Source organism: Equus asinus, chromosome 7, assembly GCF_041296235.1.
Source record: "Equus asinus isolate D_3611 breed Donkey chromosome 7, EquAss-T2T_v2, whole genome shotgun sequence".
Lineage (NCBI taxonomy): Eukaryota > Metazoa > Chordata > Mammalia > Perissodactyla > Equidae > Equus > Equus asinus.
In genome coordinates, this window is record NC_091796.1 from 55,045,057 (window position 1) to 55,166,952 (window position 121,896).

The 121,896-nt window shown below is 36.5% G+C and overlaps 1 protein-coding gene across 18 annotated transcripts; it reads left to right on the plus strand.

Annotated features, from left to right (window-relative positions):
• Window positions 1–17,805: 17,805 nt before the first annotated feature.
• Window positions 17,806–121,558, plus strand: RBBP8 (RB binding protein 8, endonuclease). Of its 18 annotated transcripts, none has more exons than XM_014837284.3 (19): window positions 17,806–18,041; window positions 37,503–37,709; window positions 52,701–52,743; window positions 59,420–59,515; window positions 71,978–72,090; window positions 80,236–80,302; window positions 87,056–87,231; window positions 89,711–89,815; window positions 91,917–92,014; window positions 92,764–92,876; window positions 93,956–94,853; window positions 94,936–95,062; window positions 97,176–97,264; window positions 98,437–98,554; window positions 108,229–108,372; window positions 112,501–112,570; window positions 116,097–116,193; window positions 119,468–119,609; window positions 121,155–121,558. In XM_014837284.3, exons 2-19 carry the CDS (start codon window positions 37,601–37,603, stop codon window positions 121,250–121,252), a joined length of 2,703 nt encoding a protein of 900 aa, XP_014692770.2. In that variant the 5' UTR covers window positions 17,806–18,041; window positions 37,503–37,600; the 3' UTR covers window positions 121,253–121,558. The 18 variants fall into 18 exon arrangements, with proteins under 18 accessions (XP_014692770.2, XP_070369498.1, XP_014692774.2 ...); XM_070513397.1 differs by having other exon boundaries at window positions 89,711–89,797; XM_014837288.3 differs by lacking the exon at window positions 17,806–18,041 and adding an exon at window positions 34,661–35,004.
• The last annotated feature ends 338 nt before the right edge of the window (window positions 121,559–121,896 follow it).

Consider the following 121,896-nt stretch of genomic DNA (forward strand, 5'->3'; position numbering starts at 1 on the left):
CTCTGAGAATAAAGTTCTTAAAATCCAAAGTTAAGAATAAACTTTAGGTATTTTAAAAAATAATAATAATGTAGTGCTTAATGGAAATAAGAACCAACTGTCAAGTACCAAGTTCCTTCCCAATATAAAGATACATTTACAGTAATACTTTTTGAGTTTCATACTCTGTTGATCTATGAATTCCTGCAAGACAAGGACCACACCTCATGCATCTTTATTTCCCCAGGCCTAGCACTGAAAATAATTAGTATTGTTTTTAACTATTGCTACTACTTTTTAAACATTTGCTATGTGCCAGGCTATTGCTAAGCACATTGTAAATATTATCCCATTTAATCTTTGTAATAATTTTATTATTCCCCTTTATGGATGAAGAAGCTAAGCTCAGAAGCCCAGTAAGTTACCCAAGAACTTACAACTAGTACAAGGTTGAACTGGTATTTGAACCTAGGTGTATCTCCTTTTGAAACCCAGACTCCTAACAACTATACTGTAATGCCAAAGAGGAAAGAAAGCGAGGGGTAGGAAGAGGGAAGCTTGCCACTGCCTTCCAGGCCAGAAATAAAGGCATGTTGCTACTTATAAAATGTGACCTAAAGCCATGTTTCTGCTAATTACAACTTCTTTGGCATTAAAGACACTGATCATGACACTCTCAGACATAGGAAATCTCTTTCTAATGTGTCACAGGAAAAAATAAGTTATAGTGACACGGGTATAAAGAGAAAGAAAGAAATAGGCAATATGAACTTTTGTAAAGGTAGCTGAGGTTGCTTTTCCTTGGTGAGTCTAGTTATTATTGCTGGCATGTAAAACAAAGCTATTTGCAAACTCATATCTCTTAATTTGGCACAAGGTAGCAATTTAAAGGAAAAACTACGGGTGGAAAAGAAAATCACTGCTTACAGCAGCACTCAGAAACAAAGAGTGATGCAATTTTCATTGCATGTCTCCTCAAGTTGGAGAGTTCATTAGCACCTATACAGTACTTAGGTAATTTCAGACAAAGTAAGTTGCAATATTTAACCATAAGTTCATTTTACTTTGTAGTCCTATGACTTCATATTAGAAGTTTAAGTACACCAATTACTTCAACATTAAATATAGATACAAAATACTTAAGTTCTTTCTTTAAGTCTTGATCAATCATAAGATTTTCTACGTAATAAATTTCTCAAGAGTCTATTCTGCTATTGAAGTTAGTTTTAGCCATAAAATTGGAAAATATACCATATTGCTCTTTTCTATTCAATTCTAAATAAATTTTAATTTACACTGGTTTTTTTAGAGGTAGGTAATGCTTAAGGTGATGGACCAGCTCCTAACTGTTCTCACTTCACTGGCAACTGTCTCTGGTCAACAGGGATGGCCTCATCAGCCTGATATGTACCACATAACCTGACTCTCGCCAAAGCTGAGCGAGCAGGGGTAGATACATAATCTGACCTCTGTCATCTGGTTTTTCCCTCCTGGGGATTTGGAATTGGAACCCAGTTCTAATCAGCTAAATCTGCTTGCTTACGCTGAGTTGCTGCAGGGAGGATTTTCTTCTGTCTCATAAACACTAAGAAGCAAAAGTAATAAAGGTAAAAATTATATTATCTTAGTGACAAATACCAGTGCCAAGGGTTGAATTATGTCCCACCCCCCCAAATTAATTTGTTGAAATCCTAACTCCTAGTATCCCAGAATGTAAATGTATTTCAAGATATGGTCTTTAAAGAAGTACCTAAATTAAAATGAAGTCATTAGGGTGGTCCCTAACCAATATGACTGGTGTCCTTACAAGACCAGGAAATTTGGATACAGATACATACAGAGGAAAGACACAGGGAGAAGACACCCATCTGTAAGCCAAGGAGAGAGGCCTGGAACAGATTCTTCCCTCCTGGCTATCAGAAGAAACCAACCCTACTAATGCCTTGATTTCAGACTTCTGGCCTGCAGACTGTGAGAAGATAAATTTCTGTTTTTTAAGCCACCTAGTCTGTGGTACTTTGTTAAGGCAGCCCTAGCAAACTAACACAACCACAAAGGGGTGTGTCTTTCTTTGAGTTGCTTAGGTTAGAATATAAAGCCCTAAGGGCATAAGTGTCAGAAGTGACAGAAGCAAAGGAGATGGTAAAACTACTCTGCAAAACACCAGAAAAATTTGTTCCTCTCCTGAGGAGAGAAGAAGAAAGAATTCAGCAGGAAATTTTGAAGTGGAAGGGCTTGTGTGGGTAAAGAACCAAAGGAAATTTCTCAGGAGTGGCTGAAGGTGTCCCCAGTGATCACTGCTGGTTAGATGGCTGTGATATAAATTCCAAACCTTCAACAAAGTCTACTATCCATGGAAACAGAGCCCCAGAGCCAGAGGTGAGCAGGAGAACATTAGCCTTGCATTCCCCTTGCCCCTTATCTCACTGACCTTCACTCAGAAATCTGGAGAAATCTCACAGGAGCCTTCAGAGTCCCAACGGGTGTGGAACATAGTTCATGCTGACATTATCTAAATCTAAAGTCCTGGGATATTTTAGCTGACATTTGGATCTTCAAAGAAAGAAAATAGATGCAAAAATGAAAGACCATGTGCCCCAAAGAGAGAAAGAATGAGAATAATGGGTCTTCTTTTTTCTGGTTCTACTTCCTCATTTGGCCAGACTGACTCCCTGCTTTTGAAATACCTACATCCCTATATTCCTCTTAGGTTACTTTTACAGCCTCAAAATAAATCTCTGCCTTTGTTGCCTTAAAGTAGCTCAAGTTAGTTTCATTTGTGACCAAAAGAATTTTAGCTAAGATTTGTATGATATACATACAAAGGAGCATGAAAAATAAGCAGCAAAACTATGTAGGTAATTATGGGAAGTTTTAATCACATCTGCTGCCAGTCCAGGGAGGACATTAGATGCTACAACAATACAGGGAGTAACGGTGCTGTCTTATTTTGCCAAACTAGTGTCCTACAGAATACTTCACATAGTATTAGGTAGGAGGTTAAGAAGTATGCTCGTATGCTATCAAAAAAAGAATGCTATATTTGAGAAATGCTAACATGGAACAAATGGCTTCTGAGCAGCAGGGGAGAGTTTTTTTTAGAAGGGGTCAAATATAAAACCCCTCCTTCCCACTGAGTGGCAGAAAATAGAAGGCGTGTTATTGAAAGGAACTTTAGAAGAGTTATCTCCTTAACAATAACAGATAAAAATAAAAGTAGCTAAAAATTAGAAATAATATCAATTTGAGGATCAAAATCTAGTTCATCTCTAAGGTAGTACAATGTAATGATTACACACAAGTTCTAGAGCTAGGCTGCCAACATCTCTGTAACTATTTCCTCAGCTCTAAATAATACCTACCTTATAATGTTTTGTGAGTTAAATGAGTTACTACATAAAAAGCGCTTAGAAGTGGCAAGCACCCTAAAATATTGGTTGTTACTATGATGAAGCTATAGTCCCAACACAATATTGAAGGAGAACAAAGCTGGGGGACTGATCCTACCTGACTTTAAGACTTATTATAAAGCTGCAGTAATCAGGACAGCGTGGTATCGGCCAAAGAATAAACAAATAGATTAATAGAACAGAATAGACCCCAGAAATAGACCCACATAAATACAGTCAAATGATCTTTGACAAAGGAGCAAAGGCAATATAGTGGAGCAAAGACAGTCTCTTCAACAAATAGTGCTGGAACAACTCGGTGTGCAAAAACATGAACCTAGACACAGACCTTACAGCCTTCACAGAAATTAACTCAAAATGGTAGCAGACCTAAATGTAAAATGCAAAACTACAAAACCCCTAGAAGCTAACATAGGAACACCTAGATGACCTTGGATATCAGTGACTCTTTTTTCAGCTATGTCAAGGCATAACTGGCAGATAAAATTGCAATATATTTAAAGCGTACAATGTGATGACTTGCTATATATACAGTGAAAGGATTCCCACTATCAAGTTAATTAACTCATCTATCACCTCATATATTTACCTATTGGAGGAGGTGGTGAGAACACTTAAATTCTACTTTCTTAGCAAATTTCAATTATACAATACGGTATTATCAACTATAGTCACTATGTTACACCTTATACTCTCAGATTTTATTCATCTTATAACTGAAAGTTTGTACCCTTTTATCAGCCTCTCCTATTTCCCCAATCTTCCAGTCCCTGGCGACTAACATTCTACTCTCTCTGTGTGTTCGACATTTTTTTAAGAGTCCACATATAAGTGATACTATGCAGTATTTGTCTTTGTCTGGCTTATTTCCCTTAACATACTGCCCTCCAGGTTTACCCATGTTGTCACAAATGGCAGAATTTCCTTCTTTCTCATGGCTGAATAATATTCCATTATATGTATATATACATATATATATTTCAGTATATTTATAATATATATAATATTCCATATACACAAACACATATATGTACATACCTACATATATACATACAATGGAATATATATACACATACACATTTTCTTTATCCATTCATCCACTGATGGACACTTAGGTTGTTGCCATGTCTTGGCTATTGTGAACATGCTGCATTGAACATGGGAGTACAGATATCTCTTTGAGATATGATTTCCTTTCTTTTGGATGTATACTCAGAAGTGGGATTGCTGGATCATATAGCAGTTCTAATTCTAGGTTTTTTGTTTTTGTTTTTTGGGTTTTTTTAAGATTTTATTTTTCCTTTTTCTCCAGAAGCCCCCAAGTACATAGTCGTGTATTTTTCAGTTGTGAGTCCTTCCAGTTGTGGCATGTGGGATGCCGCCTCAGCATGGCCTGACCAGCGGTGCCATGTCCACGCCCAGGACTCGAACCAGCGAAACCCTGGGCCGCCACAGCGGAGAACGCGAACTTAACTACTCGGCCACGGGGCCGGCCCCTAATTCTAAGTTTTGAGGAACCTCCATGCTGTTTTCTATTGCAGCTGAAGCAGTTTATATTTCCACCAACAGTGTAAAAGGGTTTTCTTTTCTTCACATCCTCACCAGCTTTTGTTATCTCTTGTCTTTTTGATACTAGCCAGCCAACAGTTGTGAGATAATATCTCATTGTGCTTTTGATTTTCATTTCCCTGATGATTAGCGATGTTGAGCACCTTTTCATGTACCTGTTGGCCATTTGTATGTCTTTGGGAAAATGTCTATTCATGTCCTTTGCCCATTTTTTATTTGGGTTGTTTTTTTTCTATGAGTTGTATAATTTCCTTGTATATTTTGAATATTAATCACTCAACACATATGTGGTTTGCAAATATTTTCTCCCATTCTGTAGATTTCCTTTTCATTTTGTTGATGGTTTCCTTTGCTGTGCAGAAGCTTTTTAGTTTGGTGTAGTCCCACTTGTTTATTTTTACTTTTGTTGCCTTTGCTTTTGACGACAAATCCAAAAAACCATTGCCAAGACCAATGTTGGAGCTTGCCCCTTGTGTTTTCTTCTAGTTTTACAGTTTCAGACTTTACATTTAAGTCCTTCATACATTTCAAGTTGATTTTTGTATATGGTGTAGAATAGTGGGCCAGTTTCATTTTTTTGCATGTGGCTGTCCAGTTTTCTCGACTCCCCTTTCCCCATTGTGTATTCTTGCTTCTTGTCAAAAATTAATTGACCATATATGCGTAGGTTTATTTCTGGGCTCCCTATTCTGTTCCTTTGATCCATGTGCCTGTTTTTATGCCAATACCGTACTGTTTTGATTACTATCTCTTTGTAATATAGTTTCAAATCGGGAAGCATGATCCTTCTAATTTTGTTCTTCTTTCTCAAGATTGCTTTGGCTGCCTGGGGTAATTTGTGCTTCCATAAAAATTTTAGGATTCTTTGTTCTACTTTGTGAAAAAGGCCATTGGAATTTTGATAGGGATTGCATCGAATCTGTAGATTGCTTTGAGTGGTATGAACATTTTAACAATATTAATTCTTCCAATCCATGAACGCAGGATATCTTTCCACTTATTTGTGCCTTCTTCAATTTCTTTCATCAATGTTTTACAGTTTTCAGTGTACAGATGTTTAACCTCTTTGGGTGAATTTATTCCTGAATATTTTATCCTTTTTGATGAAATTGTAAATGGAATTGTTTTCTTAATTTTTCTTTCTGTTAGTTTGTTGTTAGTGTATAGAAGTGCAAATTATTTTTGTATATTGATTTTGTATCCTGAAACTTCACTGAATTCATTTATTAGTTCTAACAGTTTTTTGGTGGAGTCTTTAGGATTTTCTATATATAAGATCATGTCATCTGCAAACATATAATTTTACTTCTTCCTTTCTGATTTTGATAACTTTTTTTTCTTTTCTTGCCTAATTTCTCTGGCTAGGACTTCCAGGAATATGTTGAATTAAAGTGGCAAGAGCGGGCATCCTTGTCTTGTTCCTGATCTTAGAGGACATTCTTCTAGCTTTTCATAATTGAGTATGATATCAGCTGTGGGCTTGTCATATACGGCCTTTATATTGTATTGAGGTAAGCTCCTTGTATACCCAATTCAATGAGTGATTTTATCATGAAAGCATGTTGAATTTTGTCAGATATTTTTTCTGCATCTATTGAGATAATCATATGAGTTCTATCCTTCATTTGTTACTGTGGTGTATCACATTTATTGATTTACCTATGTTGAACCATCCTTGCATCCCAGGAATAAATCCCATATGACCATGGTATATGATTCTTTTAATGTACTGTTACATTTGGTTTGTTAATATTTTGTTGAAGATTTTTGAATCTATGTTCATCAGGGGTATTGGCCTGTAATTTGCTTTTCCATAGTGTCTTTTCTGGCATTGGTATCAGGCCATAATGCTGACCTCATAAAATGAATTTGGAAGTATCTCTCCTCTTCAATTTCTAGTAGAGTTGGAGAAGGATTGGCATTAATTCTTTTTTAATGTAGAATTCACCAGTGAAGCCGTCTGGTCCTGGGTTTTTCTTTTTTTTTTTAAGGTTGGCACCTGATTTAACATCTGTTGCCAATCATCTTTTTTTTCCTTCTTCTCCCCAAAGTGCTCCAGTACATAGTTGTATATTTTAGTTGTAAGTGCCTCTGGTTGTGCTCTGTGGGACACTGCTTAAGCATGGCATGATGAGCTGTGCCATGTCCGCACCCAGGATCCAAACCAGAGAAACCTTTGGCCACCAAACCAGAGCACGTGAACTTAACCACTCGGCCATGGGGCTGGCCCTCCTGGGCTTTTCTTTGTTGGCAGGTTTTTCATTACTGATTCAATTTCCTTACTAATAATTGATTTGTCCAGATTTTCTATTTCTTCATGATTCAGTATCAATTGGTTCTATGTTTCCAGGAATTTATCCATTTCTTCTAGGTTATCTGCTTTGTTGGTATATAAGTGTTCATAGTAGTTTCTTAAGACCTTTAGTATTTCTGTGTTATCAGTTTTAATGTCTCATCTTTCATTTCTGATTGTATTTATTTGAGTCTTCTCTCTTTTTTTCTTAATCTAGCTAAAGGTTTATCAATTTTTTTAATCTTTTCAGAAAACCAGCTCTTAGTTTCATTGATCTTTTCTTCTGTCTTTTTAGTTTCTATTTCATTTATTTCTGATCCAATCCTTGTTATTTTGGACCTAGTTTGTTCTTTTTCTAGCTCCTTGAGATATAAAGTTAGGTTGTTTATTTGAGATCTTTGTTTTTCTTAGTGTAGGCATTTACCATTATAGACTTCCCCCCTAGAACTCCTTTTGCTGCATCCCATAAGTTTTGGTATGCTATGTTTCCATTTTCATTTGTTTCATTTCATTCATTTTTTTATTTCCTTTTAGATTTCTTCTTTGAACAAGTGATTGGTTGTTCAAGAGTGTTATTAAATTCTCACACATTTGTGAATTTTCTAATTTTCCTCCTGTTATTGATATATAGTTTCAAAACACTGTGGTCAGAAAAGATACTTGGTATGATTTCAATCTTCTTACATTTGCTAAGGTTTGTTTTGTAACCTACATATGATCTATCCTGGAGAATGTTCCATGTGCACTTGAGAAGAATGTGTATTCTGCTTCTGGATGGAATGTCTGTGTATGTCTGTTAGATCTTTCTGGTCTAATGTGGATGGGAATGTTCTATATACGTCTGTTAGGTCCATCTGGTCAAATGTGTAGTTTAAGTCCAATATTTCCTTACTGATTTTCTGTGCAGATGATCTATCCATTGTTGAAAGTGGGGTATTGAGGTCCACTAATATATTTTATTTCATCAGTGAGGAACATTACTGGGAGTGGGATTCAGGTTTAAGTAAAGTAAACCATAAAATGTCAGACTGAAAAGAACTTTGGAGAGTATCTAGCCCATAGCCCTTATTTTACAGATAGGGAATTTGATGCTTAGAGAAAAGAATAAATTTGCTCAGGTCACGAAGTCAAATAGAGTTTGGTTCAATTCATGCAACATACATTCATTGAATGCTGACTCTATGCCAGGTAGACCCTGTGCTAGGTGCTGGAGGTACAGTAGAGAACAAGCAGATGAGGCCCTCACCTCATTGAGGTTGTTGTTTACTTGAGATGATATAATTGACAAGATATAACATTTTATTAGTTTCAAGTGTATAACATAATGATTCAATATAAGTATATATTACAAAATGCTCATCACAATAAGTCTAGTTAACATCCTTTACCACAAATACTTACAAATTTTTTTGTGATGAGAACTTTTAAGATCTACTCTCTTAGCAACGTTCAAATATACAGTACAGTATATGGCTTTTTAATTTGATATAGTCCCATTTGTTTATTTTTGCTTTTGTTGCCTTTGCTTTTGATGTCAAATCCAAAAACTCATCACCAAGACTGATGACAAGCTATTTACTGCCTATGATTTCTTCAAGGAGTTTCATGGTTCCAGGTCTTACATTTAAATCTTTGATCATCTTGAATTGATTTTTGTAAGCAGTCTAAGACAGTGGTCCAGTTTCATTCATTTGCATGTGGCTGTCCAGTTTTCCCAATATCATTTACTGAAGAGACTGTCCTTTCCTCATTGTATATTCCTGGCTCCTTTGCTGTAAGTTAACTGACCATTTATACATGAAGTCCCCTATTATTATAGTATTGCTTTCTATTTCTCCCTTCAGATCTGTTCATATTTGCTTTATGTATTTAGGTGCTCCAATGTTGGGTGCATAAATATTTACAGTTGTTATATCCTCTTGATGAATTGACCCCTTTATCATTACATAGTGAAATTCTTTGTCTCTTTTTTTAACTTTGAACTTTTCTTTTTATTGAGTTGATAATAGTTTACATCATTGTGAAATTTCAATTGTACATTAGTTCTTATCTGTCACCACAGAAGTTCTCCCTTTCACCCACTGTGCCCACCTCCTACTCCCTTTCCTCTAGTAACCACTGAACTATTTTCTTTGTCAGTATGTTTATTTATATTCCACATATGAGTAAAATCATATGGTGTTTGTCTTTTTCTGTCTGGCTTATTTTGCTTAGCATAATTCCTTCCAGGTCCATCCATGTTGTTTCAAATGGAATGATTTTGTCTTTTTTTATGGCTGAGTAGTATTCCATTGTATATATATACATCTTCTTTATCCAATTGTTGGTCAATGGGCACTTGGATTTTGAGGAATCTCCGTACTGTTTTCCGTAGTGGCTGCACCAGTTTGCATTCCCACCAGCAGTGTAAGAGGGTTTCCTTTTCTCCACACCCTCTCCAACATTTGTCTTTGTGATTATAGCCATTTTAACAGGTGTAAGGTGATATCTTAGGAGGTTTTGATTTGCATTTCCCTGGTGCTTAGTGATGTTGAACTCTTTTCATTTGTTTATTGGCCATCTGTATATCTTCTTTGGAAAAATATCTCTTCATATCCTCTCTCCATTTTTTGATCAGGATTTTTGTTTTTTTGTTGTTCAGTTGTGTGAGTTCCTTATATATTATGGAGATTAAGCCCTTGTCGGATATATGATTTGCAAATATTTTCTCCTAGTTGGTGGGTTGTCTTTTTGTTTTGATCCTAATTTCATTTGTCTTGCAGAAGCTCTTTAGTCTGATGAACTCCCACTTGTTTATTTTTTCTTTTGTTTCCGTTGTCTGAGAAGACATGGTATTCGAAAAGATCCTTTTAAGTTTGAGGTCAAAGAGAATACTACCTATATTATCTTCCAGGAGTTTTATGGTTTCAGGACTTATCTTCAAGTCTTTGATTCATTTTTAGTTTATTTTTGTGTACGGCATGAGATAATGTTCTACTTTCATTCTTTTGCATGTGGCTGTCCAGTTTTCCCAACACCATTTATTGAAGAGACTGTCTTTTCTTCATTGTACATTCTTGGCACCTTTGTCAAAGATTAGCTGTCCATAGATGTGTGCTTTTATTTCTGGGCTTTCAGTTCTGTTCCATTGATCTGTGTGTCTGTTTCTGTACCAGTACCATGCTGTTTTGATTAATTTACCTTTGTAGTACATTTTGAAGTCAGGGATTGTGATACCTCTAGCTTTGTTCATTTTTCTCAGTATTGCTTTAGCAATTCTTTGGGTCTTTGGTTGCCCATATTAATTTTACGATTCTTTGTTGTATTTCCTTGAAGAATGTCATTGGGATTCTGATTGGGATTGCATTGCATCTGTAGATTGCTCTGGGTAGACATTTCAACTATGTTTATTCTTCCAATCCATGTGCATGGAATCTCTTTCCATCTCTTTATGTCATCACCTATTTCTTTCAATAATGTCTTATAGTTTTCATTGTATAAGTGTTTCACCACCATGGTTAAATTTACTCATAGATACTTTATTCTTTTTGTTGCAATTGTAAATGGAATTGTATTCTTTTTTTTTTTTTTTTTGAGGAAGATTAGCCCTGAGCTAAGTGCTGTCAATCCTCCTCTTTTTGCTGAGGAAGACCGGCCCTGAGCTAACATCCATGCCCATCTTCCTCTACTTTATATGTGGGACGCCTACCACAGCCTGGCTTGCCAAGCGGTGCCATGTCCACAACCAGGATCTGAACTGGAGAATCCCGGGCCACTGAAGCAGAACATGTGCACTTAACCGCTGCGCCACCGGGACGGCCCCAACATTTTGGTTTTGATGTCACAGTTTACATCATTTTACCTTGTGTATCCATTAACAAATTATTATAGTTACAGTTATCCTTAATACTTTTGTCTTTTAACCTTCTTATTAAATTTATAAGTGATTTACCCGTCACTATTACATTAGAGTATTCTGAATTTAACTACATATTCACCTCACAAATTTTAATATGTTGTGTTTTCATTATCATTTATCTCAAAATAGTTCCTAATTTCCCTTTATTTCATCATTGATCCATGAGTTATTTAGGAGTGTGCTATTTAGTTTACAAATATTTGGGATTTTCCACACATCATTCTTTTATTAACTTCTAATTTAATTCTATTGTGGTCAGAAAACATACTTTGTATGACTTGAATCTGTTTAAATTTGAGACTTGTTTTAGGATCCAGAATATGATCTAACGTGGTAAATGCTCCACATACACTTGAAGAGAAGGTGCATTCAGTTTTTTTTCAGGCTGAGTGATCTCCAAATGTCAATTACATCAAGTAGGTTGATAGTGTTGTCTTCTACACTCTTAGTGATTTCCTGCTTACTTATTCTACCAATTATTGAGGAAAGGTTATTGAAATCTCCAGATTCAATTGTTAAATATAACTATAGATTTGTTCTGTTCCCTTTTCAGTTCTATCAGCTTTTGCTTCACGTATTTTTTATTTGTATGTTTAGATGCATAAATGTGTAGAATTACTAGGTTTCCTTGTTGAATTAAACTCTTTATCATTTTGAAATGACCTTTTTTATCTTTAGTAATATTCTCTGATCTTGACCTACTTTGTGTAATATTAATATAGCCACTCCAGATGTCTTTTGATTAGTGTTAGCATGGTATAGCTTTTTCCATCCTTTTACTTTTAACTTATCTGGGTCTTTATATCTAAAGTGTGTTCACTGGGGGCAGCATATCATTGAGTTTTGCATTTTTACCCAATCTGACAATCTCTGTGAGACTATTCAACTCTACCTGTCTTGTCCCTCTTTTCACCATGGCCTGGAAACTCTCTCCATGCAGTAGGCTGGAGTGACTATAGGGGTCACCTTGTTTATTTACTCTCTCTTAGAGATAACTGTACTTTGTTGACTGATGTACAATGTCTTAAAAAAATTGTTTTACACATTTTGCCCTTGTTATTGTTTTTTCACGTGGCAGGGTAAATCTGATTCCTGTAACTCCATCTTGGCTAGAAGTAGATGGTTACAGCTTCACTCTTAATGTTATAGCACCTGCAACCTTCTTCAAAGGAATGCTCTTCAGTTACTAGAGCCACTTCTCATGGAGAGCTGAAGATGTCTGAAGTTTACAAATCCTTGGAGTAGCCAGTAGCCAGCCACTGGTTCAGGAGTATGAAAGTCTAATTCCTTTGCCTCCAGGTGGGATAAACTCTTTCTTTGTAATTTATGCTCTGGAGCTCCCCTGGACCAGGCTGATGTTGAAATCATACCCTTGCTTTTCTTACTCTCCTTTCTGATCCTGCTTCCCTGCCTCCCTTACTGGTTTCATAGTGGAGCACATTTCTAATAAATCACTTGCACCTGAATCCACATCTCAATGTCAGCTTTTAGAGAACACAACCTAAAATCAGCTCACATTTTAAAACTGCTCTTCTGTAAAATGTCTCCTTGATTGGTTTATTTTGCTTTTCTCCCACATTTTTTTTTAATTGTTCACATGCTCAAAGGAACTTTAGAATAAAAGTGTTGAGCTGAATAGATATTTAGAATATATCCAACCAAACTCCCTCATTTAATAAATGAAGCAACTGAGGCTCAGGATGTTAAATAAATAAATAACCCATGTTTACATACCCTATGAGTAACAGAGGTAAGCTCAAATTCAGGTTTCCTGATTTGGGCTTATTCAGGTAAAACATGCTCTTAATTTCATAGTGATCAGGTTTTACTAGCTATTAGAAAGTATGTTGCAAACCCTTACTTATGAATATTGGCAGATATAAATGTTTGTGCAAACTTTTTCTTCAGGTGCAAGTTTGTACTTGTACCAGTTTGATTGCCTTCCTCATTTTATGATTTTGAACATTAATCCTTGTTGAAGGGTGAAGTGAACACCTGCATTTAAAAAAATCTTTTAAAATTAAATCTAATATCAAAACCCAATCATATTCACATCTTCTCCTTCTCTTCTCTTCTCTATCTCTCTTTCCTTCCCTCAGTCATAGGCAACGTGAATTTGAAGCAAAAATCAGAGAGTCTTCAATGACTTACTGGTATATGGTCACCCTAAATTGTGCTGTGATCTTGAGACCGGTGGCCATGTTGAACTTTAAGCAAAAAGAAGTGGGATTCTGAATTACATGTTTTCATCTTTCTTAATTTACTCTTATTTTGTAGCACATACTTCAGTAGTTTCTTAATTTTATTTTCTGTGGAACTTTATCTTCCAATTCCTGTTGACTTTATTTCTGATACCATGTTTTTACTTTCTTTTTCTTTTTTTTTTAAAGATTTTATTTTTTTCCTTTTTCTCCCCAAAGCCCCCCGCTACATAGTTGTATATTCTTCGTTGTGGGTCCTTCTAGTTGTGGCATGTGGGATGCTGCCTCAGCGTGGTTTGGTGAGCAGTGCCATGTCCGCACCCAGGATTCGAACCAATGAAACACTGGGCCACCTGCAGCAGAGCGCGCGAACTTAACCACTCGGCCACGGGGCCAGCCCTTCTAATATCTTTTTCATTCTCCAAAAGTTCCATTTTTAGATAGCCTTCTGTTCTTGTTTTATGCAATTAGTATCTTTTCTTATTTCTTTGAAGATATTAATATAATGGGGTTTTTAAAATTATTATTCTGCTCCCTATATTGACTATTTTCTGTAAGTTCTTTTTATCTTTTGGTTTCTTTTTTGTCTCTTTCATGTTAGATCTCTCTATACCTTAGAATAAGACATAAAAATGCTGATATGCAACTCTGCCTTCCTAGGAGGAATTTGTTTATTTATATTAGGATGATGTTGACTGGTATGCTTAACATTAGAGTAGGGTTTCCCATCTTTGGCACTATTGACGTTTAAGATAGGATAATTATTTTGGGGGGCAGGGAGGGGAGTAGGATATGCTGTCCTGTGCATTGTAGAATGGTCAGTAGCATCCCTGGCCCCTAGCTACTAGAGGTCAGTAGCACACCCTTCCCCTACCTCTCTCAGTTGTTTACAATCGAAAATTTCTCCAGACATTGTCAAATGGTCCCTAGGGCCAAAATCATCCCTGTTACTAACCACTGCACTAGGATAATGAGAGTTTTGAGAGTTTCTTGCAGAGAAACTCTCCAGTTTCCTGCTTTCTGAGTGAAGAGTATGAACCTGGTTACCAGCATTCAGAAGCCAAGCAGAGGAATGGACCTGGGCATCTCTCCATTCAATATAGAGATTTTATCTTAACCTCTGTGGAATAATGGTCTCTCAAAGATGTCCACATCCTAATCCCAGAAATCTTCGAATACGTTATGTTACATGGCAGAGGAGAATTAAGGTGGCAGAGGGGAATAAAGGTTGCAGCTGGAATTAAGGTTGATAATCGGCTGACTTTAAATGGGGAGATTATCCTGGATTGTACAGTTGGATTTAAATATGGAGGAGGAAGGCAGCAGACTCAGTGTCAAAATGATGCAACATGAGAAAGACTTAACTGGCCATTACTGGCTTTGAAGATGGAAAGGGGCCATGAGCCAAGAAATGCAGGCAGCCTCTAGAAGCCGGAAAAGACAAGAAAACAGATTCTCGTCTAGAACCTCCAGAAGGAGTTCAACCCTGCTGAGACCCTGACTTTAACCCAGTGAGGCCCATTTTGGACTACTGATCTCCAGAACTGTAAGATAATAAATTTGTGTCCTTTTAAACCACTAAGTTTGTGGTAATTTGTTACAGCAGCCATAGGAAACTAATATAATCTCATTGCTTTCAGTGTGGAACTTGACCGTTCACCCTCAGTCCTGCCTGGTATTCTCAAGTCCAGAACATCCTGGGACAATCTCTCCCAGCACGAATCAACAAGTCCTGCCTACTGTCTGCCAACATTGCAGAAGGGGCCGTCTCCAGGCCTCCGGGTTGGGGAATGGATCTAGGGAGCAAACTGCTTTTTAAGCAGATTTTCAACCAATCCTCCCATTTCAAGACTCCCTCCCAACTCCTCAAGTCTATATAGAGGCACCTTGTGCCTTCAATTCCTGAAGTTTTATAGGATTCGGCAGCAGAGATAGACTTGCTTTGATTATTGCAAGTACATTTCCTCTTTCCATGCTCTGCTAAATCAGACACCTCTCATCCTCGTTCCTTCTTCCAAAATTTACAGACATCTCTTGTCTGCTTCCTCTCATTCTTTTTGAGCCTTAAGATTTCATGCTGTTTTGGTTCTTTATTGTCATTTTAGTGGGACTTTAAGAAATAATGGAAATAAATACTCATGTTCAACTACCATGTTTAAATGTTTTATTTTTTAGCTGACATTTTATTGGGCCCTTATTGTGTACTAGATTTTTGGATAAAGCCTCACAGGAATTATATTATTTGAATCTAACACTGACTCTAAGGGGTAGGAACTATTACTTTCATCCACATTTTATAAATAAAACAAATGCTTGACTCAGGTGACAAAGCTAATATGGAACAGAAATGGGAAGGAACCCAAGTCTTTCTGACTCCCAAGACTGGTTTCCTAAACAGTTATGCAATTTTGTTAATTTTCACAAGTTTCACTCTAGAGCAGGGGTCAGCAAACTATGGCCCACTGGTTGAATCCAGCCTGTCACCTGTTTTATAAGATTTTATTGGAACATAGCCACACCCATTTATTGACTATTGTTTATATCTGCTTTTGTGCTACACGTTAGAGTTGAATAGTTGAAACAGAGACAATCTGGCCCATAGACCCTAAAATATTTACTCTCTGAACTTTTGTGGAAAAATTTGTTGACCTCTGCTCTAGGAAACAGCCTTATTACTAAGATTTGATGTTAGAGTACCCTCGGTACTTAAAACTTTCATTACTGTATCAAATCAAAGGCATTCTTTGTATTGTTCCCTCAACCTTTTGTTATCCTGCAGATAGTAATCTTTGGTCATGGCTGAAAAAGAAAAGTCACTAAACTAATCTCCTTTGTGAAGTCTTTCCCACACTCAGTCATATTTGCTCCTTTTTCTGTGCTCTTACCTAAATTATTATAATTACAGTATTTAATGCAGTTTGATTCACATAATAGTTATTAGTTGTGATTTTTGTGATTTCACTAGGATCTAGCAAGTGCTGGAGCTGAGTAGATATTTACTTAATAAGCATTGATTAAATACTTTCTAAGTGTCAGTGTCCTATACATTGGAGATACAAAAGTGAATATGGCAACTTTGGATTAATATGTATTCTATTTAATTACTTACAAAAATAGAAAAGTAGCTGAGCATGGAGGCTGGGCCTAGGCTCCCTGCAACAATTGTAGCAGAATCACCAGAAGCACTTGAGTAACATCCCAGACCTACTGAATCAGAATCTCTGGAGGGGAGGACCAGCAATCTGTGGGGTTTTTTGGTTTTTATGAGGAAGATTGGCCCTGAGCTAACATCTGTGCCCATCTTCCTCTATTTTGTATGTGGAATGCCACCACAGCACGGCTTGATGAGTAGTGCATAAGTCTGTACCTGGAATCTGGGCCTGCAAACCCCAGGGAGTGCGCGAACTTAACCACTATGCCAGCAGGCCAGCCCCCAGTAATCTGTGTTCTTAATCAGCACTTCAGACGATACTTCAGCAGGAAAGTTTGAGAATCACTGCATTAGGAGATAGGAAAGACTGTTTCTAAATGTGCAAGTATTATGAGAGACTAAGAACAAATCTCACATGGTCTCCCTTAATACAAACCAATTTCTGTCAAAATGCGATCTTGTGTCGCTCACTTCTTCCTTCCAAAAGATGACTAGATATGCGTAACTGGGAACTTGGACATGGCTCCCATCTCTTACTAAACTTGTCTTTTTCACCGTTGTAACCCTGTGCTTGGCATAGTTGCTGGCACACAGTAGATATCAATAATTTGTGTTCAACAGTTGAATATCCAAAGCAAAACCTCTCCTAGCTGTCCTAGTATATAGAAATAGGAGTTTTTCCAATTTTTGGCTGGAATGGTACGAGGATCATTTGAGTACAAGGAAGGTAACACACACAGGCAAATGTCTGATCAACTTATACCTTGTTTTCCTCCCTCTAGAAATGCTTCCTTCTAGCTCTCAGGGCCACTACCCTTGTGGGGAATATCAAGCTCCTCCGCAAGGCTAAGCTAGGCCAAGCAGAGACAAGTGGACTAGGGGAAAAGGGCAGGCATATGGATTCTTCTTTATTGTAGATACTCTCTTTCTAGAGGCTTTAGTCTGCAGAGAGCCTTGGAGTACCTTTTAAAAAGGATTACCTACCTCTGAGGATGATAGATCCTCAAATATATACAATGAGAGGTTTATAACAATGGACTCTTGCTATACCTGACACAGCTCTACCCCTCCCACTAGAACTCTGAATTATTTTGCTGGAGGCTACAACATTCTGAGCAGTTTGTTGGGAGTTGACAGAGGTGGGGATAACTCACCCGGTACAAGCTTAGCAGAGCTGAGCCGCTGCAGCTTGTTGGGCTAGCCTTTGATGCAGACTGGTTGGACGGGTTCTGGATCCACAGAAGAACCGGTTTGACTGGCCTGTTATGCCAACATATTCTGGTTTGATTCCATGTTCCACAGACGGTAGAAACCTGCCCAGCCAGTTAAATGAAAGGCATATTAGGTTATCCATTGCACACTGTATATAGCTCAGATGCCACAGAACTCTTCCAAACAGCAGTAGCGTCTAGCAAACTAGCATGGTCCAGAGTGGTGGCTTCCTCTGATTTACCGTTTAAGTGTATAGCTTCAGGGAGTGTCAGCAGTGAAACACTTCTGCTTTCGACCAAGAGCAGAGGTTTTCTAAATAAATTGAAGGGTAAGTTAATACATTTTTTTGTATTTCGCAATTTTTTATGCACTTTTGGAAGGTTCAATTAAGAAATGATGTTTAAGAAGTTATCTATTTTTAACATGACATATATTTACATTATGCCTTTTATGTAAAGCTGGTTAGATATTGTTTTATAATACTTGCATATATGTTCATTGATTTGTTTCGATAAAGGTTATTTGGAATATAGTACACTTTTGCTATATTTTATTGTAAGGTGGGCCTGGTTATAGTCATTAAGAAGCTGGGTTGAATAGTTTTGCTAAATATATTTCACCTATTAATGATTCATCTTAAACCATCTACTTTGATAATATACTATCATGTTTTACAGGATGTTGTTATATAGCAAAAATTTTATATGGTAAATCTAATTGTGGATAAAATAATAATGGCCTTTTTAAGGCATAAAGAAAAGTAGTCTTGGCCTGCTTGGTGATCCTAAGTACATTAGGGGAACAATTCACAGCAAGAATTGAGGAGTGGGAAAAACAAAGATTGTGGAATCTGGTAACTGATTAACTATTGGAGCTCAAAAGTACTTGCTGAGCTGAATAGAAAGGAATGAAGACAGGTTTTGTCATGCCTATTAGGTCTGAAAAACTTTTTAGGTTAAAGAATATTTGGATTTTCTTTTCATTTATATTATATTTTAAAATAATTCTTTTTCTTCTCTCTTTCTTTGATCTAATTAATTTATTTTAGTAGCTTGTGTCATTTAAAATGAAAGTTACCAATCCCTGTAGATTTATTTTGGCATACCAAACTACCCCCTTAGTTATTAACATTAGACTGAAGTAAATGCACACATCTTCTGGGCATTCAGTTTAGCATAACAGCTGATATATGAATTTCCCTAGGAATTAAAATACCTTTTTAAATAAATTTATACTGAATGTTTTCCTGCCCAGAACTACCTGTAGGCCATCTTACTATGACTGCTTTGAACAGCAAGATTGATGCATCCTTTTCCTTGTCCCTAGAGTCCGTGCTCAGACCCAAAGTCTATAAGTCTCTTTAGGATGTTGATGAAAAAAAAAATGTTCAGACGAGATTTCATTTTTTGCAGGGAAACCCTTTGGATACCTTTTAGTTCCACTCCAAGGCAATTCTGCATAAAACTTCTGATAATTTAGCTAAATTTCTAAAAAGCTGTGTAATGTTGAATCTGCAAAAGAAATGTGCTGATTCAGCAAATCAAAATTAATTTTATTCAGCATAAACTGTATTCTGACAATTTTGGGGGAATATGGATTGAAATTTTTGGTTGGTTGAATTTTTCTCTTTTCAATTAGTTTTCAGGCAAGATATAGACGTCAATAGCATATACTTTAGTGTTTCTGATAAATATACTATATACAGTAATCTAGAAAATTTAAACCATACTGTTTAAAATACAGGGCTTACTGTTTAAAGATAAACTTAATTTGGGATTCTAATTTATTTATTGAGCATTTTTTATGTTTATGGTTTTGAGGAAAGCTGTTTAGGAACTAGATACATATTTCATATAAAATCTATGGGTAAAATTTCAAGCCTAACTACATTTTGGAGAGAGATTCTAGAGTTTTCATTTACTAGGATTTTCAGTTTCAAATATATAGAAGTCTTATTAAATATGACCTTTATGCATTTTCCATAAATTGATTCCTTTATAATATTGATACCTTGTGATGTTTAGATTAAAATTAAGGATATATGAATTTCAATCAAATTAGGAGTCAAGTGTGTTTGTACATGTGAATCTGTGTGTGTGCATATACAGCCCTATATTATCTCAGAGGCCAGGTAAAAAGGTGTTTTCTCATTTAATAATCTTTTTATTCTTTAAGTTTAGTGGGGGATGCATTCCTCTGTCTTTATTCCTAGCCACAGTTTCACACAATGACTCTTTTTGTCAACAATGCTAGCTTTCTTAACAACTGTAACCTCTTTCCTTCCTGAATATCTTCATGTATTTCCTACCAAAAGCACTTAGAATCGTGATATTTAACTAGACTGATTCTTGAATAAAAACTTATGAATCCAACTCCTCATGTTTGAGTTGAATGAAAAGCCCAAAAATGTAGTTATATCACTACTTTACAATCCAATGGTAGAGCTGGGACCAGAACATCCCAGTTGCCTGAATACAAACTCAGGTTAATATTTTTTCAGTACCCTACATCAACTCTCCTGAATACTACATGAAATCTATGTTTTCTAAAGGATTTGCAAAAAGATAAAATTGTGTCGTATAGTTATGTTAAGTTTTTACTGAACTAAGAAATTATTTGCTTTTATATTTTATTCTATACCATTATTGCCCCCAAACTTTTTTGGCAGAGTGGCTGAATTTATGGGTTGCCATTGGTAATGAAGCTGACTACCCCCTCAAACTCTAATCTCGTAATGCCATCATGAAATTTTGTATCAAACTGATAAGAGTACTTTGCATTCCTTCATATTTTCCCAGATTTTCTGTGGACTCTGCTGTCATTTTCTGATGTAATATTGCTTTAAACTCTCAACTGTTCATTTTCTTAGTATGTATGTATATATGTATTTTTGTATTGTTTTAGTCACTCATATGGATATAGTTTAAGATTTGCCAGAGAAGTTAGTACTTCTAAAATTTGGTTAGAACTGACAGGAAAATTTCAATAAGATTATGGAGAACAGAATTTCAGGATTTAAAACCCATCTTAAAGGTGACAGAACCTGTTATTTAAGTGGTGAGCTCTTAATACAATGCTTTGCACACAAGTGTTCAAAAAATGCTTTAAATGTTTTTACCTTCAGGAATTCCAAGGAAGTGGCACTACAGAAAGCTTCAGAACAAAAAGCTTGACTATTTAAATTCAGATTCCTGGAACTAAATGTTAATTCTCCTAATCCCCTTATCTTTTCACAGGTAAAAGCCTACCTGAGGGATGCTTCTAAATTTGGTAAATTTAGTTAAGTCCATGTGGACTCTGGAAAATAATTACTTCCATTTGTTTCTTATCTTTACAATCAAGAGAAAAGGTAGTATATTGAAAAACATATGGGCTTTTGAGCCAAATTGAGATGGGTTTGAATACTGACTCTGCTACAAACTAGTTTACTTTGGGAATTACTTAATTCTCTGAGTTCTCTTTTCTCCATCTGTAAGTTAAGGAAACTAATATCATTCTCCAAGAGCTGTTGGAAGGATTAAATGACATATTGTGTGTAAAACACCTAGCACAGTTCCTAGAACACAGTAGGTGCAGCAAATGTCAATATACTTCCCACTCCTTTAGAATGTGTAATAAATTTCAACAAATAGCTTGAGTAAGAGAAGTCAAAGCTTAACTTAGAATATACATTTTATTTTTGTCAGAGAGATAAAAATTAAATCAGTAACTTGGAAAGCATTAAGATTTAATATTGGATAATATTTTAACCTTATTAAATTAAAAAGATTAGAAACCCATATAATCAAGTTCAATTAAAGAATCACTTCAAAGGAGGCTTTGTTAAATGTATTTTGAGAGCAATATACCAAGGTGATTAAAATGTTTAAACAGTTTAAAAAAATTCAAATTTCAATCATCTATACCAAAGGAAGGAACTGTGACATAGATAAGCCAAGTTATACCTTACTGTGCCTGATATCTGAGTTTTCAAAGGCATTTTATATCTATTATTTCATATGACATCAGATTAGTTGGCCAATGCTCTAAGGATTGTGCTCTTTCTACTACCAATTGAATTACTTCTTCAGGGCTCTAGAATGTGTTTTTTCCTACAAAATATTCTCTTCCAAATTAAATTTATTGTAGGTCAATATTAAATTATATTGCACTCTCTTGATAGTAAATAATGACAAGGAGAGTAAGTCCAAAATGTGTTGAATGTAAGAAGTAAGATTGAATAGGATTTAACATTTTCTAAAAATAATATTGAATTAGCTCAGACTGATAAATTGATTAGGAGACAGAGGCAATGAGCAAAGTTCACAAGTGAGATATTTATGAAATGTATGCCATTGGTCAGGAGGTAGTTCAGAATAATGTGACAAAACATTCTAAGAGCTTGCCTAACTAAACTTGGGTCAGTTGACACATCTTCCAATGTGTGAATTAAGAACAGGAAATAGTTTATAACCTGATATTAGAACCAAAAAATAGATCCACTTATAACACAAACTGATCTTACTGAGCTCTTGCAATCAACTTTAACTTCCTAAAAGATGTTTAACTGCTATCTATACAAATAAGCTTTATGCTGATACTGTGATTTGAAATGTATATTCACAGTAAACGAATTTTGTTTTTCTCAAAGTGAAAAGCTTGTATGTAAATGGCATACCTAAAGACAAAATACCACTTCACCAATTTAGCCTATTAATTATTCTTATTAAAACTATTTTATTAGATACTTAAGCAATTTAGCTTTATGTGACTAGTCATTAAATTAGTATTTAATTTGCATTTATTTTCATACATTTAGAGTAGATATTACAATAAACAACTGAAAAGAAGGCAGGGAGTAACATAAATTTAAAATATATTTTTAAAACATTTCTATATAAATAGATAATTTGGATAATTCAGGACCAACAACCAAACTTGCTATGCTTCAAAAACTAACCAGGAAATAGAAAATGTTATAGCTCATTGTGTTAAAGACATATAACCTTGAAAGTAATCAGAACACTATTATCTTAGAAGTTACATATTACCGACAAAGTGAAAATGTAACTTGCGTAACAAATTTTTAGTTTCAAAGTTCTATTTTAAGTTTATTCCCTTAAAGGTTCTTTTTTTTTTTTGAGGAAGATTAGCCCTGAGCTAACTACTGCCAATCCTCCTCTTTTTGCTGAGGAAGACTTGCCCTGAGCTAACATCCATGCTCATATTCCTCTACTTTATATGTGGGATGCCTACCGCAGCATGGCTTTTGCCAAGCGGTGCCATGTCTGCACTTGAGGTCTGAACCAGCGAACCCGGGGCTGCCAAGAAGCGGAACGTGGGCACTTAACTGCTGCGCCACCGGGCCAGCCCCTCCCTTAAAGGTTCTTTGCCTATCATTTTTGCAATGATTTGGATTAGGAAAGAGAAACACTTCCTTCCAAGAGGGAAACGTTTTATTTATTTATTTTTATTTTGGTGAGGAAGATTGGCCCTGAGCTAACATCTGTTGCCAATCTTCTTCTTTGTGCTTGAGGAAGACTTGCTGAGCTAACATCTGTGCCTTTCTCTATTTTATGTGGATGCTGCCACAGCATGGCTTGACAAGCAGTGCTAGGTCTGCGCCCGGGATGTGAACCTGTGAACCCCAGGGCATGCGCAAACTTAACCACTATGCCACTTGGGCTGGCCCCTAAAACATTTTAAATCTAATGAATTTCTGAATTTATCTTGAAACATTAAGAAATACAGATTGATAACTTTACATAGCTTGCAGTACAATATTTACGGACGTGGAGAAATACTATAGAATTCTGTGTTGAGGTCTTCTATAAAAAAAATTACACTTAACGTATACAGGTCTAAATTTGGAGGGCAAGGGTCTACTAACTGAAAGTAGATGAAATACAGTCTGAGATGGAAGGATCATTCACATTTCTGAAAATATTAATATTGTAATCAATATTCAATAATATAATAAGAACTGAATGGTAAATACCATCTACATAGCATTTTAGTGAGCTGTTAAATGCCACTCTAGTCACTTTCCAAGCTATTGTACAACAAAATTTAAAACAAATACATGTTGCTCAGGAACAAGCATACTGTTTTTTAACTATAATATAGAACTAACCACTGGAACGTGGCTACAGGCCACTGGAACTGGGTTACACTGAAGCCTGGCTATAGGCCATTCAGCAAGAAAAGTTGTTCAGTCCATTCCAGCATGACAATACCAGTCTTTTTTTCCCACAGTTTTACTTGTTAAGATGTGTTTACTTCTTTGAGATGAATGACATGTTGTTCTAGTTCTACCAGTAAGTATAAATTAAACATGTCTAGCATAAATTAAATTCTTAGCAGTTCCTTGTTACCATTAACAAACCACATGTTAATACTAATGTTAAAGCCAAGTAAGCACTATCAAATCAAATTTCTAGAAAAGAAGAGCACGGTGATGCTGAAATTAAAATTGGGATATCTTTTTAATCTGAATTCCCTGGCTGTGGTTTGTTCACTTAGTTTATTAGAACATGTGATTAATGGTGCCATGATACTAATTCAGTTCCTGTGGAGTCAGTTAGCTTTAATTTATTTTGTAGTCACGGGTTATACCCAGCAGTATTACCACTGTAATAAAGCAGCAATGTTTCTCGAAGTGTGGTCTGTGGACCATCTCATTCACCTGGGGTATGCCTATCAAAAAGGCATATTGCTGGGGCTGGCCCCGTGGCCGAGTGGTTAAGTTCGCGCGCTCTGCTGCAGGCGGCCCAGTGCTTCGTTGGTTCGAATCCTGGGCGCGGACATGGCACTGCTCATCAGACCACGCTGAGGCAGCGTCCCATATGCCACAACTAGAAGAACCCACAACGAAGAATACACAACTATGTACCGGGGGGGCTTTGGGGAGAAAAAGGAAAAAATAAAATCTTTAAAAAAAATAAAAAAAAAATGCATATTGCTGACCTCCATTCTAGACATACCACGTTAGAATCTCTAGTGGGTAGATACTATGAATCTACATATTTATATATTTTCTAGATTATTCTAATGTCTAATAAAGTTTGAGAAGCAGAAGAAAAGATTCTCTTGCTTATAAGAGAACCATTATCACTATCAAAAAATAGCTTCAAATGCACATGGTTCAACCAATCTTGGGTCAGCATTAACATCCTTACAAATTACTGCATACAATTAATTTGACTGTCCCATCCATGAATGCCAACCTTCAAAAGTTAAATTTTCCATTAATAACTTTAAAATAGTGAAATGAAAATCTTACGTTTAACCTTTATCTCTTAAGTTGGGTTCTCTGTGGAAAGTAGAGCCTGTGTCCTCCAGATTATGCGTAAGTTCTTTATTTGGGAATTCATCCTAGGAACAGGAGTGGGGAATTAGGAGAAGAAAATGGAAAGGGAGGGAAAGCCAATACAAGAGTGCATCCTGGAGCTCATCCCCCACTATGGGCAAAGTCAGCTCAATCCCAGTATCTTCTTAGGAGTCAGCAAGCTCCTTCAGAATTGCCTGCGAGATGTGAGAGGAGCACTCATTCACCAGTTCTGCCTTTCGTCATTTACGGGTTGCCACATAGGTTGTGAATTTCCTCACACTTTCAGGTTGTGCTCCTGTTTCCAAAGGTTGTAGAGAAGCTCCCAGGTCAGAAAGTCAAGTGAGGGGCTGTCAGGTTTCACCGGCATGAATCTGGCTGTCACTACAAAGGCTGGAGCAAGCGGGGCCCAAGAGGTATCCAGTAGATCACTATTAGAAGACAAACATGGTGAAACTGCTTTTTCCTTAGTTTACCAACATAATTTTAAGTAATACATTATACAACTAAAATGGATTTTCTGAGAAATGAGTACAGCAATTTCAAACAGAAAGTGAGGAACTTTAGCTTATTTTTGTCTGATGTATTTGATCCATTCCCACAAAACCTGAGAGGCACTGACACTTGATCTTCTGTGAGAAAGGTATTTTCTAATAAACTACATTTCATTTCCTGAATTTGGTTGCCAATTTTTAAAGGGCCAAACAGCAGCAAAATGAACAGTTAGTGTGTATTCTGTAAATACTTTTATTTACAGCACTGATCCAAAGACTTTATTGTTCAAGTTTACATTGGTAAAATTATAGTAAAAAGAGACTGAATACTTTGAACCCTCAAGTAACACTTCTCACTATAGTGAAACACAGAATTTTGAATAGTACAAGTTTGTCTTGGACTGTGTCCAAGGGGGTCTAGTTACAAGAACTAATTCATTATAACGTATAATGTGATCCTGGAGCAGCTCTGAAGAATATGCTAGATGGAGGCTCTAGTCAAGTAGATTAAAAATAGAATAGCCACTTCTGTGCTTTAATTAAGTAAATATCATATTTGTTTGCATAATGATAGAAACTTAGTTTAGAGAAAACAAGGAAAAAATAGGTACAAATTAAAAAATCTGATTAAAAATATATCATCTTTTCATTTAACTTGAATTATATTAGAATAATTATCTGAGTTTAAAAAGCAACTCTTAGAAGGAGGTTAAATAAGCTAATGAATTGATAAGGATGAAATAGGGAAATTGGATTAAAGAGGGCTTAAAAATAAAAAAAAGTGGGGACACACACTGCTGAACAAAGCCCAATAATAATAGATCCTATTTTCAAAAGGAGTTATCAAATATACTCAGATCTTCACTAAACTAGTGCAGATCACAATCAACTTGATACCAACACTCCCTTTCTTGGACTTGAAGCTGAGTAGATCATAAATCTCTGTTAAATAAATTTCTTACAACCACCAATTTCTAAAATAAATGAAAAAATAAGTTTGTTCTTTCTATACAATTCTGTAGTTGGGCTAGAGGATTTGTAAAGCCCCTTGGAATGTTACAGAAATAACAACAATATAATGCTATTACCTGACATTTTAAATTTATGTCAATCAAATAAGATACGTAAAAGAACTTAACAAATTGTAATTTAATCCCTTCTATAATTATAAATCTCAACAATTAGCAATTCAACAATTTCATTATAATTATTAACTTTAGCAATTGAAGAGATCTCTCTGATTAGCTGTAGCTCTTAAATCTATTTACTATTAACAAGTTTCTTATACTATTTGAATATATATCTAATCATTCAGTCCTATCAACAATCGTGTGAAATACCCAAGGTATATATTATTATCTTCATATCACTGATAAACAACTGAGGCACAAAGAAGTTGAATTACTTACTCAACAGGATTATAATTAAAAATTAGAATTCATTTAACAAATTAGGTAGAGCTGCTACTGATTTCCCACTATCAACCTATACAGATACATTACTATATACCTACAGTGTCCAGAATTCACAGTGATTCCCCCCAGCAGAACCTTTGCACATGCCTGGAAAGGCTTCTACTTTTTTGCTCCCAATAGGCAAGCTGCTTCAAACTTCTATGAAGTCTTCTTCAAAAAATTTCACATATATTATTTCATTCTGACAGCAACCCTGGGCACAGTAAGTATGAGTATTCTCATTTTTCAGTTGGGAAAATAAGACTTGTCTAGGAATCATGCAGATAATCAGAGACAGGGCCAGAGCTTAAACCCTGGCCCTGGCTCCCAGTTTAAGACCTGCGTAGTACCACAGGCTGGGAATATGGCTATATGCCATCAATGATTATATAAGATGGCCACAATCTTTTGGAGCACTACCTTCTCTGGTCCTTTCTGAGATTACAATATAATGCAAGGCCCTTCAATATATTTAGTTTTAAACTTACATTAAGAATCCACCATTCTGAGAAAACAAGTATAACACTTTTGCTAGCTCCATTAGAAGTTAATTTATATTCATCTCTCAAATGTCTACACCTATTGTAAGGCAAGTAAAAGAGCATATGTGCCATAATAACTAAGAAATACAATTATTAATGCAAAAAGGTTGAAAAAATGAACTGAGATTGGTCCATATAATAGGCACTTCACTCCAATGCTGACAGAGGGAGCCCAGTTTATTTTCCTCTTCTCAATTGTGAGACTTAAATCGCTGTCAAATTTAAAAGTCCTTTTAGTAACCTCATATAACGTAAAGCTTTCTGAAGTAAATAGGAAAATGTACTGGGACTACAAATTAGCCTTTAGGTAATAACTTTTTATCAAAATTCAGAAACTTTGGTTATTTTATCAAAAACATTTTTTAAATTAAAAAATAAAGCATAGAATAAGTTTTATATAGTCTATTATTCAAAAATAGCATGGTGTACTGAAAAGAGCATAGATATAGGATTTATAACCAGGAGACCGAGTTTGGAGTCTTCGGTCAACTTACCTACTAGTTTGTACATATAATGCGAGTCACACCACCTAATTTCTTACCCTCTGTGAAAAGATGAAAAGTGTACCTGTTCTACCTTTATGACAGTTACTTCTACGTTGAAATAGAGAATACTTACATCCAAAGAAGGAAAAGTACTTTGTATCTTACCATTGCTAATTGTTCTTGAATCCATTTTCTATTAATATTAAATCAGTTCTCGACTCATAGGAATTTTAGAGAACAATTTACCAAAAAATGCAGTTCTTTTATGACTTATCTATACCACAATATTCTTTAAAAATAGTTTAGATAGGGCTGTACATGGCTGAGGAGGAAATATTCCTGAGTACAAAAGGTCATTTAAATCTTCCCTTTTTGGAGCTGGCCCTGTGGCCTAGTGGTTAAGTTTGGCATTCAGCATGTTCCACTTTGGTGGCCCAGGTTTGGTTCCAGGGTGCGGACCTACACCACATCCTTTCTTATTAGTTTACATTTCAAATTCCTTAAAGCCTCTGACCATATGATTTTATCATCCAAATCAGGACATTTTTGAGAGGAAATAGGAGCACTATTAATAATTAAGCCAGAATAATAGATGTTAACCAGACCTGTTGCTGGTAGGCCAGGGCATACGGTCACTTTATACAAGAAGTGTACTAGATTTGAGAAGAGGAAGTCTATCTGTGTCAGTTTTAGTATCCTAAATAGTTCACAAAAACAAATTGTCACCAATGCTTCAGTTAATAGAATCCAAGCGTCAGTGACTTGTTCCTACAATTAACCCTTCATAATATTTTCCATTTACATTACTGTAAATAAATATTGTTCCCACAGCTTCCATCATGGTGGCACTATACATATGTACATAGGACAATGAAGTATATACTATATTTACTGGATAAAAAGGTAAAGATTAGTTTTTCAAGACTCCCAAAACAAAATCCACTTTTCTACTCTACAGTCTTAGTGATCACTCTTAAATTCTTTTATCATCTCTACAGCAGTTAAGCTCAGAGTTTCTTATAAACGCCAGTAAAAGACAAGGCATAAGGCCCTAACTATCTAGCAAAATTCCGTCATAAACCTATGTGCATAGGTAAGAAATACTGCCTAAGCAGCCAATGTACTATAAATGATTGACCTGGAAGAAAAAGATGCCCCTTTTCATCAATAATAAATCATTTTGCAATAACAGATTATTAACATTCTTGATCAGCCCACCATCATTTAAACCTAGTCAACTAGGCAAGTATATGGTAACTAGATAGGAATCTTTATCAAGCATAAACAGAGAGTTCCTAAATTGGGCAAATTATATATCTAATAAAACTTTGCCCATTACTGATGTGAAATGAAGTAGCTAAGTGAATGATATTTAAACACACAAACAAAAAACTACTTTAATAGTTTATAAAGGGAAATGAAGAAGGTATATGTAGCCATAGTAAAAATTAAAATAAAGCTTCTTTATCTAAATTGGAAGTTGGCCAGACTATACGAGGCTAATTTTTCTAATTGAAAAACAATGAATAATCTTTAATGTCTGTTATAAGCACTTTAATGACCACCTAAGACTGTCAAAATAAAAACTGATATGACACCCTCCATGAATATTAAATATATCTTTTAAAGCAATTATAAAACTGCTCAACATAACTGGAATCTTGGCATCATCAACTCATACCATAAACAAAACATTTTGGCACTTGGGGCAAGATCACTAATTGATGTATATTCCTGCCCCCAAACAACACTTACTAATTACTGTAAACAACTTAAAAAATTAAATCAAGTGTTCAAGTTGACATAAATGTTGACAGTTGACACAATTTTCTTTTGTGTTAAAGTTTCTCCTCCCTCTTATCTCTCAAACAGCCTTTTGTCTTATTCTTAAAATAGTTCTGACTGTAAGTATACAGCTCATGCCAGTTTACTAGTATTGTGTGTTAATATTAGAGGTGCCGGATAATACTGTGTAAATAATCATAATGAGCCTAATCATTTACTTTTAAATTTTTGCCTGGGGATAGAGGCCCTCAGTCTGGTGGGGAGGGCAATGGGTTGATGTGGGGAGTGGGAGAGAGGTGGGAAATGCACAGCACAAAGCAGAAATAGCCTTAGATGAGGAATCAGATTTCGGTGTCCTAGTCCCAGCTCCATCCTGGTTCTTCAGGTAAATCATGTAACCTCATTTGTTCATTCAACACTCATTGTTCATCATACATGCTAGGCCTGTGCTGTCCAATACAGTAGCCACTAGCCACATGTAGCTTTGAGCACCTAAAATGGAGTTAATCCAAATTTTGAGATATGCTGTAAAGGTAAAATACACATCAGATTTTGAAGACTCAGTATGAAGAAAAAGAACAATAAGAAGTCTCATTAGTAAATTTTTATATTGATTACATGTTGAAATGATAATATTTTATATAAATTGGGTTAAATAAAATGTATTAAATTTATTTCACCTGTTTCTTTTTACTTTTTTAATGTGGCTACTAGAAAATTTTAAATTATATATGTGGCTTTATCGGATACTGCTGTGCTAAGACTCTGTAGTAAGAACTTGAAATACTGGGAAGAATAAAGACAGCACAATCTCTGCTTTCAAGGAAGCCCCCACAGCCTAGTTCAGGAAGATAAAAGATATAAAAATAATTACAATATAATGGTGTTAAATGCAGTGATAAAGATACATATAAACGGGTATGGGAGAATGGGGAGTGCTATTTGCGGAAGAGGGTAGGAAGGAGGGGTGAAGAGAGACTGTTAGGTCAGTCTCCTGGAAGCAGCACTACCTCAGCTGAGTCTTAAAGGATAAGCAAAAAGGTGAAATATAAAGGATCTGGGTGGAGGTAATTCCAAGAGAAGAGAACTGAATGAGCCAATACAAAGAAATAGCAAAGGGGAGGAGGGAGGAACAAAATCCTGTTTTAGAGGGAAAGGGTGAGGTGGAGGGTTGAGAGTGTGCAAGGCTAAGAAGGGCTTCAGTGACACTCTAAAGGGACTGAATTTTAACCTTCAGGCAATGGAGAGCCACAGAAGAGTTTTAAGCAAGGGAGTGTCAGGATCAGAAGTAATGGTTTAGAACTCTGGCAGCTGTGCGGCAACTGTATTACAGTGAGCAAGACAGGAAGCAAGGAGGCTGGAGTCTAGGTAAGAAATATCAGGGCTTAAACTAGGGCAGTAAGAGGGAGGATGGAAAGAAAAGCACTGATTCAAAACCTAGCTTAGGAAGTAACATCAGTAGAATACAGTGGCTGACTTGTCCTGACTCCAAGGAAAGGAGTTTGATTTTATTCTATTAGGTGATGGGAAGACCCTGGAACGTTTTGAGCAGGGGAACATCATGTTCTGATTTAGGTTTTAAAGGATCACTTTGGCTGCTTTTGGAGAATACACTGTAAGGGGAAAAGAGCAGAAGTAGAAAGATTATTATTATTATTATTTTTTTAAAGATTTTATTTTTTTTCCTTTTTCTCCCCAAAGCCCCCCAGTACGTAGTTGTATATTCTTCGTTGTGGGTCCTTCTAGTTGTGGCATGTGGGACGCTGCCTCAGCGTGGTTTGATGAGCAGTGCCATGTCCGCGCCCAGGATTCGAACCAACGAAACACTGGGCCGCCTGCAGCGGAGCGCGCGAACTTAACCACTCGGCCACGGGGCCAGCCCCAGAAAGATTATTTTTTTAAAAAAACAAAAACGGAGGCTATTGCTGCAGAAGAGATTTGAGATGATGATGGCTTAGCCCAGTATGGATGCACAAGAGGTGGTAAGAAGCAACTGGAGTCGGGTTGCCTTTTTACCTGCAAAATGGTATTGCCTCATTCACAGGGTTGAGAAAGGAAAAGGGAAGTTCAGGAAGATCACACCTGTTGAGCCCAATTGTCTTGTTTAACCAGGAGGCTGGGGTGTCTGCTGAGAGTAAGAATACTATCTGGAAGCTTGAGGAAAACAGTGAAGGTTTAGAAGACAGCAAAGGAAACAGAAGGAGCTGAGCAAAGGCTATTTTAAGGATTAATCAATGCCCTACATGAGGTGTGAACTCAAGTAATTTTAGTAGTATCAGTCTAACCTGTTATGTGATTATTCTCTTCACAACCCTCAGCTATCTGGCTGTAGAAGTTAAGCAGACTGCAGAATCAACAAAGAGTTTCAGTTGCAAAATGACTTGAGTTAGATGATTTTAAAATCTACATAGTTCCAAAATTCTACAGTTCTAAGAATCATAGAGTTTTTACGGCTACCTCACAATTTTCTTATTGTGGTTAGAAGTCCATAATGTAAAATTTACCACTTTAACCATTTCACCACACAATTTTTAAATTGAGCATCCTAACCAGGGGCCTCCAGCGGGTTATAGGTATGCTGCAACATCCAAATTCCAGCCCTCAAGGTGGCAGCACTGGGCATGGGGTGGTTGGAGTCAACTTCTGTTGCCTCTGGATGGAAGCAGCCTCATCTTTTTATCATAATACGTAATATGAGTATTCATTTTCTAAGTATTGAACTTTGGGAAGCATTGTTCTAAGCCATAAAATAGGAGAAACCGAGTATTATGAAGAGTTCAAAATAGCTGCTTCTCTTTTCTCACCAATCTTTGGGACACCATAATTCATTCTACCACAAGGGGTTTAAAGCTCCTTAATGTGGGCAAATATCTATGAGTATGCCCACTATTAACACTGTGAAAGTGACCATGATAAAATCTCATAAATAGAATCTAAGAATTTGGAATGGATTCAAAGATTTTCTCCACTTACATAAAAAATAGGAATTCCTCAAGGGATGCCCAATTTATTCATTTATCCACAGAGTACTGACTATGGCAGGCACTGGGTTAATTTCTGGAGATAAAAAGTTAAACAAAACATGATTTTGACCTCAAGAAACACAGTCTACTGGGAAGACCAAATTAATTAAATAAATAATCAAAACTGTAATAGTGTAAGACGGGAAGGCACACAGTGCTATAAGAGGATCTGATAGAAGAGTATTAAAACAAGATAAAAAGATCAGTAAACAGCTAGGCAAATAGTGGGGCGTAAGTTTGGTTGAGAGCGCCAGAGGCAACAGCATCTAAAGGCCAAGGAGACACTGATATGCCAGTGAGGCCAGAGGGCAGAAGACCTTTGGAAATGAACCTGGAAAGGTAGCAGAGGTCGTTCAAAGGGGCTTTCTTCAAACAGTCGGTAAGCCGCTGAAGGGGTTTAAGCAGCATAGCTGTGGGTTGGCTGCATATGGAAAGCAGACCAGGTGAGACAACGGTATCTTGCAATATGGTGGTAGTGATGGGAGAAGGGGATGGATTTGGGAGATATTTGGCAAGTAAAACTGACAGGACTTGGCGATAGACTGGATGTGGGGGCCAAGGCAGAAGAAGGTGCCAAAGCTGATTCTTTGGATTCTGACTTGCATAAAGGGATCGGACAGCCCAACCCTTGGCGGAGGCAGAGGAACAGGTTAGGTCATTCTGTTCTGCCAGTTTTCCTTTGCACCGTAGGCACGCTGTTCTTTCAATTTGCTGTTAAATGACAAACTGATTACAGGTTCTTTCCATTTATAACAAAACTCTCCATTTCTATTCTAAACATTTATACAAGCAACTATGCCTCATACGTCGTATTAAAAACGGCATAGTCAATTTTTCACCCATTTTCTTTAAAAAGGTTATGAATTAAATCTCCTCAAATTTGGAAGTGAACGACAGTAGCTACCCCAGGGTAATGGGTCCCGCAGCCCTCTTCTTTCAGGCACCGACGTCCCCGCGGCATGGCCAGAACCCACAGAAACAGCCCGTTCCGTCCAATCACAGGGTAAGCGGCCACTCAGCCCTCAGGATCGGAAACGAGGGGGAAATTACCTGTACATTTTGTATTTACGATTTTCTGAACACTACTTAACTGTTCAAAGTTCATAATCTCATCCTCTGCCTTCCTCTCAGGTGTCATTAGTGTTACAGAAAAGTACTGAACCACGGAACCCACTGCAGATATTCTGGTTCTAGCCTATTCAGTTTATTTTCTTCAACTTCATTTGTAGAATTTCTAATGCTAAAACGCTTCCTTTGGAAATCAAGATAAACAAGAAAACGTACTAACACTCTGAATGTTAGAAACAAACAGCCACAGAAAAGGCTGACTTAAAAAATATCACCTAACAGCGTGTTGTTCCAACCAGTAATGCTGGCGCTTCTGATCGCTTCTCATTGCAGGTTCGCCAGAAACCTGCCCTTTAACCCCAGCCAAGAGCGCGCCGCCGGGCGTGCGGCCGCCCCTCCCCGCGCCCTCAGGCCGCCGCCTCAGCCGCAGGGAACAGCTTCGAGGCCGGACACCACGTCAGGCCGCCGACGGCCGGCCCCTCAGCGCGTTCGCACTGTCCGCGCGCGGCCGTCCAGGCGCACCGCCCGCCGCCCAGCTGCGGAGTCACACGCGGGGACCTCCCCCCGGCGCCCCGCCCCCGAAGCTCGCACACAGCACGCCCGGCCGCTCTCCGGGGCAGCGCCACAGCCCCGCGCCGGCCGCCCAGCCCGGTGACCACCCCGCGCGGGGGGAAGCCTCGTCCGCCCCGTTCCTCCGCCAGGTCACAGGGGCGCCGTCCGCCCCCGGCGGGAGGAAGGGGCGTGACGTCGCCAGAACTCCCGCGTGACGTCACGCGGGCGCGGGAGGGGCGGGCCGGTGGCCTCCGAGCCCGGCCGGCAGCCCTCGGCCCTCCCCCGCCCGCGGAAAGCGCGGGCTGCCCCGAGGGGCCGGCGTTCCCGCCGGGGGTTTGCAGGCTGCGAGGGCAAGAGGAGGAAAGCGAGCGGCCGTTTCTGCGCAGCCCCAGAGCGCGCCGCCTCCCCCCGGGGCTCTTGGGAATCTCGAGGCAATCCTGGAAGGCGTGAGTAAGGACTCTTCTTCCCCCGACCCTGAGCGCCCGGTCGTGACGGCAGCTTCCGGTCTGGAGCTGCGCGCTGACCGGCAGCGTCGGGCCCCCGGGTGGTGTGGCGTGCGGTTCTGGGGCTGAGTCTGAGGAGGTAGGCTGGGGCCGGGCCAGACGCGGCTGCAGGCGGACGGCAGGGAGGGCGAGCGCGCGCTCCGGGCCGCGCGCTGCTCCTCGTCTCCCGCGCGGGCTGAGGACCTGCCTCCCGCGCCGCGCCGCGCCCCCCGCGCATGCGCCGCCGTGCTGCTCGCCTTGGGAGCGTGCGGGAGAGTGCGGCCGCCGAGCCCGCGGGTGGCCAAAGGTCCTGAGGGGGGTCTCTGGCCTGCTGCCTTGCTCGTAGCAGGCCCGCTCTAAGTCCCTGCACAGTTTAGGGCCCCTGAGTGACTCGAGGCGCGGCTCTTGCCTTCCCTGTATGAGAAGGCGCGTGATGTGACAGGAGAGAAGGCTTTTGCCGAGCACCTTCAGTGTGATGTTTGCACTGCTACCGGAGGCGCAGAAATGCGTGACACTACTGCAGCACTTTGAGCCCAGAATGCCACCTGGGAGGCAAGGTGCACGCTGAGAAATTAAAGCTCAGTGTCGTGCAGCGAATAACGGTTCTCTGCCAAGACACAAGCCAACAGAACGTGCCGGGCGTGCAGATAGGTTGGACAGGGATTTATAAGACAAAATTTGCAAGTTTAATGTTAATAAACTGTTTCATGTGGGAAAACACAACTTTTTATGCAATCTCCGAATATAGATACATTTCTTAAAGGACGCTTATTTTACACTGTTGGTTTTAAACTGTTTAATACTATGCAATTTTACATTATTTTTTCAAGTAATTAAAAGTTTATTTTAAAGTTTTTACTTAATAGAAATAGCTAATTTGGGGGGAGGGGCTACTTAAAAGTTTTTGTAGTTAGTTGGCATTGCAACTTGAGTTCCAGCAGTGACATAGCCGGTCCTAGCAGTGTTAATCTCTTCAGCCTGTTTCTCCAACTGTAAAATGAAATTAGTAATAGTAGCTGTTTTATGGAGTTTTTCTGAAGATTAAGAAAATGATTACAAAAAGCTGATCCCGGTAGGTAGAGCACACTTAATAAATGGTGGTTTTATTGACAATAATGTAGGCCTGTTGATTAATCTCTTAAAGTTAAATAGTAGGATACAAGCCTCTTTGGAAATAAAGCTGTAGTGATGCAATGTACCTAATCCCACTTTTGAAAATTTTATTAAGGAAATAATAAACATACACAAGAGAGAGACACTAGAATTATGAACTGCTTCATATACCCATCCGTTACCCAGCTTCAATAGTTGTCAAAGTTCAGCCCTTTTTGTTTCATCTCCCCACCCCACATCCATTTTTTGTTTCAGCTGGACTATTTTAAAGCACATCCCAGAGAACATGTCGGTTTTCCTGTAAACACCTCAATATATATCTCTTTAATAGATAAGGGCCTTTTTTTTTAAACGTGACCACATCATTATTATACCCAAGAAAATTAAAAATAATTACCTAATATTATCGAAAACCCAGTGCATGTTCAGTTTTCTCTGATTGTCTCAAAAAAAGTGTAATCACAATTTTTGAAAAAGTTAATAAAAATATATTTTTATTTTTGTGGTGCTTTACAGTTTACCAAGTGGCTTCACGTATAATCTTGATTCCTTTAAAAAAGGCGTTGCTATCTTCATCAGAGACCCCAAGAAATGGTTAGCAAGAAACACTGAAATCAGTTCGCACACTTGTTAGCAGCAATAAGGCATTGGCTAAGAGAGAGATGTGAGGTTTAGTAGACTTGTTAATCATTTTACTTTCTTAGTGGTAGCTAGTTAATAATTTCTGTTTAGGAACACGTGCTAAAATACTTATTAATCCACTTGAACTTCTTAATAGCCTGTTGCTTCCTTCAAGGGCTGCACAAATAATAAACTTACTCACCTTTACTCTGAGAGAGGCACAAGATAGCTTTCCCCTAGTTGCCTTCTTATTAGATATTTCTGTATTCAGAGATCTTTGCTGTGTCTGTAGTTTGCTCACTGATTTCTCCTGTTGTGAGAAAGCTGTTCAGATACTTATGTGTGTTAATATGTCATTCATCTTTCTTTCTCTTTTATAACATGTCTTTGGATGTATATAGATGTGTGTCGATATATGAATGCTTATTAAGTCAAGCATATTTCAGAATGTTATCCAGTTTTTGGTTCAGTGTATTGTTGCACTCCATATCAACTCAAAAGTTAAAAAAGCAATAAATTCTTTTGGAAGAGTGAATCAATACTGACTATGAATGATTAGAAACCTCTCTGTATCAGAATCCTTTCAATTTAATGTAATTTAGGTAATTCCCTCTAGGAGGAATAGGAGAAAATTTGCCTGAAAATTTAGCTTAACTAAAGGCCAGATAACTGAAATCAGGACTTTTCTCACCATAATCTTCTTCTTTCTGTCCTCAATTCTCACTCCCCCCCAAATTATCAAAGTGATTGATTATAGGTAAATAAGGAAACTTGAGAACAGCTGGCTGGGCCTGAGGTCATTCTGACTTCAAATTGCATAAAGATAAATGCAGAATTCATTTATGTTGCAATCTGTCGTTTCAGGTATTTCAGCTGTCCAAAGACAACTTCATACCTATATAATGTAACAGAAAAGGTCAGAAGACATTAGGCAAATAGAAGTGTGGAGCGTATTAAGCAAGATGAGCGTCTCTGGCAGCAGTTCTGGAAGCCCTAGTTCTGCAGATGTATCTAATGACTTTAAGGATCTTTGGACAAAATTAAAGGAGTATCATGATAAAGAAGTACAAGGTAACATCTTTTCTTAAGTTCTTACAGCAGTGTTCTGCTGAGACTATAATAGTCAAAACTAATTTTGCGTAAAGTTCCCAGAGCTCATCTTTAGGGACTCTTACTATTGTAATTTTTTGTGATTCATTTTTATGGTTGAGTTGTTGCTTTTTAACCACAGACAACTACTACAGGATGCAGTTCTTGCGCAATTTGCGGTTGCTTACTTGTGATAATATGTGTGGCATGGTGGAAGGGGCATAGAAATTGTGCACCGAAGACCTAGATTTGTATTCTTTGTTTGAGGAAGATCAGCCCTGAGCTAACATCTGCTGCCAATCCTCCTCTTTTGGCAGAGGAAGACTGGCCCTCATCTAACATCCATGCCCATCTTCCTCTACTTTATATGTGGGACGCCTGCCACAGCATGGCTTGCCAAGCGGTGCCACATCTGCACCCAGGATCTGAACCAGTGAACCCTGGGCCACTGAGAAGCGGAACGTGCGCACTTAACCACTGCGCCACTGGGCTGGCCCTGCCAATCTTCCTCTTTTTGCTCGAGGAAGGTTGTTGCTGAGCTAACTTCTGTGCCCATCTTCCTCCATTTTATGTGGGATACCGCCACAGTGTGGCTTCACGAGCAGTGCTAGGTCCATTCCCGGGACCCAAACCTGTGAACCCCAGGCCGCCGAGGCAGAAGGTGGATTTGTGTTATGATTTCATTTATCTACTTGCTCGGTGATCTCAGCCAAGTTACATAACCTCTAAACTTAATTTTCTTCTGTAAAATTATTTGCAGGATTGTTTGTAGACATAAAAATAGTACCTCAGTCATTCAACAAACCTTTGGGAATCTGCTACCAAGAGATACAAAAGTGAATGGCAGTTTGCCTTCAAACAGCCTGCAGTCTAAGAGTCATGTAAACAGATAATTATAATATAATGAAACAAGAGCTAAAAGGTTCATATGAAGTGCACTGAGTATATAGAGGCTTGAGCAGTTGTGGTTGAGATGAGTATATAAATATTATTTGTGATTGTGTTAAAATGTACTCTGTATAAAGGAATTTTCTATTAAAGCTAACCTCGAGATTTGATATTAAGCTGTTATATACTTATCTAATTCTGTGACTTTAATCTTATACATTTTCCCCACGTGTGGGAAATGCTTCATGTTACATTTGTTTCTTGATTACCAATTGCAGCCATAGGTTTAATACTGCAGTGCTTTATAGTTGTCACATTACACTGAAGTGCCATTAAAACATGATCCACCTGAATCTAAGGTATAGTCTGTAGGTCTGTGTTGGAACTTTCCTATGGTAAATTTAGTTTCTGGCAGAACCTCATGATAATGGACTCCTCATTAATTAATGGATTCTGAAATAAGAACCCCAGAAATATCGTTTCAAACCTCTGTGTACTTGGAGACACTTGTTCAAGAAATATTTTGGGGGGCACTTAACTATGTGCCAGACTTTGTGAATAAGAATGAATCAAATATAGTCCTGGGTTTAAGGGATTTTGTAGTGTACCATGTTATCTGGGAATATAAAAGGGAGTCGGGTGAGAGGGGGTTTCTGTCAGACCAGGCTTTACAATTAAGTCTAGGCAGAGAAGATGGTGGGAGGAGGGAGGGACTGTTCTGAGTAAAAAGAATAGCATATGCAAAGTTTGGAGATAACTTGATTTTATTCAAGGAACTGTAGACAGTTGAGTATAACTGTAAGAGAGAATGGGTTGGGACATGGGAGGGATTTTTTTTGCCTTTTCTCCTCAAATCCCCCCAGTACATAGTTGTATATTTTAGTCATGGGTTCTTCTAGTTGTGGCTTGTGGGATGCCGCCTCAACATGGCTTGATGAGTGGTGCCATGTCCATGCCCAGGATTCGACATGGCGAAGCCCTGGGCTGCCGAAGCGGAACACGAGAACTTAACCACCTGGCCACAGGACTGCCCCGTGCGAGATAGGAGTTTAATGGCAAGGTGGAAAGGAGATGATGTTAGAAAGGTAGATATGTCCAGATTATGTAAAACAGTATGTAGTATGCTGAAAGCATGATTATCATCATGCCTTGTCTTTAGGATTAAGTCTAAAGCTTTCATCTTGAGTGCCTACTTCCATTGATTGAAAGTAGGTGGCAGTAGTGCTGTGCTGAGAAAGAGGCCATGTGATAGAGTGGTTAAGTTCAGGAATTCTGAATCTAGGCTGCCAATATTCAAAAGCCATATCCACCACTTGAATAGAGGTGGTGACCTTTGCAAGTTAACTTTATAGTGCCTCAAATTCTGTGTCTATAAAAAAGATACTGATAATAACTACCTCATATTGTATTAAATAGCTTAATATATGTAAAGCATTTGGAAGAGTGTCTGGCACATAATGAACAATATATGTTTTAGCTGTTGCTATCATTCTGAAGGAGCAACCATTATGTACTATCAATGCCTGCTATGGACCATCCCAGCTAGAGACAATGGGACACTCAAAAAAGTAGTTAACAGAGGTTTCACATACTGATTACTTTTTAATTATCTCCTTTATGACTTTTGAAACTACTGATTTCTAAGAGGAAGCAGAAAGAGAATGACCAAAATAATAAACATGAGAAAGTTTAAATGGTTAGGAAATCTTAGAAAATTCTTACTTTCCATCTCTTTTTGGCAAGGGGGAGGAACGGGGATACTTACTTTTTATAAAAAATTTCATGAAATATACATAACATAAAATTTATCATCTTAACTTTTTTTTTTTTTTTTGGTCGGGAAGACTTGCCCTGAGCAAACATCTGTTGCCGATCTTCTTTTTGCTGGGGGAAGATTGTTGCTGAGCTAACGTCTATGGCAATCCTCCTCTATTTTGCATGTGGGATGCTGCCACAGCATGGCTTGATGCGCAGTGTGTGGGTCCACGCCTGGGATCCGAACCCACAAACACCAGGCTGCTGAACTGGAGTGCGCGAACTTAACCACTAGGCCACTGGGCTGGCACCATCTTAACTATTTTTAAGTGTACAGTTCAGTGGTATTACATCCATTCATACTATTGTGCAACCATCATCACTGTCCCATCTCCATAACTCTTTTCATCTTGTAAAACTGAGATTTTATACTCATTAACAATAACTCCCCATTCACTCCTCTCTCCCCCTGGCAACCACTATTTTACTTTCTGTCTCTCTGCTTCTGACTACTCCAAGTACCTCATATAAGTGGAATCATACAGTATTTGTCTTTTTGTGACTGGCTCATTTTACTTAGCACAATGTCCTCAAGGTTCTTCCATATTGTAGTATATTGCAGAATTTCTTTTGTTTTTAAGGCTGAATAATAGTTCATTGTATGTATATACCACATTTTGCTTATTCATTCATCTGTTGATGGACTTTTGGGTTGCTTCCCTCTTTTGGCTATTGTGAATAGTGTTGCTGTGAACATGGGTACACAAATATCTCTTCAAGACCCTACTTTCAGTTTTTTTGGGTATATACCAAGAAATGGAATTGATGAATCATATGGTAATTCTATTTTTAATTTTTTGAGGAACAACATACTGTTTTCTAAAAGGCTGCACCTTTTACATTCCCACCAACAATGCACAAGGTTCCAATTTCTCTACATTCTCACCAAAACTTATTTTTGGCTTTCTTTTCTTTCTTTCTTTCTTTCTTTTTTTTTTTTTGAGGAAGATCAGCTCTGAGCTAACTACTGCCAATCCTCCTCTTTTTGCTGAGGAAGACTGGCCCTGAGCTAACATCCATGCCCATCTTCCTCTACTTTATATGTGGGATGCCTACCACAGCATGGCTTTTGCCAAGCAGTGCCATGTCCACACCCGGGATCCGAACCAGTGAACCCCGGGCCACTGAGAAGTGGAATGTGCGAACTTAACCACTGCACCACCACACCAGCCCCTCTTTTTTTTTTTTTAAATAGTGGTAGCCATCCTAGTGGATGTGAGGTAGTATCTCATTGTGGTCTTGATTTGCATTTCCCTGATGATTAGTGATGTTGAGCATCTTTTTGTGTGCTTATTAGCCATTTGTGTATCTTTGGAGAAATGTCTATTCAAGTCCTTTGCCTATTTTCGTACCAGGTTTTTGTTGTTGTTGTAGGAGTTCTTTGTATGTTCTAGATATTAACCTCTTATATGTGATTTGCAAATATTTTCTCCCATTCCGTGGATTGCTTTTTCATTCTGTTAATTGTTTCCTTTGATGCATTTAAGTTTTTAATTTTGATATAGTCAAGTTTATCTATTTTGTTGTTGTTGCCTATACTTTTGGTGGTGTATCCAAGAACTCATTGCTAAATCCAATGTCATTAAGCTTTTGCCTTATGTTTCTTCTAAGAGTTTTATAGTTTTAGCTCTTATGTTTAGGTCTTTGATCCATTTTGAGTTAAATTTTGTATATAGTGTAAGGTAAGGATCCAACTTCATTCTTTTGCATGTGAATATTCAGTACTCCCAGCACCGTTTATTGAAAAGACTGTCCTTTCCCCATTGAATGGCACCCTTGTCAAAAACCATTTGCTCGTATATGTGACAGTTTATTTCTGGACTCTATTCTATTCCATTGGTCTGTATATCTGTCTATTCCAGTACCACACTGTTTTGATTACTGTAATTTTTTATTAAGTTTTGAAATCCGGAAGTATGTGACCTCCAACTTGTTCTTTTTGAAGATTGTTTTGGCTATTCAGAGTCTCTTGAGATTCCATATGGATTTTAGGACAGATTTTTCTCTTTCTGCACAAAACATCATTGGGATTTTGATAGAGATCGTCTCAGATCTTACATCACTTTGAGTAGTATTGACAGCTTAACAATATTAAGTCTTCCAATCTGTGAACATGAGATGTCTTTCCATTTATTTATGTTTTTAATTTCTTTTAGCAACATCTTGCAGTTTCCATTGTACAAGTCTTTCATCTCCTTGCTTAAGCTTATTCCTAAGTATTTTATTCTTTCGGATGCTATTGTAAATGGAATTGTTTCCTTAATTTCCTTTTCAGATTGTTGATTATTAGTATATAGAAACACCACTGATTTATGTGTGTTGACTTTATATCCTGCAACTTTGCTGAAAGTCTCCACTTCTTAATTGTAGTTTTGAATTCCTAGGTGAGATAAGCATTAGAAACTTTCTAATTTTTTTTATTGTGAAAGTGGGATTTACTTCTCCTACTTCACCTATATCCTTTACTGCTCTATTATGCTCATTCTTTGATAGATTATTCTGATCCATGTTTCCATTAAAGCTCTCTTTCAGCATATAGGATTGTTGATGCAATCAGAATGCATTAGTGTTCATTTAGAAATCCAGGTATTGGGGCCAGCCCCACGGCAGAGTTAAGTTCGCATGCTCTGCTTGTGGCCCAGGGTTTACCAGTTTGGATCCTGGGTGTGGATCTGCGCACTGCTCATCAAGCCATGCTGTGGAGGTGTCCCACATAGAAGAACTGGAATGGCTTACAACTGTGTACTCTGTACTGGGGCTTTGGCAAGAATTAAAAAAAGAGGAAGATTGACAACAGATGTTAGCTCAGGGCCAATCTTCCTCACCCAAAAAAACAAAATAAAACAAAGCACCAAAAAACCAAAAACAGAAACTGCTGCCCAAATGGGTGGCCTCCCTGACAGAGCTAATCCCCATCTTCTGGCTCTCCATCCAGTCTGCTGGTCACCATTCCTGCTGCCCTTGATAAAGGTGCTGCTTCTGTTAAAAAAAAAAGAAAGAAATCCAGGTATCATTGGAATTATTACTGTTTTGTCTTTTGGTTTTTTTTGTTTTTTGTTTTTGTTTTTGTGGGTTTTTTTAAAGATTTTTTTTTTCTTTTTCTCCCCAAAGCCCCCCAGTACATAGTTGTATATTCTTCATTGTGGGTCCTTCTAGTTGTGGCATGTGGGATGCTGCCTCAGCGTGGTTTGATGAGCGGTGCCATGTCTGCACCCAGGGTTCGAACCAATGAAACGCTGGGCCGTCTACAGTGGAGCACGCGAACTTAACCACTCGGCCATGGGGCCAGCCCCTTGTCTTTTGTTTTTAACTTAAGCTTTTCTCTAGAAATATCAAAACACAAAGTAACAGTGAAAAGTTCTCTCTCTCCCCCAGTACACAAACAAATAACCATTTTTATTATCTTTTGTGAATGTGTTCTTTTATGTTCTTTTCTAATTTAAAGTTTAAGAGTTTTTAATTAGGAAATACTACATAAATACAAAAGTAAAAAAAAATTGTAAAATGAACTCCTGTTTACATATCACGCAGCTTCAACCATTATCAGAACATGGCCAATCCTATTTTACCTATATTCCATGTACTTCTCTGTCCCTCTTCTACTCACTTATTTTGAAGTCTCTGAAATAATTTCATCTATAAATATTTCAGTATATTCCAGTAGTCTTTTTTAACAAAATAATGCTATTGTCACACTAACAAAACAAATTCTTTAATATCATCTAATACCTATTAGATGATAGAATTCAAATTTCCTCAGTTATCTAAAGTGTCTTTTTATAGTTGGTTTGTTCAAATCCTGTATCTAAGGGACATCTTCATGTTGTGTTTGATTAACATGTCTATTGATTTTTTTCAGTGTATTAATTTATATTATGAATGAGATTAAGCACCTTTGCTTATGTGTAAGGGCAAAGATTTGTATTTCTTTTTAATAAACTTTTTATATACTTTATTGACTATTTTCTCGGGTTGTTGACCTTTTTCTTACCAATTTCTAGGAGCTGTTTATATTCAAGGCACATTAGTTACTCCAAATATTAAAAAATTTAGAAATTCAAATTTGTTCTTAGTGGTTAAGGTCTAATTTTATTTTATTTTATTTTATTTATTTATTTATTTAGTTTTTTGAGGAAGATTAGCCCTCAGCTAACTACTGCCAGTACTCCTCTTTTTGCTGAGGAAGCCTGGCCCTGAGCTAACATCCGTGCCCATCTTCCTCTACTTTATATGTGGGACGCCTACCACAGCATGGCATGCCAAGCGGTGCCATGTCCGCATCCGGGATCCGAACCAGCGAACCCCAGGCCGCCAAGAAGCAGAACATGTGAACTTAACCACTGCACCACCAGGCCGGCCCCCTAAGATTTTATTTTTCCTTTTTCTCCCCAAAGTCCCCTGGTACATAGTTGCATATTTTTAGTTGTGAGTCCTTCTAGTTGTGGCATGTGGGGTGCCACCTCAGCATTGCCTGATGAGCGGTGCCATGTCTGCGCCCAGGATCCGGACCGGTGAAACCCTGGGCTGCCGAAGCAGAGTCAGCGAACTTAACCACTCGGCCAGGGGGCCGGCCCCAAGGTCTAATTTTAAAGTGACCTATGCTTGTGGTCATATGTTCAGGGACAAATATGAATATTTTATGTGAATTCTGCTCTTCCCTTGACTGCAGTATTTTCTCCCAGAAAATCTGGTGTGAACAGTTGAGGAAGGTTTCTGAGTTTTAGTACTGACTGGGCACTCATTCAATGAGTAGTTATTGAATTATATGCCAGGAATGGTAGCAGTTCCCGAGGATGCAGCAGTAAAGAAGACCCATGGGTTTTTTGGACATTGTATTAATTTTCTTTAGAAAAATATTTAGATAATGTAATTATATAATGAAATGATAGCAAAAAAAAAGCCAGACACAAGGCAGTCTGTCTTGGTAACGCTCATAGCAGCAGTGTAATCAGCTACATGCACTTCTTTTAAAATTGGGAAGGAATAAACAGTGTCTCCCAACTTCTGTTGAACAGCGGCAACATCTTCCTTTTGGTTTATTACTGTAACCGCAGCATTAGGTTTACAAATAAGAATAGCTTCAAGTTTAAACTCTTATGGGAGCTGCATATTATAAAAAAGCTTACTCTTTGTGACCTGGAAGTGAAGCAAATACGGTATTTTGAAATAATTTAAATACGACCAGATGTACTTGAGTATTTAGTAAACATTTGATAAAGGAGAATTAGCATTCTGCCATCTTCAATCATAAGATTAAATACTTTATCCTTCAAATAATTACTTTCTGTTTTATAACTGGTTTTAAAAAGATCGTTAAATTTTTATTATGCCAAATCCCTGTCTTACTCATCTTTACATCTCTGTAGGTAAAAGTGCTTGGCACATAGTAAAAAATTAGTAAATAAATAGTATCTAAATGAATTGCATAGTTTATAGCTGGATTGATGGAACATTTTCTTTTCTTTTCTTTTTTTTTTTTTTTTTTGAGAAAGATTAGCCCTGAGCGAACTGCTGCCAATCCTCCTATTTTTGCTGAGGAAGACTGGCCCTGAGCTAACATCCGTGCCCATCTTCCTCTACTTTTATATGTGGGACGCCTACCACAGCATGGCGTGCCAAGCGGTGCCATGTCTGCACCCGGGATCCAAACCAGCGAATTCTGGGTGGCCAAGAAGTGGAACATGTACACTTAACCGCTGCACCGCCAGGCCAGCCCCGGAACATTTTCTTGAATGTCAGTTTTTAAAATCCCTTAATTTATGAAAATATCAAAATTTTATATCTGCCTAAAACCCTGAAATATTTTACTACCCATTTAAACTTTCTATTTTTAGATAGTAGAAAGTTAGAATAGATAGTAGAAAGCTGAGAAAGGAAAAATAAATCACCATTCTATAAGAATGACATTTGTTTATTCTTTCCTAGTTTTAAAAGAAGTGTGAGTAGGTTATTGTATTGTTGTGATCAGAGTCCATACTGTTTTACATCTGGCTTATTTTTACTCTTATTTCATTATCTAAACTGTGCTTGTTTTTCATGTTGCTCATGTAATTTTAGAATTTTTGTACATACCCACTTAAAACTGGGCCAGTTTTAACTTTAGGCTCTTACTTTAACAGGGATGAAATATTTGGCAGATTTCTTCCTCATGTTTCTTAGTCTTTCAGGGTCTTCAGGAGATCTATTTTACAATGAAAAAGAAAATAAATAATATACTGTTTGATAAGAACAATATTCCATATTCATCAGATACAGAACATACGAAACTCAGAAATGTTGCTGTTACATGCCATCGAGTCGGCTCCGACTCCTGGCGACCCTGTGCATGAGTGCTGTCCACAGCGTCCTGTCCATAGCCCTGCTCAGCCTCTGTGGACTCATGCCTGTGGCTTCCTTTGTGGAGTCAAACCATCTCAGATTTGATCTCCCTCTTTCCCGCTGCCTTCTACTTTCCCCGTGATTATTGTCTTTTCCAAAGAACCCTGCCCACTCGTGAAGTGCCCAAGGTAGGACAGCCTCAGTTTTGTCATTTTTGCCTCCAGCGATAGTTCAGGCTTAATTTGCTCCAGGACCCACTTGTTCATCTTTCCGACGGTCCAGGGAATGTAGAGCTCTCCTCCACCGTGTTTCAGATGAATCAGTTTTCCTGTCAGCCTTCTTCACTTCACAAATATTGCATAATGGATAATTTTTTTAAATTGTATATTCCTTGTGGCCATACTTTAATAGTCATCATACTCCCAGGAGAGTTAGTTTATATACATTGAAAAACTTGAAGGAAGCAATACAGTAGTTGTTGGTGTATTTGGTTAATATCCGTGTGCTTTATGAATGGTAGGTGTTGGATATATATTTGAGCTGATGAGAGAAGATAACCTCTGGTACTTTGTAATATATAGATCAGGCTATGTTTTCTAATTTCAGAATCACTTATGGATTCTTAAAGGTATTAAATGAATGAGCACTATTTTAAAAAAAATTAGTATGTTATTTAAAAACATTTTGGTCGGGGCTAGGCAAATTTGCTGAAAGCAGAACTTTTGTAACAGAATTCTTTATCATTGTGTTCCACATAGTTCCATATAAAATTAGATCCTCAGACTGTGTGATAACATCAAAGAAGTGCCTGAGGGGTACTTAATTTTTTTAAGGTGGGGGATCCACTTGGAGAAACTGGTATAAGAGGCTATTTGAAAGACATCAAACATGGACTTGTCTGGACTTTGCAGGTTTTGAAGTATATATAGGAATCAAAACTGACTCATTACTTTAAACCTTCATGTCAGTTAAAAAAAAAAAGAATAGAAAAGAAATGTTGTGAATGGTAGGACTTGAGATACATAATTTTTACTTATATGTCCAAGAAAGTCTACCCATAGAAACTTAGGTCCATCTGAATACCCTGTTATAAGTATCTAGAGCTTTTTTCGCCTCATTTTTGCCTCATTTTGCCTCATAGTATGTTTTTTGACCAAAACATAATAAAGTGATAGCAAAAACATATGTACAAGGCAATACGTACACTGATCATGAGAATTTAAAAAGCTACATGGGTTTCTTTTAAAACTAGGAAATAAACAAAGTCTCTGAACTTCTGTTGAAGAACAGCAATATGCAAACCAGAGCATTTTTGTTAAAAAATTCTAGAGATATGTGTGACTGAGCTTTTATATCTTTTATCGTTAGGATAATTGTATCCTTTCATGATTGTTATTCTAGTGTCTTATGTTCCTTTTGTGACAAATGCTGCTAAGTGTCAGGGTTAAACACAAATTGTTACTGATGATATACAGTCTTTATGCTTTGAATTCAGAATTAACAAATTTTAATAGAATTTAATAGAAATTTCAGAATTCTTTAAGTTTAAAAGTTTTAATGAAGTGTTCATTTAGGTACAGTTCTTTTCTTTTTGGCTTTTTAAATCTCTTTCAGTATCAGGTTTACTTTTTAAAAGCACAGGTAATAAAATAGAATTTAGAATATTTATTTTTTAGAATGTCACCATTTTAATGAGTGGTTTCTTGTCCATGCCAGGTTCTGCCAGCAATATCTTGTCTAATAATATTTTCTGTATCTGGTAAATATGGTAATGAGTTTCATAGAAAACCAGGCAGATATTTTGAGACAAAATTGGAACCCCTTTGAAGAAATGGGAAAGTGTGGAGGCTCTAATATGATAGAATAAATATTTCTTGATTCAGTTTTGAATTGCTCCCTTAATTTTCTCAAGTATTCATCAAAAATTCCAAAAAGATAACATTCGTATTAAGACTACACAAATTAACAATGAAAAGAATTGCATGTAATTTTGCTCTATAACATCAGTGTCCTACTCATTATTAATAATACTGTCAGTAACTCTCACATCTGTTATTTTTCTATTTGCATTAACATCCATAAATTCAATAAAATCCACAAAAATTAATTAAACCATTTTGAGATAATTAAATCTTAAGAGGAAACTAAGCTCACCTTAAGAATGGCTGCATCTCGTAAAGACAAGAGTTTTCACTTTGGAGTTGAAATTTATTAGGCAATTATGGAAGTATTAGTAATAGTATTTTTGGTAGAATTTAGATTACTTGAGCTATACATAAAGCCACTATTTGTCAAGAAAGGTGTTATCAGGCTTATAATTTCTAATTCAAAACCATAAAAAACATGTTTTAAAGTGACAGTGCATTATATATGGTTTGTTCTGGATAGAGAACTAAAATAAGTAAAAATTAACAGCAGTGATTTTTGTTTGGTTTATAATGAATTGAACTCTTGCCTCATTTCTGAGTTCTTAAATTTGTTTCATGTGTTATGACTGCACATCTGGGCCCTTGTTTCATTTCCTCTATAATTCGTAGATGGGTGGGTGTAGGGTTAATCGTAGAGTGCTTGGTCTTTTGAGCGCTGTTTCCTCAATAGGTGTCTCAGGTTACCAGTGTTACAATCCCACATACTTTGTTGAACAGACTACCTGTTCATACAGGAGCTGCATTGTTATATAGCCTCATTCCTTCCGATGGGTGTGGAGCAGGATTAAAGCACACTTTATAGGGGTTCTAATTGTAGATGCCTAATTGACTTGATGAATGGCAAATGCTAAAATTTAAACAGATACACATACACACATAAACCTGTTTCGGGGCTGATCTGCGTGACAGAACAAATGCCTCACAGGTGTTGAATGCTTACAAGATAAAAGAGTAGTCTTTCCATATTTCCCAAGAATTTTCTTTTGAAGTTTATATGGATTTTCTATTTCATTGTTTCTTTTCTTAAAGTGGTTTATGGCAAGAATCCATTTCATCTTTGGGTGCACCTTTCACTTCTAAAGGCAGACCCAAGTTTTAGAAGTTGGCCAAAATTAAAAACAAGATCTGTCAACAAGTAAATTTTCACACATTTTGGGAAGGGAAGAAGAGAGTGAAAAACTGCTGACTGTAGTCTTTGGCTTAGAAGGGTCACAAGTTTTTTTCTTAATTCTTCAAGAATGATTTGATGCTTGACTAAGTACTTTCAGGGTCTCATGAGGTTGCCTTCATTACCTGAAAAAGAAGGAAGCTTCTCAGGCGAGGAACTTTGACAGATGGAAAAGATTTTTTAAAAATCAAAAGATCACACTGGTTTTTATTCTTAACATTCTTTAAAAATGTTTTCCCTTTATTATTATGTTTAACATTTTAAGTTTTCCAATTCTCTTAGGGCAAATATTTTTCCATAAATATTTTTTAGCTTTTTATTTTGAGCTTGTTGTAGGTTCACATGTAGTTGTAACAAACAATACAAAGAGGTCTCATATCTTTTACCCCATTTCCCCCAATGGTAGCATCTTGTACAACTGTAGTGTAATATCATAACCAAGAAATTGACATTGACACAATCTACCAACCTTACTCGGATTCTGCCAATTTGGCATCCACTCACTTGTGTGTGTGTAACATGCACTTGTGTGTGTCTGTGTGTGAGTGTATTTAGTTCTATGCAACTTAATCACATGTAGATTCCTGTGACTGCCACCAAGGATCCCTCATGCCACTCTTTTAAGTCCCCAACCACCTTCCTCCCACCCCAACCCCTCCAACTTCTGGCCACCCAAAATCTGTTCTTCATCCGTAATTTTGTCATTTCAAGAATGTTATGTGAGTGGAATCATATAGCGTGTGCCCTTTGAAATTATCTTCTTTTTTTACTCAGCATAATTCCCTTGCAATTCATCCAAGTTGTTACATGTCAATACTTCATTCCTTTTTATTGCTGAGTAGTGCATATAGTATAAGGATGCACCACAGTTTTTTGTTTGTTTTTTAATAATTCACTCATGGAAGGACATTTGGGTTGTTTCTAGTGTTTGACTGTTATGAATAAAGCCGCTGTGAACATTTGAATAAAGGTATATTCATAACATTCTTTCACTGTTTTATTCGTATCATTTTATTTGTCCAAATTATAGGCTGTAAAAATGAAGGTTAAAAAATATCGTATCAGTTGGATATTTCCTAGAAGTGAAATTTGAAATACAGGGCAAAAGTATAACACAAAGAAATTTTCTAGGGCCTTTATTTTTCCATAATATCTGGATTTCCTGGCATTAAATCATTACCACTTGGGGCAATAAGAAGAGGTGACTTCAGCATCAGTACATGTATGATTTTCAACTTCATCCCTAGTCGGCACCATGAAGGGGGAAATGGTGGGAAATATATGTTTGCTTTTAAAATTCTTATTTGTCTAAGTTATGCTGTTCAAAAGATTGTCCTAAATTAAACAGATAATGAAAAATCCTATTCTTAGAAATGACAAAAGTTATTAATGTTTCTATAAACATTTTATGGAAAGCTTTCCTAATGTATAATTTATTAGAATCCACAGATAAACTACCAAAGACAAATAGTAAATCTTTGTTTTTTCAGAAGTCAGTCAACCAATAACTATTTATTAGGGACTCACTGCCCCAAATAAAATAAATTCTTAGTAGATACAGAATTTTTAAACTTTCTAGGCATTATTTTAAAAAGCAAATAAAATATCCACACCTGGGAAAATTGTAGTTTAGTAAAAGGATTGATTTAGAAATCAGAAGAATTAAACACAGAAGCTTTTCCCCCCTTTTTGATAATCACATTGCAGAAAATAGAGATCATGGGGAAAATAAAGAGAAAACCAGTTTAGTGTTGTTAAATAGACAGTTTTTTTACTTAATGATTTTAATAGCTGTATATTATTCCATCAAGTAGTTATCTTATATTTTACTTGAACATGTCCCTTTTCAAGCGTTTTTATATTGCTATAAATTGTTCAATATTCTTTTTGACTGTGAGTCTCTATACAGTTTGGATTATATTCTTAGGTTAGAATTCCAAGAAATGAAATACTAATGAAAAAGAGTCCTGTTACATATTGCTAAATTGCTTTCCAAAAGAATTGTACCAATTTATAACATCTCCAGCAAAGCATGAGAATATAGTTTTACAACAGTGTTGTCACACTGGATATTATAACTTTTGTAATTTTCTCAAGTAATTTTTTTTAATTTGAATTTATGTTTAGTAGCTGTTGATGGTGGATATATTTTCATGTTTATTTAATGGCTGTTTTTCTCCTTTTAATTATTGTTTCTGAAAATTAGAAAATGTCACTCTGTCATGTCCATATTCTTCCCTTGGAGTTTCAGTGCCCATCAGCCTGCTTCCTTCGTGGTTACTACCCAAATTCCATAGGCAGTGATCTTCTCTTAGGTTTTGTGTCAGAGTCAATTAAAATTAAAGATAGATATAGCAGATATCTTGAGATAAAAACACAAGTGCCCTTTGTTAAGTACTTTTCTGTAAGCAATTTTGCTCCTGGTCCAGGACTTCCTGCTACAGTCTGTTTTAATCCCGGAAGATTTGAGCCTCCATAAGCACTATTGCCATTAGCAAATGCATAGGCTGTGTCAGAACATAGACCTTTATTTATGGTGAACTTCTAATTATATGCTTGTCCCTGCTATTAGATAGGAAGTAACTCACTTCAGATGGAGAACATTTTATTGTACTTCACTGTCATTTAACAGACTAAAAGCAATAATGTTGCAGATAGACTTTTGTGACCTCAGGGTATAAGTAAGGGAAATACGCTGTCTTCAAACTAATGGGACCTGGCTCATTATCAGAGGCCAGACTCAAGTGACTTAATAGTGTAGCTTTAGATTTATAAAGAAAATTAGATTAACTGCTTTAGAAGTGATAAAATGTATTAACTAAAATACTATGGGGTTTTTTTCTTTTTCTTTTTCAGGTTTACAAGTAAAAGTAACCAAATTGAAAAAGGAACGAATTTTGTAAGTATCGGTATATAACACTGTCATCTTATTTATAAAGTAATTGATTCTTATGTCCTGTTTGACCTCAGTGTCTTATTTATGAGGAAATTAGCTTTACTTAGTGTGGACCTTGGATAGTTGACAGCACGTTTTTCAAAATTCTGAAGTGAAAAGAATAACTTAGTAATTTTGAGTATAGCGTTAGTTAATATTTGCATATATTTATATTTTAATATAATTTTTATATGTAATCTTTTTCCATAAAGTATTAAGACAGGAACTCATCTGTAAATTCATTCTAATCTGTCAACAGCATTCTTTAATCAACTGTGATTAACACCTGGAATTTGACATACTACAAGAGCGCAAGCAGAATAATTCTGGGATTTCTAAACTCATATAAGAGATGAGAACTAAATGGATATTCTGAGAACTCTTTTAACTAGTTTGAAATTACCAGTGATTCCCCTGAATTGTTTTGCTTATTAAGCCCAGAATCAGATCTGATTTTCTAAGTCAGGAGCAGATTTTTTTTTTTGAGGAAGATTAGCCCTGAGCTAACTGCTGCCAATCCTCCTCTTTTCGCTGAGGAAGCCTGGCCCTGAGCTCACATCCATGCCCATCTTCCTCTACTTTGTATGTGGGACGCCTACCACAGTATGGCTTGCCAGGCGGTGCCATGTCCCCATCCGGGATCCAAACCGGCGAACCCGGGACTGCGGAGAAGCAGAACATGCACACTTAACCGCTCCGCCACCGGGCTGGCCCCAGGAGCAGATTTCACTCATGGTCCTTTAGAGCTTCTACATTCAGGAATCTGAACCAGATGATATAGTAGAATGTTATTACTCATAGCAAAAATTAATACTATTGTGACTATTGCATTTGCGTTATGGTGTATACCACTGGGTCTCAGTTACATCATATTCCTAAAGCTTCCAAGTCTGTAACCAAAAGCTAGAGTTACCAACCACCCATCAAAACCATTATACTCTGAAAATGAAACTTGTGAAGTTCTTCTTGACACCTGGAAAGTCATGTTTGGAAGATGACTTAGATTCAGAAATATAAAGTAATCAATTTTTTTTTTCCTTTTTCTCCCCAAAGCCTCCCGGTACATAGTTGTATATTCTTAGTTGTGGGTCCTTGTAGTTGTGGCATGTGGGATGCTGCCTCAGCATGGTTTGATGAGCAGTGCCATGTCCGCGCCCAGGATTCAAACCAACGAAACACTGGGCCGCTTTCAATGGAGCACGCGAACTTAACCACTCGGCCACAGGGCCAGCTCCTAAAGTCATCAATTTTTAAAACAATTTTTTTTGAAGAATAATTTTATGATTCTTGTTAATTAGCAGCAGTTTTAAATGCTTTGCATTATTGAAAGTGTAATTGTTCCTCCCTTCGTTATGTCATTTTAAACTCCTCACCCATAGGGTAATCCATTTCTCTTTCTGTGGTAGAGCTGTATTTAGTTCCCACAGTTCAGAGATGTTTCTTTACTTATATAGCAACTTAAGCCTTTTCTGAATAGTAAATTTAGCGTATGTGTCTTAGTAGGTTATTTTCTTACTGTGTGGAAAAAAACACCGGAAGTGACTTTTACAGTAAGGAAAATGTATTCTTTCACATAGAAGGTCCAAAGTAAAGAGATTATAGGAATGGTTATTTAGTAACTCAACAATATCGAAGACTCAAGTTATTTCTATTATTCTGCTCTGCAATCTTTAGTGTTCTGGCTTGCCCTCTTAGTCTCGACTCACTGCAAAATGGCACGATGGCCATCATCATTCTCGTTATCACTTGTAGAACATCCTTGTATCCCTTTTTACTAATTATAAAAGTTTGCCAGAAGCAGCCTCCAGCACACTTCCTCTAACTCATGGATGATAACTATGTGCTTTTTCCTAAACAATAACTGTCAAAGGGAATTGAATTGACAAGATTGTCTGAGACTAATAAAGATTCTGACATTACTTTATGTATATTCTAGGATTGAGCAAATAATTAAGTATGTTATTGATAATGAGAGCCTGGTTCCTCACTGTCAGGAGAAGAGAGTTACAAATAAGAAAAAGGAGAAAGCTAGGATGAACCCTATGGTGCTGGGTAGGAATTGGAGTTATCAGTATGAATTCATGGTTTTTAATATATAGATGAATAGATATAGATAAGTATTTATGTGTGTGAGGACATAAATATATTTCCTAGGCTTGGTCCATTGAGAGGGCCTAGAAACAATGATTGCTGGTAGTCATGAGCGTACCTGAAACCCAGATGTTGATTTCTAAAGATTCTTCAGTAAAAGGAATCAGGGTTCTTTGGAGAACTGGCTGATTCCAGGGCTTGAGAGTATGCAAACTACAAGATGTGCTGGAACATCTTGTTGTGCCACAAAATAAGGAAATCCTCAAAAAGTAATAGGGGCATTTAAAAAAATTCCTAATGGCAAAATCTGGGACAACCTGAACATGAAATAATGGTAGTAATGAATTATTCTACCTGCAGAATAAATGGACAACTCTTCCTTAGGATTTCAGTTACTAAACATAGAAAGAATGTTAGAAATAGAAAATCGCCATTTGGCAAACATCATAGCAATAATGGTTGAAGACAGGAATCATCAGTGTGGGCTAAAATTAGTGAAAGTACAATGAAAAACAACAATTGCAAATTTTGCAAATTACTCAACGTATCTCCCCGTAAGATACGTATTAATTACAAAGGGAAAAATTACAGTATTACAGCAGAGGAACTAGGCAGACTTCTCTATCAAACGATCAAAGTTAACATCACTAGTAATCAGATATGCCAACCTCGTGTATACTTCCATAGTGGTATGATGCACTAAGAAGAGCACAGTATTACTTCTGTCATTTTCTTACCAAGAATGTACAGCCCAAGTTTTATCATGGGGAACCCTCAGACAAACCCAAGTTGAAGAACAGTTAAAATAACTGGCCAGTACTTTTCAAAGGTGTCAAGCTAGTCAAAGACCAAGAAAGATGAAGAGACTGTCTCAGATTGGAGGAGACATGACATTAAATGCAACGTAGGATCCTGGACCAGAAAAATTATATTAGAGGGACCACTGGTGAAATCTGAATAAGGTCTGGAGATTAGTTAATAGTATTGTATCAGTATTAATTTCTTGACTTTGATAATTGTATTATGGTTATACAAGATACATTTTGAGAAGCTGGACGATAGGTATGCAGGTACTCTTTGTTCTTTGTTTATAACTTATTTGTAAGTCTAAAATTACTTTTAAGATGAAAAAGTTTAAAAATGAAAAAAATATTTTAAGATTCATCCCGACTCTGGAGAGAAGATCAACTTCTCTCCAAACAGCTGCTGAATATTGTAGAAAATCAGTATTCTTTTTAACAAGGAATAAGAAGGAAATGGCTGTTGGACAGGCAACCTAAAATGTTGTCACAGTTCAACTAATCCTACTCCTCTGGCTCAGAAGATGTGGCCAATGCACCTCTTGAGGCCTGATTTCCTTTTATGACACATATTTTCTTTTGTTTCTGTGGGCAATAGGGATTTCAAAAACTTTTCAGCCCTTTAATACACTTTAATTAATATTGATGGTATTACCGTATTTATGTGTATTAGAATTATCTGAATAATTACAGAAAACTCTTTATATAAGAATTCTTCCTATAATAAAAATTATTCCAAAAATAAATATAGTGAAATTGTATCATTTGGATGAGGAAATAGGATCATTTTCTTGGTTAATAAGTAAAATTTCTCTTTTTCTATCCATTTGGAATCAAAAAGGGAAAATATCTTTCTTTTACTCAGGAATAAATAGGCTTTTCTTCAGTGGTGAAAATGTTTTATTTGAGAGGTTTGAGATTTAAAATTCTCTTATTCTCTTAGTCTTATTTTCTTATTTTCTTGTTCTCTTGTTTTCATCTTCATTTTGTTCATAGTTCAGCTAGTGATGGATACTACAAGCACTGTTAATCAGGAGATGAGCACTGTCAGTGACTTGGTCTGGTAATTTAATACATACCAAACTAAACAGCTAATTACTGTTTGTTGGAGTTACTCTACGAGTCTCCCCTTTTGTGAATAGTAACTCTGTGTAGGAATTCTTGTTCTCTCTGACCTTTTCTAATACCAGAAGCGTAGAGTTTCAGGGTTGATTAGTAGCTAGACAGTGAGCTCTTTACACTATACCTTGGTTCAGTGTTGAAATTAACAATCTTGTAAATGCTGGATTAACCACCATTGATTAGAATGACATCATTTGGAGTCAAAATGTTGGTCACTTTTAAGAAGCAATTCTGAAACCCAGAAAGCATTGTTTGCTATTTGATTATACATTTTAAGCTGTGTTCACTAAATATTTTTGAAGGAATTTAGTTTTATGAAAATGGATCCTTTATGCAGGCCTAGTAGTTTTATTTTCTAAAATATTACTATTTTAAATGATAGATTTATAGATATAAGATAGTATTTCTTCTTAGAATCAGAATTATTTCCCTGCAGATTGACTGATTAGATATAATTTAAAATGATCTACATTTGCTTCTGACAGATGCACTTTTTATAACTGAGTCTTTTTATATAAAATTTGAGTCTTTCTCCACACCTCAAACCAAACAGCCGCAATGAAAAATCTTAAATTTGTAAATGACTGTTGAGTATTGCTTTCTCAAAAATTACCTATAATGTTTCTGAATTTTAAGGAATGGAAACACAGCTGGTTATTCAGTAGCTGATAATAATGCCCTACTTTACCATATAGTTCACAGAGTCATTTGATCCTCTTAGCAGCCTTTTAATATCAATTGTAATTACTCTGTAGCTGTGTACTTCAGGTAGCTTGGGGTTATACATTTTGAAGCACAGGTAAGTAACTAAATTCCCTGAGTAATCAGAGAATTAGAGGGGTGCTCTATTTTTTTAGTGAGTTAGGTCTTTGCGTTGTGGGGCTCGGAACTTGGGCTTGCCTATATTGCCCTAAGCCCTCTTTCCCACTGTATTTTACAATAGACAGTCAGGGTGCAGTAACAGTTAGGATGTCTTGTCTCCATATTGTTAGAATAGCTGTATCTGTAAGATATCACAGTCCTTAGGGCTTTCCACCTGGAAGCAGCAGTTAGGAAAGTAAACAAAAACTATGCTGTATTTGTCCCTCACTGAATTGTTTCAGACCTGTGTTTTGATGATAGTTGTTTCTGCACATGGCTAACACTTCTCTTTTACACAAATTCATTTACGAAATTAAATATGTAGAAATGTTGACTGTTAAATATTTGTTGAATGTTCCAAAAAGAGGATCATTGAAAACCTGTTTCTGCTTCTGAACTAAATATATTTTCCAAAAGTATTAGAAAATCTTTTTTTAATGAATGAGAAGGAGCCAAATTAACGAGATTCAGCTATCTATTACTGTTTATCATTTCCGAAATTTCTGATGTCTACATATGCTATCAGACCTATATTTGTTGTATAGTAGGAAGCTCTCACTCCTGGAGGTATTGGCTTTTCATTCAATATCAACTATTCAACCAATATTTAAGAAATACCCTCTATCTTGGGTGTCTGACATTTTGGCTTAGTTGTTTTACTCATCTGGTTTGCTGCCAGTAGTATTACATTCTATGTTTTAGCCATTTTGACACAAGCTACTTTTTTGGGTAGTCTTGTTTGTCACCCTTATTTGATTTAATATTTTAGACCCTTGAGGGGGCTGGGGGAAGATCTGTTTGAACCACAGTATTCTATATTTTCAGCTTCAAGATGACACAGAAAATCTCAATTACATTTCTCATGGGTTTTCTTAGAATTAAAATATATGCATACTTTATACAATAATGTGATTTTTAAAAAACATAATGATGAAGGGTAAAATATGACGCAACCTTGGAAAGCAACCAGGTGATCTACTAGAAGGAAATTTTAGTTGTCTTTGTTTTTTCCTGACTGTAAAATCATAATGGTAAGCACTTTAATAGAACTTGCTATGTGCCAGCACTGTTCTGCATATTGTATATATATTAGTACTTATACATTAGTACTTAGTCCTTGCCAATGCTTTATGAGGTAGATACTAATGTATCCACATTTTCTGAGGCACAGAGAGTGTAGGTTATTTGCACCAGGTCACACAGCTGGTACATCGCAGAACTGCGATTCAAACCTAGACATTAGAATCTAGGGTTCATGTACTTCCACTCCACCGTAAGTTCACACTTGGAAGTAGTACCAGGTAAAAATTTAAGCAACACAGAAATTAATAAAATAGAAAGTATAAATATCATATAACAGGAATAGAGATAATATGAGTAGAGAGGTCAGTTATTTACATTAACAAATATAGACAAAATAATAAAAAACAGTAAATATACATTTTAATAGCAATTTTTGACAACGTTGAGTCACTAGTGGCGTCAGAGTCCACTCCTTCATCTGTGTTCCAGCATTGTGTGATGAATAACTGGTACTTAGGATAATACTTCTACACTATGTAAAAATACCATAGAGCAAATTCTACTATAATTTGAACTGTGATTAACAAAATATTCAAACCTCACTATTTTAAGTTGTATGTTTTGATAGAACAAATTCATGATATCGTCTAAGTAGTGAGACCATACTTAGGAGTTCTTATGACAGAATTATCCTATTAGAGTAACTTTTCCCTAAAAAAAACACCTTATTTCTTGACTTTTAGAGATGCACAAAGGCTAGAAGAATTCTTCACCAAAAATCAACAGCTGAGAGAGCAACAGAAAGTCCTTCATGAAACCATTAAAGTTTTAGAAGATCGGTGAGTCTGGTTCTTGGGTCTTCTTGAGAAAGAGGTGATTTTCCCTTTAACAGAAAGTGTGCGTTGATTTTAATTTGTAATCAGTTCTGAGACTAAAAGTGATCTTTTTCCCAACCTTATATCGACTTTGGATAAATACTTTACGAAATTAAAGGTATGCTCTTACAGGTTTGTTTTTTCCTTAATTACAGCGATCACATCACTTTACCCTTAAAATGATGTTTCTTTACCTGGTGTTTAATGTAGGATGAGCGTGAGAGTAGCAATGTTCCATTTCATTTGATGCTTTAGTTCCATTTTTACTTCTAAGTAGGTGGAAGCTGCCTCACAATTCTATTCCTGTCTTATTCCTGCCGCTCTCTTTTCTTCCCTGCGTATTCTCTACTTCCAGGCAGTCTAGGGATTCTTCTTTCTGAATATTCCCAAGATAATGCCTATCACTTACTTCATCTCCACAGTCAGACTTCTTTCTTTCCCACTCCTGTGAGGTTGACACCCTCCATTAAAGAAATCTTCCAGATTTTGCTATATTCCCTTGTCTGAATCTGCTATTTAGGACCTATAATAAACAATGTTTATTATGTAATAATAATAAACAATGTTTCTTGCTTTCTTTTTAGTTAATGTTTTTCCTTTATTATTATTTTTATACATGTTACAGAAGGGCTGATGGTTTGAGTTTGCCACTGTGCCTTTGTGGTAAGATAATCTACTATTCTGCACATATGCAAATTGAAGTTGAGTACTCTTTTTCTTCTACAACTGCTCTCAGTGGATGCACATTTATTGTAATAGGCAGCGTATTGTGGAATAAAGCTCCATGTGCTTTGGAATCATAGGTGTGAATTTGAATTTCAACTTCACACTGTATCCTTAATTCAGATTCAACAGTAAATAATTAAGTCCTTAACTGTGTTCTCCGTATTGCTCTGGGGACTGGGGATAATACCATCCCTAGTATGTCATGGAGCTGACATTTAATTTTCAAAAGTTGGGAGTGAGTCATACGTTGGGAGTGAGTCATACAAGTAAGAGGATTTCAGATTTTAAATGCTATGAAAAAGATAAAATTGAATGATGTAATTGAATGACCACAAGCATTGGGAAATGAAGGGATACTGATGGGCATCAGGGATGGCCTTTCTGAGGAGGTGCCATTTGAGCTGAGACCTGAATGATAGAAAAAATAGCCAGTCACTTGAAGAACTGTAGGTAAGAAGAGAACAGACAAATGCAAAAGCCTAAGGTGGAAATAAGCTTTGGAATATTAGAGGACTAGAAGGTCTACTTAGTTCTAATTTAATGAGTAGAGGATGAATGATAGGAGATAAGAGTGGAAAGGTGGGAAATAATTAGATTATGTAGGGACGTAGGTGAAAAGTTTGGATTTTAATTACAGTGGGAAGCCATTGGAGGGTTTAAGCAGGGGAATGACAAAGGGATATGAGTAGGTACTGACAGCATCTGCTATCTCCAAATGGAGATGTCAAGGAGATTGTTGCATATATGAGTGTGGAACTAACTGGAGAGATCAGAGCTAGAGAAACAAATTTGAAAGCCCTCATCCACATATAAATGTCATTTAAAAACCTTCGGACTGGATAAGATCTCCTAAGGACATCTTAAAGAGTATAGGAAGAGAATAGAAGAGATCTCAGGGCTGAATCCTTGGGCTTACTAATTAAGGGTTAATGAAGAATAAAGACCCAGCCAGCAAAAAAGATGGAGAAAGAGAAATAATCAGAGTAGGAGAAAAGCCAGGAATATATGGCATGACATGAACGACACCTTCTTCACAGGGCTATTTTGAAGATTAAGTGTGATAATGCAAGTAAAAGTGCATAACAGCAGTTTAAAAAGGCTTAGAACATCCCTCCTAATTGGTGACTAAGATGCCAACCTCTAGCACTCTAGTCTGTACTTTATACCACAGCTAGATCTACTCTCTCTTCAGCTGAGATATCAGGAAGCTAGAACACCATCCATCCCTCTCACCCTTCTGCAGCCCAGGATCAAAAAGGAAATCATCAGTTCCTCGTCTGTTAGTGTGGTGAGGCCTTTCCTTCTGTTTTCTCCGGATGTGTAGTAGAGGATTTGGGAGGAAAGATGGAGAGCCTGTCTTTCTCAGCCTTTAACTCTCCAAACGTTGAAGTCCTTCCTTCTCTTATTTCATTATACTTTTTCTCTCATCTCTACCACTCCACCACTTCCCACAAGCGACGAGGCTCTTCCTTCTCTATGATAATGGTAATAATGGCGAGAGATTACGAACTTTTTCTGTTCAGTGATTCCTACATAAAGAAAATTTTGAGGTTGACGTTAACTAGATATGTTAGTCTGAATTCTCTGAGAAGCAAACATCAAGATGATATTAGACATTCAAGAAATTTATTGGATGAAACACCTGTAAGGAAAATGAGGAGGGAGCTAGAGGAGGCTGGGAGAGTTATGAGATCTCCATGTGTCTAACTCTTGAAAAAGAGAGGAAACAGGAAGGGCTTAGACTGCATGGCAGTTTTAAGAAAGCTTTAGCAAGGCCACTGGGGAGTCCTGGAGCCATAGTGTCCCTGCTCTACTCATTCAGTGATTGAAGGTGAAGGATTTCAGAGCACAACAGCTGGAGCCAGTGACTTTACTTCCCACAGTAGGAGATGCATTTTCGTGCCTGCCACACCCGAGGACTGATTGTACAGTCGTGCTCTGCATAATGATGTTTCAGTCAACGATGGACCACACATGTGACACTGGTCCCATTAGTACCATATAGCCTAGGTGTGTAGTAGGCTATACCATCTAGGTTTGCGTAAGTACACTCCGTGATGTTCACACAACGAAATCTCCTAATGATGCATTTCTCAGAACACATCCCCATCTTTAAGCAGTGCATGACTGTGTTTATTTCCAGCACTCTTCCTGTATAGTTGGTCATTAGCAAGTTGTTTAGGGCCCAAAGTTAATACACTGAAAAAAATCACAAGATAAAGTTTTCGTTGTTTTGCTTGAATTATGTTTAATACAATCAGCTCTCCATTTCATCCCCAAGATACAGTGTTCTTGATCTTAGCCCTCGAAAATACTCCTTTCTAGTGTCTTCAGAACATTTCTTCACTTTATGATTTAAAGTTTGAGCTTCCAGTTCTGTTACTCTTGGCATCTTGTGCTTCCCTTCTTAAGTGAGTTTTTCTTTTCCAAGCGCATTCTGAGAAGATAGGTCAGTGAATGAGTCACCAACCCTTCCCATTGAAGTATTTTCTAAATTACTCTCTTTCATTCAGTTAATATATTTGTTTAAATTAAAATTGCCTTTTTTATTCTACAGTTTCATAAAACTAGATTCTTTTCTGTGTATGATCTGTGGTCGCTAATTTCATGTGGATGTCATGCTTCTCTGATGTTTCTTATCTTCAATGTTCTCTTGCCTTTCGTTCCATTCACCTTTACCTCCTTAGGTAGGTGGGCCGAAAATTCATTACACGGTATTAATTTGGTCATGGGGAGTGGGGATGAGACAAGGAGTGTAGCCCATTTCGTTGTACACATACTTTTTCTCTTCAAATCTAAAATGTTCTTCTGGGCATACTTTTTTATTCTTGATTTCATGGAGCCTCATTTAATTAAACCAAGAATGACCTAGATCTGAGCTTTTTTTTTTTTTTAACATAGGAAGTGTATGTGTCGAGAGCTCACTTTGTACCCAGGCAGCTGGCACTTAATCTTCACGTTAACGCTAGAAGGTAGATGATAAATCCATTTTACATATGAGGAAACTGAGCTGGCAAAGAGTTAAGAAACCTTCCCAAGATCACATAGTTAATGGCTAATTAGTATAATTTGACCCTCCACATTCCCTAGCTTCTGCTGTTTCACGATGCCTTGTCTGTATGTTGTCTTAGTTTTATAAATGTTGTGTAAATGAATCACACCTCAACTGATTATCTCAAAGTATTTGTGCTTGACCTAAAATTATCAGAACAGATACTCTGAGATGTTAAGTCTTTACTGTTGCCTATTATCTAGTCTGTTTCCTTGGAAGTTTTTTTTGTTTTTTTGTTATTTTTTTTTAAATTACTACTAACTAAATACTAGCTTTAAATGTCTAACTAGGTAACATTTGGTAAAGTTCTGCCTTATTTAAAATTTCATTGTAGTTTTAGGTCATTTGTAAGAATGATGTCTAGGGCAAACTTTAAAAATCTCTAGGAAGTTTTCCTGAGACCTTTAAAAAGCAATACGTATTTTGTTAAAATTTCTAAATAGTAATTCTAGAACTTGTTTCCCACTCTTCATAAGGTGAAGCGATTCTTGTTTCTTATGCTAATGTGAAAACGTGAGAGGTTTAAATAAAAGGAATTACCCAATAAAAGTAAATTGAATAATAAAAAGTTCTAATTTTATGTGGCTCATTTATGTTTTACTACTATTATTATTACATTTACAAACTTTCCTTCAGTGAACAAAGTATTTCGCTAAATCTAAGAAGCGGTGACTGCTGGAGAAGTAGATAGAATGCATTTAAAAAAAAATTTGATCAAAACAGTTAAACCATAGTTGTCTAGTAGATTTTAATATTTTTAAGAGCATTTTTGGCGGGCATAGGAAACTCATCTTACATTTCACCTGTTGTTAAAAGGGAAAATTGGTACTCATAATCAGAGGATTTGTGGTTCTGCAACTACTTTTCAAATACTAGACCAAATGTTCTCTTTTTTTCTTGCTAACTCTTAGGGATTTAAATTTAAACATCATATTCTTCAGGAGACCTTCTGTGACTTCCTAAGCTAGGTTAGGTTCTGCTGTGTGCCTTCATATTTCATAGTGCCCTATATTTCTGTTGACGTCGTATGATTCCTACTTTGTTGTAGTTACTTTTTTATTGTCTTTGTCTAGTAGACTGTAAACTCTTTAAAAGCAGTGACAGTAAGTATCCTGGCCAGTTTTGTATTTATAGCACCTACACCTGTAATACTCACTGTAGGTGTTCAGTAAAACTTTTTTGAATGAAAATGAATAAATTTGAGGAAATCTTTTTGGAGTATAGCAAGCAACTGTGCCTACTTGTTAATCTGGTAGGTTGTAATTGCAGAATGAAAGCTTTTATTTCTTCGTTTCTATGAACAAACTGGAATAAAATTCAGAACATATGTTACTGTCTGCTCTTAAAAGTGGAGTTACTCTTCTTTTCCTTTTACCTGTGTATAGCTACTGAAACTGCATTCTCCTGTGAAGGGGAGCTCTTCTGTCTTTCTCTGACAGCAGCAGTGGAAGAGAGGCCAGGAGAAAGCAGTGGAACCCTGCTGATGGAAATAGGAGCTGGCATATTTCCTCACAGCCGTTTAAATTTAAACTAGGATCAGTGAGCAGTCAGGAGTTCACTCACAGATACTGTCATCAAGAGGGGCAGTTGACTGGAGAAAACTGGAAGTAATAAACCAGCTAGGGAATATTGCTGCATTTCATAACTGTCTGTACCAGTAGCATTTTTACACTTGGAAGCTGAGGATTCTAAGGGATTGTTTTCCATGATACTGTATAACATTTTAATATATCAGGTTTGATTTCTTAGAAACAATAACGTGTTTGGTTTTTAATGACAAATAAACGGAGCAGTGGAATAAAGTTTAAATAATTTATTAAGGTTGTTTAATGCCATTTAACTCCTTCAGTGTTTTTCAGACTTTTCAGTGCATGTGTTCTTAAGCCTCGATAGCTTCATAGTTCTGTGTATGAATTATTTACTACAATCAGGTCAACTATTTGATTGAATATTGCATGGACTCTAAGCTGTTAATTTGAACAAATCATAAAAGGGAAATGTAAATATGAAATTTCAAGTATTTTAAACAAATAGTTAAAATTGAGTTTCTTCTTGTAACCAGTTTAACAATGTCTTGATTTTGGAATAGTTTAGAAGGACTATTCTTATTGCCTTTGGAATTTTAAAGGCATAAATAGACTTTACTATTAGTTTTAGAAATGCTTTAAATCCTGAAAACAGTATTATAGTAGAAAGATGAGCTGTGTATGTCCTTTTTAGTACCTCAATTCTCAAAAAGATTTCACGCAAAGTTTACTAGAACATAATACTATTAAATTAAAATGCTGTAACAAAAAGGAGTAATGCACTATTTGGCTTATTTATTTATTTATTTTTAAGATTGGCACCTGAGCTAACAACTGTTGCCAATCTTCTTTTTTTTCCTGCTTTTTTCTCCCCAAATCCCCCCAGCACATAGTTGTGCATTTTTAGTTGTGGGTCCTTCCAGCTGGGGCATGTGGGATGCCGCCTCAACTTGGCCTGACGACCAGTGCCATGTCCGCGCCAGGATCCAAACCGCCGAAACCCTGGGCCGCCAAAGCAGAGCACGCGAACTTAACCACTCGGCCACAGGACTGGCCCCATTTGGCTTATTTTATTGCTTTTTCCCCTCCCTTTTGAATTTTTATTTGAGTAATACATGTACATTATAAAGTTGTATAGTTATAATGAAAACAGTAGTTCCGTGTTCACTCTTTCACCCCTCCGTGTTCCAATTTTTAGTTCTCCAAAGTTCTAAATGATGTATTTTCACTATAATACTTGATTTTTCAACTTGAGACGCTATTTCTTTACTTCTTGCTGTGAAGATGAGGATGCTATTTTTCCCTCCCTCACCTATTTTTGAAGAGTTATTATTTTAGTTGTGTTTTGCCTTTTAACTTTAATACATATACTTATGCAAACATATGTATCTCCATAAATACATTTTGGAGAGAGACGTCTCCACAGTCTCCCTGACCTCCCCTCTCTGTTTCAGCAGGTCCCGATGCTTACCCTCCCCTGCGTCCCTCTCCCTCTCTTTTTGCCTCCTGCCTTTGTCAGCGGAACCTTTACGTATAAATATTGACAAAGTTAATAATAATTACCTTCTTTTCTGTTACCACATTTCATTCTTTCGTATTTTGTTTATAAATGGATTGTAGAAATTGGAAAATAGTAAACCGTGTTTATTTGTTGACTATGTGAATATTCACTGCAGAGTTAGGATGACATTTCCTTCCTTACAGCTCTGATGTCATGACTTCTGTGCCGCTCAAGGAGAGTGTTTCTAATGTCCGGGTCAAATTTTCGACCCAAATCAGTTGCTCAAATCAGCTCATAATTATATTATGACAAGGACATGTTTATATAAGTTTGCTTTGTTTCTCCTAGAATTTCTAACTACCTTTTTTCTTATTGAGACAAGAAACATCTTTTCCTCACCATGTCATTAATATTATTTAATGCCTTAGTTATTTTACTTATTGATTATAATCTCTTTTTGTTATTGTTCTTTTTCTTGAAGACATACTTGGACAAAAAACTTGCTGTCCTAATTTGGACCATTTACTTTCTAGGTTATTCTGTAACTGCCATTCTGGGATTTCCCTTCACTGGATCCCAACATTAATTCCATTATTTCTTTCAACTCATGTTAGTCAGCAAATATCTATGGAGCACCTACCTTTAGTGCAGGCACTATTTTAGACTTTGAAGATATACCAGTGAACATGGTTGATAAAATGTGGGCCTGTTTTTCCTTTTTATTGGTTTTTCATGCTCATTTTGTTTTAGCTTATCCTCAAATAACTATTGAAAAGTACACAGGAAGTAAATGAGTCCTTGTGTGTTTGAAAATGTTTTTATTTATTGTTGCATTTAGATGATATTTTGAATGGATGTAAAATTCTACATTCAAGATAGTTTTCTCTCAAAACTTTGAAGACTTTTTTTTCATTGTCTGTTAGCATCCAATGCTGATAAGAAGACTGGTGTCATTCTAATGTTCATTTCTTTATAGATAGTAGGATTTTTTCCTTTCTAGAATTTAAGATCTTCTTATGCTTGTTCTGAAACTTCATGATGAAGGGTGTGTGTGTGTGTTTCCTTTATTGTACTGGACACTCATCCTGCTAACCTGAAGACTGGTATCTCTTAAGTTCTGGAAGTTTTTTTTCTATGATTTCCTCTCCATTTTTGTATGTTCTCTCTTTCTGGAGCATTTCTTGGTCATAAACTGATCCCTTATAATTTTTTTTCTTATTTATGTTCTTTGGTTTTTTTTCCATGTTCTGGAAGATTTATTTTATTCTCCACCTCTACTACTGAAGTTATTTTGATAATCACATTTAGTAACCAAGAACTGGTTTTGTTGATCATTGCTTTATATGTGTGTGTGTCTGTTTTTTGTTTTATGGCTATATCACTTCTCATTTTTCTGGGGATACTAGACAGCTCCCTTCCCTCCCCCCACCAAAAATTATTTTGTGTCCTCTGAATTGGCACTTTCCTCCAGGATCAGTTGTTCTATTTATTTTGCTTTCTCTCTTTCATGTTACTGGTTTGCTTCGTACGTTAGTGATCTTTGGTTGTCTGTATTTAAGCATGTGAGACTGGGTTGAATTTTCTGCATAGTTGGCATGATGTCCTCTGCTTTTAATTGTGTATTGTTTTTACCCCAGCCCTTCCCCTTTCTCCCTTCCCCAGGAGTTTTCCTATGAATAGGAAGTGGACTGGGGGCTCTCTGTATGGCATGGGAGCTTTACTTTTCATTAAGAAAATGGGGAGCTATCCATCCTTTGGCCTGGAGGGCCCCCCAATGGGGGTAGGATTTTACACTGGGGCACTGGCACTCAGCTATGGGCCTATATTTATAATTACCCTTGTGATTTCTTCTTTAAGTCATTGTTTATTTAGGAGTGCGTTGTTTAAGATTCACGTGTTTGTGGATTTTTCATATTTCCTTGTTGTTGATTTCTCATTTAATTCCACTGTGGTGAGAGAACACACTTTGTATAATTTCAGCGCTTTTAAAGTTATTGAGACTTGTTTTGTGACCTAGAAAATGGTCTACCCTGAAGAATGTTTGAAGTGTGCTTGAGAAGAATGCACTCTACAGTGTTGGCTGGAGTGTTCTGTAGGTGTTGTTGGGTCTGGTGGTTGTTAGTGTGTTCAAGTCTGCTATATCCATGCTGATTTTCTTTCCATTATTGGTAGTGGAAGTCTACACCTATTGATGAATTTCTGTTTCTTCCTTCAATTCTGTCAATTTTTGCTCTGTGTATTTTGGGGCTCTAGTGTTAGATGCCTATGTGTTGATAATTGTTATATTTTTCTAGTGAACTGTCCCTTTTATTATAAAATTCACTGTCTCTAGTAACACTTTTTTATCTTAAAGTCTTTTTTGTCTGATATTAATTAGCATGGATGCTCCAGCTCTCTTTTGGTTTTTGTTTGCGTGGTATATGTTTTTCCATCCTTTTGCTTTCAGCCTATTTGTTTCTTCAAATCTGAAATGCGTCTATAGTAGACAGCACATAGTTGCATCTTATTTTTTTGTCTGATAATTTCTGCCTTTTGATTGGAGTATTTAATCAGTTCATGTTTAATGTTATTATTGATATGGTTGGATTTATGCAGTCATTTTGCTTTCTATATGTCTTATGTCTTTTGTTCCTCTGTTTCTCCTTTTCTGCCTCCCTCCCCACTGCTCCACACTTCTGAACTCCTATTACTGAAATGACGGACCTTCTTGGATAATCTTCTAGTTTTCTTAGCTTTTCTCTTTGCATTTTTACACTGCTTTTTGCGGAAATTTTTCTCAACTTTATTTTCTCACCCTCTATTGAGTTTGTTTTTTTTTTATGCTGTTATATTTTTAATTTCTAAGATCTTTTTTTGTTCTCAGACTATATCCTTTTATGGCAATCCTGTTTTCATTTCATAGATTGGTAGTTTTTCTTTCTCTGAGAGTATTCTTTATAGTTTGGTGGTGTTGGTGTTTTATCTTTTTCTTCTCCCTACGTAGCTTATATTTCTTTTCTTTCTTTCTTTCTTTTTTTTTTTTTTTTTTGAGGAAGATTAGCCCTGAGCTAGAATCTGCTGCCAATCTTCCTCTTTTTGCTGAGGAAGACTGGCCCTGAGCTAACATCCTTGCCCATCTTCCTCTACTTTATATGTGGGACGCCTGCCACAGTGTGGCTTGCCAAGCAGTGCCATGTCCTCACCCGGGATCCTAACTGGACAACCCCGGGCTGCTGAAGCGGAACGTACACACTTAACCGCTGTGCCCCTGGGCCAGCCCCCCTTTTTTTTTTAATATCCTGTTTGCTTTAGTCTCCTTCACTTTATAAGCTTTTCTCAGATGTCTGTTGGTACTTCGTTATCTGTTTATATTTAAGAGAGGGGGATAAAAGTTGATTAGAAGCTCCCAGTGGAGAGAGAGCTTCACTCTGAGCTTCACTGTACTGTCATCTGGTCTGTTTCACTGATGATTCCCTAATGTCAGTTATCTTTAGGTCTTTCCTCTTAGGCTCGTCAGAGTTCCTAGAGAAGTGTCCTTACATCTGCTTCCTAGAATGTATATTAGGGCTGGCTACCAACCTTCTGGACGCCAAGTAGATGACGAGGGCCTAGGCTCGGGCTGAGAATTTGGTGTGCATATGCACTCATTTCATTGTTGTACTCCTACCCTCAGCTGTACCTGATGTCTCCCAGATCAGACACTCTCTGTTTTAGACTCTCTAGAGATGAAGTCACTCCAGTCTTCTGCTGGGAATGGGGTAATCACTTGACTGCTCAGAATATAGGAGAGAATATGTCACTATGATAATTTCTTGAAACATAGTTTGTCAGTTATTCCTGCTATCGGTTTTTGAACCTTCTGAGAATTCTAGTGTAAATTGAGTTGGTTCTAGCTCAGTGTTGTCTAATAGAATTTTCTGTGATAATGGAAATATTTTGTATCTGTCCAGTATGTCCACTATGGTAGTGACTAGACACATATGGCTGTTGGGCACTTGAGTGTGACTTGAGGAGCTTGATTTTTATTTTATTTTCATTTATTTAAATTGAAATAGGCACATGTAGCTGTGGCTACCATATTGGACAACATGATTTTAGATTTTCCCCCACCATTAGCTTAGGATTCAGCATTCTCAGGTCAGTTTCTGTTTGTCTACTAGCTACCTTGCTTTCTATTTTTTTTGTTTTCTCTCCTATTTTCCCTGTCCTCATGGGCTTTTGTCTTAAAAAATATACATATATCTTTACTGTAGTTTTGTGGGATTTGGGGTGGGAGCAAAAATAGGTGCAAGTGTTCACTTTGTCATCTTAGATGTTCATCATACACTGCAGTTCAAAGAGCTTGATCATGCTAATTTCTGTCTTCAGAACGTACTCCAATTAAACCATATGCCCAATTCTTTATTCCTTCATTCTAGAAATTCTAATTCTATTAATGCAACCTATGATCTCTAATCTTTATTTTTTACATTCTTATCAACATGTCGAAATGCATTTTGGTTTCATGTAAAAATTTCTAGGTTCTTTTTGTTTGTTTTAGTTGTACAGTTTTCATGTTTTATCTCCTTAACTTATTTTGAAATTCACGGCATATACTACCGTGCTGTGACTTCCATAGACACTTAAATACTTAGTATCTTATTGACTTAATTATTGAGTTGAAATTATCTTAGAATATATATTTCCTAAATTCCTAGTGTAGGGTATGTGTCTCTCTTTTAACCATGTTTTTCCTAGTTATTTGAAGAACAAAAGAGACATTTTTGAAAAATAATAGAAAAACACTAAGAAGAAAATCTCTTATAATACTGGTACCTAAAATATAACTATTACCAACATTCTGGAGCACACCTTTCTTTCCCTCTTCCCTTCAGCATTCACAAATAATTAGTAAAAGCTATTTTGTAATCTTTTTTTATTTTTAACTTGGTAGTACAGTATGAATTTTTACTAACATTGGGGGTTTTTTAATGCTGAGAAGTGCAAAATATGAGGTGACTATTTTAAAACTTTGTATTCCTTGACCTTTCGTATTTATTCGACTAAAAAAGTTGTTGAATAATCATTTTGTGTTATAATGCTGTGCTAAGCATGCAGATGCAAGCTTGCTTAAGATATAATTCTGCTCCTTGATCTTGGACTAGGATTCATATTTTGGCTATAATAAATTAAAACAAGGTCAGTTTCTTCAAAAAATAAATTCTCTTGGATAGAGTTTTAAATTGATAGATTTTCACAGAATTGCAGTCTGTAGGAAATGATGATGTAGCTTGATTTCAGCATGGTTGAGAATATGTTAAAGGTATAATACATCATTAAACCAGTGAACTTTCTCTATATTTGCCAAATCACTTCTTTAGATCTTCATAAAGTATAAAAATATTGGAGTTCAAATATAAGTAAATATCTTTTAGTAGTTGAAAAATATTTTGATATTTTGTTTTTTTTTAATCTCAGCCTTATTGAAATATACTTGAAAAAATTGTAAAATAAAGTGTACATCATAGTGATTTGATAGACGTGTACATTGTGAAAGGATTCCCACCATCTGATTGATTAATACATCCATCACCTAACTTTGTGTCTTTCTTTCTGAGAACATTTAAGTTCTTCTCTAAAAATATTTTATTTTTGTTTTGTAGGTTAAGAGCAGGATTATGTGATCGCTGTGCAGTAACTGAAGAACATATGCGGAAAAAACAGCAGGAGTTTGAAAATATCCGGCAGCAGAATCTTAAACTTATCACAGAGCTTAGTGAGTTTCCTGTCTTCATTTATTAAGTATTCAAAGCATAATGTACTCTTGTTAAAACCTATTAGTAAATTGGTTGCAATCAAATGGATCGTTTACGTATTTTTTTCCTTATTTAGGCAAAAGTTCACGTCATTTTCCCCCCTTTGTATAGATTTAATCTTCTGCTTATTGTAGTAAGAAATAGGGTGCAAAAAGATTGTGCAAATACTGACCACGTTGGCCTTGAAGTCTCACCAGCTATAAGACAAGAAGCAAATTTCCTTTAGATATGGCCATGTTAGCCTGTTTGGTTTCATCTTTATTTCATGTAATGTAACTGTTTAGTAAAGTTAAATACAAATCAGACAATTTAGGGTTCTACAAAGGTGTATACTTTTTGGTTTTCATGACATTCTATTTACAGTATACTGTTTTCAGTTGAGTATCCTTATCCATTTAATGTAGGGTTTTCTTAGATTCTTAGCCTTCTCTTAACTTTTTTCTCTTCTAACAACTTTCTTAACCTTCTCTTTTAACTAAATACTCTCTTAGTGACCTTCACCTGGATTTCCCATAAGCAGCTCACAATCAGCATGTCCAAAATCTAATTAATCTTCTTTTCCCAAGTAATTTTATCTTCTGACTGTATTTTTTTCTATTATACTGCTATCCTCTGATTACTCAAGCAAGAATATATGCTCGTTATTTTAAAAAGAGATGGAAAGGACATAGTTTTATTTTACTCCCAGAGGTAACTACTATTAACAGTCTGATAAGTGTGTTTCCAAGTCCAGATTTGTCTATCTTTCTGTCTCTGTCCCTCCTTCTCTCTCTCCTCTTTTAAATTTTAATGGGATCATACCATACTTCTTGTTTGAATGTGTGTTATTTCATTTTAGATTATGTATTAAAAGTCTTTAGGGGCCGTCCCCATGGCCAAGTGGTTGAGCTCATGTGCTCCGCTTCGGCAGCCCAGGGTTTTGTGGGTTCGGATCCTGGGTGCAGACATGGCACCACGCATCAAGCCATGCTGCAGCAGTGTCCCACATGCCACAACTAGAAAGACCCACAATTAAAATATACAACTATGTACTGGGGGGATTTGGGGAGAAAAAGCAGAAAAAAAAAGAAGTCTTTACATGTTAATGTATTTAGTTCTATAGAATTCTATGGTGTATATGTATGAGTACATGCATGTGTTTATTTAGGAATTTAAGAATATTACCAATGAATAGAAAACTATTACATCTCAATAAATATAGTTGAATCCGTAACTATCATTAGTACTAGAAATAATCTCCAGTAATGTCTACATATCTAATAGTCAGATTTCCATCAGCTTTGTCTGAAAAATAGCCAAAAACTCCAAACAAGCGCAAAACCCAGGTGTTAATGAATAAGGATAATGGTCTTTTTTGTGGCTGCATTGTATTCCATAGTGTAGGTGTTGTTTATTTATCATTTTTAAGCATTTATTAAGGATTTTTTTCCTTAGTTTTTAATGTTATATAGTTTTAGTGCAATTTCGACTAAGGTTTTTTGTTTTTTTTTTTTGAGGTAGATCAGCCCTGAGCTAACATCTGCCAATCCTCCTCTTTTTGCTGAGGAAGACTGGCCCTGAGCTAACATCTGTGCCCATCTTCCTCCACTTTATTTGTGGGACGCCTGCCACAGCATGGCTTGATGAGGGGTGCCATGTCCACACCCGGGATCCAAACCAGTGGACCCCAGGCTCCCAAAGTGGAACGTGCGCACTTAACCGCTGCGCCACTGGGCCAGCCCCCAACTAAGTTTTTCATATTGATGGATGCTCAATTTTTTGTTCGAGTGTTGAGAATGTCTATTTTCCTACATCCTCTTCAGCTTTGGGCAAAAATGTATTAAATGACACTATCCAATCTGGTAGGCAAAGAATGATACCTTTTTTTTTGAGGAAGATTAGCCCTGAGCTAACTGCTGCCAATCCTCCTCTTTTTTTTTTTTTCTTTCTGTGGAAGACTGGCCCTGAGCTAACATCCATGCCCATCTTCCTCTACTTTATATGTGGGACGCCTACCACGGCATGGCTTGCCAAGCGGTGCCATGTCCGCATCCGGGATCTGAACCAGCGGACTCTGGGCTGCCAAAGCAGAATGTGTGCACTTAACTGCTGCGCCACCAGGCTGGAATGATACCTTTTTAAAATTACCATTCTCTTTATTACTGTTCAGTTCAAGTATCTTTACACATGATCTTTAGTTTGCAGTTCTTCTTGGGTGAATGGCTTGATTATCCTTTGCCTAATTTTCAGATAGATAAAATATTTCAAGTTCATGTTGAAAATTCAAATCCAAGACTCAAGAGCTTTTACTAACCTCTTTTCTAGTAACATCTATATCTTCTTCCACACTGAGAATGTTGGTTCTTGAGGACACAGGGATGATAGAATTAAAATATCCCCTAACTACTTATTTTTTTAATCCCAGATTAAGCACAGTAGTCTCAGAATAACACCACTAATAATATCACCAATGTGATTACTGAAAAGTTCAGGAAAACTTGATTTTTCATTAAAATGAACAGTAGAGGAATCATCGAAGTCAAATCCCAAATGACATTATTATAAGAATAAAAACACTAAGGACTTCATGGTTATGAATTTTTGGTGTTTGGTTTACGAATTTTTGTTTCTATCTTGTTGCTACTTTTTCCTGCTTGTCCTACCTTTTTTTCCTTTTTGTTTATACTTTTCCCAGTTGTTGAATTTTGAGGATATTTATTTGTCTTATTTCATTTTTATTTGATCCTTTACAGTTTTTTAAAACTCTTTATTTCTGTTCTTTTTGATCAACCTTGAAATTTTACCATATATTCCTAAAATATAAAGTTAATATCCTAACCTTCTTCTGAATGATATGAGGACTTTAAAATCCTTTAACTCTGATCACCTCCTTCTCCACTTACATGCAATTTATGCCTAGTCTAGACTACTTTTTTTGGCTCTATGAGTTAGAAAGTTTTTAAAAATTATTCAGACCATTTTTAAAAGACTTACATACATGTTTATCAGTTTCTTTGCTTTTTATTGCTTTTTTCATCTCACTTTCCTTTTGGGATTATTATCCTTTCTGAGATACATCCTTTAGAAGTTCCTCTAGAGGTTATTTGTGGTTTTACACTCTTATTATTATCCGAAAATGTTGTTATTTTACGTTTACTTTTTTAAGGCTATTTTGCAGGATAACGATTATTTTTCCCTGGCTACTGTTAGGATTTTTTTCCTTAGTTTTTAATGTTAAATAGTTTTAGTACAATTTCAACTAAGTTTTTAAAAATTTTGCTTAGTATACATTACAAAATCTGTGGAATCACATCTTTAATCATATCTGGAAAACCGTCAGCTACTAGTTCTTCAAATATTATGCCTTTTCCTTTCTCTCTGTTTTGGGATTCTGATGAGACCTTGTCCTTCTATCCTTTGTCCCTCTTAACATCCCTTTCCTATATTTCATCCCCTTTTTTCTCTCTGCTGCATTCTGAGTAATTTCTTCAGGTCTCTTGTTCAGTATACAAAGTACTTTAACAGTTCTGTTATGCTGAGTTATTTTATTTCAGTAACCAAATTTTTCATTTCTATTAAAAGTCTGCTTAGTCATTTTTTTAAATGAAATTTAAAAAAACATACAGAAAGGTAGGGAGCATAGTAAAGAACCCTCATACACCCATCACGTAGATTTAATAGTTGCTCATATTTTGCTATATTTTTTCATTTTCTTCAAACTGAAATATTTTACTGTAAGTTATACACATCAGAACATTTCTTCTGTAAGTACTTGGATAATTCCTACCTAGGCACAATATCGTTACCTTACCTACCAAAGATTACCCATAATTTTCTAATATTCTCTAATAGCCAGTTCATATTCATATTTCTACAATTTAAGGTCTTTTGCAGCAGTTTTGTTCAAACCTGCCAATCACAGACCACACATTGCATTTGTCAGCTTTTAATCTGGGATGGCTCCCTTTCCTATTTTTTCCTTTCATGACACTGACTTCTGAAAGAAATAGAGCCATTTTCCTAAAATTATGCCACCTTCTGGATTTCTCCCCAAAGCCCTCTGGTACATAGTTGTATTTTTTTAGTTGTGGGTCCTTCTAGTTGTGGCATGTGGGATGCCCGCTTCAGCATGGCTTGATGAAGGGTACCATGTCTGCACCCAGGATCCGAACCCGCGAAACCCTGGGGAGCCAAAGCGGAGTGTGCAAACTTAACCACTCGGCCACAGGGCTGGCCCCCAAATAGGGATTCTTTTTTTCTTTTTTCTTTTTTCTTTTTCTCCCCAAATCCCCCCTGGATTAAACATTTTTGACAGCAGTACTTCACAGGTAAAACTACTTCATATTGCATCATATCAGGAGACAGCTATTGTCAGGGTATTCCACTCTTGGGGGTTCTAAGATTGATCAGTGACTTAAGGTGATGGCCAGATTTCTCCATGATAGAGTTATCTTATCCTCTTGTACCACCAAGTAATTTGAGTGGGAGGATGGATGTGTGATTCCATGAAATCCTGCAAAAATAAAATTCTCCTTCAATCTTTCTTTAATGATTTTAGCATCTATTGGTGATCTTTGCCTGAATCGATTATTTAATTAGAGACTACAAAATTATAACTTTCCATTTCTGTTGTTCTTTCTACCTTTATCAACTGATATTTACATATCTGTAAACAAGAATTCTTCCCCATCAGTTGAGGCTATTGATTGGGGCGTGGAGTTCGATTCTACTAGAAAGACATGATACATCTTAATTTTTTCTTTTTAATTACCAGTTTTCAGAGTAAGGTCTTGCATAGTAGTTGCCTACAGCAGTAACACATGAGGTTTTGTATGTGTGTGCATTCTGTTTCATTTTGGTTTCGATGAGAGTGGGGCTTTCTCTTTTTGTTCTGGTGAGGAAGATTGTCACTGAGCTGACATCTGTGGCAATCTTACTCTATTTTGCACATGGGACACCACCACAGCGTGGCTTGATGAGTGGTGTGTAGATCTGAGCCCAGGATCCGAACCTGCAAACCCCTGCCACCAAAGCTGAGCATGTGAATTTAACCACTGTACCAGACTGGCCCTGGCTTTCTCTTTTTTGAGTATAATAGACGTATGGGATTTTATGTATCCAATGTGTGCCAATCCATTGCCTTCATTATTATTGATGCTCATCTCAATTTTGCCTACCTTCTTTTTTGTAATAACTTATAATGTGTTTATTTTAGGCATTCCATTTTTAAACCTTTGAACATTTCATTACTATATAAGATAATTCTGTTATCTGAAATACTTGGTAATCTATATATGAGTTATTTTCTACTGACTCTTGTGGTAAGTTAATTAGGATCACTTTGGCTCAGTTTCAGGAATTTGGCTTAAACTGGCAATCTCAGGTTCAGTCCCTCCACCAGAGCTGGTAGCAACATCTGCTTACTTACACTGGTTGAGTTTTAGCTCACAGTTTTGTTTCGTTTTTGTTGATGATTGTGGTGGTGGTATGGGAGTCCCTTGGATTTCTCTTCCTGTGAGCTCAGCAGTTTAGTAAAAATTATGTTTTTATGCAAGATCTACTTGTTTTGTGGTAAGACTTTGTTAGAACATCTAATCTACTCTACCACCCTCAACTGTTGGCTTAGCCTGAGGAGGTTTTTTCTGTTACTTCTTTGAGAATTTGTTCCTTTCCATTCTTTCTGTCTCTTCTTCCGGAACTCTTATTAGACAGATGCTGGGTCCCCATGCTGCCTAACTTTTCTTTTATACTGAATTCTGGGAGAATTACTTAGGTGGATATTAATTCTGTCTTCAATCACATTTATTCTACTTCCATCCCATTTATTATGTTTTTAATATTTATGACCTTCGTTTCTTTTTCATGGCAGCCTGTTGCTTTTTTTTAATGGATCCATCAGCCTTTGAAATCGTTCTGAAGATGTTAGATATCTTTTGTTTGCTTTATTAAAACTATTTATCCAGAAGTTAATTCTTATTTTGGACTGGTTTTTAGTTTTTTTAAAAAAATTTAAGTGTTTTAAATTTTATTTTTTAAGTATTTATTGACTCTTAATCATCTGTGGTTGTAGATGTCTCTAAATTGATGGTTTTGTTAAATGCAATCTTACTTCCTTAGCTCAAGGAAAAATACCTGCTTTGCTGATAGTGAACGCAGGTTCTGATTTACAGAAGCCCAACTCCAGTGGCTGAAAGTGGGAGAAGAAGACACTTGACTCTGGAGAGCTTTTCTGTAGGGTATATGGATAGTTTGTCTTCTGGGTATAGGGGTGCCTTCTCTAGTGGTTGCTAGAAGTTGCTTGGGAGCACTGTCTTGGTCTCTGTTTCAGTATTTATTAATGGACTCTCCTACATTAAAAGTTCCAGAGATCTAGCCTCAGGCCTTTAGCCTAGGGGCAACTATTAGCCACCCTTTATTTACCATTCAGCATTTTCTGGACCTTGCTGCCTCTGATATTGGAATTACTATGAGGTTCTGCTAGAAAACCCACTTGGCTCTTTCTTTGATTTTACCATCAGTCTGAACTTAGCTATTTTTAAATCATTCAGGAATTTTTCATAGTTCTGATCTGCTAGTGGCACCCTTTCTGGTTTTTCAGTATTGCAGTTAACTTATTTTTAGAGGTTTTTTGTCATTTCATTGGGATTTGGAGAGGGAGAGTCAAGTAAAGCATCTTAATCGAAAGCTAAGGTCATCTTTGATTTCTTTCATCCTACAAAGGATGAGTTGCCAAATAACTACCGATTCTGCCTCTGTACCAGCTCTTCTGCCAGTCCTCACTTCTGTTTCTGCACCTCCACCTTAGTCCAGATACTGACTTCTTCTGATTGCCTCGCTTGTCTTGTCAGTGCTTTCTTCTCACTTTGATATATGCTATACATACTGACAAATCAATCTTCTCATCAGTCATCTTTGAAAAATGATGCCTGATAATCTTTTAAGATAATATTCAGATATCTTAGCCTGCTTTTGAAGGCTTTCTACCATTTATGATACCCGATCTTTCTAACTTTGTTTCATTAATTCTCTGTATAGAATGGTCACCTGACTAGCTCAGTTGTCCTCTCTTTGATGAATCCTTTCCTCATTTTCTCGAGGGCCCAAAGTAACCTTTTTCTCCTTAGAATTTCCTTTGGTACTTTATCTGTACCTCTGTAACGCCCTTGTCACTTTCAGTTGTATAAAACATATTTATGTAACATCTTGTCTGTTATTAGAGGGCACTTTCCTTTAGGTTATTGTCTGTATCTTAAGGTTTTTTAGATCCTCCACAGGAGGTAGTTTATCTCACATATTGTAAATAGTCAAAAAATTTTTGTTTACTCAACGTAAGAAATATGTTTAGATTTGTAAACCACTAAATTATTAACAAATTTTTGGAATATGATTAACTTTCTTTGGTAAAGGTTAATTGTATTTACTATGACTTGATTTCTTGGATATAGTCCTCCGAGTAAAACACATGCTTAACTACTGACATCATACTAAGGATTGATAAGAATTTTGAGCTGGCTGCAGCAGAAATAATAGCCCCAAAGTGGTTTTCTGCTTTATAAGTAAAATAACGATGGATAGGAAAATTTAGTTAAGGTAGATTCAGCAAATTTATAGTACTTCAGTGGATATATTTACATTTTACTGAAAATATAATTATTCATGAAACATAGAATATGACTAAGGAAGAAAATTTGTCTTAAGTAGTGCTTGTTATAAAAGTTACACTGATAGTGTTATGTTTCTTTTATGATCAGATTTATTTCAGGATAACTGACTCTCACTAAAAGGGTATTTGAAATTAGTAGGACTGAGTAACCAGATGGAATGCTTTCTTGTCCTCAATATGAATAATTAGACTATACTCCCCAGTATGTGAAGTACTCTTTTTTGCCCACAAGCATTACATAAAATTATCAGTTAATCAGTTACATGGAACTGGCACAACATAAGATGTATTAATCACTACCTAGTAACAAATTAGTTTTGCACAGTAGCATTAACCCTGACTAATATTATGACTTAGAATTAGAAATCCTAATTTCTTCATAATTGTGGAAATCATTGAAAAAGCCTGATATACATGTTAATATAGCTGTAATATGTGCCTTCTTTTTCACATTATATTTAAGTGAATGAAAAGAATACTCTACAGGAAGAAAATAAAAAGCTTTCTGAACAGCTGCAGCAGAAAATTGAGTAAGTATTTTTCCTAAATTGTAGCAGAAAATTGAGTATTTTCCTCCATTTTTCTTTCTTCATCTTAATTAGCTAACAAACTGTAAAGATATGTTGAGTTACAGATTTCATTTTTAAAAATTATTATGTTCTGCAAAAAAAGATACAAAGAAAATGGCTATGTTTTTGTGTTTTGGGAGGATATAAGAAGAATGTATATGCATCTTTTAGGTTAGTGCATGAATATGTAAAGTATCAGAACATTTTAATTTAAAGCATTTTAATTTTTATAACCTATTATAAATAATAAATTATTAAAATACTTATATTTCAAATAAATATTTGGTTTTTGTCACCTCTCTTCCAGCCCTTTCCCAGAAGCTTCATAAAAGCAAACTGATTAAGTTTTCCTTCTACACACTTCTCAGGCCTGGAGAACTTCTTTCTCCATCTGTTCCTCTCTCCTTTCCCCCCATTTCTCTTAAAGAATAAAAATAATAACTTTTATCCTGTGTACTAGTTACTCTTCTTTGTGTTTCATATTTATTATTAATCCTCACTATGATTCTTTTAAGGTAATTTTATTATCTCTACTTTATGGATGAGGAAACCAACGCGCACAAAAGTCGAATAACTTGCCGTGGTCTCACAGCTAGTAGGTAGTAAGACATCACTCAGTCTGCTATCTTCTGACGCAGAGGCCTCTGTGCTTTCCATTACGCAACAGTGGAATCTAAAAAAGAATCTATTTTTCTGGGTATGGCCTGACTGATGCAGAGCAGAGATATGGCCAGCTCTTAGTTCCCATTTATGTAAAGCTTGTGTAATATTTTTTGAGTTAGGATTCAGGATAGTCGTAATGGTTTTATAGGGTTCTTAAAGATCCTTTGCATTTGAGGGACATGTACAAAAACTTTGGTAAACTAAGCAGGTGTAACATATTATTTTGGCTTAGAATAGTTATTGCCTCATGTATAAACACGTCTCACAAGTGGAATTAACATCCTTACAGTATACTTTTAGGTAGTGAATGTCCAATAGGATTTTGATATTCCTCTCATGTGATCAGTCTACTGAATATTGGTAACCAAAGGGAATTTTCAGGGGGATAATAGTCAAATGAGGAAAGAAGTCTATGGGGTCAGACAGAGGTTGCAAAACGTTTATGAAAATGTCAGCACTTTCTGATTTTACTCAAGCTCTGTAGTGAAGTGAGGCAAGACACAGATCCACAATCTCTGATATATGATTCAAAACCCAAAAGATTTTTTTGAAATGTTACAGCCTAATCTCACCTCAACTGGCAAGATGCTGTTTATAGTCCTTATTTGTCTCACTTCGTATGAGCATTGCTATGTTTTGCTGTTGAAATATCAGCATGCTTGACTAAAGGATGATGCCTTAGGTTCTACTGGAAATAATTATGTAGTAACCTGTATATGCTCTGAATTATCCTTTATTTAAGAAAAAATTTAAATTCTGAATCACATCTGATTCTGAAGATTTCAGATAAGTGTTGACATGCATTGAGCTACGTTACGTGAAGTGATTTAGCTTATGGTATTTTGAACATATCAACCTTGATATTTATGAATACCAAAGATAAATAAGATAACGAATGTATAGAGGTTAATACGGAATTAGGTAGGTGAATGCCTCAAAAACCAAGGTCTTTAAAGTGTATTGAAACTAGATAATGTCATTTGCTTGGCAAAAATATGAATTCCAATCAGAATTAGTTTATTTTTAGTATTCTCAAAGTCACAGATTTTTCCTCTTAAAGCTCACTGATATTTTAGAAAAGAAGTAAAAGCTGAAGTTTGAAATTACAATGAAGATTAATCATATAGATGAGCTCAGAACATGTATGTTTTATTTAGGACATGCCTTAGAACAGTGTAAGAGGTCATCTATTGTGTCTTTCGGTTCTCTTCTGAAATATGATAGTTGTTATTCCCATGAGCCAACTTCTTTTATAGTTTGTTCTCTTGAAACAAATTTTCTTTGCTTGGCAGTTAAAAAAAATAGCAAGTATTATCTTGTAAAGGCAACCAGTTTCCTCTGGATACCTATAGTACTGTAACATTATACTATTAGTGCCTGAAATTCCCCTCAACTTTAGAAAAAATATTTGCCTTATACTTCGGCTTGTTAAATGCAGTAATTCTAACTCATCTGAGTTGGATTTGACGTTACAGAAACCTTGTATGGTAGGACAGTTATTTACAGACACTATAGTAAGAAATTATTCAGTAAAAATTTGCCATTATAAAGTGTACATATAGGTTACTTATAAGCCCATTTACAGAAAGCACATAATTAAATAAACTAGGTATTGAGGTTATAACCCTTTTTGTTTTGGGAAATGAATGTGTGTGAAAGTCAAAGGCGTGTATACACTTAAGGACTGTAGGATTCATTTCATTCAACATCCTCTTCTAAATTGAATTCCTTGTATAACTTCTTTAACAACCATTGTTTAGACACCTCTAGTACAAATTTGCTGTTTCCCAAGCCTATTTAATTTTAGTGAGATGGAATTATTAGAAAGTTCTAAATTTGTGTAGAAATCACTCTAGGTACAAATTATATTTGTTGATTCTGATTTTGCCTTCTGTGACCATCTGGAACAAGTATACCCCTCTCATAATTGATGGCCCTTTGTTTACATGAAGACAACTATCAGGGCCCTCCTGAGTCTTATCTTTAGAGTAAATATCCTCTCTTAATTGACTGTTCCTCGTGTCATTACTTTAAGATTCTTCAAAGTACTATTTCTCTTTAATGTTTTAGTTTATCAGTATCTTAAGTAAGAACTCAGTATTCTAGTTATAGTCTGATCAATAGAGCGATACTGCCCGCTCCATTTTTCTGTATCTTTATTTATATTAATGTAGTCAAAAGATACATGTATTACTGGTGGTTCCTTATTGGGTTTGCTGCTAACTAGACCCTTTAAGTCAAAGTCTTCTCTATCCTCTACTTGTAGACTTGTTTTAGATAAAAGTACAGGACGTCAGAGTCATGACTTCATAGTAGGTTGTTTAAGAAACCTTATATCTTTTAGCCTACTCCTTCATTTTAAGGTAATAGCACTATTGATTAAATACTATTTTCTGGGTGTTGGATTACATCTTTACATACGTTATCCTTTTCACAACTTCCCTACAAAAAGGAAGTAGGAAAGTACAGTACCATGCCTACTTTATAGGTGGTAACTGAGGCTCAGAAAGGTTAAATAACTCACCCAGTGTGACTAGAAAGTGTTGGACCCAGAATTCTAACCCAGGTTTGCCTCACTTCGCAGTTTGTATACCCTTTCTTAATTTTATGCTGAAACAGCCTCAGAAGGTTACCTAAGTGGTGCCAGAAGAGGATTCTTCCTCTTCTGACTCAGTAAGGCTTATATCTTGCATTTATCTTGTTCTATTTCATTTTGTTAGATTTGCCCATTATTCCAACCTTTGAGGGTCTTTTATGTGTTGTTTTTTTCCTGCCATGAGTTAGGTTAGCTTTTATTCTCAGCTTTGTGTCTTCCACAAATTTGACATTCTATCAGTGGCCTGCATCAAAATCATAAGTAAAATGTTGACTAAAACCTGTCTGAGGATGGAACCCTGAGGCAGACTACTACAGATTTCCTTCGTTAATAATAATTTTTTGTGTGATATCATTCAGTGAGTTAGGAGTCTATCTTTCTCTATTAATACCGAGTTTGGTATTTCTTCTTTTTGTTTACAATAAGAAGATATCAAGAGAATCATTGTCAGATGCCTTCCTGAGAGCGAGGTATACAATAAAGCGGTCCTCAGAACAACTGGCCTAATAGCCCTATTTTTAAAAATGTCTTATTTGAATTATTCATATAATAAACTTACACTGGTTCCAAGAGATTCAGGACATCAGACTCACTAGTTTGTATTTTAGGGAAACGTCTCCTTCCCTTTTTTGAAAATCAGAATGGTTAGTGAACTTGATGGCTATAACTGCCTCATTAAGTTTGAATTGTATTTTAACTGGAAATAAGGTTCTTTCGATCTCTCCTTTAGCAGGAGAAAAGATGAATGTTGAAAACTTTTTCACAGACTCTTTATGTAGGGAAACCCTGGATCTTTATACAAAGTCTTTGGAAAAAGGAACAACTGAAGTGGTTTTCACTGCAATTTAAGGGGAGGCCTACAAATAAAACAGACACCCAAAAAAAATTTACTCTCAAGCCATTAGAAAGAAAAGTGGAAGGAGATAGATGACTTAGTGTATATAATTAACCAATAGCCATGGTGTGAACTTTTTAAGCTTTTCTCAGAAAATCAGTGAGCCCTAATGCTTTAAAGAAGAAATTTGGTGAACACATGGAAGTTGGTTTGGGTTATTTTCCCCCTTTTATGACAAAGGACAAAAGAGGACAAAGCTAGCACTTGTTTACGTAGTTTGGACAACTCTAGTTAGAGCTAACTTCTGTTTTGTTTTGTTTTTGTGTTGTTATCCCAGCTACTTCTAGATTAACTCTGGCAGGAAATCAGTTTCTTCTGTCACTCATTCATGCTTCAGGTTGAATTTTTATGACTAAGAGGTAGGTGGGCTGTGACGTGATTAGTTAAAGCTAGGTCAGGTAGATTTCACGCTTCATTAATTTATAAGGTGTTCTCATATGACCTTAGTTTACTTTATTTTTCCAGAATAAGACAGTAGAATTGTATGGAGAGGTTAAAAATTGGATATTAATTCTAAAGATTTTCCTCTGTATTGAATATAGGGTTATAGACCACAAATAATATTGATATTATCCAGGAAATTAAGATACAAATCTATGCTAGGAAAAATTAATCTTTATCTTCTAATTTTTTTTTAAATCTGTTGGTCATAGTTTATAAAATTCTCATATTATTCTTTGTTTGGAAATAGTATTGAAAGTCGATATGAGTATAATAGAACACACTAGTTCTGTCATGTAAACCGTAAATGCCTGACAGACTGGTGAGAATTGGTTGGCAAATAGGTCAGTAATGATCTGACATGGAGAAGTCAACTGAGTTCATTAACTTTATTTTTGTCAACCACAATTCAATCCAAATCCAATCTTTAGGTGCCGTTAGTCCTGAATTGAGTTGGGCAAGAACGTATGCCCAGATCAGCACAAATCTATTTCTTTTAGTGGAATCTAGGAATCTCTCATATTCATTCGTTCAGCAGCTGTTTATTGAGCACTTACCAAGTACCTACTATTGTAGACACTTGTGATGCCTCAGTGAACCAAAGATCCTTATCCTCTTAGAGTTTACATTCTGGCGGGTGAGCAATTGACAGATCCCTTATATACTATGTTAGACAGCAGTAGGTGCCATGGATAAAGTAAACAGAGTAGAATAACAAGTACTCCTATTACTAGCCTGTGGGAAGGGGGTTCAATTGTAAATAGCATGTTCAAGGTAGGCACTGATGAGAAAAACTCCAGCAAAGACTTGAAGGAGATGAGAGAATTAGCCATGTGATATCTGGGGATAAGCATTTCAAGAAGATGGAAGGACTAGAACAAAGAAGCTAAGAGGGGAGTATGCCTGGTGTATTTGAGGAATCTCGAGGAAGCAAGTGTGGCTGGAGTAGAATATAAAAAGAACAGGGGCCAGAGAGGTGGGAGGGGGAGGGGATGATCAGATCGTGTAGGACCTTGTGAATCATTGAAAGGCCTTTGATTTGTGTTTTCAGTAAAACTGGGAAATGTGGCAGGTTTTAATCAGAGGGGTAACGTAATAAGACTTAAGTTTTAATAGGACTGTTCTGGCTGACGTGTTGAGAGTAGACTGGAACGGGGGCTGATAGAAGCAGTGGTGGAAAGTCAAAGTTTGAATCCTTGTAGTCAGTCGTTAGTCTCATGGTCTACACTAAGGATAACATGTTGAATGGTTAACAACATTGTCCCAGGAGTCTGACTGCTGAGATTTAGATCCTGGTTCTGTTAGTTACTATTTTAGTAAGTGACTTATAGTAAGTGACTTAACTTCTGTGTCTTCATTTTCTCATTTGTAAAATGAGAGTAATAATAATACCTCATCAGTTGTGGTAATTAAACTGATAGGTGTAGCACTTTAAACACTGCCCGGCAGTGTAAACCCACAACAGATGTTGGTAGTTATCAGTGTTAACATTATATATCACCCTATATTTGTTGTTTGCTGAGTTGTGTTCATTCTTTTACCACAGTGTTTAGCATTGATCCCTTCCTTTTCATAGCTATTTTCAGCATCCTAGTTCGCCCCCCAGAAGCTCTTGCATCGACTGTTACACCCGTTGCCTAATTGACTTCCTTGCCTCCTTTCTGTCTGTCCTAGTCAGTCTGCTGCACACTGCAGCTAGATTATCGCATTACCTCCATGCTCTAAAACCGTAATTCCTTTCTTCTTGTTTTCTTATTTATGTGCACACTTAATCAAGGCTCTCCTTCTGTAGTCCTAGCTTGCCGTTCTCTAAGACAAGTACACAGTACTGCCTGCCTTGACTCAAACTGTGTGGATCCTCTGCTGATTTTCTCTGCCATTTGAAATCCTTTTAATTTCACCTCAGGTGCCACTGACCACACCTTGTACTTTACTACTCACAATAATATTCCCCACTTGGTACTCTAATCCTTATATTTAGATTGGAAGCATTAGATGCAAGGAATTCTCTCTCTACAGCTTCATACCTGTGTTCTGCTGTCGCTCCATACTATATGAAGATGTTTTAATAAATATTTGTTGAATTAGTTTTCTTTCAATTGTCATTATTTTCCTCTAGGAATGACCAGCAGCATCAAGTAACTGAGCTTGAATCTGAGGAAAATGCTATTCCAGATTCACCAATAACGGCCTTTTCCTTTTCTGGCATTAACCGGCTACGGAGAAAGGAGAACCTCCATGTCCGATACATAGAACAAACACATACTAAACTGGAACACTCTCTGTGTACAGATGGTAAGGGTTGGAGTTGTACTTCAGTTATCTGGTTTTGTAAAAAGAATGTATTTGTCTGTTGTTGGTTTGGGGGGAGGTTTTTTTTTTGTTCTTTGGGTTTTTTTGTCAGGAAGATTGGGCCTCAGCTAAGATCTGTTGCCAATCCTCCTCTTTTTGCTTAAGGAAGATTGTCACTGAGCTAACGTCTGTGCCAGTCTTCCTGTATTTTATGTGGGACACTGCCACAGCGTGGCTTGATGAGCAGTGCTAGATCTGTGCCTGGGATCTGAACCTGCAAACCCCAGGCCACCGAAGTGGAATGGGTTTAACCATTATGTCACCGGGCTGATCCCTATTGTTAGTTTTTATGTTATTCAATCTAGTGGAAAGAAGATAGTCATTGTCAGGCTACTTATGTTACAACTGTGAGTTTAACTTCCGTTAGTGAAGTGACTGGGAAGGCATTTTCTGCCTGTGTTATGTATAGACACGTATCGCTCATCTGAATATATAAATGCTCAGCATTTTATAATTACAGTGAATAGTCTTGTTTCTTTTCATTTTAAAAATATTCTTATGTGTATATATTGGAGTGGGATAGAAAGAAACAGGAAAGGAACTTAACATTAATTTTCACCTACTCTGCGCCAGGTATTATGCTGAGTGATTTGAGTACATTTTATTGTATTTTAATTTCCATGACAAGCTTGCAAGGTAGCTATTAGCACCTTTGTTTTATAGATGAGGAAAGATATGTTCTTTAGGGTTAAATAACTCACTCAGAGACATGTGTCAAGTAAGTAGATAAAATTCAGATAAGTAAGTCAAAATTCAGATATGGATCTTCTTGGCTCTGAACTTTTGTACTTTCCAGGTCTTGCCTGCGGTTCCTCCCACCATTGGAGCTGTCTTTGACTGACTATTTTCTTGTTTTTTTATAATTTGTAGCAATTGGTGGTAATCAAGAAATGGCTTTATATTGTATCTGCTTGATGGCTTATCAGTGGCATATTTCTAATTCCAGGCCAATTTACCATTTCTGCTAAATGCTTTGGAACTACCTTTTCATGTAGCCCTGAAATGTATCATGTGACATGATACAATGATTATTCCTTTTAATGTTGATCTAAAGTAAATGGTAAAGACTTTAATTTTTAACCTAAACTGTTTGGGGAGAAGGGGTGTATAGTCCTAGAGACGTTTTTATAATGCAAATAAATTTGGCAGTAGCTATGCCTTTAAAAAAATAAGTAGATCTTATTCTTTTCTACTGGAAAATTGACACAATTTTCCCCCATTTTACATGAGCTTGCATCACCATCTAGTGGAAAACAGAAGAACTGTTAAAAATCTTACACGTAATTAGGAGCTAAAGTACAATTAAGATCACGAATCTAGAATTGAACACTCATTGGCCTTTTAGTCTGCTGCAGACAGGACATGAATCACCACAGATGAGCAACTGCATAATTTAGATCATGTTTAAATCCATGTGTAGGAATAGCCAGAAAAACAAATCACAGCAATTTATTAGGAAAGTCTTTTATATCCAGTATAAATGCTTCTGGTTTATTTTTTGATTGAGAATAATGTATAACTATTTAAAAACTTAATTTGTCTGCTTTAGTCTTGTTCTGATCCTTTTTACTTGAAATCTGAAATTTTGGTTTTAAAATATAAAGTAACTTTTGAGCCATGCAAATTATTTTAAAACTGATTTAATGACTATTAGTCCTTTTCTCTTTTCTAACCACCCTTGCTTGTTTATTTTCAAGTGTATAGCGCTTTTTAATACCATTTTCAAGTTATAATTGGTAAAAGTCTATTTCCCTTTGCTGTGTCTTGGTTTTCTTTGAATTAAATCCTTAAACACTCGAATGATTTATGATAAAGCATATTTCAGGATTTCCTTCCAGAAAATAGAAACTCTAAAACAAGGATTGTAGAGCTGTATGATGCAGTATTCATTTTAAATTAACCTACTGATTTGCAACAAATACACAAGGAAAAGAAGATTCGTTAAAATATTACAATTCTAGGAGACTTAGGTCCGAAGAAACTTGTGTACAAATTCTAGTCCTCTCTCTCCCCTGTAATTTCCAGCTTTGTTTCTTTTTTCAATTTTTTATGTTTCCTTCTTCCCTCCAAAGCCCCCCAGTACATAGTTGTATATTTTAGTTGTGCGTCCTTCTAGTTGTGGCATGTGGGACACCGCCTCAGCATGGCTTGATGAGTGGTGCCAGGTCCACGCCCAGGATCCGAACCAGTGAAACCCTGTGCCAACAAAGCAGAGCGCGCGAACTTAGCTCAGCCACGGGCCGCCCCCCCGCCCCCCAGCTTTGTTTCTTAATGAAACCAAAGAGATGAACTTTTTATTAGAATATTGAAATTTTATCAATAAAATGGCACTTCTCATGCAAAAAGACAGATTTGTATTAGCTTATCCAAATAATATTTTTCATGATTTTTTATATGTAATATCTCTTGTTTTTTCCCTTAGAATTGAGAAAAGTTCCAAAATCTTCAACTCATCTACAACAAAAGCCTAATGAAAATGAAACTCTAGTGGCTGACACTTGTGATCAAAGTCAGTCTCCAATGGCTAGTAAGCAAGATATTGAGATTAATTTATAAGTTTAAAATTTGTGGTTATTGGTGGGTTAAGAGGGGCCAACATTCTGAATAAGACAATATGTTAAAATATTTTGCACATAATTTTGTTTGTATTACTAATTGTTTAGCAGTCTTTTTCATATTGGAAAGTAATGTTATACTATTATTAATTCATATTAATGCCCCTACCCATATATATAAATACAAATTGCTAATAATTTTGAGTAAACAAGGCTTTACTGTGCAGGGGAAGGGAGGAAGGAGGGGCAAGAAGAGGGAGAGGGAATGGGGAGAAAAAGAGAACACATTCTCGCACTTTCTGTTCTCAGTCATTACATTAGAACTGCTCTGACAAAAGTCATCAGTGACCTCCTGATTGTTACATCTGATGACTGTTTCCCGCTCCTTATCCTACTTGACCTTTCTATGACACCTGACATTATGGAGCACTCTCTTTTTTGAAGTGGTGCCACTCTCCTGGTTCTCTTACTTCTTATTGTACTTTTTTCATCTTCCTTTATTGGCTATTCTTTCTCTTCTTTTAAATGTTATTGTCCCCAGTGTGTATGGTCCTGGGCCTTTTCTTGTCTCACTTTTTATCTCTTTCTGGAGGAAGCTCACCTAGAGTTAGTATTCTGCTACAACCTATACGATAATAAATCCCAAATCTATATCTCTGTCCAAGACTTTTCTCCTGGATTCCAAACCAGTGGATTTGCCTGCTGTTGAACACGTCTACCTGGATATCCTCCAATTTCAGCATGTTTAAAATTGAAACTGTCGTGTCAAACCTACTTCTCATCCTTTTATTTATAATCTCAGTGAATAACGCTACCTCTCTGAGTTACCTAAATTGAAGAACTTTGAGTCACCCCTAGACTCCTCCTTCCTCTCTCTCATATTGAGATAGTCTCCAAGTCTTATTGATTGCTTCTCCTACGTATCTGTCACGCGTTTTCTTCTGCACCCCCATTTTCCTAGTTTCGGCCATCAGCGTCTCTCGTCAGACTGTGTTGGTACTCTTAACTAGTCCTCTTGCCTATTAGTGACTGATTCTTGCTCCATCAGCCTATCATGGCTAGAATTATTTTTTTTAACCCAAATATTGCATCTGTCCTCTATTAAAAACCTTGGAATCTCTTCATTGCCTGCAGAATGAATTTTAACTCTTTAGGATAATCTGATACCTCACCAACCTATCTGGGCTTCTGTCCTGCTGCTACTGTATCTTTTGCATTTGGTTTCCAGCAGTTGAACCACATGTAGTTCCCTGAACCTGCAGTCTTGTTTCACATGTGTGGACCCTTACACATGCCTAGAATCCTTCTCTGCCCCCAGTCCAGTTGACTGTCAAATTCCCCTTTCTCTTAGGCATCACTTGGTCTGGCTTTCCTCGATTTCCCATGGCAGATTAAGAGTCCTTTCTCTATTTTTAAATTACCCCTTTTTTATATACCTTTATATAATGTTTGTCACATTTTATTGCAATTTTCCTTTTTACCTTTCTGTTTCAACTATGGCCTATAAGCTCCTTGAGGACAAGTACCTTTTCTTTTCACCCAGTGCCTAGCATAATCCCTGGAACATAGCATGTGCTCCATAAGTACTTGCTGAGTTATTGGAAGTCTGAATGCATAAAACTTTATAAGATACATGAACATAGGTGATTTCTGTATAATTATGTGTTAGCTTAAAACTTGGAAATTATGCAGTGCTGAAAATCTCTCCCACAAAGTATGTTTTCATGAAAGGTACTATAAATATGGTTTGATATTCATGCTATATATTAGGTCACAATAAACCCATTTATTTTTATGATTTTTTTTCACTAGCAATAAAAAATAATCTACCTCTTGCATTCAGTTCACTTAGAAGAAGTAGAAAACTTAGCTGAAAAAGTTTGGCAAGTGTAGACGCTAGATACCTGCTACTTATTGCCATTTATAGTAAATATTTTGGGCTTTTTTGCAAAGAATTTAAAAAATTGTTTAGTGCCATCTTGTAAACTGGTTCTTTGAGCCTTTTATTCCTTTTTGTATTTTTTTATACATCTAGCTGCTACAATTGTGTGATTGTTTTTTCTTCTTACTTAGAAGCACATGGGACAAGCAGTTATCCCACTGATAAATCATCTTTTAATTTAGCTACAGTTGTTGCTGAAACACTTGGACTTAGTGTTCAAGAAGAATCTGTAAGTAATTGTTGAATTTGGTGTTAATGTGAATTAATTGGTGTCCTTTTAGGTCAGTTTTTAGAGAATTGAGCAAGAGAAAAAGTATTTTTTTCCAAAGATCATTGGATAAAGGCCTAGAACAAAATTGACGTGGCCAGGAGGCCCATTTATATTGTCCATCCCAGGCAGTCCCAGAAATCTAGGGTCTTTAGAATTCTTGGGATATAGGTTATGGGCTGCGTCAAAATTTAGAGAACTGATGATGACTTAGAAGATTTGGCCACCCTCTTCCCCGCCCTCTCTCTCCTCCCTAGCCCTGTCCTGTTTCATCTAAGAGAAGAGTTAAACCTTTGGGTTGATTTCAGGATTTTTTTTCATGAAATGCACATAAGATAAAATTAACCATTTTAAAGTGTACTATTCAATGGCATTTAGTATATTCACAATATTATACAACAGCCCCTCTATCTAGTTCCAAAGCATTTTCATCACCCCAGAAGAAAACCCCATCCTTGTTAAATGTTCAGTCCTCATTCCCCCTTCTCGCAGTCCCTGAACCACAGGTCTACTTTCTGTCCTATGGATTTACCTATTCTGGATAATTCATATAAATGGAATCATATGTTGTGTGGCTTTTGAGTCTGGCTTCTTTCACTTATCTTGTTTTTGAGGTTCATCTACTTTGTAGCATTTATCAGTATTTCATTCCTTTTTAAGGATGAATCATCTTCCATTGTATTTATGTACTTTATATATTACTGTTGAAGGAACCTCAAGGTCCCGTGAGCCCTCTTGATGATGAGCTCTACCACTGTCTGGAAGGAGATCACAAGAAACAACCTTTTGAGGAATCTGCAAGAAATAGTGAAGATAGTTTAAGGTAATTTGGGGCACTTTGGTAAAAACTTATAAACTGTTGGTGAGATCCCATTCAATTAGTTCCATATAATTAAACTATTTCTCCCACACAGCATATAGTTTGTTATTCTGGTTGTATTAATTTTTATTTTAAAAAATATTTTACCCAGTTTATGACCAATTGAGGGCTTTTTGCATTATTGCAAAGAGATGAATATTATTTTTATATTCTTTCTAGACTTGTATCAAGCAGTACTTAGGAGTTCCCGGCCTTGTTACTCTGCCCCTTTAAAGACCCACTCATCCCTTCTGGGTTTGTATTTCCCAAGACTGGATGTTACATAAAATGCATCTGTAAGCTTGGATGAGCTTCCAAGATTGTGTTGCATCTCATTTTTTACTAATTTCAGAACATCCATTAACTAATAATCCTATGTTTATGTAGCATTTTGCTTTTTAAAAGACCTTTGGTTTTGGATACATATATAACAATTTGTCATCTTGGTAACTCTAATTAAAGTAGGTTTTATTACTTCCATTTTTTACAGTCAACAGAAATGCAGCTCGAATGAGGGTCAGTGTCTTGCTCACAGCCACATAGCTGTTAAGTTCTAGAGTAGGAGCTTGCCCATCCCCTGTCTCCAAACTTAAACCTGATGCTCTTCCACCACTGCAGCCGTCCCTCTGCCACAGGCAGGCTGGTCTTAATTTATGTTCAATCCTGTAATACAGGAATGTCGTTTCTTGGAGTTACTCATGACAGATTTCGTAACAACAAAGAAAGTTGGGTCCTCATTGGAACTTAGTAAAATATGATTTTCTTATATAATGAAGTTATTTAAATTAAATATTTATGGATAGCAATATTATGATATTGAGACTGAGTTACTGTATCATTTTCCTCTGCTTTTTGTCAGCTAAATGAAGAGGAGCCAGCAACTATACCCTATCTTAAATGTTAATCATCTGCCTCTAATACATGGATAAAAACTTACTATTAATAATTCTGTATTAGCAAAAGCTTTCTCATTACACTTGTCTTTTAATTTTTACTCTATGTCTTTAGAAGGAAAAAAATTTTACCACTCTTTATTTTTTTAGATTTCCAGACTGTAATTCAAAGACTCCTCCTCAAGAAGAGTTGCCCACTCGGGTATCATCTCCTGTATTTGGAGCTACGTCTAATGTGAAAAGCAGTTTAGGTTTGAATACAAGTTTGTCCCCTTCTCTTTTAGAGACTGGGAAAAAAAACCATCTGAAAATGGCACCTTTCAGCAATACTTCTGACTCTAGATCAGAGAAAACTAGATCAAAATCTGAAGATAATGCCCTTTTCACACATCTTTATCTTGGGTCTGAGGTGAACAAGATCATTAGCCAATCATCTTCTAATAAGCAAATGCTTATAAATAAAAATATAAGTGAATCCACAAGTGAACAGGAGAATCTTGATCATATTAAAGATGCTATTACTGATAAGGATAAACATGTGATGCCCCTGAAATCATTGGGAGGCAGAACATCCAAAAGGAAGAGAATTGAGGAAGAAAGTGAAGATGAAGTAAGCTGCCCCCAAGCTTCTTTTGATAAAGAAAATGCTTTTCCTTTTCCACCGGATAGTCATTCTTCCTTGAACGGAGACTATGTGATGGACAAACCTCTGGATCTGTCTGATCGATTTTCAGCTATTCAGCGTCAAGAGAAAAGCCAAGGAAGTGAGCCCTCTAAAATCAGATTTAGGCAGGCGACTCTCTCTGAGGCTTTGAAGCCCATCCCGAAGAGCTCTTCTTCAAGCCGCAAGGCCTTGAGTGGGAGCTGTACGTTAACCAGAGATTCCCCAGAGGAGCCCTGTTTACAGGAGTGCGGCCTCCAGTCCTTGAGTAAATCCTCTCCAGATAATAAAACACCATTACAAATAAAGGAAGAAAATCCTGTCTTTAAAATCCCTCTATGTCCACGTGAAAGTTTGGAGACAGAGAGTCTTTTTGATGACATGAAGGTTTGTGTTCAATGGTCAAGGATTTTGATTAAAATGATTGTTTATGATTTTATCTAGGTGCTAATAATTCTTTCTGTTTTAGGGTGCTGGTTCTCATGAGCCAATAAAAAGAAAACCCAGGTCAATCCATGGAGCATGTGAACTTGCGTCTGTTCTTCAGTTAAATCCGTGTAGAAATGCTAAAGCAAAGTCTCCACAAGACAGCCAAGGTGTGGGCACTCTAAACAGTATTTCTACTCCTTCTTAGTGACTTTAAGTTGAGTATTGTAATATGTTATTTACATTCTTTGAATAGATGAAATTGTTTTGGGAAAAAATACCTTATTTCTTGCTGCCTGTTTCTGTGTTTATGGGATGATTCTCTCATTGGTTTCATTTTACGTGTGATTTTCTTGCTCTTATGCATTTGAAAAAATGAATTGAGAGGGACCGGCCCAGTGGCATAGTGGTTAAGTTCGCGTGCTCCGCTTCAGCGGCCTGGGGTTTGAATCCTAGGCATGGACCTAGCACCACTCGTCAAGCCATACTATAAAATAGAGGAAGACTGGCACAGATGTTAGCTCAGCAGCAGTCTTCCTCACAATAAATAAATAAATAAATAAATAAATAAATAAATAAATAAATAAAAATGAGAGGAAAATAGTTCAAAAAAATTTAAACTAGTATTTAACCTAGTTTTTAAAGATTTTATTTTTCCTTTATCTCCCCAAAGCTTCCCGGTACGTAGTTCTGTATTTTTAGTTGTGAGTCCTTCTAGGGGAGGCATATGGGATGCCACCTCAGCATGGCCTGAGGAGCAGTGCCATGTCTGCACCCAGGATCTGAGCTGGCGAAACCCTGAGCTGCTGAAGCAAAGCGCAGTAACTTAACCACCCAGCCAAGGGGCCAGCCCCTAAACTAGTTTTTAAAGTAGTATTTTCATCATCCAGACCTTGTTCCTCACCCCAAAAGTAGCCTGTCCTTTTTCTTTGTATTTACATGTATACATATCCATGTTTACATTTATATGGGTTTTTAAACTTCTTGTTTGAAAACATTGTTTGCTCTAATATGTGTCTTAATATTTTCATAATTTTTCTGTGTTTAAAAGGAGTCTTTTCATTTTTTAGCCACAAAATACAGAATATTTCTGCCCTTCATATACACTGTTTTCCTTTTATTCATTGGAAAGTTACTCCTTCATTCTGGGTTTATTTTCCTTAAGCACAGTCTTTAGTTTTTCTTCCAGCAAGAGTTTCAGTCTCTGTATGAAAACATGTTTTTCACTCTCATTCTTGACTTTATCTTTTTGTTTTGATTTCTTTTCGGGGTTGCTCTAGGGATTATGGTATACCTGCTTAAGCTTCCACAGTCTGCTTAGGTTTAATATTGTACTACTTGATGTTCTAGAACTGTACTTTATGTAATTATCATGTGTATCTACATACATTGAAAAACCCCTCCAAACAATGTTATAATTTTAATTTAAAAAAATTTTATTGAGGTAAAAATTACCCATTAAAGTGTACAACTCACTGGTTTTGGTAAACTCTGAGAGTTGTGCAACCATCATTATAGTCTAAGTTTAGAAAAATTTTCTTCACCCCAAGAGGGACAGTGCCTGTTAGTAATCATTCTCCATTCCTCTTCCCTGTTCCCCAGTGCTAAGCAACCACTAATCTACTTTCTGTCTCTATAGATTTGCCTATTCTGGAGTTTTCATATAAATGATATCAAGCAACATATGATCTTTTGTGACTTTTTTCACTATTATGAGTAATGCTGCTATGAATACTTAATGTATAATTTTGTGGATGTATGTTTTTGTCTTTCTCGAGTTATATATAGGAGTAGAATTGCTTGGCCATAGGCTAATTAACTCTGTTTCAAGGAACTATCTAACTGTTTTCCAGAGTAGCTACATCATTTTACGTTCCCACCAGCAGCGTGTAATGGGTCCAATTTCTCCACATCCTCCCCAGCACTTACTGTTATCTGTCATTTTGATTCTAGCCATCCTAATGGGTGGAAAGTGGCTTCTCATTTTGGTTTTGATTTGCCTTTCCCTGGTGGCTCATGATGTTGAACATCTTTTCATGAGCTTTTTGGCCATTTGTGTATCTCCTTTGAAGGACTGTCTATTCAGACCTTTGCTGATTTTTAGTTGGGATATTTGCCTTGTTGTTAATTTGTGAGGGTTCTTTGTATATCCTAGATACAAGTCCTTTACCAGATGTATTATTTATAAAACTTTTCTCCCATTCTGTGGGTCCCATATGTTTTAAAGTGATGAGAATTTTTAAAATCCATTTTTAATTGGGTATTTTTTTCTCCTTATCTAAGATACGTCCTTTGAAAATACCCAGTGGAGTGTAGATCCAGGAGCAGACCTTTCTCAGTATAAAATGGATATTACTGTAATCAACACAAAGGTAAGTGAGAAAGTAAAACCAAAGCCCATGTGGTTATTCTAGTGAGTTTTAGTCCTTCTTCTCTTCTGACTCACTCTGTGACCTTGAGATGATCACATACCTCTTAAAACCTGCATTTATTTATTCAGAAAACTAAGAAATAAAAATGCTTATTCTTCCAACTTTACGGTATTTTTGAAAAGACGGTATTTTTGAAAAGATAGTGCTTTCTGGCTTTAAAGCCCTTTACTGAAAAATGTTATAGTTTTAAAATAATGCAAAAAGCTAGTAACATATTTTAAATGATTTTATTTTTTATCAAAGTACCCTGTGATATGCCTTGACTAACTTTTAAAATAATGTACCATTAAGAAAAAATTTTCATTTTCCCAGTTGGTTATTTTTTAAAATACTGTATTTTTTTTAAAAAATTAAAATTAGTAGGGGCCGGCCTGGTGGTGCAGCGGTTAACTTCGCTCACATTCCACTTCAGCGGCCCAGGGTTCACTAGTTCAGATCCCGGATGCAGACATGGCACCGCTTGGCAAGCCATGCTGTGGCAGGCATCCTACATATAAACTAGAGGAAGAGGGACATGGATGTTAGCTCAGGGCCAGTCTTCCTCAGCAAAAAGGGGAGGATTGGCAGATGTTAGCTCAAGGCTAATCTTCCTCAAAAGAAAACAAAAAATTAAAATTAGTGGAAATAATTTTTTTGGCTTGTATTTAGGTTCTATATAGCTTGAGAAGTTCTTTTTCACTTGGTAGCATATTAATCAAGTATTTAACAGTTGCTAGAGTCATATATATTTATCAAGAAATCAGATTTGATTTATGAAATTGTTCTTTGTGTACATCGATGTTCATTCCTGTGAGGTAGATTGGAGAAGAGAGGAAGGAGAAGCTCAAGGGAGTTCAGTGGTATATAACTCCCTTCCTTGTCACTAGTCCTTCTTTTCCTGGACTTGAAGGAAGATGTGTGAATAGTGAAGCTAAAATATTTTACAGGCTTATTGATAAAACCTAAATCTTTCTATACTCCTAAAGGGTAAAAGTAAATTTAACTTAATGCTACTGAAGTGTACATAGAAAAATGATAAAATTTGTGTTATAGTATATTTTACCAAATTTTTTTAAGTAAATACAAGGCCATAAAGGGATAATTGTTAAAATTCTGAATTTTTAAATACTCAGGATAGCAGTCAGTCAAGATTAGCAGGAGGAGAGACAGTGGACATGGACTGTACATTGGTTAGTGAAACTGTGCTTTTAAAAATGAAGAAGCAAGAGCAGAAGAGAGAAAAAAGTCCAAGTAAGATTTGATTTATTTTTAATTTTAATAAAAATGTGGAGGGAAGTTTATAGTTGTACCATTGTACTGATGAGCACAAGTCACCTCTTCACCATAAACCAGTTTTTTTGCTGTTCTGATAATATTAGTTTCTTCTTAGTAAAGGTGAGTTTCAGTATTTCAGGAAAAAAATCCTTAACCAAAATAAATTTTATTTCAGAAAGAATTCATATTGTTTCCATGGGTCTGCAAATCACACTGGCTGCCAGTTTTGTAAATAAAGTTTTATTGGAACATAGCCTCACTCACTTGTTTATGTATTGCCTACGGCTGCTTCCACAATACAAAAGCAGAGTTGAGTAGTTGCTGCCGAGACCTTATTGGCCCCACAGGCCTAAAATATTAGTAAATATTTAGTAAATTAGTAAATATCCAACTCTTTAAAAAAAAGTTTGCTGATCCTTGGTTTTGAGAACTTTTTATAAAAGATATAAAAGGGAATCTTGAGAGTCCTGTTTTAGAAATAGGATTTTCCAAAGAAATTTTATAAAAAAAAGAGGGGGGATTCTACTGAGAAGTATTAGTATAGATTTGCAAATTAGCAGTAAACTAAGAATGATAGTGTATATACTGAATTACTTTGCTATATTCTGCTTCTACAGAAAAGGGGATTTGGCCAAATTAGGGATCTACAGCCCTTTGTAGTGAGAAACGAGAAACTGTTAGTTCTTCATCTAAAACCTTAATATTCAATGGAAGGATTTTGGTTGGCAACACCTTAGGAACATTCCTAACTACAGAGGCATATGACATCAGGTCAACTAGACTGTCATTTATCACCCTTACGTAGGAAAGGGTTAGGAACTGCCACATGGGGATGCCTTGCTAGAAGCAGAGACATTTTCCAGTGATCATCTGTTAGAAACTAAAGACATTCAGATGTTTGTGCATTCCCCATCTTCTGCTGAATGTTCCTTAGCCTACCTGCTCCGGGCTGAATAATGAAACAGCCAGTCTTATCCTTATTTCTTTTGAAACACGTTACCTCTTGCTGCCCTAAATGTAGTAAGTGAGAAAAAAATTTAATACTTTACCTTAATTCTTTGTTCTTCAGTAATGAACAACTATCCATATGATCAAGTAGTTGGCTGCCAGGGTGGAGAAGACAGAACTTATTAAAAGAAAAACCTTAATGTTGATATGTTGTCTTTTTATAATACATGGCTATTAACTTTCTTCTTAAGAAGATACTTTGCATTTTTTTAATTGAGGTCATAATAGTTTATAACATTGTGGAATTTCAGTTGTACGTTATTATTTGTCAGTCACCATATATGTGTGCCCCTTACCCCTTATGCCCACCTCCCGACCCCCTTCCCCTCTGGTAACCACTGAACTGTTCTCCTTGTCCATGTGTTAGTTTATCTTACGCATATGAGTGAAATCATACGGTGTTTGTCTTTCTCTGTCTGGCGTATTTCACTTAATGTAATACCCTTCAGGTCCATCCATGTTGTTGCAAATGGGACATTTTTGTCTTTTTTTATGGCTGAGTAGTATTCCATTGTATATAAATACACACTACATCTTCTTTATCTAGTCATCAGTCGTTGGGGACTTGAGTTGCTTCCACTTCTTGGCTATTGTGACTTATGCTACAATGAACATAGGGGTGCATAAGCCTCTGAATTGTTGATTTCAAGTTCTTTGGATAAATACCCAGTAGTGGGATAGCTGGGTCATGTGGTATTTCTATTTTCAATTTTTTGAGAAACCGCCATACTGTTTTCCGTAGTGGCTGCACCATTTTGCACTCCCACTAGCAGTGTATGAAGGTTCCCTTTTCTCCACATCCTCTCCAACATTTGTTATTTTTGTCTTGGTGATTATAGCCATTCTAACGGATGTAAGGTGATATCTAAGTGTAGTTTTGATTTGCATTTCCCTGATGATTTGTGATGTTGAACAACTTTTCATGTGCCTGTTGGCTGTCTGTATATCTTCTTTGGAAAAATGCCTGTTCAGATCTTCTGCCCATTTTTTGATTGGGTTGTTTGTGTTTTTGTTCTTGAGTTGTATGAGTTCTTTATATATTTTGGAGATTAACCCGCTGTTGGATATGTGATTTGCAAATATTTTCTCTCAGTAGGTGGGTTGTCTTTTTGTTTTGTTCCTGGTTTCCTTTGCCTTGCAGAAGCTCTTTAGTCTGAGGAAGTCCCACTTGTTTAGTTTTCCTTTTGTTTACCTTGCCCAAGCAGACATGGTATTTGAAAAGATCCTTCTAAGACCAATGTCAACAAATGTACTGCCTGTATTTTCTTCTAGGAGTTTTATGGTTTCAGGTCTTACCTTCAAGTCTTTGATCCATTTTGAGTTAATTTTTGTGTATGGCAAAAGATAATGGTCTGCTTTCGTTTTTTTGCATGTGGCTATCCAGTTTTCCCAATACCATTTATTGAAGAGACTTTCCTTTCTCCATTATATGTTCTTAGCTCCTTTGTCAAAGATTAGCTGTCCATAGATATGTGTGGATTTATTTGTTTTTTGGGAGGATTTTTTAGTGAGGAAGATTCACCCTGAGCTAATATCTGTTGCCAATCTTCTTCTTTTTTCCTTGAGGAAGATTAGCCCTGAACTAACATCTCTGCCAGTCTTCCTCTATTTTGTATGTGAGATGCCTCCACAGCATGGCTGATGTTTAGAGTAGATCTGTGCCTGGAATCCGAACCCACCAACTCAGACCACTGAAGCAGAGTGCACAGAACCGTAACGACTTGGTCATGGGGCTTGCCACTCGTAGATGTGTCATTTTATTTCTGGGCTTTCAATTCTCTTCCATTGATCTGTTTGTCTGTTTTTGTGCCAGTACCATGCTGTTTCGATACTATAGCTTTGTATTATATTTTGAAGTCAGGGATTGTGATGCCTCCAGCTTTGTTCTTTTTTCTCAGGATTGCTTTAGCTATTTAGAATCTTTTGTTACCCCAGCTGAATTTTGTTGCCCCATGTGAATTTTAGGATTCCTTGTTCTATTTCCGTGAAGAATGTCATTGAGATTCTGGTTGGGTTGCATTGAATCTGTAGATTGCTTTAGGTAGTATGGCTATTTTAAGCATGTTTATTCTTCCAGTCCATGTGCATGGAATATCTTTCCATTTCTTTATGTCATCATCAACTTCTTTCAATAATGTCTTATAGTTTTCATTGTATAAATCTTTCACCTCCTTGGTTGAATTTATTCCTAGATATTTTATTCTTTTTGCTGTGATTGTATTCTTGAGTTATCTTTCTGTTAGCTCATTATTAGAATGTAGAAATGCAACAGATTTTTAAGTTGATTTTTGTACCCTGCAACTTTGCTGTAGTTGTTGATTATTTCTAATAGTTTTCTGATGGATTCTTTTTAAGATGTTCTATATGTAAAATCATGTTGTCTGCAAACAGCAAGAGTTTCACTTCTTCGTTGCCTATTTGGATTCCTTTTATTTCTTTTTCTCGCCTAATTACTTTGGCCAAAACCTCCAGTACTATGTTGAATAAGAGTGGCGAGAGTGGATACCCTTATCCTGTTCCTGTTCTCAGAGGGATGGCTTTCAGTTTTTCCCAAGTGAGTTTGATGTCGGCTGTGGGTTTGTCATATGTGGTCTTTATTATGTTGAAGTACTTTCCTTCTGTGCCCATTTTATTGAGAGTTTTTATCGTAAGTGGATACTGGATCTTGTCAAATACTTTCTCTGCGTCTATGGAGATGATCCTGTGGTTTTTGTTCCTCATTTTGTTAATGTCGTGTATCATATTGATTTGTGGATGATAAACCATCCCTAAGTCCCTAGTATAAATTCCACTTGATCATGGTGTATGATCTTGTTAATGTATTGCTGTATTTAGTTTTCCAATATTTTGTTGAGGATTTTTCTATCTATGTTCATCAGTGATATTGGCCTGTAATTTTCCTTTTTTGTGTTGTCCTTGTCTGGCTTTGGCATCAGGGTGTTGTTGGCTCCGTAAAATGTGATAGGAAGTGTTCCATCTTCTTCAGCTTTTTGAAATAGCTTGAGAATGATAGGCATTAAATCTTCATTAAATGTTTGGTAGAATTCTCCAGAGAAGCCATCTGGTCCTGGACTTTTGTTTTTTGGGAGGTTTTTGATTATTGTTCCAATCTCTTTACTTATAATTGGTCTATTCAGATTCTCTATTTCTTCTTGATTCAGTTTTGGGAGGTTGTATCGTCTAAGAATTTATCCATTTCTTCTAGATTGTCCAGTTTGTTGGCATACAGTTTTTCATAGTATTCTCTTACAATGCTTTGTATTTCTATGGTATCCATCATTTCTCCTCTTTCGTTTCTAATTTTATTTATTTGCGCCTTCTCTCTTTTTTCCTTAGTGAGTCTGGCTAAGGGTTTGTGAGTTTTGTATATCTTCTCAAAGAACCAGCTCTTGGTTTCATTGATCCTTTCTATTGTTTGTTTCAATTTCATTTATTTCTGCTCTGAGTTTTACTATTTCCCTCCTTCTGCTGACTTTGGGCTTTGTTTGTTCTACTTTTTCTAGTTCTGTTAGATGTAATTTAAGGTTGCTTATTTGAGATTTTTCTTGTTTGTTAAGGTAGGCCTGTATTGCTATGAATTTCCTTCTTAGGACTACTTTTGCTGCATCCCATATGAGTTGGTGTGCTGTATGTTCATTTTCATTTGTCTCCAGATATTTTTTGATTTCTCCTTTAATTTCTTCATTCATCCATTTCAGTAGGACATTGTTTAGTCTCCATGTTTGTGACTTTCTCAGCTTTTTTGTTGTGGTTGATTTCTAGTTTCATAGCATTATGTTCGGAAATGATGCTTGATATGATTTCAGTCTTCTTAAATTTATTGAGGCTTGCTTGTTTCCCAAGATATGGTCTATCCTTGAGAATGTTCCATGTGCACTTGAGAAGAATGTGTATTCTGCTGTTTTTGGATAGAGTGTTCTATATATGTGTGTGTGTGTGTGTTAAGTCCATCTGGTCTAGTTTTTCATTTAAATCCACTTTCCGTCTTGACTTTCTGTCTGAATGATCTATCCATTGATGTAAGTGGGGTGTTAAGATCCCCTACTATTATTGTGCTGTTCTTAATATCTCCTTTTAGGTTTGTTAATGCTTGCTTTATATACTTTGGTGCTCCTCTGTTGGGTCCATGGATATCTATAAGTGTTATGTCTTCTTCGTGGAGTGTCCCTTTTATCATTATATACTGCCCCTCTTTGTTTCTCATAGCGTGTTTTATCTTGAAGTCTACTTTATCCGATATAAGTATGGCAACACCTGCTTTCCTTTGTTTGCCATTAGCTTAGAGTATTGTGTTCCATCCCTTCACTCTGAGCCTGTGACTGTTTTAGAGCTGAGATGTGCTTCCTGGAGGCAGCATATTGTTGAGTCTTGTTTTTTAATCTGTCTCACTACTCAGTGTCGTTTGATTGGAGAATTCAATCCATTTACATTTAGAGTGATTATTGATATATGAGGGCTTAATGCTGCCATTTTATCTCTCATTTTCTGGTTTTTGTGTGTTTCCCTTGTTTCCCATCCTGTGTTTTTGGACTACCAGTTCAGGTTGGTAGTTTTCTATGATGGTTTTCTCAATTTTCTCTGTATTTGTCATTTGTGTCTCTGTTCTGATTATTTGTTTAGTGGTTACCATGAGGTTTGTATTAAAAAACTCATGGGGGCTGGCTCCATGGCCAAGTGGTTAAGTTCATGCGCTCCGCTGCGGCGGCCCAGGATTCGGATCCTGGGCATGGACATGACACCGCTCATCAGGCCACGGTGAGGCGGCCCACATGCCACAACTAGAAGGACCTGCAACTAAGATATACAACTGTGTATGGGGGGGTTTGGGGAGATAACGCAGAAAAAAAAAAAATCATGGATGAGCTCGTCCATTTTCTGATAGCCTCTTATTTCCCTAGTCTAAGCCATTTCCATCCCTTCCTTCTTCCCCATCTAAGTTATTGTTGTCACAGCTTATTCCATCTTGTGTTGTGAGTTAGTGGTTAAAATGACAAGATTATATTTATTTTCGATGTTTTCCTTCCCTTTATCTTTGTTATAATTGTTTGCTAACCTGTCCTGATAGAGAGCTGCAATTTTCTGATTTTGTCTGCCTATTATCTTCTTGCTCAAGGCTTTGTGAACCCTTTCTTTTTTTTTTTTTTTTTCCAGGTATGAGGGCCTTCTTGATCATTTCTTGTAGTGGGAGTCTTGTGGCAAAGAACTCTCTTAGCTTTTGTTTATCTGGGAAAGTTTTTATTTCTCCATCATATCTGAAGGATATTTTTGCTAGATAAAGTATTCTTGGCTGAAAGTTTTTGTCTTTCAGAGTTTTGAATATATCATTCCACTCTCTCCTAGACTGTAAGGTTCTGGTGAGAAAGCCACTGAAAGCCTGGTAGGGATTCCTTTGTGGGTTATTTTCTTCTGCCTTGCTGCCCTTAATATTTTTTCCTTGTGCTTGACTTTTGCCAGTTTTATTACTATATGCCTCGGAGAAGATGTTTTTACATTGATATAGTCCATAGTTCTATTAGCTTCCTTTACTTATATTTCCAGCTCCTTCCCCAGGTTTGGGCAGTTCTCAGCTCTTGGTTCTGAACAAGCTTTCTGCTCCATTCTCCCTCGCTTATCTCTCTGGAGTACCTGTAATCCTTATGATGCATTTCCTAATTGAGTTGGATATTTTTGGAGAATTGCTTCATTTCTTTTTAGTCTTAGTTCTCTCTCCTCCATCTGAAGCATTTCTGTATTTTCTTCCTTCCAGATTGCTAATTCTGTCCTCCATAATATCAGCTCTGATATTCAGGGAGTCCAGATTTTTCTTTATCTCACCCATTGTGTTTTTCGTCTCCAACATTTCTGATTTGTTTTTCTGTGGTTTCAGTCTCTTGTGAAGAATTCCTTCTCTTCATTAATTTTGTTCCTGATTTCATTGAACTGTCTATCCTATTGTCTTGGAACTCAAATTTCTTTATGCTAGTCATTTTGAATTCTCTGTTATTTAGATTATAAATTTCTCTGCCTTCTGGTGTGGAGTATTAATATATTTCTTCATATTGTTTGATGGTGTGGATTTTTGCCTTCACATAGTGATAGTATCTCATCTCAGATTCCATCTTCCACCACTGGGGGTCAGTCAGGAGCTCTGTATTCTGAGCCTGCCATGATCCCTGGCATCTATGCCTGTCCTTAGAATCTATGCTGACAGGGCCCATCTGTGACTGCCAGTTAGCTGGTTCACAGCTGCTGCTTTTCTAACATATGTACAGGTGCTCTGGCCAAGTGGCTTAGCTGGAACACTGTTGGGGGGGGGGGGGCGTTGCTTTCTTTCACATGCACGCTCCCAGGGGTATTCTTGCTCTGCTCTCGCTATCTGCTTTCCTGGGGTGCTGGCTTGATTAAGACACCCCCACAATAGCTTAGCTAACTCTGTGTGGGGCTTTCCCAAAGTCTGTGGGGGATCTTGGAGAAAGAAAGCATTCCCATGGAGAGCTACCTCTCCTCGTCCTTTGCTCAGAGCTGCACGTGGGCCCACGCCCTGGGTTGCTGCCAGGGAGGGAGAGGAGCTCGCCTTACCTCCTTCTACTTCCTCCTGAGGGGTCCAGCAGCTCCATCTTCAGACGTGTGGCTGCATGGGTCTCTCTGATGTCTTTTGTGTTGTGTGAATGTCCTCTTTTGATTTATGAATGTCCTTCTCATTATATCTTAGCAGAGAAAGTCTAAGGGAAAAGCTCACTCTGCCATGATTCTGATGTAACCTCTCAAGATACTTTGCTTTTAAGATTATTTTGTTCCTGGTATCAGCTCCTGATAATGTTTTCCTGATAAGGTTTTCCTTGTTTTTATAGAAAAGGAGAAAACTCAAGTATGACTACTTTGGCTTCAAATTTAGCTAGTTGATTCAAAGAAGGTGATAGTTTCCCAAATATACTTAAAATATTTGCTTTTAAATAAAGAGAGATTAGAACTTGAATGAATGAATGGAAATAATTTTGGTTAAATGTGTTATTAGTACTATTGATGCATAATGAATCACTCCAGTAACTTAGAAGATTAAAATGACAACAATCATTTTCTTATCTTTCGTAGTTTCTATGGCTCAGGAATTCAGGAAGGACTTGGCTGGATGGTTCTGTGTCTGGGTCTCTCATGTAGTTGTAGATGGATGGTAGCTAGAGCTGGAATAGCAGAGGGCTAGACAGATGGGGGTGACTTGGCATCTCTGTCCTTGTTCAGTCTCAGGGCTTCTCCATATGGTCTTTGCACATGGGCTGGTTTGAGCTTCCTCATCACATGAAGACTAGGTTCTCAGAGTGAGCACCCCAAAAGAGCAAGGTAGAGGTGCATGGCATTTTTATGATCTGGCCTCAGAAGTTTCACAGTGTCACAAACAGCTGCCCAGGTTCAAAGCAAGAGAACATAGCCTTCACCTCTCAGTGGGAGGAGTACCAAGATCATATTTTGAGAATAGCACATGAGATAGGAGATATTGTTGAGGCCTTCTTTGGAAAAAAACAGTCTGCCCATTTTACCCATAACATAAACCTTTTTAATACTTAGAATTAGTTAAGAATGAAACATACCAATAAAAACTGAATTATTGCTAGTATTTTGATTCAAAAAATGTTTTTATATCCCTGCTCTGTGTTAGACTTACTAGATATTATGATAGAAAGATCAATATGGACATAGTCTTTGTCCTCAAGTATTTCACAATCAGAAGTCAGACCAACAAAAAAATAAATCAGCAATTATTTACAAATTTGACCCTCAACATGAAAAATGAACAAATGTTTAATCATTTAATAAATATCAAGCCACAGTTCTATACTAGGAAGTGTTCCAGGAACTAGAAATAATGAGTAAACAGAGCAAAAGTACCTACTTCATGCAACTTACATTCTAATAGTGGAGACACAAGCAGATGTTTGGTGTGATAGATGATGGTAAGTTCTGGAGAAAGATAATAGAGCACCATGGGTTCATGGGGAGGTAGTTTATACAGAGCCATCTCGGCAGGATCTGTCACGTTTGTTAGCCAACTGGGTCTGTTTCTGGTTTTTTTGGTAAACTCTGGTGTTTTTTAAAATGGGACTATGTAATGAAAAATGTAGCTAGTACTATGAAGATGAATTTAGCACTTTGTATGTCAGATATGGAATTGAATTCATCATTTTGATCAACACTAAACTACCAAGTGTTAATGATAATGCAATAAAATACATTTTTTGCTATCACTATAGAAAAATAAGTAGGTAAGCAAAATTCTATAGAGATTTTAATGTCAGCTATTTATACACATTTTATTTAAACTTAGTATTTTTCATCGTTCATTATGATGTATATTCTATTCCTCACTATTTCTTTGGTGCAACTCCTTTTGGTTTAGTATGAATTATGCATGAACTGATATGGAGAAAAAGATTTTTAATGTTTGTAATGACAGTAACAAAAACTAGCATTCTTTTCACACAAGTAAAGGACATTTAAAGCCATAACATAAAGCCTTTGTGAATGTACAGTAACTACCCAGACTTGGGGATTTATTTTGGTCTTGTGCACAAGTGAATTGTTTAGTGGCAGTTACCACAAGTTTCAAATTGGTCAAATAGAAATCAAAAAGCTTGTTTGTTGCCCTGAGCCAATGCTCTTTTATGTAGATGGAGAAAGAAAAATGAATGATAGCTTGGAAGATATGTTTGATCGGACAACACATGAAGAATATGAATCCTGTTTGGCAGATAGCTTCCCCCAAGTAGCAGATGAAGAGGAGGAATTGTCAGCTGTCACAAAGAAACCAAACAGTAAGCCTATTGTCTTTCTGATTATGGCTTCTCAGTTACCTGAGTTCAGTAAATTGTCATCCTGCTAATTAATGGAGGCTTGATGAGGTATATTAACAATGAAAGTTTCAAGTTTCTTGTATAAATTTCTTTTTCACAGATTTTTTTGAGATAATTTTAGACTAATAGAAGAGTTAGAAGAAATAGTTTAGAGGATTCCCCTGTGCCTTTCACTCAGCTTTGCCCTTACATTGACATCTTATGTAACTATAAAATATTCATTAAAACTTAGACAGTAATCTTGATTCGATACGTTTTTCTATGACATATGCATAAAGTTTATAAAAGTTTTGAGAAACTTTTTTTAAAGTAATACGTTAGTCATTGTAATAGAGTGAAAAGAGAAAGTTTTGCAGAAAACAGACCCATTTTCTGCTTGAATGCTTTACCTTCCAAGACAACATATCTAATGTAAATGTATATATGTCAGTCTTCTTAAGATCCGTTTCATTAGAAACAGTAATTTATAATGTAGGGTAGCAATTAAAAGAATACTCTAAGTGAAACTCTTAGTCTGAATTGAAAATTAGAATTTTTGCTAAATATCTCATTTTCTTACTGTAAGTAAAAAAGTCAGAGTTTTTTAATCTAGTGCAAAGGTCATTTTATGCTGATTTAAATGAGCACCCCTCCTGCTGTGGTACAGTCTACCTTGATTATGTTTTCCTCCGGCTTCCGTTAGGTTTTTTAAATGACAGGCCTTAGCTCAGGGTGAATGAACCCTAACCAAAGATACGGAACAGCATGCTTTCACTTGTTCAGTCCATGGCAAAAATTTGATCCAGCAAATTTTGTAATAAAAATTTACAAATGTTCAATTCACTTTTTACCCCAAGAAGAGCCTTTTACATATTGGTTTCACTTCAAAAAAGGATATTTTTTTATAAGACAAAATTATTAATTTCTATCTCTTTTTTTGGTTACATTTCACGCTGACCATCTCAAAATTTTCTCACTCTGCTTTTGTGGCAATGCAGCACTGTTGGTTTTGTTTGGGGTTTTTTTGGTGAGGAAGATCATCCCTGAGCTAACGTCTCTTGCCAGTCTCTGTTTTTGCTTGGGGAAGGTTGTCCCTGAGCTAGAGTCTGGCTGCGCTATTCTTTTAAACTCTGGCAACTTCTGTTTTCTAGCATATCCCCAAGACTCTTTTTCTCCCTCACATTCATTTTTTCTCATGCTTTTATTAACCACCTCTGAAAATATGATTCCAAATCTGCAACTCTACTTTGACTTCTCTGATGGATCTCAGTCCTGCATTTCTTAGTATCGCTACTTCTGTGTCTCTTCAACAGCTTAAACGTCACATTTCTAAGCCAAGTTCCATTTATTTCTTACCAAGTGAGCTTTCAGACATTTTTATTTTTCCCAGTCACCCAGGCATGTAATTTAAGACTTCTTGTCCATTTATTTCATTTTCTTGACCCTCATATCACAGAGTCTACCTAGTCTTCCCTCACAGGAAGGAGCAAGTTTCAGGGAGGACATCAAAAGCTCAGTTCTGGATGTATTAATACTTACTAGATTTTCAGATGGAGCTGTTGAGTAGACTGTTGATATGTGTCGAGTTTGGACAAGAAACTCAGAATAAAAAAATGATTTGGGGGGCAGGAGGTCAACAGCAAGGAGATGGTTATTAAAGACATGAAACTGAGTGAGATCACCAAAGTACTGAATATAAATAGAAAAAAGAAGCATTGCAAGTTCTGACTTCTGGGGTATGGCAACTTTAAAAGGTGGGAGAAACAAAGAACCAGCAAAGGAAATTGAAAAGGAGCTGCAGCCTGTGAAGTAGGAGGGAAACAAGCGTATATGCTGTTGTGGAAGACAAGTGAAAAAGATGTTTCTGTATATTCATCACTCGCAGGCTCATCCTCTCTCTTCTGCACCTCACACTTGAGTCCAACTACCTATTTGACATATTATGAGCTCCTTGAACTTAATATATTCAAATTAGAAATATTTATTTTTCTACCCAAATTTGATCTTCCCCTGCCTTTCTGAGTGTCATTAAACCTCAGTAACTATCCTCCCAGTTACTTAAGATAGAAATGTAGGAGTCATATGTGACTTCTTTCACCTCTCCTTTATGTCCAGTCTAATACCCTGGCAGTGCTATCTCCAGAAGATATGTCATAACACTTCACTTTTCTCCCTCTCTGTAGCTACTGCCCTAGTCTAAACCACTCTAACTCTACCTGTTTTGTTGTAGGCCTTCTAACTGGTCTTTTTACATCAGTCATTTCTCCTCTCTAGTCCAGTCTTTACAGAGACTCAAAAGTGATTTTTTTAAAATTAGATTATATTATCTTCTTGTCTAAAACCCTTTGGTGGAAAGAAGATATTTGGGTGGCCAATAAGTATATGAAAATATGCTCAATATTATTGGATATCAGGGACAGAGATGCCACTTCACACCCACTAGAATGGTTAAGAAGACTGATAATATCTAGTATTAGCAAGGGTGAGAACTGGAATGTTCAAACAGTGCTAGTGGGAGTATGAAACTGTACTTTGGAAACAATTCAGCAGGGTTTTTAAAACAGCTTTATTGAGGTTGATCAGTTTTTTGTAAAGTTACACATACATCTATCCTCAGCAATTCCAGTGATCCAGCAGTTCCGCTCCTAGGTATACACCCAAGAAAAATGAAAACATGTTCACAGAAAGATGTGTTCAAGAATTTTCGTAGCAGTGCTATTTGTAATGGCTCAGAACTGGAAACAACCCAAATGTCCATCAATAGGTGAAGAAATGTAAACTGTGGTGTGTTCATATAATGGATATTACTTCTCAACAAAAAGGAGAGAACTACTAGACTCAACAGCGTGGATGAATCTCCAAAACTTGTTGAGCTAGAAAAATGCGAAAGATGAAAAAGAATATATACCATATACTCCCAGTAATCTGAAGTTCTAAAACAGGCATAACTAAGCTATGGTGATAATCAAATCAGTGATTGTAGGGGAAGGAAGGGACGTGAGAGAATATTTTTGTGCATGAGAAACAGCAGAATAGGAGAAAACTTCCAGGGGTGATGGAAATGTCCTCTGTCTTGATTTGGGTGGCAGTTATAGTGGAATATGCACGTGTCAAGATTCGTCATAGTACACTTACAATCAGTGTACATTGTATGTAAATTATGCCTCAACAAAGTAAATTTGAGTCTTCAGTGGCTTCCTGTTGCACTTAGAATAAAATTCAAACTCCTTTCCTTTGGGCCTTCAAGGCCCATTGTGATCTGATACCTGCCCACCTCTCCCTCAACACTTTCTTCACTAAATCTCAACCCCTCTGGCCTGCTCTTAGTTCTTAGGGCACGTTTTCCTCTCTCAAGACCTTTACTGTTCTACCTCTTCTCACGGCTGACTTCTTTTTATTCATCAGTTACCACCTTACGTGTTCTTCCTCAGATAAGCCTTACGTGTCTGCTTGCTTAATGTCTGTTTCCCTCACTGCAATGTAAACCCCATGAGAAGAGGAGACCTGGTCTCTCTCGTTCTACATTCTTTGTCCAGAACTTAGTACAAAGCTTAGTAAAGGTCCATTATTTGAATAGATGATGGCAATGGGCTGTTTGAGTCTAGACAACTTGGGATTGAGGTCCATGAGCTCTAGTTCTTATTTTGTCACCAGTTTTCTGATAAAATTCTTTAATCTCTTTATTTCCTAGTTATAACCCACCTTAAAGACACATTATAAAAAATCAACAAGACTAGTAAGTGAAACATTAAAAGCTATCTTGTTATTTGGTGCCAAATGATAACGAGTGTATGAGTAGTTCTAAAGCTTAAAATACTTTCATTTATAGTCAATATGTGTGTACTTTTATATCTAGTTTTTAAGTCTAAAATACTTTTATAGATATGATTTTTATCTCTTTAGTAATTCTGAGGTAAGCAAGATAATCTGTGCTCTCCTCATTGTGCAGATGAAAAAGAAAGGAAAAACGAGTTGCCCAGGGACCTAGAGTGTGAAACCAAATAAAAATGGAAGTTTGGCACATGCCCTTTTTTATTTTTCAAAAAAAAAAAAAAAGCTAATTGTTTCTCAGTAAGGTCTACATTCACTTTGTGGTATGCTTGTTTACAGCTCATGGTGATAAACAAGATAAAGTCAAACAGAAAGCATTTGTGGAGCCGTATTTTAAAGATGATGAAAGGTAAGTAGGTTTTGATTAATACCAGCAATGTGATTGGATGTACAACAGAGCTATCTTTGTCAGAGTATCTTTGAGCTGTTCACATTGCTACTTTGATTAAAATAGAATGCATATCGTTTACTTTATGACCATAACAAAGATAGAACTCAAGCATAAAAATGACAAATTTTTAAATTAAAAAAACTTCACCACCACTACCCTTTTTTTGGCAGTGGTGATAGTTATTTTCTCTGCTTTATTACAACACTTTACTCTTAGTCTACTTTTTTGTGAACTTTATTTGGGAATTTTTTAAATTGTATACTGTAACTTTTATATAGTTTGAGACTTTAGGTGGCAAGCCTTAGATTATGCTTTAGAATTATTTTATGAGAATTTTTAAACCTTAAAAAAAAAACTTTAAACATTTAAACATGACTTTGAACTATAATGCTACTTTCTGCCTTTTATGCAAAGATTGCAAATTCTGTAATTTTTAGTCATATACTCTTGATTCCAGAAGTGAACTAAGACACAGTAATTCATTCAAGAAAAATCTTTTGCTTTTTTTTCTTTAAGTTATGCTGTTGGCAAATTGAGTCACTTAGTAAGCAAAGTTATTCCTTCTATTTTTATATCTATCAAGAATTTAAAAAATCTGACAGGCCAAGATAAATTTTTATTGATGCCTATAAGACTAATGGATATGAGCTGTCATTTTATTGCTAAATGATTCTTTTCTTTTATTTACCAGTTTTTCAAAGAAATAGTACCCTAGCGTCTCAAGTGTGACCAGAGAGTTTGTTAAGTATCATTATGAATTCATGGATTTAAGTATATTTGATATGTCTCAACTCATTGCAGTTATTAATCCTTATTGATACTCAAATTGTCCCATCTTTGCCCAGTAGAAGCCTCTTTGAATGGATACTACCTTAGTCGTCTTTCATACATTCATTGCTTCTTGTATAATAAGATGTTCTAGACTGTCTTGTACACTTTCTGCCATAGGCCTGGAATCTGCCATTTCTCCAGGACCCTCAGTTTCTTTTAGTGAGAAATGATATTTAGGCCACAGTCTGGCCGCTAGGGTTGCTCATTGCTGTGATTAGTCATTGTTTCTAGATCTTTTAGGTGGACAGAGTTAGAAATAAGGTTTTATTTCATTTTGTTTTATTCAGTTAAACTACACTTGTTCATACTCATAGCTCCAATTCAAGTTCAGGACTACAGGATTTTTACGTAACCCTCTGTCCCATCTCTACTTTCCTGCCTACTGAAAATCCCACTTCTCAGTGCCACCAGCATCGTTCCTGATTTAACTTTATTCCACAATACACAAAGAGAACAGTCTCAGAATAGTACAGACTATCACCAGTGATATTTTATGAAAATGGTTTCAGACTTTTTTGTATCTTTTTGTCCTTAAGATATATCCTGTCAGAAATGTACAGTCATATCACTATGTTGTAAAGTCACTTAGGATAATTATTTTCTGTGTAGTTATGCCACCAACCTAGTACCCAGGTTTGTTTTGTTTTGATTCTGATTTTTTAGGAGTTACTTTTTCTTTAATTCATTTTTAAAATTAGGTAAATTATATACATGGTACCAGAGGCTACAAAACAAGATGTATTCAGATAAGTCTAGCTTCTATCCTTGTTCCCTTCACCCTGTAGCTCTCCATCCCTATGGGTGACCATTTGAAATTTGTGGTTTTCCATTTATTTTAAAAAATAAAACCAAATTTCTCTCCACATATATCTATATCAACATAGGTGCAGTTAGTTGCACTCTCTCCCCTTAGACAAATGGTAGAATGCTGTATACGCTTTTATCTACTTTGTTTTTTTCATTTAACTATATGTCCTGGAAATCACTCATAATAGTATATAGTCCTCCCTCATTTGTTTTTTTTAGTTTCATAGTACTTCATTGTTTGACTGTACCATAGTTTATTCCCTAGCCGTGGGCACTTGGGTTGTTTACAGTTATGCTGGCATGCACAGTGCCACAGTGAATACCCTTGTGCATTCTCTTTTCAAATTTTTGCCTGTGCATCTTTGGGATAGATTCCTAGAAGTAAGATTGCAGAGTAAGGGCTGCCATTTCAAAAGGTTCATGTTAGAGGTTCACTAACTTTTAAAAAAAATAGATGAGTAGTTTTAGTTATTCTGAAACCGTTAGAAAGCTGGAGATGCAGGAGATGGATAAAGATGTAGGGGTGGTAAAAGTCTCAGAGTTAGGGTGGTTCCTTTCCCCATGGAGAATACGGCAAACCCTGGGAAGACGGGTTGTGTTGTGTCAGGGACAAGAAGCTGAGGAACCTTTGGTGGCGCTTTGAGGTCTACTCCAGATGCCAGTCTTCTAGTAGGTTCCCTGCTGCATTATGGTACACTACAGAGACAGAATAGATAGTATTCAGAGGAAAGGATGTGACCAAATTATATCCTATATAAGCTTAAGATTCATAAACTATTTGAAAGAAAATATAGTTATGGCAATATTTTTTATCTGTCCTTTCTTAGTCTCCCTTTTTTAATTTAAAGATTGCTCCAGAGTTGAGACTTCCTGAGTTTAAGCACAAAAAGGACCTGTAACCTCATGTACTTTGAAATAGAGCAAGTAAAGCTTTCTGTTGAAGGAAAGTGCTTGCCACCTAGAGGGTCATGTGACCAAAATACATCAAAGGAGTAGATGTGTTACCAACAAGTCATTCTAAAAATCAGTTTTTGTTAATCAGACTGTTTAAGCTTATTTGGGATGTTTCTATTATTAAAAATATGGCATCATGTAACTCTACCTATCTTGTAAGTTTGGATTTTTCTATATTAGGCTTTTTAAAGCAGGATACAAATATATTAATTTAAAAAATGTCCTGTGTTTCCTGATGGATTTTCTTCCCAAGGTACTCCATACCTCATTAACCCATGCCTCGGTGGCTTTGACCCTTCCTAGGCTTTCAGTGAACAGGAGCTGATCCATTTAAGGACAAGCAAAAATGATAATTGTGCCTAATATTTTGAAGAAGTCAGGGTAGATGGAAGCAGCAAAAGAAATTTTGAGAAAATAAGTGTGTTCTTTGGGGAATAGTAGGTTATCCCTGAAACATGGATTTGTAGTACTAGAAACTGAGTTAACAGAGGCAGTGTTCTCTTTCTTGGTTATGTTATGGAATACCAGTTCCTGAGTTTATTAATACACTATTCCCTCTTAATTAAAGGTTATTTTATACTGTGCCTCCTAACCTAATTATTATTTTCAGCCAGTCAGAGGCAAAAATAGGAAGTAATAGTTATCTTTCTTCAGTTGGGGAAAATATCCGTAAAAATACTTCACATATAGTAGGCACAATAGATGTTTAATGAAAATGAATGAAGAAATACTTGTTTTCCTAACATACTGAATAAGCATTTCAAATAAAATGAATGACTGTTTTGGGGTTATTTCTCTTCTGGGCTCTCATCTTTGTTAATTTAAAGCCTAAGCCAAAGATCTTTGTAGTAATAAATAGATTGATTTTAAATTTAATTCATTTTTCCCCTAGAGAGACTAGCTTACAAAATTTTCCTCATATTGAGGTGGTTCGGAAAAAAGAAGAGAGAAGAAAATTGCTTGGACACACATGCAAGGAATGTGAAATTGTAAGTACTAATATAAATACTGTCCAGTTTGGTTTTTTTTAAGTATGGCTTTATGGATCATAAATGCATGATTTAAAAATCATAGGTACAAACCATATTTGTGTCTAGAAACCTAGTTTAAGCCAGGAATAAGAGGATGCATAAGTAGAGCATACTGACTGGGACCTTTTCACTTTTCACCTATTTATATCTAAATAGGTGAAAGTGAAAGCCCTCCATTTCTCTTAGATTTTCATTAAGTGAATCTGGAGCCTAAGCCCTGGTTTTTATTACCAGCCTAAGTCATTTGTGCCATTTTTCTCTTCTATATTTATTTGTATTTCTTTTAATTTTTTCCCCTTGTATTATATTACAGCAAAGGCTCATAGACAGATAGATAGATATACACTCTTTGGGAAAAATTTTCATATTTCAACAGGAAACGTTAATATAACATTTATTACTCATACCAGTACTCTTGGGAAATGATATACTCATAAATATTTTTTCTAAATAACTGGTATAACCATAAACTCTTACTTTTTTCCCCATTTTCCTTCCCAGACAAAATGTGATGAATAGATTCTACTTCATTCTTAGAACACAACTGTGTTTTCCTTTTGTACATTGGCTGTCTTGGACTGTTGAAGTAGATGGTACTAATTGTCCTGTTACTAAGTATTCCCAGGCAGGTTCTCTATTTTCTTGAAACTTGCTGTTTTTATTTCTTCTGTCGCTATCCATTAGTTATCAGATGCTTGCTTTTAGCAATTTGCTTCCCCTTTTAAATTTCCTATTTAACAACTATGGGCTAAAAAATCTGATAACCAAGCACATTAAGGTTATATGTGAATAGATTGCAGTGTAGGTAAGCATTTGGTGAGAAATATGCGCTCATACACTAACAGTGGGAGTCTAAATTAGGATCACTATTTTGGAAAGCAGTTTGGCAATACAAGTAAAACCTCTCCTGTATGATGAGTTTCATAGCACAATTTGAATATTTCATGATTTCTTAACTAAGGAACACAGTCCACACTAAGTAAACCTCCAGTCTTTAGTTACAATCTGGAATTAATATTACCAGTTAGAAAAAAGTTATTTTGCTAGAAACACTGTTAATTTGCTTTCCTTCTCTCAGGAATCATTTTCTGAGTTGTTATCCAATCTCTGAAAACCATTGTTTCATACATTTTATTCCATTTTTTTGGTTGTTTAAGGTAGAAGGGTAAATCTTTTCTCTCTTACTTCCTCATAACCAGGAGTAAAAGTGCCAGTCCCATGTATTTAAATATTATCTGTATGCTTACAGTTCCTAAATGCATCCGTTTGCCTAATCCGCATGTAGAGGATGTAATACACAGGTGGATGTATAATAGTCATCTCAAATTTTGCATGTCTAAAAGCAAACTTAGATTTTCTACTTCCAAATCCCAAACCTCACCTGTGAGTCTCTTGCATGTCCATTCTTCTAGTTGTTTAAACTAAAAGTCTTGTAGTTATCCTCTGCTCTTTTCTTACATATTTCCGTTTCCAGCCGCTTATTATCTCCACCACTAACCCCTTGGACCGAGGCACCATTTCATCTTGTCTGGACTATTGAGATAGCTTCTAAGTTGCCCTCCTTGTGTATATTCATTTGTTTTAGTAATAAACTATTTTTTTAGAGCAGTTTTAGGTTCAGAGCAAAATTGAACAGAAAGTACAGAGAGTTCTCATATACTCCTGTCCCCATTCTTTTCTTTTCGTTCTTGTCTCTTCAAATGTATTTTCAAAGCAGCAATGAATAGTCTTTTTTTATAATGATTTTTTTAGAATAAAAGTTAAATCATGTCACTCCTCTACCAAAAACCCTTAAAAGTCTTCCCATCTCACTAAGAAATAGAATCCAAAGTCCTTATCAAAGACAACAAACTCTGACACCCCACTTCCTCTCTGGCGTTGTGTCCTACTGCTCTCCCACTTGCTTGCTGTGTTACAGCTACACTAACCTGCTGTTTTGTAAACATGTTGTAATGTGGTGGCATTGTTTCTCTAACATTGATTGATAACCATGATTCTCTAAGGCCATCCCATCCCAGTTCCTAGGCTAAGGTAACAAAGGCTTAGTATACTCATCGCAATGAGAATAATGAAAAAGATACCCCAAAAAAAGTTGTTTCAGAGATACTCTAAAGCCCTTTAATTAATCTATGTAAAATAAAAATGTATTGAAAACCTTTACTTCAGGGCCAGCTCAGTGGCGCAGCATTTAAGTTCACATGTTCCACTTCAGTGCCCGGGGTTCGCCGGGTCGGATCACGGGTGCGGACCTATGCACCACTTGGCAAGCCATGCTGTGGCAGGCGTCCCACATACTAAAAAAAAAGTAGAGGAAGATGGGCACAGATGTTAGCTCAGGGCCAGTCTTCCTCAGCAAAAAGAGGAGGATTGGCAGCAGATGTTAGCTCAGGGCTAATCTTCCTCAAAAAAACCCCTTTACTTCAAGCTTAAATTCTACTCCTAAGTCTGCCACTTTCAATAGGTGATATCTTCGGTAAATTTTCGCTTTGATGTTCAATTTCTCAAGTGTAAAATGGAATTGTCTGCATTATGTGATGCTGTCGTCTGTGTTCTATTAAATTGTACACTACTGCTTTGTTTTCTTTAGATCTAGAGCTTGAAGACCTGCACAGGTTTTACATAGGTTTTATCCTTGTTTGCATGAAGTTCAGGTTCTTTATGACTACGGTTGCAAAAAATGATAAGCCTTTGATCCTAATTGAAAAATACAGTTTAAGGGGGAAGTCATGAAGTCTAAACTTCAAAGCTAAACTTTTTTTAGAAATTGTAGAGATAGGAAAATAACTTCAAAACACACATTATATCCAAATAACAGTTGAGAAAAGTGCTCTTCACAGTGCAAGCCTCTGCATTTTTGTTACTGGTCTGACAAAGATGAGGAGTTTGCACCAATATATAAATCAACTATGTCCCTAAGCACACTGTCAAGTTCAACTGGCATTTATTTTCATTGTAAGAGTTTACTGATGGAGGAAGCAGGAAGCAGTATATTAATCTACATTGTGATACAAGCTCCTTTTCTCATTTGTGAAGCAAATATTTCACAGACCAGCACTAATTACTGTTAATAAGTAATTAATACTATCTATAAGTATTAATTATTAATATTATCAGGAAGTATTAAGTTTTCTTAGCATGCTTCATAGCTTTCTTAGCTTCTCGTTTATAATCAGTAAACATAGCACTCTATTTAGTATGCCTAAGTGAAAAACTTACCAGTTTTTATTATTAGTATTATGCAGATATTCCAGCAGAAGAAAGAGAAAAGAAGTTGGCTTCCTGCTCGAGACACCGATTCCGCTACATTCCACCCAACACACCAGAGCATTTCTGGGAAGTTGGTTTTCCTTCCACTCAGACGTGTATGGAAAGAGGTGAGAGTATAGATTATAACATTTTGGAATTAATTTATTTTTAATACTGTATATACCCAGGTCTAAACATTAAACTTTTTCTCCATGATTCTCTTTACCTTCTGCTGCAAACTAGGTGCTGGTTTTGTGACATAAAAACAAATTCCTAAAGATAAAACCCTACCTTCAACTTTTCAAGTAATTTCATCATAATCGGAGATTGTTTATAATCACTTTAGTGTGGTTGTGTGTGCATTATCCTGGTTCATCATTCAAATTTCAGAAGCAGTTTCTCTTTCATCCTGTCATCAAAATGAGTTTTAATAAAATAAGTAATTTTATAACAAATGGCAGCAAAATTATATTGTTAAAAAAGAGCATCTTTTTAGAATGACGACTCTGATTTTTAGATTTTAAAACCTCGCTTATCCAGAATGCTGGGTGTTTATAAACTATAATATGAATTAAAAGGAGCTTTGTTTGTTTAGAAGATTGTTGACATGCACCTAGCTCCTCCAGATGTGGCACTTGTATTTAATATAATTGAGAATGTATGCAGCTTTAAAGCTCCTGATATTTAATGGCAAGATAGTTTTTCCAAAAGATGCAAAGTGACAGCTATTACCATCTTTGCCACCTGACCCATTAACAAGTCAGGTTAAGTCCTCTTTACATGATGTCTCTGCCTCATCATCAAACCGGAACAGACAATCTGGATAGAGCCTGTGTTTGCATCCCTAATGTGGCCTAGGGGTATGGCAGAGCAAGTCCTCCCCTGCAAACCAGGTGATTGGAGACACCTTAGGGGAATTGAATAGTCTGAAGAGTATGGGGGCATATCATCTGATGAAAGGGCTACCACAAAGTCTTTTTTTTTCCTTTTTCTCCCCAAAACCTCTCAGTACATAGCTGTATATTTTTAGTTGTGGGTCCTTCTAGTTGTGGCATGTGGGACGCCGCCTCAGCATGGCTTGATGAGCAGTGCCGTATCCGTGGCCCGGATCCAAACCAGTGAAACCTGGGGCCGCCGAAGCAGAGCGCACAACGCTAACCATTCAGCTACGGGGCTGGCTGCACAAAAAGTCTTTTTGATAAGCACCTAGAATTTATCAAAATAGTAAAGAGTTTGTGTTCAGGCATTGTCCCCATTTGCAACCTGTGGGAAACAGAATAGGAGAGTGCTTGGGAGCTCTAGTTCTGGAGTTAGGTCCTGGGTAAGGTCCCAGCTCTTCTGCTTCCTAGCTTTGGGAACTCGAGCAAGCTATACCTGGGTCTCTAGTACCTCATCTGTGAAATAGGTACAGTGGAAGCTACTTCAAAGGAATTTGAGCGTTATCTGAGGTAATGTATCCAACACATTTGATAAATGTTTGCTGCTGTTATTGTTAGTATAAATGAGAAGACTCATGCTAAGTGGTGAAATCATTTGTCAGCGTCACACGGCTAATAATCAGAAGAATCACGTCAACTTAGAAGGCATTAAACAAGACAGATGTTTACTGGATGTATACTGAAAGAAATGTATGTTGTAAATATAGTCTCCTAAATTTGTGATTTGTTTTTAAGGTTACATTAAGGAAGATCTTGATCCTTGTCCTCGTCCAAAAAGACGGCAGCCTTACAATGCAATGTTTTCACCAAAAGGCAAGGAGCAGAAGACATAGGTATTGAAGCAAAAACAGGATAGAGCACAGTTTTTCTTCTTGTTAGTTATTTATAGTTACAGTTGGTATTAAACATTGATTTTTTTTGATCTTCTGTAAACTGATTTATAAATCATTTTTCTATTGAAATATTTTTAAATGGCATTTAACCACCATACAAACAACTATTTAAAATGTGGATAAGTGTATGTTGTATGTAGTTGCTTTTGCACCTTTAAAACAATAAGGTGCTTTCATTTTGCACTCTAACTTAAGAGTTGTTTATTTACTTTATTTGGTAATACCTAATTACAATTTTGAAAATCTGGTCCTTGTCTGTGATTTGTTGCCTTTCAGACCTCGTCTTTGTATTCCATCCTCCATTGGTGTTTACATGCAGCAGTGACTGCCTGTTAATCGTTACAAATTTTCATTCTCTTAATCAGTTCCTCTTCTGTAAGTCATTCCAATGTCTGACATTTAAATTGTAGGGGAAAAAATGTTATATTTTAAGAGTCCTTTTAACTTTGCAGCTTCTTTGTTTTGTTGACTTGAAATGAGGTACTACTCTGTAGTGAATTCCTTTCTAGCTGACCACAAATGTCAGCTTTTTTTCCTTTCTATGTACCATAAATTGTCATCCTCTGATCTGTTTCTAATATTAC

Bases quoted from the DNA above. Each gene is read 5' to 3' on its own strand.
- RBBP8 (XM_014837284.3), top strand. From the start codon at position 37,601: ATGAGCGTCTCTGGCAGCAGTTCTGGAAGCCCTAGTTCTGCAGATGTA. The intron at 89,816-91,916 runs GTAAGCAAGATA...CTTCTTACTTAG, and splicing joins AAGTCAGTCTCCAATGGCTA to AAGCACATGGGACAAGCAGT. The intron at 116,194-119,467 runs GTAAGTACTAAT...TTTTATTATTAG, and splicing joins CATGCAAGGAATGTGAAATT to TATTATGCAGATATTCCAGC.